The sequence below is a fragment of the Sarcophilus harrisii genome, chromosome 2 (assembly GCF_902635505.1).
Source record: "Sarcophilus harrisii chromosome 2, mSarHar1.11, whole genome shotgun sequence".
Lineage (NCBI taxonomy): Eukaryota > Metazoa > Chordata > Mammalia > Dasyuromorphia > Dasyuridae > Sarcophilus > Sarcophilus harrisii.
Window position 1 is genome coordinate 494,038,322 of NC_045427.1, and position 143,490 is coordinate 494,181,811.

The 143,490-nt window shown below is 41.3% G+C and overlaps 7 protein-coding genes across 11 annotated transcripts; 2 read left to right on the top strand and 5 right to left on the bottom strand.

Annotated features, from left to right (window-relative positions):
* Window positions 1-934: 934 nt before the first annotated feature.
* Window positions 935-3,883, bottom strand: PSMB5 (proteasome 20S subunit beta 5). The gene is made up of 3 exons (XM_003755835.3): window positions 3,642-3,883; window positions 2,685-2,991; window positions 935-1,456 (listed from the first exon to the last, which is right to left on the bottom strand). The coding sequence occupies exons 1-3, from the start codon at window positions 3,837-3,839 to the stop codon at window positions 1,170-1,172; spliced, it is 792 nt and encodes a 263-aa protein (XP_003755883.1). The 5' UTR covers window positions 3,840-3,883; the 3' UTR covers window positions 935-1,169.
* Window positions 3,884-10,755: 6,872 nt separating this feature from the next.
* PSMB11 (proteasome subunit beta 11) lies at window positions 10,756-18,238 on the top strand. The gene has a single exon (XM_031955033.1). It carries the CDS (start codon window positions 11,122-11,124, stop codon window positions 12,052-12,054), a length of 933 nt encoding a protein of 310 aa, XP_031810893.1. The 5' UTR covers window positions 10,756-11,121; the 3' UTR covers window positions 12,055-18,238.
* Window positions 18,239-19,076: 838 nt separating this feature from the next.
* Window positions 19,077-31,229, bottom strand: CDH24 (cadherin 24). 2 transcript variants are annotated; one of them, XM_031955037.1, is made up of 14 exons: window positions 31,149-31,229; window positions 29,016-29,068; window positions 28,406-28,745; window positions 27,894-28,188; window positions 27,375-27,485; window positions 27,086-27,253; window positions 26,516-26,703; window positions 25,855-26,108; window positions 24,055-24,191; window positions 21,782-21,903; window positions 21,586-21,697; window positions 20,593-20,841; window positions 19,331-20,429; window positions 19,077-19,133 (listed from the first exon to the last, which is right to left on the bottom strand). In XM_031955037.1, exons 3-13 carry the CDS (start codon window positions 28,604-28,606, stop codon window positions 19,930-19,932), a joined length of 2,337 nt encoding a protein of 778 aa, XP_031810897.1. In that variant the 5' UTR covers window positions 28,607-28,745; window positions 29,016-29,068; window positions 31,149-31,229; the 3' UTR covers window positions 19,077-19,133; window positions 19,331-19,929. The 2 variants fall into 2 exon arrangements, with proteins under 2 accessions (XP_031810897.1, XP_031810896.1); XM_031955036.1 differs by having other exon boundaries at window positions 27,375-27,494.
* Window positions 31,230-32,341: 1,112 nt separating this feature from the next.
* Window positions 32,342-69,845, bottom strand: ACIN1 (apoptotic chromatin condensation inducer 1). The gene is given in 19 exon segments (XM_031955034.1): window positions 32,342-33,272; window positions 33,413-33,513; window positions 33,839-34,163; window positions 34,384-34,491; window positions 34,614-34,721; window positions 34,870-35,015; window positions 35,107-35,248; window positions 35,563-35,715; window positions 35,808-35,941; window positions 36,729-36,771; window positions 40,479-40,620; window positions 48,604-48,719; window positions 50,142-50,369; window positions 50,911-52,200; window positions 55,522-55,610; window positions 65,260-65,371; window positions 68,033-68,098; window positions 69,650-69,808; window positions 69,810-69,845. Coding segments are annotated over 19 exon segments (3,786 nt in total). The 5' UTR covers window positions 69,831-69,845; the 3' UTR covers window positions 32,342-32,969.
* Window positions 69,754-73,160, top strand: C2H14orf119 (chromosome 2 C14orf119 homolog). Of its 4 annotated transcripts, none has more exons than XM_031955041.1 (2): window positions 69,754-69,835; window positions 71,978-73,160. In XM_031955041.1, exon 2 carries the CDS (start codon window positions 71,979-71,981, stop codon window positions 72,396-72,398), a length of 420 nt encoding a protein of 139 aa, XP_031810901.1. In that variant the 5' UTR covers window positions 69,754-69,835; window position 71,978; the 3' UTR covers window positions 72,399-73,160. The 4 variants fall into 4 exon arrangements, with proteins under 4 accessions (XP_031810901.1, XP_031810900.1, XP_031810899.1 ...); XM_031955040.1 differs by lacking the exon at window positions 69,754-69,835 and adding an exon at window positions 69,872-70,052; XM_031955039.1 differs by lacking the exon at window positions 69,754-69,835 and adding an exon at window positions 70,059-70,326.
* Window positions 73,161-73,828: 668 nt separating this feature from the next.
* Window positions 73,829-79,244, bottom strand: LMLN2 (leishmanolysin like peptidase 2). The gene is given in 14 exon segments (XM_031949338.1): window positions 73,829-74,042; window positions 74,585-74,764; window positions 74,980-75,209; window positions 75,399-75,635; window positions 75,745-75,841; window positions 75,922-75,991; window positions 76,214-76,385; window positions 76,478-76,623; window positions 76,777-76,861; window positions 77,030-77,278; window positions 77,281-77,433; window positions 78,524-78,575; window positions 78,665-78,758; window positions 78,875-79,244. Coding segments are annotated over 14 exon segments (2,349 nt in total).
* Window positions 79,245-105,873: 26,629 nt separating this feature from the next.
* Window positions 105,874-108,128, bottom strand: CEBPE (CCAAT enhancer binding protein epsilon). The gene is made up of 2 exons (XM_003755869.4): window positions 107,453-108,128; window positions 105,874-106,523 (listed from the first exon to the last, which is right to left on the bottom strand). Exons 1-2 carry the CDS (start codon window positions 107,957-107,959, stop codon window positions 106,188-106,190), a joined length of 843 nt encoding a protein of 280 aa, XP_003755917.1. The 5' UTR covers window positions 107,960-108,128; the 3' UTR covers window positions 105,874-106,187.
* Between the last annotated feature and the right edge of the window lie 35,362 nt (window positions 108,129-143,490).

Here is a 143,490-nt window from a genome sequence, read left to right on the forward strand (position 1 = left end):
GAAAGAGCAATAAGGGGAGAGGAAGCAGCTGCAGTGTGGATGGATGGGGGACTTATTAGTCTTTTCTTCTAGGAGCCTTCCTTTTGGATTAATGATATTGTTGTTAGCATTCTTACCTGGTGCTTTTCCTTCTCCCTGCTAAGTAAGCAAAGGTATTTCACTGCTGATGTCTTCCAAGTTCACTCTAGCATAGCAAACAGAGAAAATTGCCCCATTTCTTTGTTCTCTCCTCTCCAATTTTTTATGGTTTTTCCCTTCAAACGTTTCCTCTTATCTTTCCTACCAGAAGGCTTTGCCATCTGCTGCCATCATAGCTTGGGGACCCCCTCAGTGTTCAGTGTGATAAATCAGTCATCTCTGCTCAAAGTGGGGCCTCTTTCCCACTCAAATGCAGCTTCAGGTAAGCCCTACCACAACCTATTCCCAAGATAGTATAATTAAGTACCACAATAGTAGCAAGCCTCCTAGGGGGCCTGAGGTCAGTACCTTTATACTCAATTTATTTGCCTTATCTTTTTTTAGTGAACAAATCTACACCTCTTCTATTTTCAAAATCTAAGAACATTTACTCTTAGATTTCATTTCCCCAATACTTTTAAGTACCAGCTCCCCTCCCCAATTGTGGAGTGAAAGCCTTCTCCTCTGCTGTTTTGCTTGGCACAGTCTCTTGCGCATCTTTCCACCTCATCAACTTTTCATCTCTTTACAAACCACACTGGAAAGTGTCTTTCCCCTCCTCCCTGCCTCTCTTTCCTTCTCCTTTGTTATTAGCCTCCTGAGCAGGGATGTTAATGTATTCGTTACACAAACCTTCACACCACTGTTTCCTGTAATTACAGTGCATCCCTCCCACTGTCCAGACTTGTTTGACTGTAAAGTGCTTGGAGGAGGCATGATGTGGACAAAAGACATGGACAAAAAACATGACACTAGCTGTGGGGTTAAGCTATATAATGTTAATAACAAAGTAAAATGAACATTTGCTTCTGTAGCAGCTTAGTAACTAATCAATAACATACAGAGGTCAGTGAATAGTTGTTTTAAAAAATAATCAAGTCCTACACAGGGAAAAAAGCCAGGTCCTTTTCCAGTTCTGTATGGTGAACTTTGTATTCCTGGCATCATATCAGTCACCCCAAAAAAGCCAGAAAGCAACACCTCCACCTCCTTCAGAGGGCTGCTCCCTGATACTTGTCATTCAGATCAGCCACATTGTCACTGGAGACACGGATCCAGCCATCTTCTCGGACATGGTAGAGATTGACTACACCTCCTGAGTAGGCGTCCCGATAGGTAGCCTGGTAGATAGCTCTTCTGGCCAGGTCATAGGCCTCTTCCACAGTTAGGTCAAATGAGTAGCCCCGATCCATAACCCCATAAGCATAAACAGAACCAGAACCTACAGAAAAGGTGACTCCAGAGATACGGTTTCCCTCACTGTCCACGTAGTACAGGCCTAGAGGAGTAAAAGAAAGCAAGGAGGTTCACAAATTTATTAAGACAATACCATCTCCCATTCTGGTTCAAACTCCCAGTCATAATTATAACAAAGAATAACAGAAACGATCTATTGAAAAATGAGGCAAACAGAAGAAAATCACATTGAAAATCTTAAATATATCTCCATAAATGCAGAAAAAGCATTTGACAAACAAAATACAGCATCTATGCTTAATTCTTTAAAAAATACAGGAATAAATAGAGCTTTCCTTAAAATGCTAAATAGCATCTACTTAAAACCATTAGCAAACATTATATGTAATGGGGTAAAAAGAAGCCTTCCCAATAAGATCAGGAGTGAAACAAGGATGTTCATTATCAACACTGAAGATCAACGTATTCAATATTTTACTAGAAATATTAGCTTTAGCAAAAAAGAAAAAAATGGAAAGAATCAGAGTAGGCAACGAGGAATCAATTACCAAAAGAATTCTTAAATTTGTGTTTCTAAGGTCTACAGAAAGCTACTTCTTCCTATCTTATAATGAAAAATAAAGACTTTAAGTGTTCTCTCCACTTAAATAAGCTGGCTGGTGTTTAATCAGTGACTACTCAGTATTGAGCACTGTTTTATCAAACACTATAAGGCAAACAAAAGTGAAGGCCCCATTATCCTTAGGGAGAATCTAACTGAGAAACCATGAAATAATTAGAATGGCACAAAAATTCAGGGAAAAGAGAAAGAGACTGGCTGGAAAGGAGTCAGAGAGAAGCCATCCTAGCCATGTAGCTTAATTCCCTGCATGCTCTCAAACACTATCCTTCCTGACCAATTCAAACTTGGGTTAACCTTCCTTACTCCAATTACTAATTATTCAACTATTCAAAGCCCCGTTTTTCTAAACTAAGTAAACGGAGGAAAACTTTCTGTTCTCTGTCTCCACAGAGGTAAGGAAAAGAGTGGCTAACAGTTTTGTCAGAGAGGAAAACTTCCCTACTGGGACTGTCAAACATCACAAAGATTCCCAAATTATTCTGTGCACTCCGTTATTTGAAAAATTATAAGGAATGATTAGGAAAATGAGCAAAACATTCCCCAGAGGCTCCTTTCAGTCGGAAGAGGCTAACCAAAACCAACCAAGTCAAGAGAACAATCAACATAAATGTTCTCCAGCCCTGGATCAGCCGATTTGTTCTCCCCCCCATTCAGCACCTCAGGAACACTAGTCAGTAAGAGCACTCACCAGGCCCTCGCTTGTCCCAGCCACAAATCATGGTACCCATGGACAGCCCCATGCCTTTGTACTGATAGACCATGTTGGCAAGCAGCTTGGAGGCAGCAGCCACGGAGATGCGCTCCTTGTTTCGGAGCTCGTAGATGCGGCACTGGCGGGCCAGGAGGCGCTCCCAGAAGCTGCAGTCCGCAGCTCCCCCAGCCATGGTGCCCAGCAGGTAAGGGTTGATCTCAATCACCTTCTTCACTGTCTGGGACGCGATGTAAGCACCAGCTGTGGCTCGGGAGTCCACGGCAACAATGACGCCATGCCGAAACTGAGCAGAGGGGAGAAAAGGTTAGACACACGGCTACTGTCAGGTTCCATCGCCCCTCTGGCCCTGCCTGCCCCGAAGAGCCTGCCCCGGCGTTTCTATCCCTGCCTGGCAACGGGACTTCTCTGGGGCTCCGGCAACGCCGATTCTGCGGTGCTGGGATCGCCTGCCCCCTGCCTCCCAACCCTCAGTGGGTCCGCTCGGATCCGCTCGCCGGGCCCACACCAGCTGGGGACCCGCTTTTGAGTGGCGGGCAGGAAGGCGCAGAGACCTAGGACTGATCTCGCAGCTCCAAGCTCCGGGGCACCGCTCCTCACCAGTGACGCAGCGTTTTGGATGCCCCCCAGGCCTCGGGACTGCCTCCTGGGGCTGCCGCCCTCACTGCCCCGGTTTACAATCCCCATGACCCCCCCCCCCCCACCTTCTACCTCGCCCCCCAGTTTCCCAGGCCAGCGCAGGCGTCACGAGCGGCGGCAGCATCCCCATCCCTGAGGCCTAGGCCCGGAGCTCGAGCCCAGGAGTGGCTGGGACTTTGCAAAGGGCGGCGGCAGGGTCGGTCCGGGAGGTCTCCTGGGCCACAGAGCGGCGAAGCAGAGACCTCGGGGGCAGACTCGGGGGGTGGGCCCACCCAGGCCGCAGAGCGGCATCAGCACCTTGAAGGCCAGAGTGGTGGTTCCGTGAAGAAGCTCGATCCCCGGCTCGTCCGGGGCACCCCAGCTGGGAGCCGCCAGGCTCAGCCCATCTCCCGGAGCCCCCGGACCCAGGTCCAGAAGGTCTGAACGACCCCCGAGCCCGAAAAACCCGACCCCGTTCACAGGCAGCGGACTCTCCAACACGCTGGCGAGCGCCATGTTTACTAAGGGAAAACGGAAGTCGTACGGGCGGCTTCACGTCGCCCGCTATATAGGGATCGGCGGCCTTTTTGGAAGAGGGCAACCTGGCAAATCCTGGCTGTCCGAGCTTCGCATGTATCGCGACAATGGAGGTGGCCAGCCATCTTGGGTCCGGGCAGCCTGGGGCCCGCCCCCACACCCTCCAAAGCCCCAACCGAGAAAGCCGCTTTGGCAGAGGGGGTAAAAAGTCCACCCGCTTCGTTTTCGTTCAAACTTTGGAGCCATCTTAATTTGGGTCCTAGTGCACTTTAGGCTCCGAGCCACAGGAAGCAGCTCCCATCTTGAGGGTGGTGGACATCTTGGAAAAGGGAATGACTGGCTGAAAAGTTGCTTTGACCCTTCTTAAGTTCTCCTAGCTCCTCTCCCACCCTGCCTTTTGTTTCTTACCCCGCAGTAAGCCTCCCGTTGAAGCCACTGGGTCTGACGTGTAGAATAAGGACGGAACCTAATTCTGAGCGAAACCTTGTGGTGGGAGCATTTCCCTCTGAAATCAAACCACACTTCTGCAATCTGTGGTAATAGAGACCTCATAATTAGTTGTTAAAACCTGATGGCCTTCCTATCCACTTGTGTTAACAGTGTTGTTTAAAAGCTGCTGGGAAAATGGGAAACTGGTATGGTAGAAACTCGGCATTGACCCACACCTAACACCATATGCCAAGATAAGGTCAAGATGGATTCATGGTTTGGACATAAAAAATGATATTATAAGCAAATTAGAAGGACATAGGACAGTTGATCTCTCAGGTCTGTGGAGAAGGAAGGAATTTGTGACCAAAGGAGAACTGGAACTCATAATCGAAGACCAAATAGATAATTTTGATTATATTAAGTTAAAAAGTTTCTGTACAAACAAAAGTGATGCAGCCAAGATTAGAAGGGAAGCAATGAACTGGGAAAACATTTTTATATTTAAGGGTTCTGAAAAAGGATTCATTTCTAAAATATATAGAGAACTGACTCAAATTTGTAAGAATTCAAGCCATTCTCCAATTGGTAAAGGGGGGAAGGATATGAACAGACAATTTTCAGATGAAAAAATTAAAACCATTTCTAATCATAGGAAAAGGTGCTCTAAATCACTATTGCTCAGAGAAATGCAAATTAAGGCAACTCTGAGATAACATTACACACCTTTCAGATTGGCTAAGAAGACGGGAAAAAAGATAATGAGGAGTGCTGGAGGGAATGTGAGAAAACTGGGAGCTAATACCTTTTTGGTGGAATTGTAAAGGGATCCAGCCATTCTTGAGAGCAATTTGGAACTGTGCTCAAAGGGCTATCAAACTGTGTATATCCTTTGACCCAGCAGTGTTTCTACTGGGTTTGTATCCCAAAGAGATATTAAAGGAGGAAAAGGAACCCACATGTGCAAAAATGTTTGTGGCAGCTCTTTTTGTAGTGGCAAAAAGCTGGAAACTGAATAGATGCCCAACAGTTGGAGAATGGCTGAATCAGTTATGATATATGAATGTTATGGAATATTAATGTTCTAAAAGAAATGATCAGGAGGATGATTTCAGAGAGGCCTGGAGAGACTTATATGAACTGATGCTGAGTGAAATGAGCAGAACCAGGAGGTCATTATACACTACAACAACAAGATTATCTGAGGATTAATTCTGATGGATGTGGCTCTTTCCAACAATGAGATGACTGATGCCAGTTCCAATGATCTTGTGATGAAGATAGATATTTACACCCAGAGAGAAGATTGTGGGAACTGAGTGTGGATCACAATACAACATTCTCATTCTTAGTGTGCACTTGCATTTTTTCTTACTCATTTTCTTGACTTTTTGATCTGACTTTTCTTATGCAGTAAGATATTTGTATAAATATGTTTGTATATATTGGATTTAACATATTTTAACATGCTTAACATATATTGGATTGCTTGCCACCTAGGTGAGGGAGTGGGGAGGAGGGGAAAATTTGGAACACAAGGCTATGCAAGGATCAATGTTGAAAAATTACCCATGCATTAAGTTTTGAAAATAAAAAGCTTTAAAAAAAAATAGTGCTGTTTAAAAGTAGCACAATTAGCATATTTGAGATTCTTTTCACTCTTATTCTTTGGTAAAGATTCTATAAGCAATAAACTATCCAAATGTCAAATGCTAGGAACTCAAAAGTGGAAAAAAAGGTACTTGGAGTATCTATCATCCAGCCCTAAACAATGAAAGCAACAGTAATTTGCCAACAGGGAACATACATATACACACTGGATACTGGAGGATCTCCAGAAATATAAAGGGGGAATGGAAAAAGTAGGGATACATATTATTTTTTTTAATATAATTTTATTTTTTATTATAGCTTTTTATATACAAAACATGTGCATGGGTAATTTTTCTTTTTTTAAATTACAGCTTTTTATTAACAGAACATATGCATGTGTAATTTTTACAACATTGTCCTTTGCACTTCTGTTCCAACTTTTCCCTTTATTCCTTCCACCTTCTTCCCTAGATGATCAGGATTCCCATACATGTTAAACATGTTAAAATATATCCTAGTTACAATATATGTGTGCAGATCCATACAGTTCTCTTGTTGCCCAAGAAAAATCGTATTCAGAAGGTAAAAATAACCTGGAAAGAAAAACAAAGCTGTAAGTAGTCCACATTCATTTCCCAGTGTTCCTTCTCTGGGTGTAGCTGATCCTGTCCATCATTGATCAACTGGAACTGAATTAGATCTTCTCTTTGTCGAAGATATCCACTTCCATCAGAATATATCCTCATATAGTATTGTTGTTGAAATTTATAATGATCTCCTGGTTCTGCTCATTTCACTTAGCATCAGTTCATGTAAATCTCTCCAAGTCTCTCTTTATTCATACTGCTGGTCATTTCTTAAAGAACAATAATACTGCATAATATTCATATACCACAATTTACCCAATCATTCTCCAGCTGATGGGCATCCATTCATTTTCCAGTTTCTAGCCACTACAAACAGGGCTGCTACAAACATTTTGGCACATACAGGTCCCTTTCCATGGGTAATTTTTCAACATTGACCCTTGCAAAAACTTCTGTTCCAACATTTCCTGTCCTTCCTCCCACCCCTCCCTTAGATGGTAGATAATCCCATGTGTGTTAAATATTCTAAAGTATATGTTAAATACATTATATGTATACATATTTATACAGTTTTCTTGTTGCACAGGAAAGATCGGATTTAGAAAGAAAGAAAAAAAAAAAAAAACCTGAGAGGGAAAACAAAAATGCAAGCAAACAGTAACAGAAAGAATGGAAATGTTATGTTGTGGTCCATACTCATTTCCCAGCGTTCTTTCTCTGGGTGTAGCTGGTTCTGTTCATTACAGATAATTGGAACTGAGCCACATCTGTCAGAATTGATCATCATGTAGTATTGTTGTTTAAGTGTGTAATGATCTCCTGGTTCTGCTCATTTCACTCAGCATCAGTTCATATAAGTCTCTCCAAGCCTCTCTGTATTCATCTGGCTGGTCATTTCTTACAGAACAATAATATTGCATAACATTCATATACTACAATTTATTCAGGCATTCTCCAGTTGATGGGCATCCCCTCAATTTCCAGTTTCTGGCCACTACAAAAAGGGCTGCCACCAACGTAGAAATATGTACTATTAATAACTGATACTAACTAGGTGTATGACTTTGACCAAGTCCCTTCATCTCTCTGATCCTGAATATTTACTAAGCTATACAACGAGGGATTGGCCTAAATCATATCTAAAGAAAAGATTGTTTTAAGTTTGCAATTCAAATAGGATTGTTATAATATGTGGAAAAGGGCAATGAAATATGTCATGGAATCATAGAATTTAGATTTGGAAGAGAACCTCAGGGATATGAAGGGCTGTCATGTAGAAGAATTAAGAGTTGTTATATTTGGCCCTATAGATCAATGGATGAAAGTAGCAAGTAACAAAATTAGGCTTCCTGTCAGGCAAAACTTCTATTAGAGCTATCCAGAAGTGGAACAAAATGCCCTAGAGAAGCAGCAGGACAGGCTGTATAAGTCTGTAGATTATGGTGGGCATTCCTTTTGGCTGTGGATTTGATTAGATGGTTAATGAGTTCCCTTTCCAAATCAAAATTCTGTGATTCCATGACATATTTCATTGCCTTGTTCCCAAATTTTAATTAAGTTCAAAGGACAGATAAAAACCAGAAAGTAGACATGTGTCTTTAATGATGTACCCATTTCTGGATATAGAACATGTAAGTCCCTGAAATTTCAGTCAGCACCATTCCTTCTATGGCAGTTGCTAGCTCCTTTTTCTCACCTCCCCAAACACATACCTTTATCCTTTTCTCACACTACATGTGTTGAATTCTCAAACTTGAAATCTAGCAACCTTCTTTAAGCTATACTATTAGACTGAAAAGAAGAAATATATTTCCCCCCACTCTTGGATCATATAAAGAATTGCAGGATTCATCTAATCAATCATCTTTCCAGTGTCTACTATTCTCCCTCACTTCCTTATTTCTATGAGTTATTCTTCTAGTCACGCAGACCAGAAATCTGGGAATTAACTTTGACTACTCACTCTTACCATATTCTGTCAATTCCTCTCTTCTATTTTCCATTCTGTTTCTTCTTCAACCATTCTAAGTAAGCACTTTATTCCTCATTCTTAGACTATAGTGTACCTCCTAACTGGTCTCCCTGCCTCTAGTCTCTATCCTTTTCCAATTCATTTTTTTAACAATTAATTCTCAATAATAATAATAGCTATCATGTATATAGTGTTTATGTTCCAAGCACTATGATTAAACACTATACAATTACCTCATTTGATCTTCACACAACCCTGGAAGATAAGTGCTATTATTAGCTCCATTTTATAGTTGAGGAAACTGTGGCAAACATCGAATAAATGACTTTTCCAGAGTCACATAGCAGTAAGTATCTGAAGTCTTCCTGAGTCCAAGCCCAGTGCTCTATTCACAGTTCCATCAGCTACCTCTTAAAGTGTGACTTTGATTATAGATCCTACTCAGAAAATATCTAGTGACTTTCTATTGTAGTAGAATAAACTCCAAACTCCCTAACCTGGCTTTCATGGACTTTTTTTTCCTGGTATTCCTGGTTTCTTTCTTCTATGCTCCCATTGCTCTTTGTATATCTTTATGACTGAAATACCAACTCAAATCCCTCCTTCCCCTACCTCCCTTGTTAAATCTTATTCATCCTCTAAGGTCTAGCTCAAATGCTACCTCTATCATTAATTTTTCCTTGATTCTACTTCCTGGTGCACTTTCCCTGCTCCATTCCATACCTTATCAGTAATGATCATTGTGTAGATTTTTGGCTAGGGAGACCAGGGAAGTCATCATGGACAAGGCAGCATTTGATCTGAGCCTTGAATGATGAGAAAGGAAGGGATATGAAGGAGTATAAGATTTTCTTCCTTCCCTTAGGAAGCTTGCAATCTGATTGTGAAGACAAGATAAAGACATAAAGCTCAGATTTTCAAAACAATGTATAGGGAGTGTCAAATGAACATTATAGATAAGTGCTTCAGAAGATTCTAAGTGGGAAAAGAGGTTACAACAGAATAGTTAGAAAAGGCTCAGGAAGGAGGTGGGATCTGAATTGGGCTTTGGGTAAAGATTCAGATAACTGAAGAAGAGAAAAGGAAGGGTAGTCCAGATATAATGAGGAAGAGATAGTAAGTAGTTGATGGTGCTAAGAATGAGATAAACAAAGGCAAAAATAGATCTGTTTTGAGAAAACACAATGATTTGGCTCATCTGTCCCTAGCGGAAGGGCCTTGTAAGGAGAAATGGGAAATACAAAGAAGCGGGTTGTAGCCAAATTATAAAGGGCCATAAATATAGTAGGCTAAAATGTGTGGGTTTTGTTTTAGAGGCAAGGGGACCCACTGAAAGTTTTTGAGTAGGAGAATATGAAAATACCAAATGTTTTGGAAGATTAATGTATCTATGGGGTCCAGAGACTGGGGGCTGGGAGGCCAGTTAAATAACAAGGCTTGTAATTATCCAGGTGAGAGGTAATAAGGAAAAGGGCATGAAGGCAGTGGGAATAGAAAGGCAAGGATCTAATCAAGAGACTCTGTTAAGAGAGAATACACAACTAATCATAGAGAAGTTTTGTCTTGTACTTTGAACCACAATTCTGGCTTCTTTAGCCGTCCTAAAGTAGGAGAAAGAACTGAAAGGCCTCGAGAGATCCAGCCAAAATAGACCTTGTGCCATGTTTTTGCACCATTAAGAGTGTATCACTCTATGACCTCGGTTAGAAGGAGAAAAGTTTGATCTCTGCAGGGACCGCTTAGCTTTATTCTGTTCTATGGACTATGAGCCTAGGCCTGTCTTGGAAATGTTTGCTATTTGTCACAGGATAAATGAGAGAGTATGAATAGATCAGTGCAAATCTTTCCCCACTCATAGAATAGTTCCTTCTGCTGAGGGGTCAGTATTGTTTTGTTTGTTTTTTAAATGGGAAGAATGGACTGGGGCAAATTAATGCAGGGAGGGGCAGTTGCAAGTTATAATTTCTTTTCAGCTTACCTCTAGTTAAGGCTGCCTTTTATGGGAGGGATTTGAACTCTCTCCCCCCCCCCCACCCCCTTTTCCTCTATTAACTGTTCACTTTTCTGTGACATAAGCTCTCTTTCACCTTCTTGGGCTGAATATACGAACTAGGCTAAGTCGCGAGGAAGGAGGGAAGGAAGGAGAAAGGCAGGGAAGGAGGAAAGTAATGGAAGGGGGAAGGAAGGGAAGAGGAGAAGAGAGTAGCAGCACAAACTGACGGTGCACGATGCTTCAAGGTTTGCAAAGAGTTTCCCCTCAGTTTCCTTGATCCACGCACTAGGGCTGTGAGATAAGGTTCTACACTTGTCGCGATGCTCATTTTACGGATAGGGAAAGACACTGCGCAGATCGCGCCTCCGGACCTTCCTCCGAGAAGCCCCCTCCTCGTGCCCGCTCCCCGGGGAGCGTGACGGGGTGACTGCACGGGTCAGGCTCGGGGACGGCGGGGGCGCAGAGAGGGCGGCACCCCCAGCCGCGGGCCTCTTCCCGCCCCGCCAGATGCTCTTTCAGCAGCAGCGTCGCCCCTCAGCGCCCTCGCCTCGCTCTGGCTCCGGTCCAGCTTGTCGGCGGCGTCCCTCGGCTGCCGGTTCCTGCCCGCAGCCCCTATAACCCTGCCCCCGGGCCCCCAGCCTGCGCCTGCGCCTGCCCCCGGGCCCCCAGCCTGCGCCTGCCCCCGGGATGGCTCTGGAGAGCGTGTGCAGCTGGCGGGCGCCCGAGGGCCTGCGGCCGCGCCTGCCCGGGGCCGGGGACTGGGCTCTCCCCGGGGGCCGCGCGCCCCGCGCCTTGCCGCAGCCGCAGGGCCCGGCGCTGGCCCACGGCACCACCACGCTGGCCTTCCGGTTCCGCCACGGCGTCATTGCCGCGGCCGACACGCGCTCTTCCTGCGGCTCCTACGTGGCCTGCCCCGCTTCCCAGAAAGTCATCCCTGTGCACCGGCACCTGGTGGGCACCACCTCGGGCACCTCCGCCGACTGCGCCACCTGGTACCGGATTCTGCAGCGGGAGCTGCGCCTGCGGGCCCTCAGGGAGGGCCGGCTGCCCTCGGTGGCGGGCGCCGCCAAGCTGCTGGCCGCCATGCTCTTCCGCTACCGCGGCCTGGGCCTGTGTGTGGCCACGGCTCTGGGGGGCTGGGACCAGGCCGGCCCGGCCCTCTTCTACGTCTACAGCGACGGCACCCTGCTGGCTGGCGACGTCTTCTCCGCGGGCTCCGGCTCGCCCTATGCCTACGGGGTGCTGGACCGCGGCTACCGCTACGACATGACCGTCCAGGAGGCCTATTGTCTGGCTCGCCGAGCCGTGGCCCACGCCGCCCGCAGGGACGCCTACTCGGGGGGCTCCGTGGACCTGTACCACGTGAAGGAGAGCGGCTGGGAGCGCGTGTCCCGAGAGGACGCCTGCGCGCTCTACGCCGGCCCGCAGGAGGCCGGGGACCCGGGGGAGGAGGCCGCCGCCCCCACCCCTGAGCCGGCTCTGCTCTCCCCGCCGGGACCTGGGGCTCACGGATCCAACCGCCGAGGGGCCGGGGCGCTCCCGGGGGCAAGGAAGCCCGAGAGAGGCTGGGAGGAGCGGGCAGTGTGGGGGCGGCACGCTGACCGGGGGCCAAGGGAATGAAGACCTCCGGGACCGGCATCTGATTGCATCCTCTCCAGAGCTCCCTCCCCGCTTCCCGGAAGCCTCCACCCAGACTGGACGCTGCCTGCCGGAAAACTGACCTCTGTCCTTGCCCTCCCAGCGCCCCACAGATCCTTCAAGCCTGCTCTGAGTCCCCCCCAAGGATGGAAACTGGGCTGCCCAGATTCACTCTCCTCTCACCCGTTTCTCCTTGTGCGCGCTCCCACGTGTTTTCCAAGCCTTTCTACCTTTTTGTTTTCTCCACCGAGACTTCAGTGCCTTGCTGCTTCTGGCCGTTTCTCTCAGCTGCCTTTTCCCTTCCTTTGTTCTCCCCTAATTCTGAAGGTGGGACGACTTTTGGCAGCCTCCCGGGGTTCCCCCCACCCTCCTCCAGCACTGCCCTCAGCTCCTCCCCGCCCGGTTCTTACACGGGACATCGGGGATGCTCGAGTCCGACCTCCGTGCAGGGGTTAATGAATGTCTGAGCCTCGGTGCTTCCAGCTGCACAGTTCCATAGTTCTGCGGGGCCCTGCTCTGTCGGAGACCAGGGGTTCTCTTTGCGGGGAGGAAGGGGGACAAATCCTGGGGCTGGGCTGCCTGGCGGCTTCCTGTAAGGGCTGTAATCTCCAAATTATTAAAATTAAACTCAACCAGTATTTATTATGCACCCAACTATGTGTGGCAGCGCCTGGGGTAGGAAAGGGAGATGAAGATGAACTTTTAGTTCAAAATAGCCTTTGTTCTCAAGAAGCTTGCAATCTACCGATGAGAATCTTCCTTGTCTCTACCCCAGGCTTATTTCTGCCCCCCATCCTTCTCTTCCTGTGGTCAGCCTTGACTGCAAGGTCTCTGGAAAGGTGACGACTTGTTTAGCGAAGCTCCTTTTTCTGACTCCAGGGCAGGGAAAGCACTGTTTGCTACTAGAAAGGCTCCAGAGACATCAGCCCCTTCCACCACCAGCCCTTTGAGCGGAGGTTTTAATTCTGGTTGATTGAGGAAGGGGTAGAAAAGAGGGAAGAGGATGTGGCACCCAACCAAACCATGCCCTTGGAGGTCTCTGGACCTGGAGCTTTGGTTTGAGCAGACCTGCCACAGTTTGCTTTTTCTGACTCTTAATAGACAGATACTTTAGAGGTTTCAGGTTGGGGACACAGCCCAGGTTCTTTCCCTACACATTTCATTCTCACCTGGGAGGTACACAAATACTCCAGTATTTCTGATCATGCAGATTAACTATCCCCATGTCCTTGGCTTCCTAAGGAGAGATGAAAGAAGGTCTGCGGGAAGGGCATTCACAAGAGTCTCTTTCCCCTTCCCAAAGCCACCATCTCAGTCTTTCAGGAAATGAAAAGACCATGACACTAAGGATTTCATGAACTGCTTCCTATCTAGAGAACAGTTTCATTCTGGGATAAAGTAGACCAACCACCTTGTTGTTCTACCAAGAATAGACATTGGTGGGGGGGGGGGGCGTGGGAAGGGGAGAGAGGAGGGGAGAGGAGAGAAACATTTGTGTATCACCTCAGATTGAGGGGAACAAGATAGAGGGGAGAGGTTGAGGTACATTAATAAATATGTGTCTCCATCTACTCCTATCTACTTTAATCCTCTTCTTATCGCAAGCCTCCACCCAAACTGGAAGTTGCCTTCTAGACTAAATGACTTCTCTCCTTGTTCTCTGATCGCTCCCATAGATCCTTCAAGCCTTTTCTCCTGCTCTGAATCCCCCCCCCCCAACCCCAAGAATTTAAACTGGGTTCCCTAGATTCATTTTCCTCCCATTTATTTCTCCTTTGTCCTCCTTTGGACTGTGAGACCATCAAACTCAGGTTCATTGGGAGTGGCTGAATAACTTAGCGAGGGAGATATTTTGTTGAGGGTAGATCTCGGGTCCTGGTTCTTGTTATTTCTCTCCTTTCCATTTATCTTTCTCACTTGTCATTAAACAAATGACTGAAAGACAGAGACAGACGGCTAGACAGAACCAGACAGACACAGAGACACAGACAGAAACGGACAGAGAGAGCATTTTCAGAAGAGATTAGGTAACATGAGAGAGTCAGAAGGGCCAGGAGAGTCCAGAGTGATATGTCAGAGAAGAAGTAGACATAATGACTCTGTGGACAGAGGGAGGAGGACCTCCAAAATCAGGAATGGAATATGGGGAGGTGGTCAAGGTATGTTCAGGCACTAGAGCTGGAGAACATAAGGAAAAGACAGGGAAAAGAAATGTTTTTGCATGTGAAACTTGGGCTGAGAAGGGCAGGTATATTGATAGGGTGATATGTCCCATCCCATTTACCTTCCCTGGAGTTATCCCGCACCTTATCCCTTGAGAAGGTTCAGCCAGTTCACATTTGTTGTCAGGTGGCTCTTGTGGCATCTCCCAGGGAGGTCAAAGTAAGTGCCTTCATTCTCCATCCTAGTTCTTGGATTCCTGAAACTACTCCCCAAAACTCTCTCTCTTTTCCTTTCTCTCTTCAATTCCTTGTCCCCTAGTTTGTTCTTGCAAGTAGCATGAGAAAACAGGTGGCACAGCAACAGAAAAATTAGGTTTATGGCAAAAGGAATGGTCTCGTTGGCATTTTACTGTCTATCCCAGCAAGTTGACAATTTTGACAATTCTGATTATGACTTGGCAACAGATTGTGTCTGAAAAAAAGGATAAATGTTAAATCCTGTAGAGATTTAAGCCCTGTAGAGGGCTTCAAAAAAATCAATTGCAAGTTCAAGTTCAAGCGGGAAGAAGTTATGGCTAAACCAATGATTCCAATGAATAAAATTTGGGGGTCAGGGACAGAAAGCTCGAGATACAGTGCCTTCAGTTCTGGTTACATGTTTCTAAAACATTTTTTATTGGTAATTTTTTGTTTTCACATCACCTACATTTACCATTGTATCCCTTTCCTCTGTTCCTTCAGAGATCTGTCCCTTATAACAAACAATAAAAGGAAAAATAAAACAGCTCAGCATAACTGATAAAATGAAAAAAACCTTGACATGAGCCATTGGTGTTCAGTACCTGTAGTTTCTCTACCTTGTCAAGGAATGATCACTGTCATCAAGTTAAGAGGTCATTAAAAGAGGGAACCAGGAATTTTGTGAAGCTGGAGATGGTGTCAGAGAAGACAAAGAGGGAGCATGACAATTATCCTTAATTCACATATTTAGAGAACTTTCATGAGGAAGAGGGATTAGATTTGGTGGTGGTGGTTTTAGAGGCAAAACTAGAAGACAACGTAAATTGTAGAATGGCAGACTTAGGTTTTTCATAACAGAAAACTTCCCTAATAGTTTGGAAATTTAAGAATGGAATAGGTTGCCCCAGAAGAATAGATTTCCTTTCATTGGATGTCTTCAGTCAGAATGTTCAGAGCTGGAAGGAACATCCTAGTCATTATCTCAACTTACTTCCTCATTTTATAGATGAGGAAATTAAGACTTAGGTAAAAACAATTTTCTTCAAATCATGGAGAGGGCATCTGGTAGCGCCCTTATTCAAATCCAGAGTTCTTTCCATGTATCTCAGCTCTTTTCAGGGATATTGTAGAGAGAAATTCTTGTACAGATACAAATAGACACTATATTGTCTAAATGACATCCTTCCCTCCTCTGAGAATCTCTGATTCTAGGACCTTGTTCTGGCTAAGTTATAACCAGCTTCCCATCAATTCTTGTTTCTGGGACTTCAACCCCCCCAATTCTTCAAGCTTTCCCCTTCCTTTTCTTGGAACATCTAATTGCCATGCTGGCCTGCTTCTTCTATGGATAAGTTTCTTATGGGGCCTTCATTTGGGACAGGGGCCCAGGTCAATCCTTGCTTCATAGTGCTTCCCCCTTTCTGAAAACACTAAATCTCAAAGCTGAATATTTTTACCATCTCCTCCTGCTCCTAATTTGCGTATTGTTTTCCACTATTAGAATGTAAGGGTCTTATAAATGCTTTTTTACCTAGGTATATTTCCTCCCCTCAATTGCCTCCCTGAAGAACTACTACCTTCTTTGGGAATCCTCTCAGGTCTGTCTGAGAGTCTAGAGGATTTTAATAGTCCTTTGTTACCAGAACCAAAGCTTTCCCATATACTTCCAGTTCATGTCATGTGTCATAGGAATGTCGAAGGAAATTATGGGGAAACCGGGAGAAGACGGACAGAAAGACATGGGAAGCAAAGCATAAGGGGAAATGGCAGAGGAGGTTGGTGGATGATTAGAGTCCTTCAGAGTAAGAAAGCAGTCTGGGCTGTAGACTGGAAGTTGAATAGCAAGCTGGAGAAGAAAATGGCCAGTTAAATTCAAACCTTCCTTTTGGATAGAATTCCATTCTCCCATAGCACACTTGCACCTCTCAGGGGATGCTTTGAGAACTGTAAAGAAAGGACTGATTTTAGGGGGAGAGGAGTATCAGGGGAACTTCCCAGTTCTCATGTTCAAATTATGTGTATGTGTGCCTTTGTATGTGTATGGAAGGGAGATATTATTTATAATCGGTGATTGATAAAGAGTAAAACCGATCTGCAATTAGGATTGGATTCCCCTGGGCAATTAGCAATACATGTTTTTATTGAGAGAATACAAAAAGGACCTGGTCCTAGGTTTTAAATGTTTAATTATAGTTCAAGCGTAATAGGGTCTGTACTTATATTCACATATTTGTGGGAGTCTGTTTGCAAACTAATAATAGCTCACATTCACGTAGGCCTTTAAGCTTTACAAAGGTTTACATGGGAAGAAGGTGATCGTCACCAGCATTGGCTTATGTACATATAAAGATTTAAACACAAAAATGGCAACACAGATGGAGAGACACATGACACACACATAGCCCCCGCAGTCAGAGCCATGAAAATTGTCTCTAGATTTTCCATGTTCTTTCTCTTGCTCTAGAAAAGGGGAGGAAGTGAGGTCAGTTAAAGGTCCCCTTCTTTCCCATTTTTTGACTCCTCAGTTCTGTCCTGGAGAATTGGGGTACAGAAAAAGGACAGGGAAGAAGGAAGCTGTTTTCTAAGGAATTCCATGGAGTTGGTAGCCAGGAGGTCTCTCAGCTGGTAGGGGGCCAGTGTCTCAGACCTATCCTCTGCAGATTCTGGGTGGGGGGAGAGGGAGGATGGGATGGAAGAGAAACAAAGAGAGGGGCAGACACAGAAGAATGCAATCATTCGCCATCCATGCGGAGGGTCATTTTGGTCCTCTTCGAGCACAAAGGACAAACAATGGGATAAGACTAGGTGACCTCTAAAGTCCATTTCACAACTAAGATTCTATGGGCAGACTCAGATTGAGTGGGAGAGGGAGTGGGTATGAACCCTTTCTTTCCTTTAATTTCTCTTTTGTTCTCACCTTTCTTCTTAGGACTATAGATTTAGGACAGGTACTCTACCTCTCATTTTGCAGAAGAGGAAACTGAAATGTAAAGGGTTTTAATGTCTTGCCCAAAGGTCACAGAGGTAACAAGAAGCAGATTGAGAATTTGGATCTAGGTCCTCTTGTTTTTAGAGCCAGTTTTTGCTACTGTGCACTGTTGCCTCTCATCCTCCTTTATTTTCTCCTTTCTTCCCTTACACTTTTCTCCCTAACCTATCTCTTTCTTCCTCTTTTCAGCCCTCCCTTAGCTCTTTCTCTTTTTTCTCCAGCTCACCAGTCCTTCAGATTGGTAAGTTACTTATGAATCCAATGACCAGTTCTCAAGGTGCTGAGGCTCTCGTCCACATATCCTTCCTGGCCTTATTGTTAGCAAAGCAGATGATTATGGGGGCATTGGAGAGGAGAGAGTCCTAGGAGGAAGGGAAGGGCAGGCATCTGTGTCACTGTTCCCATTCTCCCTGCCCTGGTTCTGTAGCCATTCCAATGACTAGGAAGATACCACGGACCCTCTCTGATGGGTCAGGATAGAGAATCTGACTCTCCTGACCCCATCTCAATACATGCTCTTTGCTGGGAGAAAAGAGCAAGGTCCATGGGGAGTGTAAGGGATCTCCAGATTTTGCCATTTCTCATCCTATTATCCTTGATTACCCTTCTCTTAATTGGAAAAGGACTAGTGATCATCTCTTCTAATCCCTTCCTTTTGCCAGACCAGGAATATATATGATTGGATATTTTGTATTGTATATTGTATGTTTTCTTATTTCCAATTTCATTTACTTATCTTATTAGATGAGTAACCTTGAGATCATTTAATCTCTTTGAACTCAGTTTTATAATCTGTAAAATGGAGATAATAATACTTCTACTATCTAAATTGTTATGTTAAATATGTTACAAGGAGAGTTATATAAACCTGAAAGTTAAGTGTGAGTTATTTTTTATTCTGCCAGCAGTCCTTCACTGAATTTTTCCCATCTCCTTCCTAATGGTTTCTCTTTTAGCTTCCCCTCACTCCACTTCAGTCCTGCTTTGGCTGCTCTTCTTTCAAATCTGAGTCTTCCTAGATGCAAATGGAGACTGATGGAATAGAACATTTTCCTTTTCCCTCTATACAGAAGGAGCCCCTGGTCAGCCCCCCCCCCCCCCCCCCCCCCCCGCCCCGTTTGGTGATGATGAAAGAACTTGGTGGAACCCAGAAGGGAGGGAAGGAAAGGAAAGAGGGGCCAGGGACAAGAGCAGAGAGGGAGGAGAGGATAGAGAGCTAAGCTACATCTTATATCAGAAAAAATGGGCAGTGTGGGGACAGGGCCAAGGCCTTCATACTTGGCTTATTTGTGCCATGAAATCCTATAATGAAACCTTGGTTTAAAAGCATAGCCATCACTCAGACCTTACAAAATAAAGTGTTTGTTTATTATGAAATTAGAGATGAAGGCCCCTCCCTCCCTCCCACTTTCTCCCTTCCCAGCTTCTCCCCCCACCCCCTATCCCCGACATTCCCTTCCCCTTGGGACATGGAAGCACACGATGTGAAATGCCCAGAGTAGGCCAATAGCCAGACCACCCCCAGGGCCATAGCTCCCCAGAGATGTGGCCTGGGGGGCAGACTCAGGATTTTGGCCCCTTGGGCAAGGGCCTAGCTCCCTCTCCCCGCTGGAGGTCAGTTGGGCCAGGGTGAGGCCATGAGTGATGGATGGAAACCATGCGGGCAGAATCTGTAGGGAAATGAAAGGAGAGGTAAAGGTCTACATTCTCCCCTATCTTATCCCCAGCATGAAATGTTCCCTCTCACTTAGCTCTGCCCCAAGGAAGTAAGAGGTCTCTGGAGGCCCACCCCTGTCCCTCTGCCCAGCTTCACTGATGAAGGGGCAGTGTCCGCTCCCCAGCACCAAGCTCTAGGTCAAGCACTGACCTGGGGTGAAGTATTCCCCATAGGCGGGTGGGCGTCAGTGGCTGGAAGTTTTCTTGTTCTTGAGATGGGTGACGGAAAAATCAAAAAGCTGTTAAAACTTGGTCACAGAGACCCAGAGAAAACCACGGGGGATGTGGGCAGGGAAAACAGAGATAGATAGACATAAGCTGTGCAAGAGAGACACAGGCAGATAGGAAGGGAGAGCTTCGGGGGGGAGGGACAAACAGATATGTTAAGTACGACAGAGACACAAAGAGAGAAAGGCAGAGGAACGCTTGGGAGAGTCAGAGAGGGACAGAAGAGTACACAAAGAAATGTAGAGAGAGAGGAAGAGAGGGAAGCTTATTTAGACAAAGATGTGGGGAGTCGTCAGAGAAAGAGACACACACACAAAAAGACAGACAGGGACCCACAGAGTAAGAATTAGAGAAGAGACAGCAATAGGAAAAGGATCAGAGACTTGGAGTGGAAGGACCAGTGGATCCAGGGGCTGATGGCTGCTGCCCACTGGACCCTGTGGAGCTCCCTCTGAGAGGGCATGTAAGTGGGCACAGCTTGGACGGGGGCTCCACAAAAACAGGCAGGATTAGGACCAGTCCTCAAGGGGCAGGGGGCTCCTTTGCCCCATACAGCTCAGCCAAGGTACGAAAAAGTGGCCCCCAGTCATCCAGGGGTTCAGCGGGCCCAGAGGGGCCACCTGCCTCACTGCCCGAGCCTAGAGAACTGAGGGAGCCACAGGATGAGCCTCGGCCTTCATAGCCATACACCTGCACAGAGTCGTAGGGGGGGACGCCGGGGTCTTCGTCGGCTTCGCGAAGCCTCAGGGCCAGCAGCTGCACCACATCTGCAGGACCAGGGGGCCGTGGCTGCCGAGGGGGCTGGGCCCTGGGCAACACATCTCGGCGTGCCGGTGGAGCTGAGGCAGGAGGGGCCGCCCCATCGGGGTTCTGGAGGGCTGTGATGTCGAAGGCCTCTGTGTCCTCCTCACCACCACCCTCATCGTCATAGGTGATGATGTTCTCTCTAACATCTTCCTCTTCCAGCACCATCAGAGCCTCTTGCTTCTGTCGCCGGAGGGCCACGAACAGTACGACTAAGGCTGGCGAGGATGGAGAAGTCAGCTCTCCCCAACCAAAGGCCCCCAACTGCTCCAGGGACAAGGTCTTGGGCCCCACATCAGGACGCCTCCTTTTTTAGTGGGTCCGCCCCAAGTCCCCTGGCTGTTCCAGGTGTATCCCACTATAACCCGCGTGGCCTCTTACCTAGCAGAGTGCCTACGCAGGCAAGGATAGCCAGCAGGGCCCCGGTGCTGAGTCCTGCCGGGGAGAGCTGGGCCTCGGGCCGGCAGGAGGCCACCGAGCCATCCGGCTTACAGCGGCATATGCTGATTGTCACCGTGGCTGTGCTGCTCAGGGCCGGCTGGCCCCAGTCACGCAGCTCAATGGGCACCAGGTAGGGCTCCCGGCGGGGCAGGAGCAGGCGAGGGGGCAACAACACACTGGCAGAACCATCTACAGAGAGAGACAGAGACAGAGAAACAGAGAGAGACAGAGATACAGAGACAGAAATAGAGAGACAGAGAGACCCAGAGACAGACAGACAGAGAGAGAGAGAGAGAGAGAGAGAGAGAGAGAGAGAGGAGGTGGCAGGAGGGCAGAGGAACCAAGGCTGATGGCAGGAGCAGGTGTGCTAAACCAGCACCTAGCCCAGAGGTGTTTTAGGCCATGCCAATCCATCTTGGTGCAGTAGGAGTTAGGTGCTTCAAGGTCAGGGGCAAGGCTTAAGTAGGGGATATGTACACATTTATTTAAAAAAAAGAGAGAAAAGCAGTCAGCAAAACAAAACACAGATCCATCCCCATCTGCTATTTTTGGTTGGTGACAGCATCCTTGCTGGGGGAGGAGGGAAAACAGATAAGGCTAAATTGGGGATGGGGGATGATACAGGCGAACCTGTATGAGAATCATGGTGCAAGGGGTAGGTGTGTTGGGAGAAGCTGTCTGAGTTATGGAGGGCACATCATTTGCAATTGTAGAACCTATGGAGTCATCCTACTTCCAATGACCTCGCTAGCCTCTGGCCTCTGGCCCACCTTCCCCGTGTCCCTGGAGCTGGGAATCCCAGGTGTGGCTCTGCAGGGAAGGGGGAGAGGAGAGGGATGGGGGGAGGGATGCATCGATGTAAACTAAGGGGAAATGTACGGCAGAGAGACGGGCCCTCATGTGTTTGAAGGCATGTGGGGAGGGGTCACTTACCTCGATTGTCTCGGACAGTGAAATTGGCATCAAGGCCCAGGGGGCTACTCAGGGAGACATAGCTGCTGTTGCCAACTTCATCCCGATCCAGAGCCCGGACGACCTGAATCAGCTGGTGAAGGAGGGGAAGGCTCAGAGCGAACAGAGCACCTTAGGGACCCATCCCTCCTCTGGCACGAGAACGAGCCATACTCACCTGGCCAGGGGGGGCTGTGTCACACACAAAGGTATCGTAGGGCTCGGCCAGCTGCGGGGCGTTGTCGTTCTCGTCAAGCGTCTGGATGGTGACTTGTGCCCGGGAGGCCTGTGCAGAGCTGTCTGAAACCAGAACACACATGCACATCCCTGCACACGGGGCCCAGGGGCCCGCACGCACAGGTCCGGAGCCCATAAAGGCCCCGGCTCGGCTCCACGGGCAGGCCTGTCCCAGAGGCACAGCGCAGACAGGGCCCACCTGACCAGAAACGCAGGGACTACGTTCAGCACAAGGCACACACGCACAAGGAGGGTCTGCCTCCGCTGCCCCGGGAGCTCACACGCTCCCAAGAGCCCGAGTTGCAGCTGTGAGCTGAATTTCCCCCAGGACTCAGAACAGGGCAAGGGAAGGCCAAAGTCAGAGCATGAGTCAAAGGGCAGCCTTTTCACCTTCCTGTGAGTCATGGCCCTACTTCCAACACTCAGTCCTCTCTCCTCCACTTAACTCATTCATGCCCACCCAAACAGCTGGCCTGATGCCCTCAAGTCAGCCCCGACATCCTGCAGGAGATCAGCTGTCCTCCTCTCACCTGGATCCGGCCGCCTCCCATAAACTGAGTCATCTTGTTTCCAATAACCTCGCCCTCCAGCCCCCTGGCCTCTCGCCCAGCCTTCCCCGTGTCCCTGAGGCTGGGAGCCCCCTCTGGGGCTCCGAGAAGCGCGCTGCAGTGAGACTCCCAGCCACAGAAGGGAGCATGGGAAGAGATCCTGTCCCCAGCTCTGGGCCCATTAGACCCATGAGAAGGAGGAGACGTAGCCTAGAGAAAGCCAGGTGTTGCACAGACAAAATCCCTGGTCTGAAGAGGTACCCCCCCCTCCCCTCGGGGGGCCTACATTTGGTTGCTTCTGGAGTGAGCTTTGACAGGGGTGGGTGAGAGGGTCTGAGCTGGCCCAGAAAAAGGATAAGAACCATCCCAGAAACAGGAAGGGGATAACCTGTTTGATCCAATATTTACATTTAACAATTTAAGTAACAATTAAAGTTTTAGCAGGTTTGATGAGAAGAAGGTAGAGAACCCCATGAGTGCACATCATAGACTTACACATAAACGCAAATACATCCATCCATTCATGTATGGATGCACAGATGCACACCAATACAGCTATGCATACATACATACCTAGCCACCCATAGACATACATATCCACAGAGAGCAGGGAACACACAAGGTTTAACTTCCTCCCTCCCCTCCGTCCCTTGGGGATAGATGATCAGGGCTGGGTCCTAGGGAGTTGGGGGAAAGCACAGCAGTTATGTAATAGGGAGTGGGGAGGACAGAAGGGAGAAGGCAACACTGAGGCTGCCTCGGCTGAACAGAGGTAGGAATACAGCTCCCATGGGGGCCCTGGGCAGAAGCAGTAAAATGTGCAGGCTGAGACAGATGGGAGAAGAGCCAGAAATATCATGTCCTGTCCCCTTCCATGCTCTTCTCTCCCCCATCCCCTGCTCCAATCTACCCTGGAATACCAGCAGATTTGTAGCCCCACCACTTCCCCTCCTATCTACCTCTTCTTGGATCCCTCTCATTATCTTCTGTCATCCTAAAACTAAATAAATGTCAATGATTATTGTTCTGACTAGTACAGCCCAGTGGATACAATGCTCAATTCAGAGTTGGGAAGAGCTGAATTCAAATCCTGAATCAAATACTTACTAGCCAGATGCCCCTGGGCAAGACACTTAACATTTCAGCCTCAGTTTCCCCACTTATTTGGGACCTATTTCTTTGATGTTTGCAAACCAATAAAGAGCTATAGGGATGTCTTTTTTCTTTTTCTTCCTGAAGCAGTAATTAGAGAAGGTATGGGCTTTGGTGTGTTTTGGGGGAAGGCCAGTGTCCTGGTTGGGCGTCTCTGGGGATAGATGACATCAGAGAATGGAAGGATAGTAGGGGGTGGTATCAGTGGGGTGTCAGGGCTGGAATCAGAGTTGGAGAAGGCATATCGGGGCGGAGAATTTGTTGGACATGGAATAATAACTCAGAGTAAGAATCAGAAGATTCGAGCCATGCTTGTAGTGGTCAAACTAAGGGTGGACACAGAAGCCTCTGTTGGACAGCTGCACCACTGCTACCATCAGGGTTTAGTTAGCAACCTTCGGATTCCTCCAGAATCAGGAATCAGTTCTCTTTTCGTCCCCGACACTTCCTGTCTCCTCCCCCAATACCCATCTCACCTCCACCAGCTACCCTGGGGACCCTTGCTCTCCCTTACCAAGTTCAGTGGCCAACACAGTGAGATTGTGCCAGGCTCGAGCTTCCCGATCCAGAGGCACAGACGTCCGAATGGTGCCGTCCTCAGGCTCAATGGAGAAGCAGCGCTCGGGGTCTGAGTGGGGGAGGATGGAGTATCTGCAGAGAGAGGTATCAGGATTAGTGGCTGGGGATGGAGCAGGAACTACCTGGAGGGAGGCTCCAGAGCTCATCTAGTAAGTGACCTCCTACTGGGCTTTGTGTTTTTGTCCTTTCCTTACAACTCTGAGTTGGTAGGCTGAGTATTAGGATTAAAGACTTAGACTGATTCTTTTTGTACAGCAAAATAATGTTGTGGTCATGTATACTTATTGTGTATCTAAGTTATATTTTAATATATTTAACATCTACTGGTCATCCTGCCATCTAGGGGAGGGGGTGGGGGGGGTAAGAGGTGAAAAATTGGAACAAGAGGTTTGGCAATTGTTAATCCTGTAAAGTTACCCATGTATATACCCTGTAAATAAAAGGCTATTAAATTTAAAAAAAAAAAAAAAAGGATTAAAGACTTAGAGCCAGAAGGAAATTTAGAAGCCTAAACTTCTGTATTTTACAGAGGAGAAAGCTGAGACCCAGAGAGATTAAACTGATTTGTTCAAGGTCATATTGGTAGTTAAATGAGACAGTCAGGATTTGAACCCAATCCCCCAATTCCAAACAGCCTTGTTTCTACCATGCTAAATTAAGCCATTCTATGGAGGGGAAACCAGAATACAGAGAAGTTAAGTAAATTGCCCCTGTTGCCCAGGGAATGAAGAAGGAAGCAGTGGTTTCCACAACACCATGGGTACTAGGGTTTGGAGTATCTCAATGCCAGTCTCCTAGGTTAATTCTCATAGCTGCATTTGGCAAAAAATTGAGCTCTTTGGAATCAGGGCCAGCTTCACTAGTAGAATCCACCTGGCGTAATTTCTGGAGCCCCAGGAAGGCCCCTTTGCTTTAAATTATCTCCTCACTGGAGGATCACTTTGACTGAAATTAGCCCTCTTTGGTTAAGCCACCTACCCAGATTCACCTCTGGGAGGGAGAACAGAATAAATTGTGAGCAGTCATTAATACCTTAGGAGGAATCAGTTGATCAGATCCTTAGGATAAGAATAAATAAGTTTATCAGATTTTGAGACTTCTATCTATGGGAAATGGTAGAAATGGAGGGGCAGAGAATGAGCTTTACCTGGGAAGACAGGACTGAGTAGGGTGTTATGGTGTGGATGGGGAGGAAAAGGAACAAGAGATGGAGGAAAGAAACAGACTTTCCTGGGTCTACAGTTTTGCTGAAGGTGGAAGGAAAGGTCCCGCTTCTAGAGTCAGTGTTTCTGTCCAGAAAAGAGATCCAGAGGGACAGGGAAGTCTATCTACAGACTCCCCCCACATCTGGGCTGTTCTTGTGCTCATACAGTCCTTAGTACTTAGGACTCGGGGAGTAGGTCCTGAGGGAGTTCAACCATTGGTTTCTCCTGTCAATAGCATTGGGGAAAATGGATGCTTGTGGGGAAAGGGCTGAAAGGAAACTGAAGGAGATGAAAGTCTGGGAGGCTATTGGAGAGGGATAGGTCAGGAATTGAGAAGTTAAAGAAGGCCAAAGACTAAAGGGGATGCAGGGAGAAGCAGAGGCTAGGGGGATATGGGGTGGGAAGAACAGGAATCGAACTAGAAAATCTTTAAATTTTGATATTAAATGATTCTGAGAAGCAAATGAGAGTGGGTTTTGAGCTGTCATTCGCCATTGAATATGATAGGGCTGTGGCCCCCTGAGGCTCACCTGATGGGGCTGGCAGGTGAATCGAGGTCCATAGCAGAGACACGGCCCACCAGGGTGCCAGGGGCACTGTTCTCAGGCACGGCCAAATGGTAGGTGGAGTGGGTAAAAACAGGTGGTTCTGGAGCATCCTGGACTGCCACACGGACAGAAGCCACGTCCTTGAAGGGCCCACGACGCAGGTAGGCTGGATCTATGAGTGTATTTGTGGCCTCTACTCGGAAGGCATAGGATCTACGGCTCTCAAAATCCAAGGGCTAGGAGTGGGAGAAATCAGGTTTATAGAGGCCTGAGGTGGCACCCTGGAGCCCGTTGTATCCCTCCTAAACTGAATAAACTGCTCTGTCCTGGGCCTGGGATGCTGTCTGACCCCAGAATAAAGCCAAGGGTCTGGGACCAGACATGATTTGGTGAGACAGTTCCCTTCCCTGGAAAGAATGGGAGCCCTAAGATCTGGGAAGCCTCTGGGGATCCATTAAAGCAGGAGGAAGAATGATTCAATTAGAAGCGTATAGATGTTTACAAGGCAGAGATGCCGGGTTGCCACCCCTCCTCCCCAAGGTAGTTAAATAGGTGGGTGTGCATCTGGGGCAAGGTCTCAGAAAGCAGAGCACAGAAGGTGGGTATTGGCTTGAAGTGGAGGGAGAGTGTGTCAAGTGGGCACCTTGCGAATGGTGAGGAGCCCATCTTGGCCTTGGGCATCAGTGCTGATACTGAAAGTCTCAGCTCCCTCCCCATCCAGGATGCTGTATGCCATGAGGGCATTGTCTCCCAGATCAGGGTCTTGGGCTCGAAGCCTGCCCACTAGGGCCCCTGGTCCTGCGGTCTCCACCACTGAGAACTGGTATAGGCCTTTGAAGAGAAGGAGGAACAGACTCAGAACAGCCCCTTCTCCTTTCCCAGATATTCCCATTTCCTAGAAGAAATAGAAAGGAGGACCCTGGGAGAATTCCTCATTCCTTTTGCTTCCATTTCCCTAGAAAGCTCCCTCGAGTGTCTCTTCTTACCCTGGTTTGTAGGGAACCATAGAGATGAGCAGAAGGCTTCCCCAGGGCTACCTTCCCCCCTCTCAGGAGAAGTGGCCTGAGGGGAATGATTCAGAGTATGAGGGAAATACAGACAGAAGGGTTAAGCAGTAGAAGTCCAGGCCTAGTCAGATAAAAGCCTCCAAGAGCTAGTAGACTCTGGCAGTCCAGAGAAGAGGACAAAGAGGGATTGGGGTTGGTGCCCTTACTTTGAGGGAATTTGGGGGGGTTGTCATTGACGTCGCTGAGAGTGACAGTGACTGTGGTGCTGCCCGACAGCCCCCCCATGTGGCCACCCATATCCTTGGCCTGAATCACCACCAGGAACACTTCTTGCGTTTCACGGTCCATATTGGGGATTGCGGTCCGGACCACTCCTGAAAGGAGAGGGGTGTGATACTAAGTTAAGGACAGAGAGGGGCGTTTTTCTGATCCCCATCCTCACCCCTTCATCAGGCATCTTTTAGAGCCCTCCCCTCTGCTGCTTCCAAACCTCACCCGTCTGGGGGTCCACAGAGAAGAAAGGCAGCCCATCCAGCACCGTGTACACCAGCTTGGCACTGTTCCCATAGCTAGGATCATCAGCGTCTTGAGCTGTCACCTGAATCACTGATGTCCCTGCCAGGGAGTCTCCTGTCACCCCCAGCTCATAAGGGAGGGAAGGAGGGGGGTCAGGAGTGGGGGAAGTGATGGGATGGGAAAGGCTCTAGGAGGATGAGAAGATGGTTTGGGCAAGTGGCCATGGAGCATTTGTGGACTGATGGCCTGGGATAGGAGGAAGGGAGGCAGTGCCCTGAAGGGAGGAGAGCCCTGAGCACATGGAGCGTGGGAGGGAGTATCCTAGAAGAGGGGAGGACATATTTTAGAATGGTTTGGAGGAATGGGATGAGCCTGGTTTGGGTCTGGAGACTAGATAGGTTGGGAGTGTATAGCTTGCTACGGGAGAGGCTTGAGGGGGAGAGAAGTCTGGCTTACGCCATAAGAAAACTGGGGTGGGTGAAAACAAGGCTTCCTCACCAACATTGGACATCTCTGGCACAGTGGCATGATAGGGCCCGAGGGGGAAGACTGGTGGGTTATCATTGATGTCTTGCACTTTAATGATGAACTCAGATGGTGGCTCTAAGGGCCGGTTGGAGGCTCTGTCCACAGCCTGGGCCAGGAGCACATACTGGGCCTTTTCCTCCCTGTCCAGGCTCTTGGTGACGTGGATGTTGCCAGTAGCCTCATCAATCACAAACACAGTACCTGCTCCCTCTCCTGTCAACAGGTATTTGGTTCGACCCTCACCACGATCCACATCTGAGTGAAGCTGTAGAGGACACGGTGTTAGGGGTCAGACATGAGGAAGCCACGGAGCGAAGAGAGAGCACAGCAAGGGGAATGGACACAGGGGATCAGAAGGCCCATGCTTGGCGACAAAGGTCTTGACCAAGGTGAGGGAAGGAAGTGACATGGGTCAAGCTAGGAGGAAGGGTCAAATGGTCGGGAAATATGAGAATGTTTTGAGGGGTGGGATTAGTTCTTACTCTGCCAATGAGGACGGGTTCAGGGCCAGCATACTCCTCGATGACGAAGAACTGGTTCCAGACCCAGCTCCTTCTTGCCCGAAGCAGTGTAGGCCCCTGGCCCTCCCTGATCCCAGCCCATGCTTGGGCTGGGGCTACCAGCCTCCCTGCACAACCCCAGCTCCCCAGCCAGGCCAGCATCAGCCGCACAAAGACCCACATGCTTTGAACCTGGTTCTGGTGTTGGCTCAGCCCAAGCTCTACTCACTGACCCACCAGCCCTCTCCCCACGGTGATGCCGTCCATGTGGTGGGTGGGGCCAGCAGGGCAGGTGTGTGGGGGCTACCCCATCAGTCCAAACCTGCAGAAAAGGAATTGGTCAGCAAGGGGGAAGAGCAAGATGCCCCCAAACTGGGCACATTGGTAACCATTCCCCGATACCCTTATTAGTGGATTCAGTACCAAGAAAATAAATTAAGGGTTTGGGGAGAAGAGAACAGATAGATCAAGAGAGGCTCAAATTGTTAGGGATAGTAGGGAAGGAAACAAGAGAAGAATCCCCACACCTCCGTGATTTATTCATATTCCTAGCCTTCCCCATCCTTCCCACCTGCACTATCTCTATATTCACCTCTGGCCCTCCAAGTTGCCAAATTTCTGGTCAGTCACGGTGCAGCAGGAGAGCTGGAGAGAAAAGAGAAAAATGGAGGAAAGGGTCAGAATGTGGGGAAGGTCTGAGAACTCCTCAGTCCGAGTTCTCTTCCTCTCCCCCAACTTGCCCCTCTCCAACACAGGGTGACCTAGACGCTGTGACTAGGATCTCTGCCTTGGGAGCCTGGGGAGGAGGGGCTGGGGAAAAGGGCTTGAGCAAACTGGCCAGGCTTAAGAGGGGCTTGGTTTGAGGGGTGTGGTCTAAGAAAGTCTGGGGGGAATGAGAGGCGAAGGGGAGGGAAGTGAAGCAAAATCCCCAGGAGGGGGCGGGGGGGGAATGTAGAGAAGGTAAGGCCTAAAACAAGAGGTGACCCCTGACACCGATTCCTGAGGCCCCATTTCTCTAGATCCTGCCCCATTCCCCATGTGAAAGGCACTGCTGGGTTCAGTCAGTCTGCACCGCAGTGACACCCCTTGGAGCTAAGCAAGGGGACTAGGGGAGTAAGGCAAAGCGGGGGGGGGGGGGGAAGGGCTGGGAAAGGAGGGGAATGGGGAAGCGAGAAGCCGTGGAGAGAGACATAAAGATAAGTGAGGGAGGAAGAAGGGAGATGGAAGGAAAACGGGAATCCAAATGATAGTAGTGGTAAGAGATCAACGGAGGGAGACAGAGTGACTGAACGGCAGAGGTAGAGATACAGAAAAAGCACAGATCCAGAGACCTGGACCCCAATGAAGAAACTGCAGGTAGTGGTGAGTGGGGAGATCCCCAAGAGCCAGGGGTCGGATCAGGACAAGAGGGAACTTCAGTCTAGAGAAATGGAGGGCTCAATCGGGGAAGGACAGAAGAGGAAGAAGAGCCCCAATCCTATTCTACTCTATCCGCCCCCCCTCCTAGGGGAACACCCCAGGTAGCACCCTGCTCCTGCCCCTCCTTCTCCCCGAGATCCAGACACCTGACAGCCTGTCCATCCAGTGGGAAGCCAGGGAATGGGAGAGAGGGAAAGGAAGAGAGGTAGAGGTGAACGATGAAAAGGGAAGAGAAAGGGAGGAAAGGAAAAGGAAAAGGGAAGAGATGAAATGGGGAAGAGAAAGGGAGGAAAGGAAAGGAAAAGGGAAGAGATGAAAAAGGGGAAGAGAAAGGGAGGAAAGGAAAAGGAAAAGGGAAGAGATGAAAAAGGGGAAGAGAAAGGGAGGAAAGGAAAAGGAAAAGGGGAAGAGATGGAAAAGGGGAAGAGAAAGGGAGGAAAGGAAAAGGAAAAGGGAAGAGATGAAAAAGGGGAAGAGAAAGGGAGGAAAGGAAAAGGAAAAGGGGAAGAGATGAAAAAGGGGAAGAGATGAAAAAGGGGAAGAGAAAGGGAGGAAAGGAAAAGGAAAAGGGGAAGAGATGAAAGGGGAAGAGAAAGGGAGGAAAGGAAAAGGAAAAGGGGAAGAGATGAAAAAGGGGGAGAGAAAGGGAGGAAAGGAAAAGGAAAAGGGGAAGAGAAAGGGAGGAAAGAAAAGGAAAGGGAAGAGATGAAAAGGGGAAGAGAAAGGAGGAAAGGAAAAGGAAAAGGGGAAGAGATGAAAAAGGGGAAGAGAAAGGGAGGAAAGGAAAAGGAAAAGGGGAAGAGATGAAAAGGGGGAGAGAAAGAGGAAAGGAAAAGGAAAAGGGGAAGAGAAAGAAGAGAGTGGCAAAGAGAGGAAAGGGAGAGACGAAGGATGGATGACAGAGAGGAAAGAGGGAAAGAAATGAGAGGGTGAGAGGAAAAGAAGAGGTGGTTAAAGACGAGAGGTGTAGAAAAGGGTATAATGGGACACATAGGAAGAGGGGGAGAAAGAGAGAAAAGAAGAAAACGCAAGGAGGAAGGAGAAGGAAGGAGGATAAGCATACTAGTGATCCAAGGAGAGAAACAGAGCGGAGGAAGGTGTCGGGTAGGAGATGGGAAAACAGAATGTTACAGCGAAGGGGAAAGGAAAGAAGAGCAGGGCAGGAAAGGAGAGGGCTGGGAACGGGAATCCGGCAGAGGGTCCCCGGCGTCCGTCTCGGAGCAAGCCCCCGCGAGGAGACCGCAGAGCCCCCTCCCTCCGGCTCGCTGACCCCGGCCGCTCCGGGGCTGGCGCGAGGTCCGCTTACCTGGGCTGGCGCGAGGGTCTCTGCCTCTCCCGGCAGGGGCAGCGAGCGGCAGGCGGGGCGGGCACCCCCCAGCCCCGCACCCCCCGCGGCCACTCGCCACAGAAGCGCAGAGACTAGACGGAGGCGACGATCGGGGAGGACGCGGGAGCCCGATCGGGAGGGAGCGGGAGCCGCGGCTTTGCTGCAGGTCTGAGCGGCCCCGGCGAGAACAAGAGCGAGACGGAGCGGCGGGGCGGAGGGGGGGCGAGAGAGGGAGGCGGGGGAGGAGGAGGCTCCGCCTGCAGAGGGAGGAGGAGGAGGAGGACGGCGGGAGGAGAGGGAGGAAGAGAAACCGAGAGAGAGGAAGGGAAAAGAAGAAAAAGAGGGAGAAGGGGAAGGAAAAAAGAGTGGGGCGTAGAGGAGGAGGAGGAGGAGGAGGAGGAGCCGGCTCCTCTTCTCCTTCCCAATAGACCCTCACCTGGTGGGACTCCCTCCCCCCCCTGCGCGCATGCAGATGCTGTGCCCCCGCACCCCTGCCCGGGGCCGAGGGTGACCCCTAGCCGTACTTAGGGCATCACTTCGGGGACAGCTCCGAGAGCGCGGACTTCGGGGCGTCCAGATGGGGGAGGGGGCACGGCTCCCGAGAAACACAGCAGTCCTTAGGAGCTGTATCCAGAGAGGGCCCAAGGGGTCGCAATGGACCAGGGAAGGACGTGATTTCCTGGGGCGGCGATCGGGAAGAAAAGGAGCCTGCGTTTCGGGACGGTCACCCTCGGTAGTCAGCACGTGGGGCGACTGCCCCCTGGTGGCAGACGCGGGGAAGTTAACATCTCAGAGCGGGATGGTGCAGAGTGCCACCATGTACGGAGCTCGGAACGGGGAGAAGGGGGTGCGCTCTCCTCCACACTTCCCACTCTTCCAGCTGAGGTCATCGTGTCTCCCTCCCATTTCCCAAAGACCATTCACCGTCCTCCTCAGGTGGAGAGAGCTAGGACAACGTTCTAGATTGGTTCAAAGTTTGTGCTAAATGCAAGCGTTGAGGGGTTAAGACTAGTCTGGAGAACTCCTGAGACGTCTAGGTAGTGACCCCAACATCTAAAAGTCGTGCTTTGGGATCTCCCGCCTAGCCCGAGAGATCAGGAAGCAGAGCCCTCTTCCACCCTCTTCTCTTAAGCCACTAGCTCCCAAGGAAACCCAACAGCACAATAATAGGTAAAACTAAGTCAGATTTTTATTTTTTCCATAGACCACATCATTTAATAATAAAAAAAATAAAAATAAAAATTGAACAGAAGGAAAAGGTGGATATAAAGTGGAACTTGTGGGCCAGGTGGAGGCTGAAGGGCAAGACTGGGAAAGACTTCAGGAACTGCAGGGGCCTGGGACTTTGGAGGAGAGATGCTGATTCAGCTCATAGGTGCCCCAGTCCTGACCCCAGCTATTCCTGAGGGGAGCTGAGAGAGGAGAGGGTAAGAGGGAACAAGTTATAAGGAAAATGAAAGACAGGAAATAAGGATGAGGGAGATGTGGAGGATGCAGAGTCCCCTGGCTGCTTCCCATAGTTAAGATTAACCTTTATCCCCACCCCCCTCCCCCCAAAATGGGTCTTAGTCCTACACAGATCCAGAAATGGGGTTTGGGGAAAAGGCTGAAGGGCACATGGGGCAGCACACAGCCACTTCTCCCCCTCTGTTCTGTGAACAAAAAGAGGGACACGCTTCAGCACGGGTAATTCTGTGCAATACCCTCAGGAGTCAAGGTGGTGGGAGTGTGCCCATTCAGTTGTGGCTCTTACCCCCCCCACCAGCAGGGTGGCTGATGCCTGAGGCTTTGGGGTTCCAGCTAGCGGCGCCCACCCCTGTCACGCACTGGGGTGCTGCGGCTGCGACTTCGACTGTGCCTTTTGGTGTCCCGACGATCCCTCTCACGGCCCCTTTCCCGATCCCGATCCCCCCGGTCCCTCTCCCGTTCCCGCTCTCTCTCCCTCTCTCGGCTGTGCTCGCGACGTTTCTCTCTCTCTAGCTGCCTGCTCCGCTCTCGCTCAGCCTCCTTCTCCCGTTCTTTCTGTTCTTCTTCTTCCTGCTCTTTTCGCCGTTTCTCACGCTCTTTGGCCCGCTCAGCCCGTTCGGCCTCCTTCTGAACAATCTGTGGAGCACGCAGGGGGAGTCAGTGTCTGCTGCCTGTGCTTTTTAGCAGTGACCATGCCCATTCCTGTAACACTGCCAACTACTCCCTTTCCCAGGGCCCTTAGGCCGTCTCCAGTTTTTATAAAAGAGAACACTAACCTGGCAGTCAGTCAGAGGAAGCCAGTAGATGCAGGGTGCTGCCTTGGTCTTACGGAACAAGTCATCCAGCAGCTTGGCAGGTGGTTCCTCCTGGGCTTTTTCTGTACAGACAGTGAATGGTTAGATTCTGGGTGTGCCTGGCCCCAATAGATGGGTACACCTGCCACAGTCCAGCGGCTAGGGACACCATTGTCACACTTCAACTAATCCTCATCATTTTCACCTCAGCTTCAAACTAAACCACCAAAGTGGCTATTGGAATCTGATGACTGTTTTTAAATTAACATATTGGTTTTTATTTGCTTATATGAAGAGTGAATAAAAGAATAAAGCACAATATTATTGTGGATCTAAGGGGAGAGGTCAACCAGCCCTGCCCCAGAAGCCTGGCTAATTAGGGGTGGTGGATACATTCTCAAGCAATACCTTTCTTTTCGCTCTTCTTCTCTTTGGACTTGGCTCGTTCCTTGCGCCGGCGGTCACGGGAGCGAGATCGGGAACGGGGCCCTTCACGAACCTTGTCCCGGTCCCACTCCCGTTCTGAGCGAGTACGTTCCCGTCGCTCCATCTCTCGCTCCCGCTCTGCCCACTGCTCCCGCACTGCCCGCTCCTGCTCCCTCTGCTCTGCCCTTGGATGATGAGGTGGCTGGGCTGGGGGCGGGGGCGGAGGGTGCAGGGGCCGTGGGCCTCCCTGCTCTTCAGTTTTAGGCTCAGAGGGTCGATCTGGCAAGAGGCCTCTGTGAAAATCCAGCTGTTGATAAAGGCAAATAGTGGGTGTGAAAACACCCTTGGTTAGGTAAATCTCAGCAATTATTATGAGATCAACTATGGGAGAAAAATTCTCTGTGAAAACTGTGACCAAGGTGTCAGGGAAAATCCTCAATGAAAGAACTCTGGTGCTCTGGGTCCTCAGAATATGGGAAGAAAAGGTGCCCACCTCTTTTTTATCTTTTTCTTTCTAGGTTTCATACCTCATCCTGCTCTGCATAATCAGCACAGAGGAATTTGGGATTGCTCTGGGGCCATTTAACTCCATGCAGAGCTGTTCGAGTGGCAACAGCTTCCTCTACTGTTGAATACTGATAAGAGAGCAGAGAAAATGATCACTTATATAAGCCTTCAGTTCAGTCACCATCCTATATCCAAGAACAAATCCCAAAGGACCCCAATAACTCTCCAGAGAGCAGTAGTTCTTCCTCACCGTGACATAGCAATGAGATTTGATTTTATCTATCCAAAAGGCTTCTTCCACAAGGGTTCCTGTACGACCCAGCAACTCCTTCAATTGGCCTAATGTAAAAGGACGAACCTGCCGATGAAAATGAGATGTCAAAAGTCACAAAAGAAAAAAGGGCTGAATGGTAGTCATTCTTAGGGTTTCTCTAGAACCTGTAGTTCAGGCAGAATGCTTGGGAATGGATAATCTTTAGTAAAAGGTGGGGATAGAAAAGACTTACCAAATTGGAGATATGGACAATGTTATTGATCTTGCCCCGAGGTGGTGAGGGCACCTGGGCTGTACGGACAGGATCATCAATTGTAATAGACACACCAGACTTCTGCTGGCTGATTGAACGTCGGGTCAGAGTGTCTCCCAGGGTCACTGCAAAAACAAAAAGCCGGAATGATTGTCAGCAATAATCATACATATAACTATATGATCATTACCTCCTTCAGTACACCTTTTTAATCACCTTTTTTTACTTCATGCTCCACAGGTGGAGGCAAGGCAACTTCTACAGAAACCTGGGGTGCTTCAGGGGGTTCAACTTCAGGCTCTTTTTCTTCCTCTTCTTCTTCACGTTGTCCATTTTCCTGGCCCTCCGCTGGCACCACCTATAGAAGGGGAGAGTAAGAGAACATCAGGGGCTTGGAGGCATTTCCTAACAAGCATGTCATGTTCATGACCCTGACTCTTTCTGGTGAAGAAGGGAGGAATGGTAGATTTCAGAAGCTGTTTCTAAAATGCTAGGAATGATGTTAAATGAGGCTTGTCATCTGTCCCTATTTGTGATAAGAGATACTGAATCAATGGAAAAGGAGACACAGTTCAAATTCTGACTCCTACCTCAACTGCCACCCTGTTCCCAGCCACTTCCAAATAGGGAGCCTCTCCATAACCTGGCTCCTTAGCACACCAAGCCTTTTACCTGAGTAACGGTCCGGCATATCTTCAGCCCCTTGTCGTGGGTTCCATCCTCACCATTACGTTCTGTCTCATCTTCAGAAATCCTTGAGTCATCAGCATGTAGATCCACAATGGCCTCCTGCCCCGCCAGGGGTTTGATGTCGGGGATAAGGCTCTGGGACACAGATACCCCCCCACCCCGTTACACTGGGCCCACGTCTACTCCCACCTCCCCACATCCCACCCCTCAGGCTTTTCCCACCTCACCTTGAGAGACTCAGTGGTGATACTGATGGAAGGCTTCTTCTGCGTGGTGGCTGTGCTAGCCCCCCAACGCCGCTTCCGTCCTGGTTGTCCTCCTTCTGTGTCACTGTTTCCAGCTGGTACCCCTTTGGTAGCCGCTATACCCAAGAAACAAGGCTCAATTGTGAGATGGTCAGGACCTTTATATTGGTTCCCTCTATAACCCCACTGATCAATCTTTAATTTGGGATTTTTATCACATTTAAACTAAGGCAAACCACCTTAGGGAATTATAGAAAACTTGTCTTCAGAGCAAACAAGTAGAACTACCTCCTGATTAAAATAAACTACCTACCTGTACTTAAAAGCAACAAATCACAATTTGTTTGGTGGGGGCTGTGTGAAAAGGAAAATCCCTAAGCAGTTTAGCTTCTCAAATGGAGGCAGAAATGACATTTAAAATTGTGGGGAAAGAAAGGGACAAGAGATATATGTATGGTTGTACTGGGGCCCAGAATTTAAAAAAACAAACAAAAAAACAACCACAACTGCTATTTATTAAACCCTCTCTAGCAGAATGAAAAAACTCCTCTGTAAGATCTTCACTATTCTCTGGCTCTAGGAACTTAGGTGTTTGAAGGAATATACCTCTCTCCACATAGAACTTTAAGCACTAAAACTGCAAAGAACAAGAAAGGAGAGACAGTGAATGGACAGTAGGATATGAAACATCTCATTGTATATGTCTATGGGCAAAGAAGCAATAACTCTTATTACTTGGAAACTGGCTTAAGTGTAAGGCGTTCAATGGAACCAGAGAAATAGCAAAAACCCATACTCTTGGAGGACAAAGATGCAAAGCAATAGAGAAGTATTATCTGCTCCAACACAAACTCTGGTTGCTATGGAATCCCTAAACATCAGTGATTTTAAGTCTGGACTTACAGACAACGGAGATCTTCCTCTTGAAGGATTTGGGCATCGAGCTCTGTATAGAGAAGAGAAGGGGAAAAAAAAGAGAAAGAGACACACCCCACAGAGAGGGGGGGAAGAGGTTAGATGAGGGTAGTTTCAGCACAGGCTCCAGAGACACAGAGTAAGAGAGACAGAGACAGACAGAGAGACCAAAACAGAAGCGGCAAACGGCAAAAACGGAAGCGGAACCGATGCAAGTTAGAGAAAAAAACAAAACCAAACGTCACATCGGGGAAAGGTCCGTCCAGTCCACACCATGCCTGCATATTAGCTTTACCAGAAATAAGTTGAAAAGAAGACTTTTAGGGTGTAGTAGCTTCCCCCACTCTTCAAAGATGTTGCCATGCCCCCTTCATAGTCCTTCTGGGTCGAGACATACCTGCCCAGATTCTGAGGCCACTGCCTCAATTGCCCAGAGTTGGCTGATGCAGTCCTCCTTGCCCCCTATTAACTCGGGTTAAAAATGAAGGAACAAAGAAAGCCAACTTTGGGATGGGAAAGGCCTTACGGATGGATCTTCATTTTCCTCCCTTTAATGACCAACCAGTCTACCAATGAAAAAGACTTTAATCTCTCATGTATAAACTATTTTGCTTGTGTCCTATTTGCAAGATGCTTTTGTACTATAGAAAGTTGTATTCCAAAGATTTGTTACCTATAGTCCTGATATCTTTTGGAGGAAGGCAGCCCGAGACCAACTTGACTGGAGGTGAGTGAAGTAACAATCGTAGAAAGGTCTTGAAGTGACAGCCTTTTATCACCTGGAACCTCCCTCAGCATCTTACTTGGCCCCATGAGGGACTTACCATTCCTTCTCCAACTAGGACTCACGCCTTATGGGCTTTAACTGAGGACTAGAAGGTGGCTTTGAGACAACTCCCTTCCTCTTCCCAAAGGAAAGGGATTATGAGCAGAGCAGAAGGGAAAGGATAAGAATGGGACAGAGTGGAGAACCTTTATATTTGCATGCTTATTTCTGGAAAAACTAAGGCCACCCTTCTAAAGGGTATAGCAGGACTCTTGACAAAATCTCTTCTTTCCACCTCCCTCCCCAACCCTGCTTCTGTCATCTAACCAAGTCTCCTTGGTCTCCGTTAAGGGCCAGCCTGACCCCAGCCGGGCCGCTCTCGACGGGAAAGTTAGTGAGAAAAAAAAAAAGTCTTAATTAAAACAGGAAAAACATGAACCAAATAAATAAAATCAATAAAGAAATCAGAAAATTAAAGAAAAAAGGGGAAAAATAAAATAAAGATTTTTGGGGGGAAAAAGAAAAAAAAAGAAGAAAATAAATAAATTAGGAATATGACAAATGTTCCAGGTACCATCTCACACCTGGGATCTTCAGTTCAGCCAATCGCACCTCACTGTGTACTGTATCTAGTCAACCGCCGGTCCAATCAGAATGAGCCCTCCCTGCTAGGCGCTGTGCAATTGGTGGGGGGTTGGGTTGGCAAAAAAGGTGAGTGCACGGCGTGGTGGTCGGCGGCAGAGCCACAGTCCTCCCGGGGGGCGAAGGGGGGGGCAAGGGGAAAAATTGGGGGGGGCAGTGCCCAGTCTCCAAGATGTCAGACAGTTCAGTGGTGGTGCCCGGGCTCAGCGAGGGGCAGAGGGGGAAAATGAGGGGAGAGACAGCAGTCCCAGCCCTGTATGGGCACCATCTTGTAGTCCCTGATGAGGAGGTGGCCACTGAATGGCAGGAGTGGCTCATGCCCTGGATTATGAGAGGCAGGCATGGCCCCCAGGTCCACCAGTGACAAACTGCAGCAATAACAACACTCAAAGATTTGCAATCCAGGTGATAGATGACTCCAGGGTCTCTTTTTCCTCTGCCTGCAACTAGTTGGGGAGGCTTTTGATCAGATGTGGCCATGGCGCCTCAGATGAAGGTGCCCCTGGAATTGGGTAGGTAGACATTCCAGGTGAAGAATGACAACTGTAAGGCCAGGCTGCTTTTCTTCTCAAGAGGGTGTGGCTTCGCCTCAGAGAGCTCCAGCTGGGACAGTGGCTCCAGTCAGGTGGATGGATGGGTCCAGGCCCCTGCCTCCAAGGATGGAGAAGTGGTAAGAGCTGCCAGCATACTACCCTCCACCATGTGTAGCCAGGGACCAGAGGAAAGTCCATCTGACGAGTGAGCAGTGATGTAGTAGACTGGGATGTCACCAGCATTAAGTCCCTGGGGCTTAGACCTCTGACCTTCTGCAGGATCCTCAGTTGTTGAAGCTTATTCTGAGGGCCCCACTTTGGTATCTTAAAGCCTGCTGCCATGTCCACACATGGCTCTTTAGGGAGGTTTTGTTGCCCTAGAAAGGGAATCCAACAGTCTGTAGAGAACAAGGAAGCCCCCAGCAGAGGCATATGGATAGGGGCCCCAGCACTGACAAAAGTTCTTCTTGAGGCATCCCAAGTAGGGAAATGGCACAAGTCCGCCCCTTTCCAGATGCACTTTGCTTTCTGAATACAAGTCTCTCCTGAACAGTACTCTTCCGGCCCCCTGCTGTAGGCAGGGCAGGGAGGCAGGTGTGGGGGGGCCCCCCCCAGGAGCCCACATACAACAACCCCCCTTCTGGCCGAGGCACCAGGATAGCAGACTCGGCTCTTACTGGGCAGCTCAGTAGCAGCGGGTGGGTCCAGAGGAGGAGACAGCAGCAGCAATTGGCCAGTTGGGCAGGGTTATATTTTACGGGCGGATTACCGTACATGAGGTACTTGGACAAAGTTTTACGGGGAAGAAGGACCTTGTAATAAATAATATTCTGCACATCAAATCACTTTCACCGGCCCCCACCCCCGCAACACACACCAGAGAAAGGCTACACACACAACAATCCCACCCACCCTGTGCCCCCAGCTCCCAAACCCATCTAAGACTTTCTCTATCACTACAACAGCCAAGGAGATTTTGCTGGCTTGGATTGGGGCAGTCCTTGAATTGGATGCATGGCATGAATGAATGTAAATGGAAAGAAAAACAGAAACGATCACTATGGATAAAAACAGAGAAAGGATTCTCCATGAAGTACACTTATATACATCTCAGCAAAGGGACCACTGGGGGGCAGATAGAGAACTCGAATTTCCTCAGCATGGTTAGTCTATGGTGAAAAATCCCATAAGCCCACTAGGGGGCACTGCTTTCTAACAGGATAAAAAGGAGGGAAAGCAAGGTGACTATTCCCAAGAGACTGAAGATGATAGTAAAAAAAAACTGAGCTCTGAGTTTGAAAAAATAATTTAAGGAAGGAGGAAAATCCTAACAAGGACTAGAGCCCCTAGTGTGAGCCTACCAGGACATAATTAGGCAGCCCCAAGTAAAAAGAACAGCTGAGATTTAGAGCTGATATCCTAGATAGAAATCAGTAAAAGAGAAAGGAAAACGAAAAGCAGAATAAAGTCCCCCTTAATTCAATCTCCAATTGATCAATACAAAAGAGAAGAGTCCCAGGAGCTAACCTTTTTTTTAACAAGAAAGAAATATTAAGCCTCGTTCCCAATACAAGGGGCATCCCTTGCTAAACCAGCAAATTCTCTCTTTTGGCCCTACACTGATTATTGTCCTGTCTGCCTCTGGGACCTACAGGTCCCAGATCTCTACTGAGCAAAGATCTGCCTTGTCCCTTCATTCTGAACTTATCCCACTGTTCAAAGGGGGTCACCAGAGTGGCCTACCCTTTCCCCAAGGGTTGTCCCCCACCCTCACCAACAAGTGGCTTTGAAATTTACCTCTTTCTTCTCCTCATCCTCTGCATTGCCCTCAGGGCGCTCTTCATTGCTTGCAGCATCAGCAATGGGCATGGGGGGTTCAGGCACCTCATTCTCAGGCCTGTTTTCAGCTGTCTCCATGGTCACTTCCTCCTTCTCCTCGCTGACAATATGGGGGGGAGGGGGAGGGAGGGTAGGAAAGGAAGGGCAGGAAAAGAACCAAGGGGAACAGAGAGCAAGATGTTAGCTCGTGAGTCAGGAAACCCCCATGCTTTGTCACTGGGGATGGGGGTGGGGTGGGGATGGAGTTGGGATACTTTCCCTATCATATAAGTATTTAGCATCTAGTGACTGCCTCAATTCTTTGGGCTTGAGGCCTAACTCAAGTCCAGAGGAAAAGGTAAGATCTTCTTTTACCTTAAGAATGAAGGGGCAATTAGCACTAATCACAAGAATCTTATCCTTCCAGCCTGAGATAAGGCTGTGATGGGGTGGGGTATTGAAGCTTTACTCTTTGGCACAGTTCAATATTCCTGACCAAGGCTCAGTAGAGGTTTTTATTCCTATCTTCAACAATCCCTCACAGGTGATTCTATCAAAACTGTCAGTTAATAAACACTTATTAAGCATCTATGTGAAAGACATTGTATAAGGGACTTTTTCTCAAAAAGATGATAAAGTCTGGTCATGGCTATTGCCACTGATCTTAGGTAAAAGCCTATCCAAAAGCTTAAGTAGCTTCTAAATAGTCTATTCACTCATCTGACCTAGAGCTACCAGGAATGAAGGAAAAAAGCAGAGGGATACCTCACCAAAAAAGGGTTTTATTTTAAGCCCCCCACCCTTTCACCTCCCCTCCACCCTGACCAGTTGTAGAACTTAAGGTAGAATCATATACCTTTTACCAACAAGGTGCAGAGGCCACTTTGATATTCGGCTGACCCTGCTTTTTCCAGTATCCCATTCTTACTTTTACAGAATTAAAGTGCTAACCACTCTTAAGTCGGAACACACCTATCATTTCCCCCAAATACCCTCAATGCTTTGAATAACCCTCTCCATATATCAAAAGCACAGAATCCTCCATCCCATTCTAGATTACACAAACTGCCCCCCCCCCCATTCCCACGCAAATAATTCCAGAGATCCATCTTTGAATAAACTGCCTCTTAATCTTTAGTCCCCACCCCTAACTTCACTCTCCCTCCCCCACATGCTTTAAAAAAAATCAAATCAAGATGACCAGGGGCCTAATTCTCTGGAGGAGAAACCAAGCCTCCTGGGCGTGATAATAACCACCAGGAAATCCAGCAGCCCGATAGCCTGACACACAGAGGTCAGAGAGTCTCCAGAGAACAGACTGAGAAGGCTGTTGGGGGGGAGGGGAAAATTTATACAGTGCCCCCAGCTAGCAGGCCCCGACAGAAACACTCAAGGATTTAACAGTCTAAATCTAAAGCACAGGCTAGCCTGAAAAATGCCTATTCCCCACACAGATGGAAAAGGCCTGATTGTTATTAGGTTAGAAAGACAAAGAAGAGAAAAGCAGGATGTCTAAAAACAATTAAAAAAACAAAAGGAGAAATGAAGGCCACAGGGGACAAGAGAAAAGAAATGAGGAGAGGAGGGACAGATGGGAAAGGGAGGAGAGACATGGAAATGTGAAGATCTCACCCTTCTTTGCTTTCTGATAACATGCTTTTTTTTTTCTCCCCCTGGAAGTGCTGTTTATCCCCTTCTGGAATGGAAGAAATAACAAAAACCAAACAAAAAATCCTAAAAAAATTTAAATTAAAAAACAAAAACAAAAATACCAAAATCCAAAATCACCTTCCTTGTCCCCAGCTCCCACCACCTCCTCCCGGCCCCAGATCCAGAGAGAGAAAATCAAGAGATGCAGCAACTGGGGATCCAAAAAAAAAAAAAAAAAAAAAAAAAAGGTAAATGGAAGGGGAGGTGGTGGTGGTGAGGGGAGATTGAAATAATATATCTGGCGTTTAAGAGATAAGCGTTAAGTCCTCACGGCAAACCCCGGGTTGGCTGGGCCAGTCTCTCTGGAGAAGGAGGAGGAGGAGAAGGAGGGCCAGGCTGCTAGTAGTGGCTGGCTCTATTGTATTGGAGGAGCGGCAGCGATCAGCCGGAGACATGCAGGGGAGCCATCTTGCCACTTACCCAGCAGTCTGTGTGCAGAGAGGGGAGGGCCCTGCTGCAGCAGGGGAGGGGAAAGCCGAGGAAGGAGGGAGGAAGGGAAGGAGGGAGGGGGCGGGCAGGCGAGCGAGTGAGCGATCGAGGCTCTTCTCCTTAGGCAAAACAGGCCACAGGGAACTCGCTCGGGGTTGGCTCGAGAGGCCTGGCCTTTCCCCCTTCCGTACTCACTCAAGTTACAATGGCTACTGGGGGCTGACCCCAGGGGGAGGCCTGCTGTCTCCTAGTCCTCAGGAGAAGGGCCGAGGGCGGGGAAGACATTGAAAGTTAGTGTTGCTTACTTTACTTGGAAGCTTCCAGAGGACAAGGAAGAGAAAGAATTGAGTAAGAGAGATGACTGAATAATAAGAAGGTAACAAAGCCAGGGATGAAGCAGATATGGACAGATAGGATATAAGCATGAGTCTCACTGTCTTCCCCCTCCCACCACACACCCATAGCTCCCCTCCCCCACACTCCCAGGGTGGAACCTGAAACCAGATCAGCCAGTCGGAATCCTAGGGGTTGGGGGGGGGGGGGGGTGTTAATTAACTGTACTACTGAGTCACCATGGGAACAGGTCAGCTTTGCAGCTGTAAGGCCCATGTGTTACTCCCCACCACCCCTTTTCTCAAGGACAGCTGGTTACTGGAAAGTGAGAAGGGAAAAGAAAAAAGATAGGGGTCTCTAAAGAGATGACAAACAACTTTGTTTGATAGTGCTTTAATAATGTCATCTTTGCCTCAAGGCAGAAACACAGGCAAAGAAAAAGACTGAGGCAGTCTTTAAGTGACTTGAGTGTGAGATATTCGACCCGAGGCTGCTTGCTCCTCTCAATTTGAGGGAAGAGCAATGTGACTTGGGGGGCCAGATGTTCTAGCTTCTAGTCCCGTTCTACAACTCCTTTTGCAGTCCTTAATCAATTCCTTTACTCATCTGGGCCCATATTCTTCATTTGCAAAATGAGGGCATCAGGATAGATCATTTGAAAGGTCCCATCCATCTCTAATGATTTATGATAACTAAGAGGGGACCAGGAATGAAGTGAAGATAAAAGGATGAGGCAGAAGAAAAGCCTATATGCTAGGCAGGAAGGAGCAACCTAAAAGTCCAGAGGACAAAGTCAAGCAGAATCATTACCACCATAACAATGGTTTAGTGTAGAAGTTATTTTTGACAAAACGAAGCATGGATAAGCATTCAATAAATATTCGTTGCCTTAAGATTTGCTTCTAAGAGTTTAAGCCAGGAGACCTCAAACTTTTTAAAGAGGGGGCCAGTTCACTGTTCACCAGACTGTTGGAGGGCCGGACTATAGTAAAAACAAAAACTTTGTTTTGTGGGCCTTTAAATAAAGAAACTTCATAGCCCTGGGTGAGGGGGATAATCGTCCTCAGCTGCTGCATCTGGCCTGCGGACTGTAGTTTGAGGACCCCTGGTGTAACCCCAAATCCAGCAGCTCTTTTGGAAACACCAAACTTTTAATCTCAGAAATGAGGCTTCCTCCATACTCCATTGAAGGGCACTCTAGGCTATAACCTGGAAAGCTAGTAAAGGCTTCACTTCCTTTCTCTCTGCTTCTCAATGGCCAATCTAACCAATCTGTCATTTTTACCTTGGTTGGAAGACTTCCTAAATCATGTTTTAAAGGCCCTCTTCCCCTTAGCCAGCATTAGTTCATATGTGGATATTTAATATAGATCTTATTTGAAATGATTCAGGTTATTTTTGGGATATTCTTAAAGTTGGATAGTTCTTTCTCTGACATTATGATTATGGAGTGATTGATGGTTTCAAAGATGTCGATCTAGATATAAATGCTTGTTGAATACGTACAAGGGATTTCCCTAAAAATATTTTATACAGAATACCCATATAAATCATTACCTTCCAACACCTTCCATTTTGAGCTGGGCTGAGATTACCACCTGCTGTCTTGAGGTACTTTTCAACTGATAATACCCTTCCCCAGAAAAAGCTTCCTTTAAGGAAGAATTCTGTGTTAAAAGTGTGAGGTTATCATGATGCCCTTCCTTGCCCTCAAACTGTAGGAGTTCTTACCATCCCTCCATCCTCCTCAAGACACAGCAGATTTGTGCTTTTCATATGCCCAGATTATCCTATTAGAATAAATTCTGTGAATATGTTAAGAGATCAAAAACCTTATGAAAAGAAAACAAACAAAACACAACCTAAAAAGGTGAGGTGATGGACTAATCTCTCATAACCTTAGCTCTAAGACTGTTTTAGTGAGCTTTTGCTGTACCACTCAGCTGCTCTTTGTCATATCTTAGGGAAAAAAAGACATGTTTTATGCTTTGCATTCATTTACAAATATCCCTAATAAGCTTAAAAGTGTGAAACTCCCTTTTATGTTATTTCCACCCACTATTAGTGCTATACTATGATAAAGCCCAGACAAAAAGCACAGTGTAACCTGGAGGTAGGAAATTCAGGTTAAGATTGCAAACTGAAATGAAAAAAAATGTAACTAGGAGTTCAAATAAATAGTTTGGACTAGTTAATGGAAAAACAAAGTGACACACTACACATGATTGAACTCAAGTCCCAAAGTTATTCCAGCCGATTCACAGGGAACTGAAAAGAATTGCTATGGAAAGACCCTTAATAAGGATTCCAGATTAATAGTTGAATTTTCAAACTCTAAAATTAAATTCCAAAATTAGAGTAACAATAAATGACTCAATTCTATCTCTTGACAAAATTGTGGTAATAGGGGCCCAAATATCTTAGGGAGGGTAGATTAATCTGTGAGGTCTTCTCATACATGTGAAGAGAAAATGTGAATCTACACAATGCTAGGCAGCTACACCAATACTGCCACTGGGTTGTAGATAAATAAAAATTATACTTTAAAATGTTCAGAGATAAATCAACTGATAAGTTACGAAGATAAGAAATAACTATGCGCTCAAGACTGAGACTGAAATGACTTGGAAACTTTTTTTTTAAACTTATAGGCAGAAAGATTGGATTCTGGAAAAAGATCTCAGCTGGATTGGGATCTGAGACTCCTACTCCTGCTTATCAATGAGAATCCCCACTCCCAATCAAAGGTCTGGCCTACTTGAATAAAATGTAGCCAAAAGTCAAAATAGCAGCCATAGAGGAAGCCAGCTCCTTTCAAGGAAGTAAAGGGATTTTGCAAGACAACTAGCTTTTCTAATATTTTAAAGCAACACAGCTTATTTCCATTTCTGAAATTCCTTAACTTGCTTAAATGAGTCATGAAAGAATAAGATTTTCATTTAGTATTGCTGATCCCTCCTATGAAACTGGTTATGGTTCCAGAAGACCATTGGGAGAATCAATGGCCCAGGAATACCCAGAAAGTACTGTACTTCTGTAAAATAGTTCCTCCATAGATGCAGGCAAAAACCTGAAATATTAGTTTACCAAATCTAATGCCAACATAGTGTGGTTTAGGCCTTTAGTTTAAGTCTTTTTGTTAGAGTGGTGAATGGACCAACTAGTGAGCACAGTAGATGTTTGGTGTGCTTTCCTCACCCCTGCCCCCTCCCCAAGCCTATACTGAATTTGTGCACCAAATTATACCCCTAATTATATAACCACAGCAACCACAGCTTACCTAGACAACAATGGAAAAGAACATCTTTGCCCCAAGTCCTTTATCCTCCTCCTCCATCAACCCATCAAATTCAAACTGATTTAAAGATTTCATCTTTAGAATAAAAAGTCAAAATCACTTTTACTTGGGGGGAAAAAATCCAGAATTGACTCAAAGCTCTGCTTAAGGCTTCCTATTGTAAAAGAAAAACAAACAAACAAACAAACAAAAAACCCAAAGTGATAAATTGCTTGCCTCATCTTTGTGCAGAGTACCTTTCCAAGACAAGATCTGGGATTCTAAAAATCACCTGCTCTTCAACAAGTACAGGAAACAGTTTTCTGGGCCCACTAACACCAGGCTTATAAATACCTACTTCAAAGTTGCAGTTATACAAATAAAAAGCTGTACCCCTTTATGGGGTACCTCAGACTGATAAAGCACAGGGAACCCCATATCCTGACTGGAGATGTAAGCTGGGGCCAGCAATCCTTAACACCTTCCAGGATCCGATGGGTTGTCACTTTATGTTCCTAGAAGAAAAAAACTCTTTTCCAGAGAATAATGCACCCATTTAAAGAAGGAAAAACAAACATCTTTCAAAGGAAGTGGTGCCAATCCTGTTTTAAAAATAAAATCTAATGGCCACATGATGGCAGTAGATGCAACTTACTAGCATGACAGCAGTGATGACATTAACATAGGGTCTTATCCAAAGGTAAGAACTATATGGAACATAAAGCCATTAAAATCATTTGAAAACCAGGCAAAATCATCTATCCCCAATCAAAGGCAAAAAAAATTATTTTAGTCTTCAGAAACAAATTGTTTGACTATTACAGACCTAGGGAGAAATGACATTAATGTTAATTTAAAATGACTCAGAAATATAGGTTTGAAAAAATTTTGGTTGAAGTATTACATTGAAAAGTTATTCACACACTGTAGTCTTCATAATGAGTAACTTATTCCCACAATGTTTCACCTTCACTTAGACTTTAAGTGAGGCGAAAATTCATCAAAATGGTTGCTACATCTATAATAGTAATCAGTAATACTGAGCTTCTTCCATATGTCAACTATTTTAATGAGACTAATGAGACCTAGAAATGCAGGATAGGTCCAAACAAATAACTTTAAAGTCATTAAATCTCATGTTCAAAATATATTGGCAGCTAATTTGTCTAACCTTGCCCCTATAACAGTCATCTATACTATGCCTGAAAATCTTTTAATGAGAATAAATCCACTACCTCCCTCAAAAGCCTATTGCAACTGTTAGAAATTTTTTTCTTCATATCAAGTCTGAATCTGCTTCTCTGAAATTTCTGATCACTGTTTCTGATTCTGACGACCTCTGGATCTCAACAGAACAAACCTAATTCCCCTTCCCTATGAAAACTCCTTATAATACCTGAAGAATTGATCATATCTCCTCTCTAATGCCCCAATCTTTTCTTCTTTGGGCTATTTATCCTCACTTCTTTCATCTTATCCTATTCTGGACATGCTTCAGTTCGTCAATGTGTTTCCTAAAATACAACACTCTATACTTTAGTTATGGTTTGAGCAGGAAATATTATAGCAAAAAAGAATAAATCCCTCTTCTAATTCTGAAATTCCCTTAAGTTTTCTACAACCTCAGAATCAGACAGTTCTATTAATGGAACATTAGAACTCTGGTGCTTATTATAATTAAAATATTACCAATTAAAAGCTAGTTTTTGGCATCATACTTGCTAGTTAACAACTATCAAACCTAGAGGTTTTTGAACAATCCCCAAGAGTAAAAGATACTTAAATTCTCAGAAATAAAATTCTGGCTTCATATAAATATTGCTATTTCTTTATACTTTATTTCATAATCTTAATAAGACTGATTAGGTCCTGAATTTAGAAGCACAACTCCCTGGCTGCCTCTTAACAAAAATGGCTGGTTGTAAAATCCATCCCCGTTTTCAGTTGTCCTGTTTTCAGTACCACTTTTCCACACTTCTTTGTGGAATTCTAGTAGTAGCTACTAGCACAGTAAAAACAAACTAGACCATGTCCAGATAAAATTTTGCCTCCACAGATGATGCAGTGAAAAGAACAGTTGAATGTGTAGTCTAAAGTTCAGGAAAGCAAATCCTAGCTCATTCTTCCTCCCTATTATAACCTTGAACTTTAAAGTAAAACCTTGTTCATGTTTAGTACATGAATCTTGTTCATGTACTAAAATCCTTAATATCCTCTTCTGTAAAAGAAGGGGGCTGAACTAGCTGACTTCTAGAAACCCATCCAGCACTAGATTCTTATGAATTAGGGGAATAACAAGATTACACCCTCAATTTCTAGTTATTCATGAGGATCCAATTCAAAGGTGTGACTTACACAGTGTGCTGGCTGCTTCCTGGAGCTGGCTGCTGAAGGGTCTGCACCTCCGGGGCTTGGGTCTCTATGATGGCAGGTGTTTCTGCCTCTTCAACTTCAGACTTTTTGGGACTTCCCTGTCAAAAAGCAAGAAAAAACAAAAATACCACACAGTTTAGAAAGTTAACTTTGTATTTCCCTTATTACAATGTTCTCCATATATTAAGTGCTGAACAGAAGTTTACCTGGATCTGATGAGCACATTCTGCCCTAGTAGCTCAATATACCCAACGTCTAGCTATTCTCTACCACACCATCATTTCACTTCGGAAGTGGGTCACTAAGTGGAACATGGCTTAAGGAACTTGGACAATTTCTACAGCAGCATCTTATAGGAGTTTTTTATTAGCTGAGCAGAAAGCTCAGAGTTCTGAATTTCAATTCTACTCTAAAGCAGAAAGGCAGGCTACTTTTTCCTCTTAGAAGGTGATGTGATTTTGCCAGTTAGGCATTAGAGTCACTTTTGTGAGCTAAAGAAGGCCGAAACACACTAATTCTATATATACCCAAGAAGGACCACAATAGATCCCTGATAAGGAGTCCTTTCTACATTCCAGTCAGTATCAAGATGAGATGAGAACTCACATAGCTCAAGAGAGCAACAAATCCATGGGTTCTGCTGAATGAAGGACAGATTGTTTTTATCTTGTGAAATTCTGTATGAAATAGCTAAGCTCTAAAAGATGAGCAATATAATCCAATTGCTTTACCAAGTATACTTTAAAGTTATTTAAATGACAACCTAGCATTTTTCAAGAACACTGAAATTATACCTACTGTTCTTTCTTTCATTTCCTCCACAGGCTCCTAACCCTGTCTTTCCCCTCTTTTTTTCCTCTCTCATTTAGGTCCAAAAATTCAATAGGAGGATCCACTCTCCTCTAGTTTAATTCAGGTCACAGGCAGCATGGCTTACAGAAAGAATACTGGACTTAATAATTAAGAATAGTAGATTCACAGCTACACTCAGCAAAAGAACACTGGGAAATGAGTGTGGACTGCTTGCATTTTTGTTTTTCTTTCCAGGTTATTTTTACCTTTCTAAATCTGATTTTTCTTGTGCAACAAGAAAGCTGTATAAATATGTACACATATATTGTATTTAAGATATACTTTAACATGTATGAAACTGCCTACCATCTAAGAGAGGGAGTGGAGGGAAGGAAAGGAAAAGTTGGAACAGAAGTGATTGCAAGGGTCAATGTTGAAAAATTACCCATGCATATGTTCTGTCAATAAAAAGCTATAATAATTTAAAAAAAGAAAATATTAGGTTCAAATTCCAGCTCTGTGATATTTAAGGTTTGTGTGACTTTGAGCAAGGCACACACTCTCAGCCTAAGTATTTTTTTTTTTAAAAATAATAATACTCACAATATCTACTCTCACAATGTTGTGAAGAAAATGCTTTGTGAATCCTAAAATACTACATAATTATTAAGTTAAAAGACAGGTAGTGATCATCTTTTGCCCACTGGTAAGGAAGTACCATAGCCTACCCGCTCTGGTTTCAACCTCTGGGTCTTATGCTTCTCAACTGGTTCAGCCTGGCTCACACCCCTCACTGGGGCAAAGGCTGGAGAGACGGTAGTCCTCTCTTTTGGTTCAAGGACCTGCTGCTGTTGCACTGACGGACTGCTGAGAGGTGCAATCTCCTGCCCAGGAGAGGGATCTTTGGTGTGAGAGTAGCTGGTGCTGCTATCCCTGGAAACTCCAGGGCTCCGAGACTGAGGAAATCAGAGTGGGGAACATCATAAGAACACAAGTGTTTGGTTCTAATAAGGTATTCTCTACTTTTCCACTTCCTATTTATTCAGTTTAATAAAGGGATCCTCAAAACTTGTTCTACTGTCTCATCCCAAATTTAAGCTAATAACTTATAATTAAAACAGTTCAATCCCCAATGGTAGTCAGTGTATTTTTAATCTGACTACCTTAAGTTCTTTTTAACTTGTTCTTTTTAGTGTTAGAATTATTAACTTATTTGATTCAATAGTCAGCAATGCTTTAGAATTCTCAAACTTGCTTTAGACTGGAAGATGGAATCAGACTCAGTTAGATAGGGGTTCTGAATGAAAAAGGAACCCACCCAGGTGTAAATGATAGGATAGGAAATTCAAAGTGAATTCTAAAGCAAAATGCAAAGTGAGAAATAGGAATAGGCTGGATGCTGAGAGAAAGAGAATATAAAGATACAAAGTCAGGGATGTAAATAATGTTGATGTAAAAGAACAAGTTACATAGAGTATATAAATGGAAACTACTCACTTTCCTACTATTGCTAGATGCTGAACGAGATCGAGAACGAGAACGGGACCTAGACTCTGATGTTGATCTGGAGCCTACTTGGGTTCCTGAACGGGGGTTGGAACAAGAGCGTGACCAAGATGAATCCCTCTGCTTGGATCTGGGAGGTGAGCGGGATCTAGAGCCTGAGCTGTCTGGAGAGCGGGATCTTGATCGGGAGGTGGAGGAAGATGATGAAGACTGGCTGGAGGGGGATGAGTCAGCTGAACGTTTCGTCCTGTGGCTTGATAGAGGGGTAGGAGAGTCTCCTTTGCTTTCCTTCTGAACCAAAGACGGGGGCTGTTCAGAGGGAACCTCAGTGTTTACCTTGCCTAGGTTTGATTCCTCAGCTTTTAGAGCAATCAGTGGAGCAGAACGTTCTGGCTCACTTTGAAAAGCCTCCTCACCCGGGGGTGCAATCACTGTGCTTATTTCAATTGGAAGAAGGGAATTTCCCTCTTGTGCTATCTCTGCTGGAGACTTTGCTTTGGTGCCTGCAGGGCTTGGCAAGGAAGGCAGCCTTCCCCCCACCTGGACAGTGTGTGGGGGTAAAAGTAATTCTTTGGCCTCAGCCTCTTCACAGGGAGGAGACCTCTGGGTAAGGTCAGGAGGGGCTGGGCCTTCCAAGGGCTCTGTCTCTTCCCCAGTGGGGGGCTCACTTGGAGCTGGTGGAGTGGATGCTTCCTTGGTCAGCAGGGGTGGGGGAGTCTCTTCCTCATTGGCAACTTGTTCTGGTTGTGACCTAAGGGAAACCTTCAGTAGATCTTCAGTCAGTCGAGGTGGGGAAGGAGATTTTTGTTTTTCTTCTGGGGGTTTTGTAGTTTTTACTTCTCTTTCTCCTTCATCCTCTTCCTCTTCTTCCACTTCAACTTCTGGTGCTTTTACACCTTTCTCTTGCTGCAGTTTGGCTAGCTGACAAGTTTCCACTTCCTGCTGGGCCCTTGTCGTTCTTCCTCCCCCCTCCACCTCTTCCTGCTCCTGGATTTCTGTGCTTTTGGTTACTCCCTCAATTACCTCCTGAAATGCTGCTCTGGTTTCCTCCTTTTCCCCTTGAAACTGTTTCAAAACTGGCAGCTCAACAACTTTTTGCATTTCTTCTTCTTCCTCCTCCTCCTCCTCTTCCTCTTCTTCCTCTTCTTCCTCCTCTTCCTCTTCGTCTTCCTCTGTTTTCACATTTCGATCTGCTCTGGCTCTCAGATTTCTGGAAGGTGTCTCCCGTTCCTCTTCTTCCTCAGGAGCCTGGCTACTTTCAGAAAGCTTGGCTGCTCTTGCCTAAAATAAAAATTAAAAAGGAAAAAAAAAAAAAAACAAAACAACATAATAAGTAGAGATGTTGGCTCTACACATGTTTACTAACAGATCTAGTGAAGGGGAAAAAAAGTAATCTAAAAAGGCATCCTGGAGGAGAAACTCAAGACCTTAAATACTATGGAAAGAGATGGCAATGCTAAACAATTTCCTTAAAAAAAAAAAAAAAAAAAAAAAATCTTGTTTTTGTTTAAAGCTAGCATGGCATAGTGAATAATGAGTTAAGCTTTGAATCAGGAAGTTCAAAGTTGAGTTAAATCTTGCCTCAGACATGTACTAGATTTTATGACCCTGAGCAAGTCATTTAACTTTAATGCCCCAAGTGGCTCTTAATTATAAAGTTATAAAGTGCTTACCTGTACTGATACAGTAATTTACTTATTGATAGCTCCCTACTAATGAAATAGTAGGCCCAAATTTTTTTAAAAATTTTAATTTATATATCTTATTTTTACACAAATTTCATTTTTAACTATACTCCTTCCCGTCAAGCTATTTTTTTTTTAATACCAGACATTTTAATATATGATAAGATCATAATTCTAAAGACTGCAAAGGTAGTAGAGTGCAGTTTTAGACGTTACAATCAGCTAGTATTTACAAAACTTACTATTAACTTTTCTAATTAGAAGCTGTTTTGGCAATAATGACAATTTGGGTGACATCATAAATAAATTAGGGGAGCATGGAAGAAATTACCCATCTGATCAATAGATAAGGGAAGAGTTCATAACCAAATAGAAAACAGAGGGTACTGGGGATAAAATGGGTAATTTTGATTATGTGGAAATAAAAGCTTTTTGCACAAACAAAACCAATGCAGCTAAAATTAGAAGGAAAGTTAGAAACTGGGAGAAAATTTAATAGCAAATTTCTTAGATAAAAGTCCTCATTTCTCCAACATATGGGGAACTAAGCCAAATTTATAAAAATGAGAGCCATTCCTCAATTGACAAATGGTCAAAGGGTATGAAGAGGAAGTTTTTAGAATAAGAAATCACAGTAATTCAATTATAAGAAAAAATGAAAAATAATATGAAAACTACTCTAAATCAATTAAAAACTACAAATTAAAACAATTCTGAGGTACCACCTCATAACTATCAGACTGACTAAAATTACAGAAAAAAATGACAAATGTTGAAAGGAAAATAGGGACACAATTGCACTGATGATACAGCTGTGAACTAGTTCTAACCATTCTGAAAAACAATTTAGAACTGTGCCCAATAGGCTATAAAAATAAACATATCCTTTGACCCAGAAATACCACCACAATGTATATACCCAAAGATGTTAAAAAAAGGAAAAATGGACTTATATGTACAAAAATACTTATAGCAACTTTTTTGTGATGGCAAAACTGTGATGGAAACTGAGGAGGTGTCCTCATCTGAGGACAATGGCTGACTAAGCTGTGATATATGATAAGGAGGACGTTTCAGAAAAACCTGGGAAGATTTATGAGCTGGTGCAGAATAAAGTGAGCAGAACTAGGAGAAAGTTGTACATAGTAATAGCAATATTGCAAAGATCAATTGTAAGACTTGGCTAATTCCAATCATTACAACGATCTATGACAACTCTAATTTATGATGAAAAATGCTATCTACCTCCAAAGAACTGATAAACTCTAAGACTAAAGCATATTTTTTACATTTTCTTCCAGTGGAAATATTTTGCATGACTTTGTATGTATAATGAAAAAGTTTTAGAGTTTTGCTATAGTTTTAGACACTACTGATCACTGTTTTACTGAATTACTTTTCTTTTCCTTGGCTTTAGCAAGACGATACTTTCCTGGTTCTCCTACTTTTAATTTTTTTTCTTTAATTCATTTGCTAACTTCCTTAATATTTCCCTTAAGAATTTGTCCCTGGTCTCTTCTCTCTACATGCTCTCCCTAAGAATTTAATTTCTAAACATTTATCTATGCTTCAATACTATACGTGGTGGAGTCTCAAAATCTATGCCCTAAATCTTGACCTTTCTTCCAAGACCTAGAGTCACACATCTCACTTTCTAAAGTTTATTTCTAGTTAACATCTTAACCTCAGCACATTCAAAACCAAACTTTTCTTTTTACCCAAAACTGATCCCCCTTCTGACTTTCCTATTTCTGTAAATGGTACTTTTTCACTGCTTTAGTCAAAACACTCAACTCTGAAACCATGGTGTCATTTAAAATTTCTGCCTTTCATTAACCACACAAATCAATTTTAAGATTAAGTTGATTCTATTTCCACAATCTTTTACATTAGTTCTTCCTGTCATGAGTGATATATTATATTATATGCTCAAGGAGCAGTACAAACTCAACCTCCATTTAGGGAGGGGGTACAGGATAGACATTTCATTCCCAACTATACTAATTGCGCAATTCTTTGACTTCACCATATTCTAGGAAACCTCATTATTTATAAGTCTCATGATCTTGCAAGATTCAATCAGCCTTGATACTCACACTTCATCTGTCCTTGGGGTTTGAAGGTTGGAATCATTAACTCAATTCTCCTTCCTTGTCCCTTCCTCCAATATTCATTTTGGAGTTCTTTGACTTCACCATGCCCCTTCCTTCTCACCTCCTTTTTTGTTTTTAAGTCATCTCCCTCCATTAGATTGTTAAGTTCCTTGAGGGTAGGGACTGATTATTTTTTCTTCTTCTCTATTTGTATTCCCAGCTCTTAGAATAGTGACTGACATATTATTGGCATTTTATATTTACTGACTACAAACTGTATCCAAAGAAAGTGTCACCAAATCTACTTAGACTATGGTAAAACATTATGTCCTCCCTCTAGTTGCTCTTTTTTGCCCTACTTAAGATTCTACTCATACATATATCCTATAATCTCACTTTTGTGCCTTTCTTGTTTACTTTTCCAAAAATCTTCACCTGTGAAACCCTTGTCACCCTTTAAGATATACTTATAAAGCCTTTCCTTCCTTACCCTTTTTCAGACCCCAATCAATAATTTATTTTTGCTCTTAGAATCTCAAACATTATTTGGCTTATATCTTAAGAATTTGTCATCAATAATTTTATATTTTACTTTTATATTACAATCTCCTAGTTTGTGAGCTTCATGAGAGCAGATTTGTCATTTAATCTTTATATTTCCTTAACATTTAACAAAGTATGTTGCACTTAGTGGTTAAATTATATTTGCTAAACCTGAAGTCATTTATCTGTATCTTCATACATACAGTCTCGAGAAACCATTCTGTTAGACAAGAAGCATTTTTATTCTCTTGGAAAGACAGTATGCATCAGGAGGTAGTTACCTGTCTCACCCTGGATGACCGTCTTTCTCCTTTTCTTGGTCTTTCATCATCAGATTCACCTTTCTCTTCAGAGATGGAACAGCTTTTTCCTACCAAAAGGAAAAATAAATGAGATCAGGATCTTGTCAGGGACCTTATCCACTGTTGCTTTCCTTATAGAATTTAATTCTAACATGAAATCTACCCTGGCCAGATAGATGAAAACATTGATTTGTTACTTCAGTATTAGTACAGACTCTAGAAATCTGCTGCAAAAAAGTTGTTAGAGTTCTCTAATTGGGTTGTCATTTCTGTTCCTATTGAACATTTAAAAAATATTTCCAAATCAATTCAGGTTCTGTAAATAAGTCAAAGGATGTGTGATCTAATTTCTATAGCTAGGTGGTACAGTGGATAGAATTCTGGACCTGGATTCGGGAAAACTTGAGTTTAAATACTATCTTAAACACTTCCTAGATGTGTGATCCAGGGCAAGTCACTCAATCTCTGCTTGCCTCAGTTTTCTCAATTATAAAATGTTAATTATCTTGTGAAGATAATGTAAAGGAGTTTTTTGATAGTATCTACTATATGCCAGGCATTATACTAAGAAAGGACTTAACCTAGTGCTTGCAGATAATAGGTACTATTTAAAAGCTTACCCCCTTTCCTCTCTGGGCACTCCTTCCAACAATTTAAAGAAATCCACTCATGAGCCACCCACTCATCCAACAAGTTGTGGGGGGGGAAGGGGGAGAAGAGGGGTGATTCCTCAGCATTATGTGGTTATCCATGGAGGCCATGAGCTGTCCATTAGTTATCCTTCCTTCACTCTCACTGGGTGGTCACCTTATCTTTGCTTCTAGTCACACATTTCTCTAAGGACATCTTTTATATCATTTCTCCTAAGTAATTCTTTAGCTGTAAAGAATGGCAACCTGTGATGGAGAGGTGATATGACCAAGCTGGGACACATTTAAAAACAAGCAATTCTGCTCTCAATTAACTCCAAAAAATATACATGAACTTCCAGAAAGTTTCCATTTGTTTTCCTTATTACTCAAGCACACAAAATTTTCTTAATTTTACAGATCTACTATTCCTGTGAACCTTTGTTCTGACTGACTGCTAATTTGTTTTAAACAGATTGTCATAGCACATACATTTTTGCTTACATAGATCCACATAGATATCACACAGGATACCCATCCTATATGTAGCTGACAAAAAAGTTCTTTCCTTTCATACAAAGGAAATGTACTTTAGGCAAGTCACTTAACATTCTAGTTGGCCACCTGTTTCTTCATTTGTAAAATTTAAGGCTGGATTCAATTCAAATACCTTAAAATGTCAATATGGTACACTAAGCTTCTTTGATAAGCTAGAATTACAAACACACCTAAGAAAACAGTATATTAAACAGTCCAAAGATAATTATATTCTAGGATGATAGCTAACTACCTTATTTCTATATCACTGCTGAGACTGAAACTACTTTCCACACTAATGGTGGACAAACTTAAATCAATTTGCTTAAATCAATCTTCCCAGTAGGGCAGAAAGTATTCTCCTTAACTCTTAAATTCTTCTCTTTTCCTGATTTTATTGTCCTAATAACTTAACTAGAAGGCTTCTATTAGATTGGTGAGAATTTACTGAAGAATTCTTAATTGGACTCTATGAGTTTTCTCAAGCAGGACTGATGCCAAATTTCACAACAAGAAGAGACTAGGAACTTGTAGCCTCACACTACCTGCACCTATAAAATTTCTAGGGTTAAAAAGAATGAATTGTGGACAGACCCTGTGGGAGTCCAAGAACCATCTGCTAGAGACCAATATTATTGGTGCTATGATAATCTTCAATGAAAACTCGGAACAATTTAAATTAGAAAATGACATCCAAGGCAATGCTACTGAAGACAGCAAAGAAGCTGGTCATCTAATCAGTCCCTTTGTTAAGACCAAAAAGAATGTGTCATATCTATAAAATTATGGAAAAGTACAAGGTCAACTAACTACAACATATGAATTGAATACTAGATAGACTTAAATGTTAATATGTACATAATTAAGATTTGATAATTGATAAAAGAGAGGAAATCCATTTTCCCTCCTTATTTAGAAGAGGCAGATAGTTGGTTCAGTTTATGCACTATTGAACCTAAAGTCAAGAAAGACCAGAGCTCAATTCCATTCTTAGACACCTGCATGGCCAAGTCATATAAACTTTATCTCAGTTTCCTTCCTGTAAAATGGGGATAATAGCACCAACCTCTCAAGGTTAAAAAGTGCTTTACAAACCTTAAAGTGCTTTATAAAAACCATATTTTTAATGTAAGTTAAATAAGTCATTTTTTACCAAAATGTGTTACTGTTAAATTATACATCTATAAAGTATTTCACAATTTAAAAAATTCTTTCTTCTATCATATATTATCTTATTTAATCTTCCTAATGTTGTGATGACAAAGCAGATAAAAATTCCTCCTTTTCAGATCAGTAGCTGAAGTTGAGAGAGGTTGCATGACTTATCCAAGATCACATCCACTCTCCCATACACTAAGTGGCTGAGCTGAGCCCTAGAACCTGTCTTCTCATTCAATTTTGTGTGATAACTCAGAACCTATAAAGTAACATTGCAAAGACAGTCTCTGGCAGAAGGGCACCAAAGTGAGGAGTTAAAAAAAAGCTGAAGAAGCAGCTGGGTCTGGTGACTTGCTAGTGACTGTACTGTACCAATAACTTGCCAGTTACCACTGGTCCACAAACTAATTGAAGCACTAGAAGCATCCCTCCAACAGAAACCAGGAATCAAATGGTAAATTTAAAAGGGAGATGAGCTCAATGGGATGAGATAGGGAATTAAAAGTTTGCTTCTGGAATAAGAAGGAATTTAGGGGCTTCACCTGGGAAAGATGGTCTGTCATAGGAGCTGCCTGGGGCTGAGTTGTTCATGACACTAGGATGAATGCCAGCTTAGAAAAAGGTGTGAAGAAGCTGAATGGTAACAAGGAGTACAACCAGATTTAACAAGTAGTTGGTGAATATGCTGCAGAACAATCAAATAAAAGAAAAATGAGTCAGGAACGTGGTGAAGGTCAGAATTTCTTGAAGTCTATGGAATTCAAAAAGAGGTGATGAAGACTACTGTAATATTAGTGCAGCAACCTTTAAAAGCTGGGGAAAGAATCTTTGGGAATGGAAAAGGTAAATGATTTCTTAGCCACTACAGGAATTAGAGACTGGCATTCATAGGAGGCAATGTGGTTAAATAACAGACAACTGAAAGACTCATAACTAGAAAAAAATAGGAAACTGGCTCTGTGAAGCACAAAAATCTAACTAGATACTAGCAGTAATGCCCACTGAAATCTATTTTAAGCAAGAAATTTAAGCAGTGTGGTCTAACATTCTCCAGCATTACCATCAGTCAGGACTTAAAGAAATGAATAAAGCCCACATACCTATGAAGCTATTTGGTAGTACAATCTGTCACTTGCCTGCAGTTAAGAAAGCTATACTCTACAAATTTATAGCTTCATTATGTCTTTGTTTTATTTTTCTTTTATTTAAACTCAGGAAGACCTAAAACTGGCCACCAATGATTACTGGCTATATGGCCCTAGGCAAGCCCTTAATCTGTTTGTCTTTGTTTCTTCAACTAGAAAATAGGGATAATAAGAACACCTACCTTATATTATCATATGAGTTTCATATGTAATAGTACTTAAGCACAGTACCTGATACACAATAGATGCTAAATAACTGCTTATTCCCTTATTTCTCCCTATTTCCTGGGAAAAGTTCCTTCAGAAAAATTCCAACCTTCTGTTAGCTGAACTAAGCAAGGAAAAAGGGATTTTCTTATAAAGTGATTAGTAGGAAACAAAAGGAGATCAGATAGTTCACAGAGATCACAACTACTTCTAAGGTATCATGAGAAAAAAGTGCTCCCTAAATATTCAGAAAAATTTTTGAGGAAGCAGGAGATAGGCAAAAATCTAAGAGAGATTTATACCTTCAAAGTAAAAATAGAAATTTTTAAAGAGTTTCCTTTATAAAATATACACAGGAGATAAATGTCTATATGCTGACAGCACCTAAATCAATATAACCTGATTAGCATATTGACAAACATCTGACTTTTTGATGACAGTTAAGGGTTCAAATTATCAGAATGATAAATAAGAAGACTAAGTAAAAACTCATCGGATTGGTCTGTAAACTATATGTTTATTACAATGTATCTTTAAATCAGGAATAATCAAAAATCTCTGGAAATCTATAAATAATCTCTATTATCAACAACTAAAATGTCATTTAAAAAAATCTCTCTTGTGCCAGATTTACAATTTAAGACTTAAAAAAAAAAAAAAAAATCTATGTTCTAGATATATACCTGACATTAACGCTGATTCCGTCAGGAATTGTTAGAGCTCTATATTATTAATGCTTCATAAAAGATTTCTAACAAATGCTGAACCTATTCTAAAATTTATGTTCAGAGATAGTAATCTTACAGTTTAAAAGATAACTGGAAGAACTGTTGGGAATACCTATCACTCACTACCAAATATATATGTATTTCATTATTTGGCTCTCTTCATGATTCCTGGTTATCCTTTTTTTTTTTTTTTTTTTTTATTAAGATTATACATGTATATACATTTTTTTTAACATATATCCATATGAATCATGTTGGGAGAAGAAAATCAGAACAAAGGGAAAAAACATAAGAAAGAAAAAAAACGAGGGAAAAAAAGATGAAAACAGTATGCTTCAATACACACTCAGTCTCCATAGTTCCCTCTCTGGATGTGGATTGCATTTTCCATTCAAAGTTTACTGGAATTGCTTCATATCACCAAATTGCTGAGAAGAGCTAAGTTTATCACAGTTGATCACCACACAATCTTGCTGTTGTTGTTTACAATATTTTCTGGTTCTGCTAGATCACTCAGCATAAGTTCATTAAGTCTTTCCAGGCTTTTCTGAAATCTGGCTATATTTTTTCCTTCACTAGTGATGATGACAAGTATAGCCTAGCAGTGAACTCTTACCATTAGACACTGCTAAAACCCTGATCGATCTCTAAATCTTTTCTTGCTATTTTGTTCATTTTTTATTATCATCATTATTTACTTAATATTTTATTTTTCCTAGTTACATGTCAAACCATCTTTAACATTTGTTTTTAAAACTCCTGAATTCCAGATTCTTCCTTTTCCTCCCTTCCCATCCCCCTCCACCATTGAGAAGGCATATGAAGTTATGCAAAACATTTCCACCATGTATTCCTTTTTATTCCAGAGCTCTTGCCTTTCATCTTTCACTTTCACCTCAAAAGCATAGTTGAAACGGATAATATTCCAATGTGTTCACACCATTCATATATTCAAAAAACTTTATTGACTCTCCAATATTCAAAGAATAATTTTCAGCTAATAGTAAGGTAAAGATTTGTAGTTTAGCATTAAAAACCTTTTACAATTTGATTCCAAATAATACTTCCAACTTTATCTCTTACTGTTCCCCGAAATGAACCCTTTGCTCTAAACAAATTAGTTTATTTCATTTCCTGAAAATGCCATGTACATTTCTACTTTCAATCTTTATGTCATAACATTTTTCCTGGTTCTAACAATGCCCTCTAATTTTCTGCTATTCAAATTCTATGACCACTCTAGCCCACAGTGATTTATCTTTCCTTCAACCTCCAATATTTTCTACTTCCATTTAGATGGACTTGCTTTATAAACTACTTTTATATGGGTTGTTGTGTTTCCCCAGCTAGAACACTGTATATGCTCTAGGAAGAGAGGGTCCATATGATATGCTTATTAAAAGAACAGCTCAATCTTCATATGTTTATGCTGCTTTTCTGGTTAGAGTATATGACCCTGAAAAATTACGATGATATGTTATGTTAGTAATATAAAAGGGATTCAAGAAACATTTCAGAAATGACTAGGAAAGAGGAAGTTAAGAGTTCTTAGAAAAAACTAATTAGACCATCAAAATGGCTCATTAATAATTCTAAGAGCAGTCTGGCAGAAATTAGGTTTAGAGCACCTTATACCAGACACCATATACCAGAATAAAGTCCAAATGGATATAGGCCCCTAGAAGATTCATGAGCAGATAAGAGTTGGAGAGGATCAGACGAAGAAAACTGAAAATTATCACTGCATAAAATCTTCTACACAAATTAATCAATAAAATTTAAAATGGAAGAGAAATTGAGGGGGAAAAGTCTTTAGGCCAAGTTTCTCTAAGGAAAGAGTCTGGTAGCTAACATGTATAGGAAACAGGCATGAAAAATTCTACAACTCATTAATACTTAGAGAAATGCTAATTAAAATCTCTCTTAAGATTCTACACTTCATACCTATCAGATCGGCAAAGATGTCAAAAAAAAAAAAAAAAAAAAAAAAAAAAAAAAAGGAGGGAAACAACTGCTAGAATAGCTGTGGAAATATGGGAACACTGATATATTACTATTGAGTCATGAATTGGTCCAGCAATTCTGGAAAGCAATTTGGAGCTTTATCTGTATGTACATTGTGCATACATATTCTTTGACATAGTGATACCATTACTAAGTCTATGTCCCAGAGAGATCAGAAAAGAACTTATGGGTTATAAAAATATTTATAGCAGCTCTTGTTGCAGCAAAGAACTGGATTCTAAGAGAATGGCTATCAAGTGAGGAAATTAAAACTCCTAAGAAATAAAAAAGGAGATGGTTTCAGAGAAATATATGAAAATATGAACTTATATACAAAGTCAAGTAAACAGTACCAGGAGAACAATTTTATATAGTTAACAACAACACTGTAAAGAAAAACAACTCTGAAAGATTTAAGAATTCGTCAATGCACTCACTGGATCACTCATGATTCCAGAGGAACCAAATTTGAAACATGGTACCTACCTATTAAAAAAACTGATAACTCGGGTGCAGAGTAAGACATTTTTTGGTACAAGGAAAATATGAATTTGTTGCCTGAGTTTGCTTTTTTGTTGCAACAGTTGTGTTTTCCTTTTTTTTTTTTCCAATAAGAGGGGAGGTTGAGAGGAAAAGGTTGCTAGCAATCATTTTGCCAAAAAAAAAAAAAAAAAGGTCACCTAAGCATTTCAAAAAATGCAGAGAACAAAGAGAAGTTCAGAAGGAAGCACAGACAAGGAGGACAGTTATAAAAGTGACATGCTTAATTTATTATATACCTTTTAAAAAAAACCAAGTTGTATGTATTAAAGATTTGCAGTTTCATATATAATCCTTTTCTGTTTTGCTTTTCTTCATGAAAATATTGTTTTTCATGTTTAAGTTCAGAATTTAAAAAATTTAAAAGGAGCAAGAGACTCAATAAAACATTTAAAAAGAAAAAAAATTCTATGTATTATTTAGAAGACAGTTACTTCCCTTGAAAGACTTTAGTTAAAAGTACAGTATGATCAAGGATAAAATTTGCCAAATAATGAGAAGAGTCTAGGATTTTAAAATAACCTATTAAGTTGTCAAAAGAACTGCTTTCAAATTGAACTAAATTGTGAGATATGAGCTGTTCAGAGAACTAAACTCTTAAGTTGGCTTTAAAATGACAGGTGTTTAGCTAAATTTTAATTACCAATAAGAAACAATGGTTGTTGCTGGCTTAGAGGTTTTTTAATAATCTTTTTACTTCTATATCAAATTTTTCTTTAAAGCAATGCTTTATCTTTGCAGTGTCCTTTCCTCCTTCTAGTCTACCAAACATTCTCATAGTTAAAAAATTCCTAAAATCTTACTTCCATGAAACCTTCTTAGACCAGAAGACTAGGCTATTTCCCATCGCTTTATCTAATCTAAAACCAATTAACTTTTATTTAGCATTTTGAGGTTTGAAAAAACACTTTGTTCATTACAAATCTGAGGCATTTCACAGATGAGAAAGGTTAAGACTTGGAAAAAGTTAAATGACTTTATCTTAATCACATAGTTGATTAAATGTCTCCAGAAAGATTCAAATTCAAACCTTTTAAGCTAATTTTCAAGTTGAGGGTTTTATCCACAGTACCATGCATAGAACTCCCTTACTAATTTTTCCTATCATTATCTCTTTGGTTTCTGTTCATTGTTATTCAGTTTTGTCTTCATGAATGCACATAGGATTCTCCTGATTTGTCCTTTCTTTCTCCAACTCACTTTACAGATGAGGAACTAAGGCAAACAGGGTTAAGTGACTTGCCCAAGGACACACAGCTGTGTCTGATAAAATGTCATATTTGAACTCAGGCAGATGAGTCTTCCCGATTTCAAGCCCAATGGTCCACCCATTGCACACAACCTATCCTTAGACACACTCGACCAACTTTTATATAAAATGCTAATATTGTATTATTCACATATTAGTTTTTTATATTATTATTTATATACATACACCTTATACACCTGGGTTATCATGAAAGCATTTGTCTTTAACTGCCAACATACAGAGCTGGAAAGGACCAGGCTTAAATAACTGTTCGTTGATAGCAGATAATTTGGTACAAGATACACAATGAATTCTGATGACATTAATAGTGGTGGTGAAAACTCAGAAAACTACTACAAAATACTTATTGGGAAGGAAAGCTGGATGTAAAGTGACAGGTTAGAGCTAATTCTACACTAGGAAATGAATGTAAACTGCTTACATTTTTGTTCTTCTTCCCAGGTCATTTATACCTTCTAAATCTAATTCTCCCTGAGCAACAAGAAAACTGTTCGGTTCTGCACACACATATATTGTATCCAAGATCTACTGTAATCTATTTAACATGTATAGGACTGCTTGCCATCTTGGGGAGAGGGTGGAGGGAGGGAGGGAGGGGAAAAATCGGAACAGAAGTGAGTGCAAGGGATAATGTTGTAAAAAATTACCCTGGCATAAGTTCTGTCAATAAAAAGTTATTTAATTAAAAAAAAAAAAAAAAAAGAGCTAGTTCTAGCAGTATTGCTATGATTACTAACTAAATTCAGGATAGAGGTGGCTAAGTAAGAAGAGATGATTTATTTTAAAAAATACATACACCCCAAACTTTAAAAAGTAAAACAGAAATAGAAGGAAAGCAGAATCAAAGGGACACCAATTCTATGAGATACAGTAAACAGAGGTCAATGCCACAGATTTCTCTGCAACTGTCATGCAGCCTTATAAAAAAAAGGAGAGACAATAACCTCAGCCCCATCAGCTTCGCAGTGCAGAGGGGAAGGATAGATACTAGCTGAGTGTCTACTGACCTCTAGGTCTGGTGTCTCCAGGCTGCCCTGAAACACAGAAGGCAGCAAGGAAACCACTCCCTCAGGATGGATCATCTTGTTCTCTGACTAGGCTGAGACTTCTACAAAGCACAGAAGGGGGAGTGGGGGGAGGAGGAAGGGAGGGAAGCAGAGCTCAACATGTGGAAATGAAGTGAAGGACAGAAAGCTATAAACACAATCTCTCTGTCTCTCTCTCACACATACCCCCCTCCTCTCAATCTATCTAGCAGACATCTTTCATTCCAGATCCATCTGCTAGATAGAATGATTCTAATGAAAATGAGTCAACTCAAGCTTCTTTCTCTGACAAAAAATGAGTGGTTAGCCCTATGGGTCAAGAGAGACAAAAATTAGCAATTCCAACCTGAAATACTCATTAGTGAGGCAGCATTGTCAGAAAAACCTATGGATATGAAAAACTCATTCTCTTTTATCTCCTAGAAAAGGAGGAGGCTGACAATCTAAGGTTACCTTCAAGTTCTGCAGCTTCTCGAGCTTCTCGTTCCAGTCGCTGCCTGAGAAGTTCCTGCTGCTTTTCCAGATATTGCTTTATAAAGCTATTCTGGCTCATCTCCTCACCAATCTGTAAAAAGCAACAGAAAAAATAAGAATCTCAGAGTACAACACAAGAGAATAAAACACGAAGAAAGTACAATGGAAGAAACATCTAATAAAATATGAAAGGCTATGTGTCTCACAAGGTAGCAAGAGAAGGAATTATGTGCAACTCTTAATTCTAATCATCCAGTTCAAATTAATGCAATCCAACTTGATGTTTTATCCTACATAAATGTTAGCAAGAGTTATGTTTTAAAAGATTGTACATGTTTATTAATCTTTATGAGAATGCTTGTGAGTGAGTCTCTCTAAAACATAATGTTCTCTGTTGAGGTTTTCTTGGGGTCTCTGGGAGCAGCCTGCATTTCAGTCCAGTTCAGTAATCACCACATGAGTAACCAGGGTTTAAAGTCCAAATCCTTTATTGTCTCTTTTAAAGTCTTATCTCCTTCACTTGAGGCTTGGCTAGACCTTCCAGAGTTTTGGATTCAGTGGAGAAGTGAAGGAGGAGAGCCTGTCACCAAGGTGGTGTGAGATGGGATGAATCTTTCTGAGTCCAAGGGTTTGTGCTCCAGCCTTCAGCCTTCTATCCACTTGTCTCTGAATCAGCCCGGGGGCTGAGGCTTCTAGCTTATATGTTACACACTGAGTACAAACCAATCATTATATCACTAGGAAATTATTATTTGTTGTAAGATTAAATCAATGCTAAACTAGATTTAACCGCTGTCTCCTCAATTCCACTTAGTACCTTGTTTCAAGTTCTGGTCCATAACATCTCCTTGTAGGATTAAATCAATCATACTGAATCCTGCTAAATTAGATAACTATTGGCTCTATCAATTCCACTAACTTAGTACCTTGTAAGAATCCTTTGTTTCAAATTCAGAGTTCTGGACCATAACACTTGTGGTCATGTAAGGGAGGAATGGAGAGAATTTTGGAATACAAAATCTTACAAAAATGAAATGTTGAAAACTATCTTAATGTGTATTTGGAATAATAAAAAAAGAGTGAGAAAAAAAAGAATTATGGTTTAATATTTATAGCTATACTGTATGTAGATTTCATAAGCCTTTTTACAATTTAGGATAATATAAATTGTATCAACTAAAGAGATAGGCAACTGAAGAGACAAAATTTTCACCACTGTCCATCAACACACAGAAAAGTCTAATAGTCTCCTTAATTCAGAGTTAAAAACCTGTCCATCTACATGCTAAGTAAATTCATAATTCAGCTTTTTGGGGGCAATTTTTGGCAAAATTACTGAAGATTAACAATTTAAGGCCCTTTAAGACCATGCTTTTCCTCATCCTTCTTTGTTCTTCTACTACCTTCTATAAACCTTTTTTTTTTTTTAAAGAAAAGACTTCAATAAAAAAACAAAACTTATAAAGTTGGTGCCTTTATATAGCTTTAATATTTCACAAAAGCGTGGATCTTAGGTACAGATCAGAAGATTTGTAAAGAATTTAAGCCCATGTTTGTAAAAACAGAGCTGCTAGGTTGGAAACACTACAACATTTGAGAGTGTTTAGCCTGGGCCAGTTTATTAGGCTTATTAAAGTACCTGGACTAAAGCTTTGTAAACTGGCAGGATTAAGGAAGTGTCTGGCTTAATGAGGAGATAACGAGGGAAAGGTGGGGCCTCGGTGGAGTTTGTTTTTCCCTAGTATCCTGGGACCTAATCTAACAGCAAAACTGTAAATGTTCAAAATAAGAGAGGACTGTGTTTGTCCTTTAATGTTCTGCTGTAGAACCAGACTATCAGAATTGAAAGAACTTTTACAGATTTAAATATAATTCTTCTCTTTTTAGAGATTAAAAAAATGGAGACCCAAATAGCTTGGATGACTTCTCCAAAATCACATAACCAATCAAACAGTAGCAAGCTCCTACTATGTGCCAAGCATTATAGTAAGAGCTGGGGATACAAAAAGAGGCAAAAGACAGTATCTACAAAAAGCAAATTACATATAGGATAAACAGGAGATATTAAAAGAAAAAAGACAATGGAATTAAGAGGGATTGGGGAAAGCTTCTTGTAGGTGAGGTTTTAGTTGGGACTTAAAAGGAAGTTACAGAGGTTAAGAGTGTTTTCAGACATGGGTGACAGCCAGAAAGAATGAATGCCTGGAGCTAGGAGATGGAGTGTCTCATTTGTGGAACAGCCAGAAGACCAGTATCACAACTAATTATATCCAGAAGGAAAAGGATTAAAACTTATTTTTTCAAATTTAAATGATCTACAAGGCTCTTATTAAGAGGGAGAAATTAGTGGGTAACCTAGTTCTGGCTACCATTTATAATTCTACATCAACATAAGCTTGTTTGTCCAAACTATTCTAACAAAGTGTCCATTTCAAATTTATGTCCAGTATCCTCATGATAATTTTTTTTTCCTCTCAGATGGAAAATACATCGCTTTGACATTCTGAACCCACTCTAGGTGAGGCATTCCTCTTAACACAATTCTATTAAACCCATATGTGAATCTCAGAAAGTACCATGACAGCTCTTTTCCTTAGGATCTTGTAAATGACTGAAATGAACTAAAGAATTCAATAGTTTTAGGAGAGAATTATGTGAACTGGGAAGGATTTCAGTAATAAAAATTTCACGCACTGGTACGTCCATATTTACATCAGCAACCTACTATTATTAAATGAAACCTTTCTCTTACCTGGGAATTTGGCTGGAATGCAGTGTGAGGTGTCGAGTGTTTCTGTAAATTCTCCAGCATTAGAGCCTGGGATGAAGACAGAAGAAACTCAGAAAAGCAAAAAAAATTAAACCCTCTCCCTCCATTCCCTTTTCCAAATGAAAAACTGACCATATACACTCAAATTAAGCTTCTTTTTCAAGGACTTCAAAGTCCTTTATTAATATTACTTTCATTCAGTTTCAGAGGAACCATAAGGGCAGCCATGCCAATTGTCCTCAACATACAGATGCAAAAACTCATAAATACATAAATTAAAGCCAGCTGGGCTCCTGTCCAAAAAAAACAAAAACAAAAAACAAGCCAGTGACAGATTAGGATCCTCAGTTATTCTGCCTTTAGCTCCTCCTATTCTCAAATCTGGCCATTCCTGGCCATCACATTCAATTCAAAGATTAAAACTTCCCTTAGAGCTCCAAATTAATGCTTAATGTTCTTATTCTGACATTGAGCTGATAGATTGATAGAGCGCTTGCTCTTTGAGATGGGCTTGTACAGTAGCGGATTCAAGAGTAAGTGCTTTATGATTCTTTCCAATGAAGAGGTGTACGTGCCCAAATCAAAAAACAATCAAATAAATAAATAATAAACTTAAGCCACTTTGGTTCATCACAACTGCAAGTTGGTTTGACTAAACCCATGAAAGAGAACAAGCATCATTAATCCTAGATCCAACAACCCAATCCCCAAAACTATGTTCCCCAGACAACACAACCTCAAGGCCAAGGCCAAACAATCTGTCAACTCAGACCCACTCCTCCTAGTAAAATGTTCACCCCACCCCCGTTCAAACACTGACATTATCTTCTAATTCAACTACTCCAAATCTATGTCTTTGTCAATTAAACGACCTAATGGTAATCCCTCACTGATTACCAATTTTCAGTATTATCTACTCAAATCAATCATATCCAAGGTCTTCGAAACCACACTAACCGGTCTTGTTTCCTCCACTGATGACAGCTCTACCTCAATTGGGACCCCCATAAACAAATGGCCCACAACCAGCCAAGCCCCTTTTCCAGTTTTTTCCTTCACTTCATTCTCCAATATAATTAACCACTTCAGTGCCAACCTAAACAAGCCCCAGTTCCTATCTACCTTCTTAGTCTGACCCGGTCTTCCCGATAACAACCCCAACCGCCACTTTGCCCAACTATCCCTCTAACTCTGAGTCCTCCTCCCCCCCCCCAACCCCCCCCCTCGTCGCCAACCCCCGCCTTCCCACGGGTCAATAACACTAGTGGTGGTGGTGGGATTTAACTCCTGCCGCGCATGCGCCGAAACCACAGACACAAACAAGGAGGGGGTGGGGGAGGAGGAAGCGCAAGACACTCTAGGGAAAGCAGCGCGCACCCTCCCGTTTCGAGCTCGCGTTGCTGCCGTTAAAGGCGGGAACCGGCACGGGCTCCCTTCCAGCACGAGCCCCACCAACCACCGCGCGCGCGGATCCAGAGGCTCGCGCTGGCGGCCTGAGTGAGCTCGCGCCGAGCCCGGATACTGCGCCTGCGCCGCCGCCGCGGCTCGTCTCTACCGGGTCCGCTCCCCTCCGACGCCCCTGCGACGCAGTCTCCTTACCCCTTTGAGCCGCTTGACCAGAGCACTCTTCTGTCCACTCTTGGCCAGGCCTCGCTGTTCTAGTGCGGCCTTCAGGTCGGTCACCCGCAGCGCCTGAAGCGGCTTCCCGTCCAGAGTCACCTCCTCCAGCTCCGCCATCTTGTGTGAGGTACTCGGCTCCCGTCTCGACGGCTTCGGGCATCTTCGGTAATTTCCGCCAACGCCCTTCGAACGTGCCGATCCGACCCCGCCCACTGCCACGGCCAACCCTTTCCCCTCCCTGTACGATCCGAACGTTCAGCCTTTTCGAGAGCACTCGGGCATTTCCGTCCCTGTTTTAGCACCAATCAGCGGCTTCCATTCTTCCCCTAGGCTCCGCCCCTCGCGACTCCTCTCAGATCTCGGACATCTCCGCCCTTCCGAGGTTAGGACTAGTTTTCATTTGTAAACAGTGGCAGCGCAGGATTCGGAGACCCTCGGCTTTCTTCGGCTCCTCCGCTTTGGAGATACCGTCCGACTTCCTGGTGCCGAAGCGCTTGGGAAGGGGGTTCGGGTGCTTGTATGAGGTCCGGAAGTGCGTGGGTTGCGCCCTGGGGTTTGCTGGGAACTTGGAGATAGCGGAGGTAGCCGAAGCTCACGGACTCGTGTGACTTCCTTCTGAGGTCCCCCGGGGTGAGGACCGAGAGGTAAGCTAGGAGGTCAGTTCTCCTTCGGACCAGCTTACCTTCTATCTGGGCTTTGGGGTCTCTATGTGCCCCACCCCAGAGCGGCCGAGATCGCCCCCTCGTTCTTGGTCTGGAGGGGAGCCTCCTGGGGAACGGCTCGGGAGCAGCGTTGGAACTTGTAGCCCGGGTCCCCAAACTTGAGCCAGGCTTAAGGGATCCCAAGCTTCTCGCTTTCCCCTCACCCCCACCACGTCCTCAACATCCAGTCTAAGGGGAAGATTGTCTTCAATATTTAGCGCCCGCAGATTATGGTATTATTGCTTGTGTGCTAAAATGAGGTAGCACGCAGAGCCTCCAACTTGTGCCCTATGCTTTGAGATTAGTATTTGGGACTACTCAATTCGGGTGCTCCAGACGAGGGGTTTTTTTGAATTCCCAGGGTAGCGATCCTGTATTTCGGTGCCTGCCTTAGAAAGACACCTATGGTAACATTGTAGCGCAGAATTCCTTTGTTTTGAGAGCTAAATTTGCATTCTGCCCTGCTCCTCTGTTCCTAGGTGTTCCGCCTATTTGGGCCCATGAAAGAAGGACTAGCAAATCCTTAGGCAGAGAAGTGAGATTGCAGCTGTTGCTGATAATTTAGTCTGCGCTTGCTTTCATTGGTTGACCATGGTTGCTGCATATTTTTCACTTTTGTCAGAAGAAACAGTGCCTAGTAGTCACTCCATGATTGTTAAATTGCGTAGAAAAAACTTTATTTTACCAAAGGATTTTTAGGCTAGCAGTTTCATATTTTTATTTTTAAGGGATTTAAAATAACTTAGTTGAAATAGGACATAATTTCACAAGACCAGAAAAAAAAAATCAACTCAAGTATTTGACAGTAATATGTTAGTAAATGAGATGGGAATTCTAGACCGTGAGTAAAAATATAAACATCAATTCCATCCGTTCAAATGTTTGACTTACCAAACAAACCATACTGTTTCTCCAGAGCTTTTGGCACACAAGACTTAACATTTCTTACTAGTCTTTTGCATGACTTTGGGTGAGTTCCTTATATCTGTAAATTTTTTCAGTTGCAAAATGAAACAATTGCTTCACAGTGAATTAAATAGATAGTGGGTCCTGCATGAAGCACTTAAAGCCATCCAATTGCTGTTTACAATTCAAAGAAGACTTAATCTGGAAACTTAGTGATGACTTTCAACATTATTTATTCTATTCAGTGACCAAAGCATTCAAAGTCTTGTGCAACTATACTCTATAAAATCCTGCTGTTAAATGTTTATTCATTTTAGAGGAAATAAGATCAAGAAGCTTCTTGCTTTTGCTCTTTTTTTTTTAGGGGGGGGGGGGAAGTGACTTAGGTAGGAAGGGGTAGAATGAGAGATGTTGGTTGTTATATTCCAAAGGGAAGCTATGAGTTTGAAGAAGTGGGGAGTTAGGTTGGCCGATTTGATGAAGAATTGTTTTAAACAGACCTTTTTTCAATGAACTGTTATTTGCAGAAAACAAAGCAGAAAGAAATGCTATTTATTTTCCCAAATATTTAAATATGGGAGGGGTACATTTCTTTATGTACTTGAAGAGCTAAGTTTTATACCAAGAACCTTCATGGGCCTTAGAATTTAGGGGTATTTTTATTTGATTCATTTTAAAACTCTTTTTGTTTTACTCTCAGGATGTCACTGAAATCACCTGCTGCTTGGATATCACCATCCTCCTCCTCTACTTTATCCACTACTCCAGACAATTATTCCTTCCTCTCCATGTCTTACTTCACTTCACAGGAGATGAAGTGTGTTCTACATTGGTTTGCCAACTGGTCAGATCCCCAGCGTGAGCGTTTCCTGCAGGATTTGGTAGCTAAGGCAGTGCCAGGCAAATTACAGCCCCTCTTAGAAGGATTGGAACAGCTTAGTGTGTCTGGAGCAGACCGACCACCACACATTTTTGATTGCCAGCTTCGACTCTGGGATCAGTGGTTCCGAAGTTGGGCTGAGGAAGAACGCAATGAGTTTGTGAGACAACTGGAGGTCAGTGAGCCAGACTTTGTAGCAAAGTTTTATCAAGCAGTGGCTGCTACAGCTGGTAAGGACTAAGAGAAGTCAGTATTGTAAAAAACAGTATATGACTCTTAAGGAGTTGACAGCTTGGATGTGGGAATGCCTAGATGTGAAGGAAATGTCTGGGATGACACCCATGTCTGTTTTCAGAATTATTGTTGTTGGACTCCTAGCCTGTGGATCACAACTGGTTTTAAAAACAAAGCCAGACCTCATTGTTAGCTATTCTGTTTCCTTCACATTGTCCTAAAATTCCTAAAACTCTGTCATCCTGACTTCCTTTGCAAGCTTTGAAAAGAAGCCTGACATCAGGAAAAGGTCTCCCTAAAATTGGTCCACTGGAGGGGGTGAAGGATGGAGGAGTAAATGGAACTCCTGAGAAGGGAGCAAGCAATGGACAATAAGTTACCAGGTGCGCTTCAAAAAGCTTAGCTAAATCTAGACCAATGAGCTACTTACTGTACCCTATCTGGTTTGGTTTATAAGCTAAATGTTGGGGTATCAATGGGTCAGTCAAATGGAGGGATAGAACAGAGATGATTACATGCCAAGCTTAAGGAGCTTTGGTTCTTAAAATGTTTATGATATTTTTGGAGTCAGTAACAAAAGTTCTTATTTCAAAACTTTGCTCTATGAAGATTAAGAAAACAAAAGTTATGTCCTATGTAATGGAAGGTTTATTTTTATAATTCAAGAAATATGAGATTCTGGGAATACAAAGACCAAAAATGGCCTTTGCCCATAATGAGCATACAGATACTTGTACAAGAATAAAAGGATGATCTTGTTTAGTCTAAATGACTTCTTTTTTTTTCCTCTAGGACTGCCTTGGGCAAGTAGAAATTTGGGATTATAAATATAATCCATCTTCATCCTCTTAGTAGTTCCTCCTACTTTTATGAAGTCTTCATTCCTGATTTGGGGTTTTACCCATTTTTCCTTTCTATCTGAATGAAAATATGAATTGTGATCCATTGTTAGCTTTTTTTCTTCCCTACCAGTCTGTAGCCAAGGAAAGGCATTCTTGTTGCTCTAGGTTGATCCAGAACCCTGGTAGAGTGCTCAAAGATAAGTTCAAACCCATATCTGGAATGATATCAAGTGCCTATTGTGTTTCAGGAATGCTAAGCATTTGGGAATGTAAAAATTAAATTATAAGTCCAAAAGTCCAAGCCCTTGAGAAACTTAGATTCTTTGGGAGTGGGAAGGATGTAACATACAAAGTCAGTAGCGGCCAAATACTAACAGGAACTGAAAAAGCTGTTTCTAAGAGGTGGCATTGAATTGAACCTTCAAGGGAACTAGAGTCATTAGACAAATGAGAAGAACTCTGTAGGCATAGATAACAACTTGTGAAAAAAAATAGAGAAATACAGGGTATATATCACATGGGTCTGAAAAAGTGAGATTGGAGACAAATTGTAAATGTTAGACATACTCTGTCCTAGACCCAATGTAATGTCACATTATGCTTCTCCCATTCCCTCAGAGATGCTTCTTATTGATCCTGGGAGTTCTGATGAAGGATAAGAAGCTGATGGTGCGACTCGAAGGGAAGCTTGGTATTTCCTGTAGGCCAAAGTTCCCCCTGTACCTACCAGAATAAGTAGAATGAGACTGAGGCCTATGGGCAGAATTATACCTGGATTTGGGGAAATGAGACCTGGTGAGGTCAGCCACCTAGATATAAAGAAGGAACACTTAATGATTAGTTTAAAAAGGAATTTTCATTGTATCCCCTGCAATTCTAGGGATACCTCTTTACCCCAACCTAAGTTATCATTTTCACATAGAAGAATTTCTAAAGTAAGGGAAGAGAAAAATAGATTATAGAAGACTAAGTGTCCTTTCCAAGTCTTATGTAGCAGCAACTAAATTCATATCATTTCAGGAAACTTCAGTATCAGGAAAGAAGTCTACCTTAACCTATGTTGGTGGATTTTGAGGTGAGACAGGACCACTGATCCCAAAAGCAGAATTTAATAGAAAAGGATCCTGGATGATAACGTTGGAAAAAGTGGGACTTTGATTCCTTCATCTTGGAAATGGAGAAGTTCTGTAATTTCACCTGATTAGCAAAAGGTAATCACTGTTGATCAGGGGCCATGTCTTCGGATAAGATTTTATATTTTTATAACATAGGATTATGTGGGTGTTAAATGCTACCCCTGTCGTTAAGGGCTTAGAAGTGCCAAAGAGTATATCTTGGAATGGCTCCTTACCTATTGTAGTCTGTGGTAAAAGTGGCTTCACCATAGTCCACATTTAATGGTGTATCATTGAGGGATCGGCTCAGAGCTTTATATAGGATCTCAATTGGGGGACCTTGACATCCAGGAAACTCCCACATGTGCACAGTAAACACCAGGTTAGAGTTTACTGAGGGACTGTGGAAATGGCACCTGAATTGATATTACAAGAAAAAGAATAGATGAGAGAGTTTCATTTTTTCCTCATATTTAAAATGTAAATCTCTTGAAGAATAAATTTTAGATTTAGGCATTTAGAAAACTGCGTGTCGAAAAACAAATATAGCTTCTTTGGAGAAGGGATGTAGAAGTTAGAACCTGGGACCCTTTCAATCCTGACTTAGACATAATATGAGTTAAATATTTACATGTGGGTGCCTGCTCTGATCACCAGGGCCTGCAGTATAGCTTGGATCAGTTCCTGATGCTGCATCTTATTCAAGTAATAGCTTGTGGGTCCGGTAAGTCCTAGGGGCAACCGGATCAGCAATCCTGGGGATAAAGGCCTTGTAGTTGAGAGACGAAGAGACATGAGATCTTTATTTGCCTGGCAGAACTGGACCCGGGGACAGAAGAGGAGGCCGTAATACCCAGGGACCTGGGGAGAAATAAAGATACAGCTAAAGGCCTTATTCAACTACATGTTTCTCATATTCTCAACTATTCCAGATAAGAGGGTCTGATTTAGAAAAGAACCATTTTTGTGATCCCTTTATAAATAATGAATGTCTTAAGAGATTACTCCCAATTCTTATTTACTATACCCACCTGGGTATAGTATATTCACCTGAATAGACTTCCCTGGGAGACATAGGACCCAGGGTGATCCTGCTGCCTGCACATAGTATGTACTTCCTTTGGTGCATCGATGTAAGTAGCATCGAGGGAGGGGTGTGGTTCCATTTCTGAATACCCGGACTGAAGTGAGGTTAGCCATGAAGCATCGGCTTTTGGGATGGTATATCTCCCCATGAGGATTTTCTGCTATAGGAAGGGGTGCATTTTCCTTCTTCCAGCATTCACTCTGAAGAAGGCCAAGAGATGGGAAAGTTTGTGCTTCAGTCCTGTATATGCCTCAGTCCTGACATGCTCAAATAAAACTGACCTTACCTTAGGCCTCTCAGGCTACTTACTTGATATGTTAATGGCTTGTACATTCGGCAGCCTTCCAACAGAGAATCCGATGAGCACTGTCCTTTGTCAAAGTGCAGGTAGTGACAGCCCAGTCCACTGTGGAAAAGGACAAGGAGTGAGACTTAAGGTCAAAGGCAAACCTCTTGTCCACCATTGTCTGAATGCAGTGCACATACCTGCCGACACAGAAGAATTCTGAGGAGCCAGATTTACAGGATGTCACCAAACCAAAGTTCAAACCAGATCCTGCTTAGAGGATTGAAAAGGAAGTTGGAAAAAGGCCATAACATTCCCATCTTCTCCTATTACTATTAATTTGGGATTAAAATATTTGTGCTATGTATTTCAGGGTTGTGAGGCAAGCAAAAATTATACCTGAAAGGTGTTCCCTTTCCTGTAGGATCTTGACTCATACTTAATGACATCCCTCTTGGTTACCTGCAGAATATCTGATCCCTTATTCCTTACCCTGACCCCACAGCAGTTCCTGTGCAGCACTGAGATTTACTTGATACCAGCCAGAGTCAGCAAAGGCAGCAAGAGTGATAAGGTCAATCTGAGTACGGTGAGCACCATCAAAGGTAGCAGTCATCACAGATCCCTGGAATAAACGAGCTTCCCAATGAGAGGAAAATAGACCCTGCAAATGAGAAAATGTCAGAGAATGTTCAGGTTATCACTTGTAGCTTGTTCTTCTTTCTACACCTCTCTTATTCTAGCCTCTGCTCTCACCTCTTCCTCTAAAGGGACTCCTTGTATGGCTTCTGAGACTCCCAAGTGCCTGGCTAGGCTGTGGCTTACAGTGGGGGTGGTGAGAATCAGCTGCCCCCATTCATCTCTTCTGGTCACTTGTCGTCTTGGGGAACATTTATCTCCAACTGGTGAGCAGGGTAGGAGTGAAGAAAAAGAAAGGTGGATTTTTGGAAAGAAGGAGCACTTGAAAGAAATAAGGGAGTTTGAGAGAGATATATATATAGGTTTGCCACTGGTTGAGATTGCAGGAGTCCTCCTAGCCTTTTCCCCTTACTCACTGCTCGAACCTGCTGTACAATCCCTCCATTTCTTGAAGAGTTGTCCAGAGAAGCCCAGAACATGGAACAGTTCATGTATTGTAACCTGAAGAAGGAAAGGACATGCAGGGGTGGTGCAACTGGACAGGAAGATCGAAGTCCTCCTTTTCTACTTCCCAGTTGCCAAGTCTTGTCTATCCCACAAAGATAAAAGTTTTACTTCCCCCTCAGATAAGTGACCCTGGTTCTGCCCTTCCTGACCCCATTTAGTCACCATGACAATGTCACTGTGGCTGTAGTGGAGGCCGCTAAGGTGGTGTGTGCAGAAGGTGATGGCTCCTGCAAGGGGCCGATCTTGGCTGTCCAGCTGGCAGCAGGCAGCATAGGCAATAATGGAGGGCTGGAGATAAAATAACATGGAGGCAGTAGTGGGAAGCACCGCAATGTTGGACACAATGAGGGAGCTGGGTGATTAGGAGATTAAGATGGGAGCTATGGAATAGGTAGAACAAGACAATTAGATTTACCCCTCACCTCATGGTGGCATTTCAGAGTATGAGCAACTTGTACATACAAGAGGAAATCAGTATTTGAGATTCCAGGCCCATCTGGTTGGATCAATTCTGGGGATCCTTGTTCTGGCCATAAGGAATAACCACGGAGATGGGAATCAGGAATCTGGAGAGAATGGAATATAGGAACAGGCCCAAATGGGGAAACAGGTAAGTAGGAGAGAGATCAGTAATTTGGGGGCCAGGAAGTTAAGATCAGAGATGAGAAGGAAATTTGTAGTAGATCATTGGATTTGGGAGTACAAGATAAGTTTGAATTTTTGCTCTGCTATTTCAAATATTAAGCACCTGCTATGCCACAGATCTCTGCTTACAAAAAGGGGCAAAAGAAAGTACTTGCCCTCAAGGAGTTTACAATCCAATGGAAACAAACATGTACAAAGCAAACTATAAGATAAATAGGAAATAGAGGAAAGGTGCTGGAATTAAGGAGTTGAGAAAGGCTTTTTGTAGAAGGTTTAGTTAGGGGTGGGGAGATGGGTGTTAGTAGTCAGGACAGAGAAAAGAGAGGTCCCAGACATAGAGGAAAGCCAGAGAAAATGCCAGGAGCTGGGGAGATGGAGTAGCTTGTCCAGGAGGCCAGTGTTACTGGACCAAAATATGTGTCGGGGAGTAAAGTGTAAAAAGACTGGAAAAGTAGTTATAAAAGGGCTTTGAATGCCAAACATTACATTATATCCTTAAAGCAATAGGAAACCATTGGAGTTTATTAAGTAGGAGACATGATTGGACCTGTGTTTTAGGAAAATCACTTTAAAAGCTGAATGGAAGATGGATTGGAATCAGGAGAGATTTGAGGCAGGGAGAACCCACCAGCAGACTATTACAATAATCCAGGCATGTAGTAATGAGGACCTGTACTAGGGTAGTATTAGTGTAAGAAGAGAGAAAGCATATTTGAGAGATGTTGCCAAGGTGAAATCGACAGGCCTTAGCAACAGATTGGATGTGGAGGGTGAAGAGTCCAGAATGATTCCTAGATTGCCTGCCTGAGGGACTGGGAAGATTGTGTTCCTCTGAACAGTAACAGGGAATGTGGGGGAAGGGATTAGAGAGAGAATAATACCCATGTTAGTATTAGGCCTTAGTTTCTTCATCAGCAAAATGAAAGCTAGACTTCAATGATCTCAAAAAGTTGCACTAGCTCTAAATCTATACTTTGATCAGAGATTCAATAGTTGATAAAAGTCACTTACCTTTACCCCCATGCAGTTCTCTCCCACGTAGCCAGGGTTCAGAAGGCTGCATCTGTCAAGAGAATCTTTCTGGAATGAGCTAGAGAAATATGGGGTTTTAGGAAAATAATTTTTCCTACATTCTTGATAGCTTGCACTCACCTGTAGTGATTTGGGGAGTCTGGATCCCTCCAGATAGCTTGACAGTACCGTTCTGGATCACGACTCAGAAGAAGGGATCCTTGCACTGGTGGGACTGGGGAGATAGAAGTCAATTAGCCTTTCTGTAACAGGTTAGGATCCCTGGTCTTTGAGTCTCTCTTCCTCAGAGATTCATTGCAATTCAATTGCAATTCTTTTCTATCCCCTTACCTGCAAGTACCCCCTGGATCCGATGAATGGCCTCTCTTAGAACTGCATCTATCTGAAATTCCCAGTACTTCCAGTCTCTCTCAGGGTACAAAATCTCACTTTTTAAATTTGATTCCTTAGAATACCAGGCCTGGATACGAATAGGCCTTGGAGCATTGGAATGGTCAAGAGAACTAGAACCAGAGCGTGGCTCAAGGGACAATGAGGAAACAGGTGGTCCAATAAGACTCACAGATCTCTGTGTTTCCTCATGTAGACAGCGGCCCTTAATTCCCTTCAGAAACAGCAGCAAATGAAGGAGTAGCAGAGAATTTCTCTGTTGGGAGTATAGTCTTCCCCACAAAGGCCCCTCCCAACCTGCTGTAGACATTGGTCTTCCTACCTAGTTTCCTAGCTCTGCTCACAAACAGGGTTACTCTTAATCTCTTCTCTCCCCTTCCTTTTATTTCCTTTCTAGTCATTGACAAGAAGCTGACAAACATTTTTTTAAAACATAAAGCTTGGGAAGAAGGAAGCCTCTTCCTGAGGGGACTAGAAATGGAAAGATTGGGGGTAGGGAGGCAATTTTTCCGGAAGCCTCAGCTGAGCTTAGTAAAGAGGTCATGCTGATTACTGCTCAGCAGTAATCCTGGGTGGTAACTGCTGTGGCTAGGTGTTGAAGAAACTAAGGTGTCAAATTCAAATAGAAACTGGGGCTACTAAACCATATACAAGCATCCTTGCTAGCAGCAGTGACTCAGTTTTAAAGTGCAATTATCTTATTGCATTTTTATTTGTTAATTATTTTTAAATTGTATTTTAGTCTGGTTCATCAGCAGCCTAGAGTATTGTGGAGTCTTTTTTTGGGGGGAAATCTTTTGGATTATACAATAGTTGGATAAATCATGCTCTCAAAGCCCAGAGAACTGGGAAGAGAAGTGAGAAAGTAATATGGGAATAAAGAAGCACAACAACTGGATCCCACAGCTGCTCTGGTCCAATTCAATCTCCAAATCAGGACAAGTTATTTGCTTTCCCTACCTCAAACCTTTTTCTTTGGGGGGAATCTTTGAGGGCCATATCAAAGAATCTCGGCGGCTATTGAGTCCAAAGTTTGAACAGTTTATCTTCTTTGATATAATACAGCATAGTGTTATCCAACTTTGACTTTGAAGACCTTTAGTGAGTAGTGAGTGCTCTAATTGATTTTTTTTTTCTTAACATCAGACCTAAATTCTGCAACTTCTACTCCATGTTTCTAATTCTGTCTATCTCCTTCTATGTGACAGCTCTTCAGATACTTGGAGCTAGTAAGCTATTATATCCTCTCTAAATTCTTTACTCCAGGCTAAACATTCCTAGTTCTTTCAAACTCTCTATGTGAAATAAAAGACTTCAAACCTCCTGGCTTGACCTCTGAAGTCTTTCCAACTTAATAATATCCTTTCTAAATCATGATGCCCAGAATTGAACAAAGTATTTCACATGCAGCCTGACCAGAGCAGAGAACAGGGTGATCCTCTGCCCTTCCTAGTACTTATATCCCACCTCTCTTACTATATCATAACTTTGAATCACTTTCTTAACCAATACATCACATTACTGAACCATATTGAGCATATAATCAGCAATTCCATTCCATAAAACATGTCCATGACTTCTAGCCCCACCCCTGTCATATACCTGTTGTATGTAGGGGGGAGGTTGCTTAACTGGAGTTCTGTCCCCTCCCCTGTCTCTTTTTTTGTGATCTTTGTGTAAACTACTGACCAGTTGCTGACCTGTACTGGTAAAGAGAATTTCCACACTAGGTGTTGGAATCTTTACAAACTGTTAAGTTGATAGAGATAATAATAATCTAATTTTTGCTTGAATAGTCCCATTTCAGAAAAAGAAATAGAACAGGCAATTAAACAACTCCCTAAGAAAAAATCCCCAGGACCAGATGGATTTACATGTGAATTTTACCAAACATTTAAAGAACAATTGACCCCAATGCTATATAAATTATTTGATAAAATAGGGAATGAAGGAGTCCTACCAAATTCCTTCTATGACACAGACATGGTACTGATACCTAAACCAGGTAGGCTGAAAACAGAAAAGAAAATTATAGACCAATCTCCCTAATGAATATTGATGCTAAAATCTTAAATAAGATATTAGCAAAAGACCTAGAAAATCATCTCCAAGATAATACACTATGATCAAGTAGGATTTATACCAGGAATGCAGGGCTAGTTCAATATTAGGAAAACTATCAATATAATTGGCCATGTTAATAACCAAACTAACAAAAACCATATGATCATCTCAATAGATGCAGAAAAAACATTTGATAAAATCCAACATCCATTCCTATTAAAAACACTTGAGAGTATAGGAATAAATGGACTTTTCCTTAAAATAATCAGCAGCATCTATTTAAAACCATCAGTAAGCATCATATGTAATGGAGACAAACTGCAACCATTCCCAATAAGATCTGGTGAAACAATTATCACCAGTACTATTTAATATTGTATTAGAAACGCTAGCTTTAGCAATAAGAGCTGAGAAAAGATTAAAGGAATAAGAATAGGCAATGAGAAACCAAATTATCACTCTTTGCCAATGACATGATGAATATACTTAGAGAACCCCAGAGATTCTGCTAAAAAGTTATTAGAAATAATCCACAACTTTAGCAAAGTTGCTGGTTATAAAATAAACCACATAAGTCTTCAGCATTCTTATATATCACTAACAAAATCCAACAGTCAGAGTTACAAAGAGAAATTCCATTTAAAGTAACTACTGATAATATAAAATATTTAGGAATCTATCTGCTAAGGAAAATCAGAAACTTTATGAGCAAAATTACAGACCACTTTTCACCATAATTAAGTCTGATCTAACCAATTGGAAAATATTAAATGCTCTTGGATAGAGGCTACAAATATAATAAAGATGACAATATTACCTAAACTAATCTATTTATTTAGCGCTATACCAATCAGAGTCCCTAAAAACTATTTTTAATGACCTAGAAAAAATAACAACAAAGTTCATATGGCAAAACAAAAGGTCAAGAATTTCAAGGAATTAATGAAAAAAAAATCAAATGAAGGTGGCTTAGCTGTACTAGATCTAAAATTATATTATAGAGCAAGTTACCAAAACTATTTGGTATTGGCTAAGGAATAGATTAGTTGATCAGTGGAATAGATTGAGTTCAAGGATAAAACAGTCAACAAATATAGCAACCTAGTCTTTGACAAACCCAAGATCCCAGCTTTTGGGATAAGAACTTACTGTTTGATAAAATTGCTGGGAAAATTGAAACTAATATGGCAGAAACTAGGCATTGATCCATACTTGACACCATACACCAAGATAAGGTCAAAATGGGTTCATGACCTAGGCATAAAGAATGAAATTATTAATAAATTAGAGGAACACAGGATAGTTTACCTCTCAGACCTGTGGAAGGGGAAGGTCTTTATGACCAAAGCTAGAACTAGAGATCATTACTGATCACAAAATAGAAAATTTCGATTATACCAAACTGAAAAGTTTTGTACAAACAAAACTAATGCAGACAAGATTAGAAGGAAGCAATAAACTGGGAAAAATATTTTTACAGTCAAAGGTTCTGATAAGGCCTCATTTCCAAAATATAGAGAATTAACTCTAATTTATAAAAAATCAAAGCCATTCTCCAATTGAAAAATGGTCAAAGGATATGAACAGACAATTCTCAGATGAAGAAATTGAAACTATTTCTAGTCATATGAAAAGATGCTCCAAGTCATTATTAATCAGAGAAATGCAAATTAAGACAACTCTAAGATACCACTACACACCTGTCAGATTGGCTAAGATGACAGGAAAAATAATGATGATTGTTGGAGGGATGCGGGAAAACTGGGACATTGATGCATTGTTGGTGGAGTTGTGAACGAATCCAACCATTTTGGAGAGTAGTTTGGAACTATGCTCAAAAAGTTATCAAACTGTGCATACCTTTTGATCCAGCAGTGTTACTACTGGGATTATATCCCAAAGAGATTATAAAGAGGGGAAAGGGACCTGTATGTGCACAAATGTTTGTGGCAGCCCTTTTGTAGTGGCTAAAAACTGGAAACTGAATGGTTGTCCATCACTTGGAGAATGGCTGAATAAATTGTGGTATATGAATATTATGGAATATTACTGTTCTGTAAGAAATGACCAACAGGATAATTTCAGAAAGGCCTGGAGAGACTTACACGAACTGATGCTGAGTGAAATGAGCAGGACCAGGAGATCACTGTATACTTCAACAACAATACTGTATGATGACCAGTTCTGATGGACCAGGCCATCCTCAGCAACGAGATCAACCAAATCATTTCCAATGGAGCAGTAATGAACTGAACCAGCTATGCCCAGAAAAAGAACTCTGGGAGATGACTAAAACCATTACATTGAATTCCCAATCCCTATATTTATGCACACCTGCATTTTTGATTTCCTTCACAAGCTAATTGTACAATATTTCAGAGTCTGATTCTTTTTGTACAGCAAAATAACGTTTTGGTCATGTATACTTATTGTGTATCTAAGTTATATTTTAATATATTTAACATCTACTGGTCATCCTACCATCTAGGGGAGGGGGTGGGGGGGGTAAGAGGTGAACAATTGGAACAAGAGGTTTGGCAATTGTTAATGCTGTAAAATTACCCATGTATATATCCTGTAAATAAAAGGCTATTAAATAAAAAAAATAATTATCTAATTTAGCATGGTTCAGTATGATTAATCTGATCATAGAGGAGATGTTATGGACCAGAACTTGAAACAAGGTACTAAGTACAACTGATAGACAATAATGCTTGTGTTCACACCTTTAGAGAGCTCTTATAAGCAAGAAGTATTTAAGTACTCATCGGAGTTCACATCGGAGTTTGGGAGATTTCAGGGTTTAGTATGAGATAAGAATTCACACCTCCCTTGAAGCTCTTAGGGCCAAAGAGCATGCTGGGAGATATCCTACAATCCCACTCTTGGAGAAGCAGCACAAATAGAGCTTCAGTGAGCCACTCAAGAATTTTTACTTGGGAACATTCCCAGGGGTTGGAGATTCAGCACTCTGGGAGATTGAGAGCCAGAAGCCCTCTCTCAGAGGCAAGAGAGATTCATTGCATCTTCCACCTTGGTGTTGGCTGGAAGCTGAAGAAAGCAGAGGCAGAAGCCAAGGACAAAGCTGCAAGAGCTCTTATAACCAAGCAGAGAGATAGGCCTCTGAGCTAACCGGGTTATATTGAAGGACACAATAAAAGATCTGAACTTTTATCAGCTGGCTGCGATTTTGGGTGATTATTTACTTGTAACTGAAACTAAAGCTGCCTCTAAAAAACCTCCCCAAGAAACCCTCTCCCCCAGAGAGAATTCTTATATTTAAAGAAGAAAAAACACCAACAACTAGGAGGTGTTGAATTGAAATTCACAATTGAAAACATAGGTATAAACCAACCAGAAAAAAAATTTGTGTGTGTTGTGTGTGTATGTGTGTGTGAGTGAACACATATACAAGTACTTACATTCTACTCGGGGATGTAATCATATAAATATATGCAAAGTTTATCCAAAAGTAATCTGATACTCAAGCCTTACAGTCTTCCTTAAACTCATGGAGAGAGGTAGAAGGAAGGTGTTTTCACATAATTGAGACATGGTTAGGAGGCTGATTCAACGAGCCCAGAATAGACCTCATACAATCATTAGGGATTTAGGACATGTTCCATATTTTATTCACACCTTTTTCATGAAGTCCTTCTGACTAATCTGCAAGGCCTTTTCTCTGAATTATATTGCCTTTCTAGTGTATCCTGCACCAGTGGGCATTTGGTTGCATCCTGCCTGGCCTTGTTTTTAAACCTCTTCAGGAGACAGTGTGGTATATATTATACTAAACAAGAGACTTGGAGTCAGAGGCCCAGGTGTTCAATTTCACAAATAGTTTCCCTACTTGAGATGACCTACATTCTATTGGGAAAAAGCAACAAGTATATATATATATATATAAAAGGGGTGTGTGTGAGTGTGTGTGTATAAGTATATATGAATAAGTATAAAGTTAACAAATACACACAAATACAATATAGTTTGGTATGGAGGGTATTAAAAGTTGGGATTAGGAAGTACATAAAATGTTTTATATAAATACAAGTTACAATATGATGAGCGTGATTGGTGCACCTCTAGGCTCATTCAAACTGGAAGGCTTTCCCAAGGCAGCTGACTATGCAATTCTCAGGGTTTGAAGTAATCCTGTTAGGGCTTCTAATGAGTTCCTGTAATGCTTCTTCCATATCAGTAGGTCCACCATGATTAGTTTTTTTTTTTTTTTTTTAATAACTTTTTATTGCCAGAACCCATGCCAGGGTAATTTTTTACAACATTATCCCTTGCACTCACTTCTGTTCTGATTTTTCCCTTCCCTCCCTCCACCCCCTCCCCCAGATGGCAAGCAGTCCTATACATGTTAAATAGATTATAGTATATCCTAGATACAATATATGTGTGCAGAACCGAACAGTTCTCTTGTTGCTCAAGGAGAATTGGATTTAGAAGGTATAAATAACCCGGGAAGAAGAACAAAAATACAAACAATTTACATTCATTTCCTAGTGTTCTTTCTTTGGGTGTAGCTGCTTCTGTCCATCCTTGATCAATTGAAACTAAGTTAGACATGATTAGCTTTTTACAAAAGGATATTTTATTAAGAATTTAGCAAGGAAAGAAGTTATAAAAAAGCCACCTCTCTAACCAAGGGCTCACTAGTTATTCTCCTTGTTTAGCTGGGCTAGTTCCTTGAAGGATTTGAGATCTCAGCTGGTGGGATGGTCTGCTGGGATGCTTCGGTGGGATGGGTCAAACAGGTCACCTAGTTTGCTTTGTTGGCTCCTCCCTGCATTCATCTCTGCTATTGACTGGTGGTCTTTGTTACTACTAACTGTTTGCTGAGGATTCCTCTTATGGCTCCTCCTACCTCCAATGCTCAGGAGGTGGTAACCTGGTCAATTTCCTATCCAGATACTAATTTGCCTAAGATCAAAGCCGGATAAACATAAAAAGAAACAAGGACAGTACACTTAGGAAAGAAACTTCTAAAGCCTTTCAGTCACCCAGAATCAGGATATCTAGAGAGAAAAAGTTGAAAGAGGAGGCGGCAAACATTTTATTTATTTTTGGAGATGGGGCTGAGTTTGTATTTGAATCTATTTACTTCTTCTCAGCCTTTCAGAAAACTCAGCACCATCCAGCAGCAGTCCATAACCCTGCTTCTTCCTCCCTGCCTTCCCTGATGGACAGAAGTAGGCTCAGCAAGCCTCCAAGTGTTGGGGTGGAACAATGCAGGTAAATATTACTTATGCTCTACATAACCCACTAGGAAGAGTGAATGCAAGCATGCTCTGAGGAACATGTACTCTCATTAACCTTCATTAATCAATTCTCCCATTACATATATAGAAAGAAATTCTAGTAGAACAGTATGAACAATTTGAGGAGGAACTTTATGACTATGGGAATCCAAGGAAGTTTTGTGGAAAAGATGACACCAGAACTATGCTTTGACAGATACTTTTAACAACTGTATTCTGTATCTGGATTGCATTCTTTCATTTCTATCAGAATTCCTTGTTTCCTTCAAAATTTTGCTCAATCTCCAAGCCTTTAAGTATATTCCCTCTCCCTGCCCCCATTCATCTTACATAAATTTTATATTTATTTACCCCTATCTCCTTGGGCCTAGAGTCAGGAAGAATGGAGTTCAAAACCAGCTTGAGATATTAGTTATGAAATTCTGGAGAGGTCATGTTTGCCTCAGTTTATCTGTAAATGAGCTGGAGAAGAAAATGGTAAATGACTCCAATATTTTTGCCAAGAAAAGCCCAAATGGGGTCATGGAGAGTATGACAGGAATTAAACAACTGAACATCTCCCTAGATGGCACATAAATGCCTCCAGGGAAGAAACGTTTTGTTTTTGTATCTCCAGCTTAAAGATGCATAATGAACATGGTTAATCAGTTATAGGCTTTGGGAAAGGAATAGCTTTGAGGCAGGTTAGGATGGAAAAATATGAGTGGTTTAACTTTCACTAAGTGGGTGAAATAGGATAGTATCTAATAATAATGGAATAACAAAATCTTGGAGTTAGCCATCTAATCCAATTAATTAAAATCTGATCCAGCTTCTCTAAAACTAACTCTACAAGGGATTTCCTATCCTTTGAAAATTTCTGATGAGGGGGAACTCACTGTCTCCTAAACTAGCTTATTCCACCCTCTCTCCCTTAATTCTTTTCTTTCTCTCCTTTCTCTCCTCTTTTCTGCTCCCTCTTAATCTTTCTTGTAGCTCTAATTATTAAGAATTGTTTTTGTGTTTACACTAATTGTTTCAAATTCAAATGGAGGCCAATCCCAGCAGAATCACACACACATTGATTTAGGAAACCATAGATTAGCATTACATATATGCATATAGATAGATAGATAGATAGATAGATAGGTGGAATAGTACATAAAGCTGGGACTGGAGTCAGGAAGACTTGAGTTCAAATCCTCAGACACTTTCTACTGATGTGACCTTGGGCAAGAAACTGTTTGCCTCAGTTTTCTTGTGTGTAAAATGAGCTGGAGAAGAAATGTCTTTGTCAAGAAAACCCCCCAGAAGGTGGACATGACCCAGTAACAACATGTTTTATTGTGTTTTTATTTTTATTTTGTCAAATATTTCCCAATTACATATTAATCTGGTTGGGGCATGCCCTGAAGTTTTGCAGGCCCCATATGGCCAGCAAGCCAAGACAATACTTTTTTTTTTTTTTTTAATAGCCTTTTATTTACAAGTTATATGCATGGGTAATTTTACACCATTGACAATTGCCAAACCTTTTGTTCCAATTTTCCCCTCCTTCCTCCCACCCCCTCCCCTAGATGGCAGGATGACCAGTAGATGTTAAATATATTAAAGTATAAATTAGATACACAATAAGTATACATGACCAAACCGTTATTTTGCTGTACAAAAAGAATCAGACTCTGAAATATTGTACAATTAGCCTGTGAAGGAGATCCAAAATGCATGCAGGCAAAAATATAGGGATTGGGAATTCAATGTAATGGTTCTTAGTCATCTCCCAATGAGTGTAGCTGGTTCAGTTCATTACTGCCCCATTGGAAGTGATTTGGTTCATCTCATTGCTGAAGATGGCCAGGTCCATCAGAATTAATCATCATATAGTATTGTTGTTGAAGTATATAATGATCTCCTGGTTCTGCTCATTTCACTCAGCATCAGTTCATGTAAGTCTCTCCAGGCCTTTCTGAAATCATCCTGTTGGTCATTTCTTACCGAACAATAATATTCCATAATATTCATATACCACAATTTATTCAGCCATTCTCCAACTGATGGGCATCCATTCATTTTCCAGTTTCTGGCCACTACAAAGAGAGCTGCCACAAACATTCGTGCACATACAGATCCCTTTCCCTTCTTTATGATCTCTTTGGGATATAAACCCAGTAGTAGCACTGCTGGATCAAAAAGGGTATGCACAGTTTGATAACTTTTTGAGCATAGTTCCAAATTGCTCTCCAGAATGGTTGGATATATTCACAATTCCACCAACAATGTATTAGTGCAAGACAATACTTTTATACTGTTATGGGAAATTTTGATTTACTTTTATTATTCAGGACTCATGGCCATTCCTCCTGCAAATTTTAGTTAACTAAAAGTTTGTTATCCTCGCCTGGCCAAAACCCATCCCATGAAATGTGAAAATTTACTTAGAATCTTAAATATTCCTTAGCTAAGAAACCAGAGGAAAAATTTCAGCTGTCTGACTCCTTGGTAACATGTAAATCTTCCTCTTCCTCAATCAACCTATTTGTGTAAACAATGTAGTTTAATCTGTAACTTGACTTAGTTTAGCTCTAGAATTTGTTTGATAAGGTTTGGTCAACATTTATGACAGTGAAAGGAATATGGGATTATGGCTCTGGCTCTTTCATTTTTATGGCCTAAGAGGATGTACAAGATTTCAATATGTAAAAGTAATTTCTTTGTCACTAATGTAATTTTGCCTATGAAAAGCCTTCTTAAAGTCCTCTTCAGGATTCAAGTTTTTTCTGAGCTTGAACTTAATGACAAAATGTAGGTTTTAATCGCTATATAAGTCCTACATTATGACAAACTTATGTTTGGTAGCAGTTATCTATCACATAAACTCAGAGAGGATATATTTCTCCCATAACATTAAACATAAATTTTCCCCTTGGTACTTTTAAAAAAGGAAACAGCTATTTATTAAGCACTTTCTATGTTTTAGGCACTGTGCTAAGTATTTGACAAGTAAGTTTTTCACACAACTCTGGGAGATAGATGTAATTTTTTTTAGGTTATACATATATTCATTTTTTATATATTTCCATATGAGTCTTGTTGGGAGAGAAGAATCAGACCATCTTAGTACCTCCCTCTGGGTCCTTTTTAAAGATAGCACCCTCAGTAACAGGTTATATAACCAGTCACTAAGAATATTCATTTTCTAAAACATTTAAAGCTTACCAACCTTTTTTTCCTTACAATAATCCTGTAAAGCAAATAAGCAAAAGAACTACACTCCTTATTCCAGTGTCTGACCAAAGAGATCATTACTCCCTACGCCTCTCAATACAAGTAATTCTCAGTGTCTGGTATCTTATCCTGCCAAATGATCTTCAGAATCTTCTTCCTCTAAAATCTCAGGGGTGGGGGGGGTGGGGAAGGGTGGAGTAGAGGAGCCCAGCACAAAGTGGGAGGAAGAGGATTGTACCTAATGTCCTCTGAAGTCTCTTCAAACTCAAGATCTGAAGATTATTTATGGGCCAGAGACTTATGGTATAGTTCAGCTACTCAGTGCTGATAGAGCCATACTGATTAGTGATGGTCACATGATTCTAGAAAGATGAGCCAAACACTTACAGAGTGTTCTCAACCAACCATCATCAATCATTGCTGAAGCCATTGACCATTTGCCTTCCCTACCTGAAGTCCCAAATGAAGAGGTTTTGAATGCCATCAGGCTCTTTTATGTGGCAAAGCACCTGGTGCTGATTCCAACTGAGACTTACAAAGGTGGGAGTCTGTTGCCTTTACAAAAAGTGACTGAAATTTTTCCAGGTTATTTGGCAGGAGATGATTATCCCCCAGGAGTTCAAGTATGCCTCCATTGTTCATCTCTATAAAGATAAAGGGAATAGATTGTCCTGTGACAATGGGGAGAGGGGAGGAGAGGTGGGTTAGGGGAGGGGTCACTTTTTTTAGTCATTGCTGGCAAGATTCTCCTTAATAGGCTGATTTTTCACCTGGAAAATGATCATCTACCTGAGCATCAGCATGGCTTCAGAAGAGATTAAGGAACAATTGATTTGGTATTTGCTGCCTGACAACTCCAGAGAAATGGAAGGAGAAGAGAGGTCTGTACACAATGTTTATAGATTTGACCAACGCCTTTGATAATGTGAATAGTGAGGGCTTATGGAATATTATGTAAAACTCTGATTGCCCAGAAGTATTGTATGTCAGTTTCATAATGGCATGCTTGCCTGGATTCTGGATAATGGACTCTTACACTTTTCCATTCACTAATGGAGTTAAACAAGTTGTATGCTTGCTTCTGTGCTTTTTAGCACGATGTTTTCAAGCTTGTTGTCAAACTTCAATAAGGATGAACTTGCTATAATATCACATTAATGGTAAATTTTCCAATTTAAAAAGGCTACAAGACAAAATTAAAGCAAAGGGACTTCTGGTACATGATTTTTATTTTGCAGATGACTGTGTGCTTGGAGCAGCTTCTGAAGATGAAATGCAACAAAATATGGATAAGTTCACTACTGCTTGTGCTCATTTTGGCTTAAAAATTAACACCAAGCAAACACAAGTATTCCATCAGCCATCACTACACCATCCATATGTGGAATTATCTGTTACAGCAAATGAAGAAGTTTTGAATGCTATAGATAAGTTCATTTACCTTGGTAGTATATTTTCCAGGGATGTCCATGTTAATGATAAGTTGATAGCACACATTCCTGGAGCTATCTTAGTGTTTGGGAGACTCTGAAGGAAAGTATGGGAGAGGAGAGTTATTAGAGTGGCTACCAAATTAAGGATCTACAAATCCATTGTGCTGATCTCATTGAATGCCTATGAACCCTAGACAGTTTATCAGCACTAGGCAGCAAAACTTAATCACTTCCATCGGAATTCTTAGGAAGATTCTGAAGATCATTTGGCAGGATAAGATACCAGACACTGAGGTCCTTTCTCAAACTAAAGTGCCCAGAATTCAAACTTTACTGCAAAAACGGGAAATTCCAGCAGTCTAGCCACAGTGTTCAAATGCACACTTGCCAAAAAGACTTTTATGGAGAATTCACACAGGCTAAGCACTTACATGATGGTCAGAAAAAGCAACAAAAGGACACATTCAAGGTCTCTCTTAAGAACTTTAGAAATGATTGCATGACATGGGAAACACTGGCACAGGAGCACCCAGCATGGTATGCCCTCATCAGAGAAGGTACTATGCTCTGTGAGCAAGGCAGAATTGAAGTAGCTCAGAAGAAATACAAGTTATCCAAGAAATTCACTCCAAATGTTCATATGGACAACTTATGCCTTGCGGCCAAACGTTCCAAACTCATTTTGGCCTGACTAGTCACAGACACACTATAATTTGACTAACATAGTGATGTCGTTTTGGTCCTATTAAAGAATAAAGGACACTCGAGATCTATTACTCAAATAATATTGCTTAAGATCACTTCAGCTTTAAGATAAATCCTGATTAGAATTTTAAATTTCACAATAATTTTATTCAGTAAGTCATTTAGATTCAACATTTGAGTATAGAAGTAAAGTTATATCAGATTTGTACAGTACAAAATACTCAAGGTATAAATTAGAGACTTGGGGAGAAATTGTAGACACATTATTATGACAGTTCATGTGAGTGATAGGGCCTGAACTGGAGTATTTGCTGAGGGAATCAGAATGTGGGTAAAATTTGGGTGCCAGAGATCATGGAGGAGAATCTACAAGACCTCCCAACTGATAGTATGAAGGGAGTAAGGGAGACAGAAGAGCCAAAGATGGCTTTTGGAGGTCCTTAGAGTAATTGAGAAAATGATATCATCAATATAAAGAAGAAAGGAGATAGCGAAATTTGTGAGGGGGAAAGATTATATAAATTTTAAACAAGTAGAGTTTGAGGTGCTAGTGGAGTGGTTAAGTGACGATAACCAATAGACAGAAATAATGGAAGTAGGATTCTAGGGGATGGTTGAGGATACAGATACAAATTGGGGATCACCTGCATAAAGGAAACATTTAAAAGCACATTTAATTAGCAAAGAAAACAAGTTTACATAATAAGGAAGATAAAGGATAGAAGCTCATTGATATCTATCTTTAAGAGAATCAAAGGAAGAACCTGAACAGCTCTTGCTTTTAGGTTCAGCAAGGGAAGTCAATATGGATATCAGAATAGAAATAAGAAAGGGAGGAGAACAAAGAGATTTGTAGTACCATAAAAATCAAAGAAGAAAGGGATAAAGGGCTTGAAAAAGTGTCAAATGCTTTGGAGAGAGAGCAAAGAGCATGAGGATGGGAAAAAATTGACTTTCTTGGGAAGGTGATTATTCTTGAGAAGAGCATTTTAAGTACAATGGAGACACGGGATGGAAGTGAGATTGCAGATATGGTACACAAGTGGGGGCTAATTCTCCAATTGATAAATGGTCAAAGTATATGAACAGACAATTTTCAGATGATGAAATTGAAACTATTTCCACTCATATGAAAGAGTGTTCCAAATCACTATTAATCAGAGAAATGCAAATTAAGACAACTCTGAGATACCACTGCACACCTGTCAGAATGCCTAAGATGACAGGAAAAAATGATGATGAATGTTGGAGGGGATGCGGGAAAACTAGGACACCGATGCATTGTTGGTGGAGTTGTGAATGAATCCAACCATTCTGGAGAGCAATCTGGAATTATCAAAAAGTTATCAAACTGTGCATACCCCTTGACCCAGCAGTGCTACTACTGGGCTTATACCCCAAGGAGATACTAAAAAAGGGAAAGGGACCTGTATGTGCTAAAATGTTTGTGGCAGCCCTGTTTGTAGTGGCTAGAAACTGGAAAATGAATGGATGCCCTTCAATTGTAGAATGGTTTGGTAAATTGTGGTATATGAAAGTTATGGAATATTATTGTTCTGTAAGAAATGACCAGCAGGGTCATCCTGCCATCTAGGGGAGGGGGTGGGGGGTAAGAGGTGAAAAATTGGAACAAGAGGTTTGGCAATTGTTAACGCTGTAAAGTTATCCATGCATATAACCTGTAAATAAAAGGCTATTAAATAAAAAAAATTAAATTAAATTTAAAAAAAAAGGAATATATAGAAAAAAAAAAAAAAAAGAAATGACCAGCAGGATGAATACAGAGAGGCTTGGAGAGACTTACATGAACTGATGCTAAGTGAAATGAGCAGAACCAGGAGATCATTATATACTTCAACACCGATACTGTGTGAAGATGTATTCTGATGGAAGTGGATTTCTTTGACAAAGAGACCTAATTCAGTTTCAATTGATCAAGGATGGACAGAAGCAGCTACACCCAAAGAAAGATCACTGAGAAATGAATGTAAACTGTTTGCATTTTTGTTTTTCTTCCCAGGTTATTTTTACCTTCTGAATCCAATTCTCCCTGTGCAACAAGAGAACTGTTTGGTTCTGCACACATATATTGTATCTAGGATATACTGCGACATATTCAACATATATAGGACTGCTTGCCATCTAGGGGAGGGGGTGGAGAGAGAGAGGGGAAAAATCAGAACAGAAGTGAGTGCAAGGGATAATGTTGTAAAAAATTATCCTGGCATGGGTTCTGTCAATAAAAAGTTATTATAATAAATAAAAAGAAGTGGGGGCTAAAAGCAGACTACCTTTTCTGAATATGAACAAAGGGATTTTTGCTGTGTCTTTTTCCAAGACCCAAGTATGTCCATAGACTAGAGACAGTTAAGATGGATGTCAGAAAAGAGGTAAATGATTGAGAAGATTGGGGAAGGGGTGCTGTAGACTGAAGGTAGAGATCCTCATTTTGTCAAAGAGGACCATCACTTCTTTAAGCTTGAAAACTGTTGAAGAAAAGATGAGTAATTACGAAAAGGAATGCAGGAGAAATGTGGAAATAATTCATATCTAATAGCATTGATCTTTTCAGTATAGAATGAGGTTATCTGCCTAAATAAAAGAAACATGGATAGTAGTGTGGACCTGAGAATGCACATCTGTTGTGAGGAATGTGATAGAAAATCAACAAGAAATTGATAAAATGATTACTGTTCAGAAGTGAGGAATTAGTTGAAGTTAGCATAAATTAGCTATGAATCTAGTCAATATGTCTAGACAGCTAGGTGACACATTGATAAGGGCATTGGACCTGGGATTCAAATTTAGTCTCAAGTACAGATTGGCTGTGGCTGGGCAAGTCACTTAACTTTTGCCTTAGTTTCCTGATTTGTAAAAATGGAAATAACATGAGTACCTGTCTCCCAGGATGTTATAAGAATGAGATATTTGTAAAATACTTTGTAAATTTTAAAACTATATAATGTTATTATTATACTTTGCAAAAAATAATAGCAGGCCAGCAACTGTTTAATTTTTGTCATTGCACAGTGCCTGAGATATAAGTACATGATGATTGATTGATTGATTGATTGGGAGATATGGAAAGATAGATTATGGTCAGAAAAGAGAATTTCAGAGCAATTGATGGGGAGGGGATGGTAAAGTCTTAAAGTGTGACCATCTTGATGAGTAACTGAAATAGATGGGAGGAGTTGAGAAATTCAAGGATTCTGAGAATGTAGTGTTAGAAAGGCTCATCAACGTGGATATTGAAAGAATGGAGAGAAAGACTCTGAACTTTGTGCTAAGATCATGGTGTCTAGGATGTAACAAAAATCTAGAAAAGGTGACAAGTTGTATGGAATAAAATAAAATTCAGAGGAGGAGAAGTAGTTGAGCAATGGTTGTGGCATTTAGCTCTACTCTTATTTCTCAAGTGTGCTTCTTTAGAATCAGATTGGTTTGCCTTAATGAATCCTATGTCTGGCTCCTATCATTCAAATGCCCAATCCTAGCGGTTCAGGCATGCATTGTAGCTTTGTGAGGTTCTGCTGCCCTCTTAAGGCTTTCTAGAGTTATGGCCAGAGAAGGTAAGAGGCCCAAATATGGGTCTTGATGTCGGGGAGGGAGGAGGTGGAAAGACAACCGGAAACCCGCACTAGAGGAACGAGATGCGGTGAGGGAAGGAAGTAGTTGAAAAGGATAACGTTGGTTGAGGTGATTGAGGTAGTTGAAATGAGAGACTAAATGGAAAAGTGAAGGAAGGAGAAAAGGGCAAAGTGAAGAGATGAGGGGGAGAAGAAAGGAGGAAGGAGATGACAAGTTAAAGGATTGTATGAGGAAGAAAAGACAGGCTAAGGAGAACTGGAGAAGAAAAAGCAAACAGTTTTGAAAAAAATTACAAATTTTTAGAAATCATATGGAAGATTGCAATAAATCACCAAGAAGAGAAATGCAAAATCAAAACAACTCTTGAGCTCTGACCTCATAGCCAGTCAATTGGAAGACAGAAATTGGGGATTGTCAATGTTGGAAGGGCCGAGGAGAGACAGGTAAAATGACATATTGTTGGTGGAATTGTAAATTGACCCATCATTCCAGAAAGCAATTTGAAGTTATACTAAAGAAATTTCTCAAATATATACACCCTTTGACCCAGAAATTCATATTAGGTGTATAACCCTAAAGGGTTAAAGACAAAGAAAGGTTTCTTAAACACCAGAATATAACAGTTAACAGAATTTTAGAGATGGAAAGTACCTCAAGGACCATATTGTCTAACGTGCCAGAGAGGAAAATCTCTTGTCATAACATACTAGAAAAATAGGTCTTTCAGCTTCTTTCTGAAGATCTCCAGTGATGGGGAGGCAGAGGCAGTGCATTCCATGTATGAACAATTCTAATTGTTAGGAAGTTTTTCTTGACATGAAGACAGTTATGCCCCTTTGCAGCTCCTATTCATTGCTCCTGGTTCTGGCTACCCCAAATTCATGGTCATGATTATTTGTTCAATAAAAACAGCTAAGTGCTTTTGTGGCTAATCATAGCCTGGTGCCAGCTTTAGAGTCAGGAAGACAAGATTAAATCCAGCCTCAGACATTCAACATCTGTGTGACAAGTCACATACCTTCTATTTGCCTCAGTTTCCTTATCGTATAATGTTGATAATACTATCTCATGGCATTTTGAGGATAAAAGGATGTAATACATATAAAGCCCTTTGCAAATCTTACAATGTCAGTTACAAATTTATAAATTATAAATATAATATTATTCTTAGTAGTCAAATATTTTCAGTCACCTGAAATTCCTTTATCCTTTCAACTGGATATAACTTTCTCTTCCTCATTGGCACTGCTTTCTGCTATGATAATATGCCTGTTCTCAACTTGATAAAGCTACTGACTCCTATAATTCCAGTTAGTTTGTAGGTATCAGTTAAATTTTGAAAGCTCTATCCCCTAAAATTTCTCTTGAACCCCCATTTCTTGACTTTTATAAAGTTGAGTTGGACTAACTAATCTCTTAAGACTTCTCCCAGCTCTGAAATGTGATGACTTTTCATATGCTGAAAGTGTTCTGAGAAACAGATCCAGCCTGTTGCATACCTACTTATGAATCCTGATAATATAGTGGGGGAGATAATAGTTTACTCATTGACCATCAAATATTTCTATTTTTAAAAAGAGGTGGAGAACAGTTGAAGCATAAAATTGTATTTTGGTAGCAGGAGGCTCAGTAGCAGACCCCATTTTAGCCACTAGATTCTGCTTCTTGTTCTCTGCATTTCTTCAATCTGGGATGGGGGGAGAGGAGGGAGTGGAAAGGAGAGAGAAATGCTATACAGGATATTGTACATCTCTGGCATTTTCTCCTCTAACATAACCACAGATAACCTTTTTGAGAGAGGGAAGATGTGAGGAAAAAATATCTTTGTAAAGCCAAAAAAGATATCCATCAATCTGGGCATGGCTAATTAAATTGTGGTTCAGAAATGTAAAGGAATGTTATTGTATTGTGAGAAACAATGAAAATGATAGAAGCATGAGAAGACTGATATGAACCAAACGAGAACAAAGTAAACAATGTCAGGAAAATTACGTTCAACAACTACAACATTGCAATGAATTGAAAATATCAAACTGAGCACTAATTATAATGACAGAGTTTGGCTCCAAAGAAGAACTCTGAGAATGCATTTCCCTTTAAAAATTTTTTTTAAATTTTTTTGCAAAAACAAGGAATTATGGTTATGGAACAGTGCTTATACTATCCGATTTGGCCAGTATGCTAATTAGTTTTGCTGTGCTACTTTTCTTTTCTTTTTTTAATTATTAAAAGAGATGGGTCACCAGAAATACTACTACTAAGTCTGTATCCCAAAGAGAAAGAATAAGGACCTCTATGTACAAAAACATTTATAGCAGCTTTTTTTTTTTTTTTTTTTTTTTTTGGTGATGTTTAAAGAATTGGAAACTGAGGGAATGCCCTTCAGCTGGAGAATAACTAAATCTGTATATGAATGTGATGGAATATTTTTGTGCTATAAGAAATGAGGAAGATCTGGAAAAACTTATATGAACTAATACAAAGTAAAGTGAGCAGAATCAGATCATATACAATAATAACCCATATTGTGACAATGATCAACTGTGAAAGATATAACTACTCTGATCTATCTACAGAGAGAGAACTGATAAACAGAACAAATTGAAGGACATTTTTTCACCTTATTTTTCTTGCCTTTTTTTCCTTTGTAACTTGGCAAATATGGAAATATATTTTGCTTGACTTGCATCACATGTATAATGTGTATAACATTATTTACTTTCAGAAGGGTTGTAGTAGCAGTAGAGGAAGAGAGAGAATTTGGAATTCAGAATAAAAAAATTTATAATAAAATAATAAAAAAATATATTTAAAACAATCCAGAGATAGGTCCCTGAGGGGAAGGGGGAAGAAAAATGATTATAATAGGAAATAAAGCTGCTATAAAAACAAAAGATGAATAAACATGAAAAATTTAAAAATATAAGAACCAAATATAGCCCTGAAGAAGAGTTGAAAAAAAGCATAGTTCTCCATTTTTTGCATAGGTAAGATCTGTAGATATGGAATATTGCATATTGTTAGATTTGGTTGATGTGTCTATTTTGTTGATTGCTTTTTTTTCCTCCTTTAATATATTTTTTTAAACAAAGAATGGTTTTTAGGTAGAGTAAGGAGGAAAGAAAGATATGTCCCAGCATGAAGCTGGGCCTTCAGGTAAGAAAAACCTCTTTACCACTGCAAGTTAGCATTGCAGCTTTTGTCTTGTAGGGTTACCTCTATCACAAAGAAGTTAAGTGATTTCCTGGTAACATAGCCACTATGTTAGAGGTAGGGCTTGAGCTCAGGCCTTCCTGACTTTGAGCTTACTCTGTGAATAAAAATGAAGAGAAAATTAATCAAAGAGAAAAAAAAGGATAGAATAAAAGAGGAGCAAAATGGTGAGAGGAGGTGTATGGCAAAATGGGGGTAAACAGAGACAGTAAGTGAAGTCAGAAGACTGGCTGGAAAGAGAGGGGAAAGGATAGAGAATAAAAAAGGTGAGGATGACAAGAACAGATGGTTCTGGTGAAGGAAACAAAGGGGGTAGGGGAGAAAGAGTAAGGGATGAGAAGAGTTGGGGTAGAGTATGAGAAGAGAAGATAGGAGTGAGGAGGAAAAATGAAAGTGAGGAAATCAGGTGGGATGAGATGAGACAATGGGAATGAAGAAAGAGGGGATGAGGAAAGAGGGTGAAGGTGAACACGAAAGATGAAGAGAAAAAGAATGGGAGTAAGAACACCCTCATCCCTTCTTGGCTGTACTACTACAGTAATCTCTAAATTGGTCTCCCCAATTCTAGTTTCTCTTCTCTTGCCCCTTTCTATAAAAATACAGATCCGCCCAAATCACTCTCCAAATCAGAAATCTTATGATCCCTTCCCCATCACCTATAAACAAAATACAAAATCTTCCATAATCTAGATCTGCCTAGAATACAAACATCCTTTCTCCCACCTCTTTGTCTTTGCACAGTAAATTTCCCATTTCTGAAAGTCTTTCTTTCTCCTAACCTCTTGTAAAATCCCTATTTTCCTTCAAAGCACAGCTCAATTGCCAGTTCCTACATAAGGCTTTTCCTGATTACTCTAATTGTTGGTGCTCCTCTTTCTCTTGAAATTTTTAATGTATTTTATTTTTACGTGTCTATGTACATATTGTGAGTACCTATTAGAATGTAAGCTCCTGAGGGTAGTACTTACCCGCAGTGTGCTATATCCATAGCAGATACTTATTTACAAATATGTGTTAAAATGAGAAAAGGGAGGGGTTAGAGGTGAATGGAGAAAAGGTGGAGATGAGGAAAAGAATGGTGGGGGAGCAAGGATTCAGGAAGGATTTGTGAGACAATCTTGAGATGTGAGAAGATGGGATCAAAGGAACTGAGGAATATGAAGGTCAAGGAACTTTGAAGACAGGAGAAGAGAAAAAGCAGAGGTTAAGGAAAATGGATTCGATAGAGAAACAAGGTAAGGAAAAAAGAGGGATTAGGAGAGGGGATGAACATGAAAGAGGAAGGGAGTATTAGGAAAAAGGGTGGGAGTGACAGGAAATTCTAAGGAGTGGAGTAAGGAGTAGGGTATGAACAGAGAGGATCCAGTTGAGACTGAGTAGATTAGAGTTGCACTTGGAGAGGGGTCTTTGAACTCAGGCTGGGTAAGGGCTTTCTGAAGCTCCAGCCAACTCTCCGCAGACCTATGCTGCTTGTGGTCATGGCTGTTTGTGAGGTTTGTGGCCTGGACAGGTGGGTGGGGCCATGGCTTATCTCTCTGGGACAGTCTTAACCTCAGATGGTGACAGAGCGGGAGCCAACCGGGGGTTTTGCAAACCGTCCCGATTGCAGCAGGGTAGGATGGCTTGGCCAGGAGTGACAGGGCTAGGGGACCAATATGAGGGTGGAGCTATGACTGTGGATAATAGGGGGATTTAGAATACAAAGCCTTCACAGAGGAGAGGATGAGAAAGAGATGACACTTTCTTGGAAAATAAAGGGGTTCATATTAAATGTCTAAGGTCTAATATTGTATGACATTGTTCTATGGGTCAATTTCGTCCCATTTCTGCCTACACGTGGTGGAAAGAGGAGTGGAGTGAATCTTTGGGACTGTGCAGAAATGCACAAGATAATTTTTTCATTTTCGTCTCTGCAGAACTATCTTTCTCATAGACAGAGATCTATGGATCAGCATTCTAGGGCCTTGACATTGGCCCTGGAGCCAGAACTGAAAACTGCATCTGGTTTTCTTATCCCTTAGTATTTCTAAATGATGTAGTCCCTTTCATGCCCATGATCAATGCAGTTTCTCTCTTTAAAAAATTTTTTTTAATTAAAATTTTTTTATTATTATGGTTTTTTTTATTGACAAAACATATGCATGGGTAATTTTTCAACATTGACCCTTGTTGAATTTTCCAACATTCAACACTTCTGTTCCAACTTTTCTTCTTCCCTTCACCTCCTCTCCTAGACAGCAGGCAGTCCTATACATGTTAAACATGTTAAAGTATATGTTAAATACAATATTTGTATACATATTTATACAATTCTTGTTGCACAAGAAAAATCGGATTTAGAAAGGTAAAAAATAACCTGGGAAGAAAAACAAAAATGCAAGCAAACAACAACAGAAAGAGTAATGAAGTTTTTCTCGAGTAAGGTTAATTATATGATCACAAAATGTCAGCTCTGGAAGATGATTTAATCTAATCCCTGCCCTCATTAATTTTACAGATTTATTAGAAAATTTACTAGAAAGGTGAAATAATTTATTGGGGATGAGAAAGTCAGCGGGATAAGTGTCGTTCAATCATTTAGATGTGTCCAATTCTTTGTGACTCCTTTTGGGATTTTCTTGGGAAAAGTAATTCCAGAGTAATTTGCCATTTCTTTCTTTAGTGGATTAAAACAAATAAAGTTAAATAACTTGTCCAGGATTATACACCTAGTGTCTGAAGTTGGATTTGAATTCAGATCTTTCTGACTCTAGGCTTGGTGCTTTATCCACTGAACCATCTAACTGCCTCCTAATTGAAATCTGCTGATGCTCAGCTTTCTTTTCACTACACTCTGAATGAAATTCTTCCTTGACTGTCTCTAAAGTCCCGCTTTGACTGAGTTCCAGTAAGATTAAGCCTTCTCTCCCCTTCCCCAGGGCTCTTCTCAGGATTGCTAATGCTAGCAGAACCCAATCAAAGGATCACAGGATAATATATTTAGAATTAGAAAGGATATTAAAGACCAATGAGTCCAACAGATGAGGAAACTGAGGCAAACTGGATAAGTGACTTGCTCAGGATCACACCATTAGTAACTGTGAGGCTGGACATGGACGCAGGCATAGATATATCCAGTAGTGTTAGAATATTTAAGGTTAATATTATTAAGTGGTATATGGGACCTTAAGTAGAGAGAAGCAATGACAAATCAAATGTCTATGAAAAGGGATATGAAAGATAAGATGAGGTGAGGATCTAAGCAAGAAGACAACTATATGCAAATTCACACCTATTTTTTTTTTCCAGTGGGCTGTTCCTTCCATCCAGTTCCTTGCTTGTGGGGGATGGGACTAAGAGGTGTGAGGGGGCCCCTCTGCCTTCACCCCTCTCCCAGCCCCCATAACCCCAACCGGGATCTTGCGACATTGGGATTGGGCTCCGCGATGTGGTAATCATGAGGGGGACCGGCAAGTGAGAATGGGGAGTAACTTTCACAAGATAATGACCTTGGCAAGCTCACCTTGGGGCAGTTTCCTCCCTTTTGTTGCCCCCTCTTCCCCATAGACTTCCTCTTCCTCTCCTTGCAGTTGGCATGTTTTTACTTCTTATGTGCTCAGGACTCCAATTCCAATGGGAAATATATCTTTGTTTTGTTTCAAAGTCATGGGTGGTCATTTGCATGTTGTTTTGATCTTTGGTTTACAAGGTATTCATTTAATATGGGTTGTCTCTCCCATTAGAATGTGTGCTCCATGAGAGTAGGAACTGTCTTTTCTATTTGTATTCTCAATACTTGGCAAAGTGCTTTGCAAATAATAAATAATAAATGCTTCATTCATTCAATGTACAAATTTTTTCCCCTCCCATTGTCTCTCAATCTTTGGTACATCATATTGGATTGCAAAGCTCAGGAAAAAATGTGCTGCTTGTTCCAATTTTCACTGCTCTACCTTTTGCTTCCTCTTCAGTTCTCTCTCTCTCTTATAGCAGCAGTTCATATGGAGATGACACAGGATGAGAATTTGGGGGAAGTGAGGGTGGAGAGTAGGATAAAAGCTGGTTGTCAGGAACAGACTCTTAAAGACAGAATTCTTTCTTTTTTCCTTGGTCAAACAAGTTCTTCCTTCTTGGTCAAATAAGTTCTATCTCAAGTTCTTCAGGGATCTGAGAAGAATCACTCTATGTTAAAAGGGAGTTTGAGACAAAGGAATAGAAGTCCCGTAGCAGATGGAGTTCTTTCTTTCCCAAGGCTGAGGAAAGCCCAAGATTGGGAATAGGTACTACCAGGCAAAGCTAGGATGATAAAGAGAGAGTGACTTCATTCTAAAAGGAGGAAAAAACATACAGGGACTTTCTTGTTCAATTTAAAAAACATTTAGAAAGCATTTACTTTGTGCAAGTCACTGTGCTGGGCTTGGGAATACAAAGACAAGAACAAAGCAATCTCTTAACTTCAAAGAACCTATATTCTACTGAGGGAAGTGGAGATGGGAAAAGGGATATAACTTTGTACATAAATATAGTACAAAGTAAGCAGGGAAGGAGGAGAGCATTGATAATTTGGATTGGGATGGAGTTGTACAGGGTAGATCAAAGAAGGTGACATTTGATCTGAGCCTTAAAGAGAAGACAAAAGATTCACATAGGTTTAAAAAAAAAAAGTGTACTTCAAGCATGGGGAATTGCTTGTAGCCCAGTTTAGCTGAAAAGCAGTTTGTGAAAGGTAGTAGTATAAGTTGGAAAGGTATATGGAAGACAGATCATTCAAGGTCTTACATATAAAACTAATGAGTTTGTGTTTTAATACAAATAATGAGTTACTGAAGGGTTATTAACAGGAGTTTGCAATGGTTAGAATTGTAAGGCTTGGAAAGATTATTTGTGCACATTAAAGTACAAAGCACTGTGTTATGCACTGTATAAATATCTTATTTCATAAATTGGAGAGATAAAGAAACTGGAAACTGGAAGCAGGGAAACCAGTCAGGAGAATCTTAATAGTCTAGGTCAGAGATGATGAGAACCTCATCTAGGGTGGTAGCTACATGATTAGAAGATGTAGAGAAAGAATAAAAAAGACATGGTGATTGAATATGAAGAGGGCGTAGTGAGAGAGAAGAGTCAAGGATGATTCTGAGATTTTCAACTGGCATGACTAGGAAGATGGTCTCACCCCCGTCTCTTCATACAAAGATATGAAAACCGGAGACTACACATTCATTGTCCAAGGAAAGAGTGGAACTTCTCAATACTTGTTTTATCATTAAGATATCACTATCCCAATGATTTTATTTTAAATTAGATCAATGATTTCATTGGTAGAGGAAATTCTCAAAGAGGAAACTTAGTGCTAATACAGATCAGTATCTACTCTGAAATTTGTTGTTTGTTATAGAATTGCCTAGATTACCAAAATATTAAATAGTAAATGATTTGCCCCGAGTCATACAATCAGTATGTCAGAGGTGAGACCAGCTCTCTATCCACTAAGCTACCTTGCCTATTTCCATAAGTTTAAATGAATTTACCTAATCTTCAGTTAAAATTAGATCAAATAAACGATAAATGAAAAAAATCAGATCAAGTAAAACAATAAGAGTTTGATGTTGATGGTGATGATTATTACACAGATGACCACAATGGTGGTGATGTTGAAGAGGATTTCCATCATCTCTAATAATTTTGCCTAGCGCTAAAGGGATTTGGGAGGGCCACAGTTCAAGGTCATGGGAAAAGTGGAAGTTTATTCCTAATCTATGCAGGTCTCACTTTACTAACAGTTTTGACAATAAAGTAAGGGGCAGTAGGATTGAGCTGGGAGGAGAAAAGAGGGGAACTGGTTGCTCCCCGTCCCAAACCGCACTTGCTCCGGAGATTGAGTCACTCACCACGCTCTGTACCAACCCCCCTTATGCAATCTGTCCCTTAGGGCTGTAAAGAAGGCATCGATGTCCCAGAGGGCTCCCGCTAGGGAGGCACAAAGACCTTCTGCCAAACCCAAAAGGCTCCCATCAATTCTAAAACCAATTCTTTAACACAGCAAGGAAGTAATTCCCAGATAGCTGAGCTGGAAACCTCCTAAAACTAACCAGATTGAGGTTCAGGTGAGATCTAAAGAGACCCAAAGATATGAAAGAAGTGGAGACCTAGAAGAAGTGGGTCTGGAGACACTATAATACATGGAAGAGGTGGGACAATACCTGCCTTCAAAAAAATTTTTTTTTTGTTCTGGGACAAATTTATATAGAAAAAACAATCTGCCACTCCCATTTCTGTCAGTGAATTTTTTTTTTTATGTCTATTATCACTTTTCTAAGCTCTCTTTTAGGAGCTGGGAACAGAGCAGAGATCTCTGCTGCTCTGCCATTCCTTTGCTGTTTTTCGTCTTGTCCTTGAATTGTTAGCATGGTCAATTACCAAATATCTATTAAATATCCAGTGTGTGGCTAGTTTTAGGCTAGATCCTCTTCCATGTATACCTGTCATAGATGCTGGGGATCACTGATGATAAGTAGATGGAAAAAACTCAAGGAAAAAGATCTTGGATTTAATTTGGATTTTGCAACTAACAAATTGGGTAAACTGTCTCATCTCTTTGAATGTGAGTTTCGTCATCTGTATGGGTATAATACCTTACCTGCCTAATAGCAGGGGGTTAGATTGTAGGATCACTTAGGAGTCCTATCCATCTGTAAGATCTCTGATTATTTGATTCTCATACTGGTGTTACCATTAACTAAATGTGAGACTTTGGGTACATTCATTTAATTTCTTTGGACTGCAGTCTCTTCTCTAAAATTAAGGTGTCTAGATGGTCTCTAAAGTTTCTTAATATTCTACCACGTTTAATACAGTTGGGTCTGGTATTAAGCATGCATTCACTAGAAGACTCTGTGCTAATTACTTGGTCTGCCCAAAATAACTTTAAACTTTATAAATCTTAAAGTGCTGTTTAATTTGTCATAATCATGACTTCTGATTCTAACTTAAACTCACATGACATAATACCCACACAAAGGTAGTCCCCAGGTCTCTTACTCTTTTTGCCAATTATGGTACCATATATAGTATGCTAAGGCATCCTGATGTATGATACCAGCACATCACAGTGTGGATTTTATTTAGTCGTAGAAATGCTTCACCCTCCTTCCCTGCAACCCTCACCTCCCAATGCTCTCAACAGATTAGCCCAAGGATTGGGAGCAAGACACCTAAATTCTCTTAGCCTGTTTTCTCATCTGTAAAGTGGAGTTATATCTACACTACCTAAGTCACAAAGTTGTTGGTTGGAAAGTACTTTATAAACTTTACCCTGATACAGAAATGTCAGCTATTATTACTGTCATTCCCCTCCCAAACAGTATCACAGAAAGGGAGGCAGCCACCTAGGGTGCAATACAGGGGGAGGAAAAGGGAAAGACGCTTCTTCTAAATATCACTTTTAATAAATCCCTTTGTTTAATGACAGGAAATATTTAGGTCTATGGCACATAAGTATTTATTTTTGCGGTAAGTTGTCATTTATGTTATAGGGAAGGCTAAAAACCTCCGAGGACAAGGGATGCAGTATTTCAGTGTATTAGGGGAAGTGCAATCTTCAAACCCTGCCCAGGGTGCTGCCCAAATGCCTTGGGACCGGCGCGGCAGCTAGTCCTGTCTTGTCTGTCTTTCTGAGGGCATCCGCCGTACCCTCTATGTGGGAAGAAAGCCCAGGCTGAGTTGAGGGCTTCCTCCTAGGAATACAGAGGGTTGAGAAGTCGAGAGAATCGCTCCTCTGCCCACCAGCCTTGGGGTTCAGCCACAGCCCACTCCCTTGATGAGGCTGGCAGCTTCGGGGATCTGGCGGAAGAGGTTTCTCAGGGTGTCGAGCTCCTGGGTGAGCTGGTCTACGCGGCTGCGGAGCCTCTCGTTCTCGGCCATGTACTCCAGCACCTTTTGCTGCGTCTCCTGGATGCGCCTTTTGGCTTTGTCCCGGCTTTTGCGGACCGCGATGTTGTTGCGCTCCCGCCTCAGCCGGTACTCCAGGCTGTCCTTGTTCACCGCTTTCTTGCCCTTATGGGGAGGCCCCGCCGGAGAGGGAGTCTTGAGAAGAGGACTGCAGGGAGGGGCGGCTGCGGCGGCCAGGGGGCCCTGTGGTGGGAGGGGGAGAGGAATCCAGAGATCAGGCACAGGTACAGAACTGGGGCTTTGGGGGAGCGGGAGGAACGGGGAGAAAGAGAAGGAGCGACAGAAGGGACTGTCCGATGTAGGATAGTGGGGGTGGGAGCAATAAGGACAATGGATTGAAGGGGGAGAAAGTATCCGGTGGATCCCTCCCCCTGTCGCCTTCAATATACATCTTGGTCTAGGAGACCCCCCTTCGTATCAAATCATCCATCCCCCTGCCTCCAGGCAAGCCTGCAGCCCCAACGAGGGTCCTAAAGGTTTCCGAGGAAGGAGCCCCCAGCAGCTCTTCTCAGCCCCTCATTTCACTTTCTCACTCGGCTCGGGACTTTTCCCTCAATAGCTATCCTGAAGCTCCCGCTTGGAGATTTATGAGCATTTCCTCTTCTCCAGCCAGCCAGACGGGAGGCAAAGGCAGGCAGCTGAGGCTGAAGGGGGCTCAACAGGACAGACTGGAATGCACAGAGCCCTTTAGAGCGGTGTTTGGCCGAGTGGGCTCGGGGAACCGTCAGAATTCAAAGAACTCCAACAGATGGGTTCGAGGTCCCTCAGAATATGCAGAGCTCTAGAAGACTGCTACAGCGGAATCTCAGACTATCCTGAGGGTGGGAGAAAGGTTCAGAATGCTCAGGATCTGGGGGTAATTCGGAATCTGCAGAACCGTGGAAGCAGGATGCTTTAAGGGCGGGTTATGGGACATCGGAATCCTCAGAAGTGTAGAGAAGACTGGGCTGAGGGTGGGGCGTGGGCGATAATCCCTAACACCTTAAAAAGAAATGGCATCTGAGACAGAAGGGTCCAGTGACCCTTAGAGACTTAGAGACACCGGTGTTGGCCGGCTCAGCCTCTGATCCCTGAATACAGGGGTCCCAGGGAGCCGAGAACGAGAGTCTTACCTTGAGGACCCGAAGGGGCTGGTTGGGTGTTCCCAGAGCTGGGGGCAGATGCATCGCAGTCTGCCCACAGTGTGCCACCTGGTATTGCAGTGGGTTGTAGCTGCCTCGACTGGAGCTTCTCCCGCACTCGGGCCCCCGAGGCTCTTCTTTCACGGACACTGCTCGGGGATCATATCCCTCCGCGGGGCTGTAGGAGTTGGGCCCTAAGCCCTTCCGGTCAGGGCCAAAGGCATGGGCAGGATAGACGAAGGTCCTGGGGTCCGGCGGGAGGTAGTGAGGGAAGGCAGGAGTTCCAGGACCCTTGAGGCCCCGAGGCTCAGCTTGTGGTTTGACAGCAAAAAGATCAGAGAGGAGCTGTTCCTCACCGGACTCAATGTAGGCTGACAGGTCGATGGAGGCCTCGTGGTCACACATGTCTCCCAGCTCCCCGGGCCCAGCGCGGCTGCCTGGAAACTCGAGCGATTGGCCGCCTCGTTGCTCACAGTCGTAGTAGATCCCGTGGGACATGACCTAGACCGCCCCCTCTACTCCCCGCCCTCTGGCCACACACCCTGGCCGGGGGATCCCCTCCTCTGGGTGTCTGGCCTCCCTCCCTCCTCTTGCTCCTTCTCTGTCACCTCCTTTCCCTCAGGATCTTCCCCTCTCCTGGCTCCTGCCTTCTCTCCTCTTCTCCCCTACTCCTTTGTGGCTGCTCTCCTCCCTCCTTTGTGCTGCTTCCTTTTCCTTTCTGCTGCGGTCAGTGGCTCTCCTCTTCCCTTTCCCCTCCTGCTCTCCCTGGTGCAATGTTGGGGGGGGGGGCGGGGGGATAAGGGAAGGCTAGCAGAGGGGGACAAGGTGAGTCCTGGAGTAGGAGAACAGGTAGTTGGTCTCCACCAAATGAGCCCCTTGGCCTGTTGAGCAGTTAAAATTGTCACTCTTTCTGATACTCTTCTACTCCATCTGGGTAAGGGAAGACATCAGGCTCCTGGCATGGATGAGGGTTGGTGCTCCTCCACGCAGACCCTTTCCCCTTAGCCCGGGGGACCCCGAGTCCCGCTCGCAGGTTACCTTGTCTCTCCCTGTAGCTCCCAAATTGCTTTGAGCAGAATAAGGTTTCAGCTCCCAGGAGAGCATTGAGAACCCTTCTGTGGCAGACCCCTAGACTAGCCTGAGCTCCACCCTTGACATAGCTCTGCCCCTTCAGTCTGGGCTCCACCTATCTCCGGGATAGCTCCTGCCCCTCCCTTGGAAATCCCACCCCTCTAGACACCCTTCTGGAGGCAGGGCAAGATAGGTAGAACAGGGCTGGGCCATGGAGGGAAGTGATGGACTAGAAAAGAGATGGCTGACCCATTTCACAGAGTGCCTGAGGCTGCTGACCCAATAGTGAACACCCCCTTTCATGTGCTGTAGTGGGACAGATGAAACTAGGGGAAAAGGCTCAGGATTTGTAGACAGAGGTTATTCTTCATGACCCCATTTGGCTTTTTTTTTTTTGGTGGGGGGGCAAAATATTGGAGTGTTTTGCCAGAGTGTTTTGTCATTTCCTTCTCCAGCTCATTTTACAGATGAGAAAATTGAGGCAAACAGAGGGTGAATTGACTTGGCCAGGGTCACAGAGCAAGAAAATATCTGAGGCCAGATTTGAATTTAGGAAAACAGTCAGTTAATCACTATGTCATTTAACCGACCTGGGTTCAAATACTGTCTCTGATGTCCACTTAGCTGTGTGACTTTTAGCAAGTGAGTTCAACTGTTTCCTCATTAATAAAATGAGGGTGTTGGACTTACTGGTCTCTTTATTTAAAAAATTTTCAGTTCCAAGTTCTTTCTATACTCTTTCCCCCACCCATCGAAAAGGCAAGATAATATCCATTTATAATATCCATTATATATATGAGATCATGCAAAACTTATTTTCAAACTATTAGCATATGTTGAAGAGAAAAAGCAAGAAAATAAATTGGAGGGGGGGAACATGCTTCACACTATACTTGGAGCTCATCAGTTCTTTCTTTGGAGGTAGGAGAGCATTTTTCATTAAAGCCTTTAAAATTGTCATGGATCTATTTTCCAGTTCTAAATCCTGTGATCCTGCCTGAATTTAGCAATTGGTCTTCCAGTTTCTAGTCTCTTCCTCTCTAATCCAGAATCAAATGGCAGAGTCAATTTTGTTTTTTTAAAAAGCTTTTTATTTTCAAAACATATGCATAGATAATTTTTCAACATTGACCCTTGCATATCTGTGGTGTTTCGGATTTTCCTCTCCTTCCCCCTACCCCTTCTCCTAGATGGCAAGCAATCTGTGATATATTATACATGTTAAAATATATGCTAAATCCAATATATGTAAACATTTATACAGTTCTCTTATTGTACAAGAAAAATCAGATCAAAAGGGAAAGAAAATGAATAAGAAAACAAAATGTAAGCAAAGATCAAAAAAAGTAAAAATCTTATGATTCACTTCTACAGTCCTCTCTCTGGATGGAGATGGCTCGCTTCATCACAAGATCATTGGAATTGGCATCATTTCATTATTGGAAAGAGTCATGTTCGTCAGAACTGATCGTCGTACTTTGTTACTTTTATAGCCATTTCCTTTGCAGAAGGATGACCTCTATACTTGGAATTTGCTGTCTCTTTACTGGGGCCTTTCAGAATTTTCATCTTTAAGGTTCAGCTTGGATACTACCTTCTCCAATTAACTTTTCTTTATTCTCTCCCTCCATTCCCCAGTAATCAATGTTTTCTCATTTTCATCGTGTATGTGTTATTTTCCCTCAAGAGAAACTAAACTTCATGAAGGCAGGGCCTGTTTCACTGTTTTTATTTTCCCCAGCACCTAGCCCAATGCCTGGCACTTAGTAGGCACAGCCTTCGGAGGATAATGTCATTGCCCTACTTCTGGAATCTCTTTCCTTCTACCTCCCTTCCAAGAGGGTCCTTGAGATCTTGCCTCCCTGTCTGGCTTGGTTTCCCGCTTGCTTAGCAGCAGCACTGCTTCTCTTCTGGCCACTTCCTCTTGTGGGGCTCAAGAGTCTTCCTCTCTGCAATCACCTCTTTCTCAGGGAACTCTAGGAGAGCCCCACAGGCCTCTCTCACTTTGTACTTCCTGGTTTCTTGCAGCAAGCTTCCCCAACCTCCTTTTCTCCCTCCACCACGATTGCCAATATCCCTCTGCTTATAGTGCTTTCCGCCAAAAACATGTTTGCCGACGTTAATAGGAATGGGGAAGGAAAATGAAGCTGATTTGAAATAATATGTAATTTTAGGCAGCAGCATGGCTTAGTAGACATAAAGTGTGAGTTGGATTCACATGTCCTAGATTCATGTTCTGCTCCTGCCACTTGTTACAGTATCCGTATGAACTTTTCAAGCCACTTAACTTGTGAACCCACAGGTTTCTAAATGAGACTGGTTTGGCCTCTCAGATCTCTTCTAGTTGTAAAGGGAAATCTAGTACTATATAGGTAATCCTATGACCTCAGAAACTGAAAAAGATGAGAAGAATGTGCTGTTTAGCAGTTCCCAATGAACTCTATAATGCGGAGTAAAACTTGACAAGCTTAACTTCTAAGTAGAAAACGCAGAGTATGGTCAGAATGTTGGACCCAAGATTACTATTTATTTGATCCAGTTCATTTCTCTCTTTGTATGTGTATGTGGTGGTAAAAATGGGGGTGGGGGGAGTTAATAAGGATCAGAGTGAATATATTTGTCTAAAGATTTGTAGATTTAGTCAAGAGAGAAAAAATTACACAGATATGTTAAGCCAGATGCCACAGAGAGAAGCAAGATATAGAAAGAAAAAAACAATTGCATGGAAGTGCTTAGGAGAACTCATAGGAAATCGCATTCATGTTGAATCACACAATCTTAGGGTCAGGAGAGACCTTAGGTCACTTGGTTATTATTATATGCTTCTGTGTACTTTAACAATGTTTCCATAGCACTCCTTTTTTTTTTCTTTTTTTGCATTATCATCCATAATCTCCCCCCCCCCAGAATAAATAAACCCAAATTAAAAAAAAAAGAAACCTTTGTGATAAATAAGTCATTATCAAGCAAAATATAACTCTACAGTGGCCATGTCCAAAAATGCATGTTCTTTTCTGCAACTTGTTTCTACCTCTGTTTGTAGGTGAGTAATGCTTAATCATAAGTCTTCTGAGAAAAAATAATAAAGATAGGTCATCTGGAAATTGCCTTGAGCTGAGTTCTTAAGTCTTTCAGTCTTTCAATATTGTTTTTCTTTTTTAGCATTATTGTCATTATATAAATTATTCTCTTACTTAAGATCATTTTACTTTGAATCAATTTTTAATTGCCAAGATTATCTGAAATTGTCTCTTTTTTCCATTTCTTAGTCTAGTAATATACCATTATACTCACATATCTGAATTTATTCTACCATTCCTTTTGATTTTCCCTCCTTTTAATCATCCCTTTAGGATCAGAAAGAGGGTTTTTAATGTCTATTTCCTACTCACTATTTATCCCTTCTTTTAATTCTCCATTCTCACTTGTTTCTCTCTTGTGTTTGATATATTTCTTCTCCAAACTCTACATGTATGCGTGTTTGATTCTGCTTTCAGTTAAGAGGGAGTTTGGGTTTGTTTGTTTTTTTTCTGACGTCCTCATTCCCCACTAAACTCTGCTACCTAATTAATTAATATAAGGTCTGCTCAGCCATTTTCTCTAATATAACATTGAAGTGATGATACTTCCTTTTCCTTCCTCCACCTTTGTTCCTCCTTTTTTTTTCTCACAACCCAATTATGAGAAATAACAAGCTCTACCCTCTTCTTCCTCCTTTCTATGTAGTGTATTCTTTTTTTCCTCCCTTCTCTTTCCCCTCAGAGAGCCAACCCATCCCCAGGTCTTCTGTTTTTGTTATAGAAGAAAAAGGGTTTTGTTTGTTTTCAAGGCACCTCATGCCATCTTAGATATAATACTGGGCTTGAAGTCAGGAAGATTTAAGTCCAAATTTTACCTCAGATACTTATTAGCTGTATGGTCCTGGTCAAATCACTTAATCTATGTCTACCTTAGTTTCCTCAACTGTAAAATGGAAATAATAAATAAAAACACCTCCCTCTCAAGGTTTTGTGAGAATCAAATGAAATAATTATAAAAGAGATGAATGCTTATTTTCTTTTCCTTCCCTCTAATTCCTTCATTTTCTTGAAAGACAGTGTTTCTTCTTTTCTCCATGAGATTGTTAGCCCTTTATTCCAATAAATAACTTTTTTAGGTATCTCTTGAGTCTTGCTTTTGCATTTCAAAGTTTCAACTTAGTTCTTTTCATCAGAAATGCTTGAAAATCCTCTATCCCAAAAGGTCAAGAATTTCAAGAGAATTAATTTAAATTAATGAAAAAAATTCAAAGGAAGGTAGACCTAAAACGATGTTATAAAGCTGTGGTCATTAAAACCTCTTGGTACTGGGTAAGAAATAGAGTAGTGGATCAGTGTAATAGTTTAGGTTCACAAGACACAATAGTCAATGATATAGTAATCTAGTGTTTGATAAACCCCCCAAACTCCAGCATCTGGGATAAGAACTCACTATTTCACCAGAAAATTGCTGGGAAAACTGGAAAATAATATGGCAGAAATTAGGTATTGATCATCATCTAACACCCTATACCAAGATAAGGTCAAAAAGGGTTCATGATTTAGACATAAAGGATGATACTCTAAGAAAAATTAGGAGAACAAGGGCTAGTTTACCTCTCAGATCTGTGAAGAAGAAAGGAATTTATGGCCAACGAAGAACTAGAGAACATTATAAAATGTGAAATGGATAATTTTGATTACATTAAATTAAAAAGGTTTTGTACAAACAAAACCAATACATCCAAAATTAGAAATTGCTCTCCAGAATGGCTGGATGTATTCACAGTTCCACCAACAATGTATCCCTGTTTGCCCACATCCCCTCCAACATTCCGCATTATCTTTCCCTGTCATTCTAGCCAATCTGACAGGTGTGTAGTGGTATCTCAGAGTTGTCTTAAATTAAGACAATTCTGAGATACTATTCACATCTCTCAAATTGGCTAAGATGATAGGAAAAGATAATGACAAATATTGTAGGGGATTGTTGGTGGAGTTCTAGAGAACAATTTGGAACTATGCTCAAAAAGTTATCAAACTGTGCATACCCTTTGATCCAGCAGTGTTTCTGTTGGGCCTATATCCCAATGAGATCTTAAAGAAGGGAAAGGGACCTGTATGTGCAAAAATGTTTGTGGCAGCCCTCTTTGTAGTGGCCCAAAACTGGAAACTGAGTGGATGCCCATCACTTGGAGAATGGCTGAATAAATTGTGATATATGAATATTATGGAATATTACTGTTCTGTAAGAAATGACCAACAGGATGATTTCAGAAAGGCCTGGAAAGACTTACACGAACTGATGCTGAGTGAAACGAGCAGGGCCAGGAGATCATTATATACTTCAACAATACAATATGATGACCAATTCTGATGGACCTGGCCATCCTCAGCAATGGATACTGAATGTAGATCAAAGCATAATATTTTCATCTTTTGTTATTGTTGTTTATTTGTTTGTTTCTTTCTCCTGTTTTTTTTTTCTTTCACCTTTTGATTTGATTTTTCTTGTGAAGCATGATGAATATAGAAATACATTTAGAAGAATTACACATATTTAACCTATATTAGATTTCTTGCTGTTTATGGGAGGATTGGGAGGAAGAAAAATTTGGAACATAAGGTTTTGCAAAGGTGAAAGCTGAAAACTATCTTCATGAATTTGGAAAAATAAAAAAGTTAATTAAAAATTAAAAAAAAAAAAAAGAAATCCTGCTTTACCTTAAAGGGGAACTTCTTTTTTCCCTATAGGATTATATTAAGTTTTTCTGGAGAAGTTATTCTTAGTTGTAAGTGTAAGAGCATTTGACCTTCAAATGTGCAGATCTCCTAACAGGGAGGTACCAGGTATCCTGCCTTTTCCTATTACTACATGAATGGAAGTAGAAGTCTTTGGTTGTGTCTAATCAGAATGGGCTCCATCTTTTAAAATGGCTAAATTGAGACAGTCATTCTCTGTTGTATGTTCTTTTCTGTTTTGTCTAGAGAAGAAAAAGTATAGCTCATGAACAGAATTTAGGAAGGGGAAAAACTTTCTCCCTTCCTTTTACCCTTAGCTTTTTATTAATGGGCCTGAGCGTATTTGTTTCTATTTTATTTGTCCTCAGTTTTAGAGATCAGTGATGATACCTTTCAACTTACCAATTAAAGTTTGGTTTGAGCCATGGTGACTTGAGTGTCAGAATTCCAAGAGATTTGTTGCAACCAGCCAGCCTGAGCAGAGAAGTCTAAAAAAGCCTATCTACCTGGGACTTGAGCTTGAGGGGAAAGTTGGACTGGGAAATGAGATTGTACTTTATAAAAACCAAACTAATTTATGAACCTAACCGTCTACCCTTCCCCAGAGACTGAGGTGCTATAAGGAGTGAAGAATAAGGGAGAAGAATTAAATCCCTGTTGAAAAGATAAGTTTGCATATTATTATGAATTTTTATATAAATACTCCTTTGTAAGTACTGTTAGTGATTAAATGGAATGGGGGTACAGGAGGTCTGCTCCTTACAATTGAGGATATATTATGGAGTCCCTTGGAGAACTACATATTTTTATTTAGATTTTAGGTATTCCAGACTCCAAGATCCTAGAGAAATTTCCCAGTGTTTATTCCCTCAAAAATCAGTTCCATTGGTATCATTGTGCGGATGATACCATTTGTTGATACCTTGATTGTTTAAATATTGATACTTTTTAAATTATTGAATTCTGTATAAGTTTTACTATACTGATATAATGGTTCTGTATTACTGAGTCCTGTATGAGTGCTGTTATTAAGTTTAATTTGAGAAATCTGTAATCACTTGTCTGTTATCCTGTAGGTGAAATGTTTCTTTCTTTCTTTTTCCTTTTATTTTTTTCCATTATTATAGCTTTTTATTTACAAAATATATGCATATGAGTGAAATGAACAGAACCAGGAGATCATTATATACTTCAACAACAACAATTGATGATCAATTCTGATGGACCTGGCCATCTTCAGCAATGAGATGAACCAAATCAGTTCTAATGGAGTAGTAATAAACTGAACCAGCTACACCCAGTGAAAGAACTCTGGGAGATGACTAAGAACCATTACATTGAATTCCCAATCCCTATATTTTTGCCCGCCTGCATTTTTTATTTTCTTCACAGGCTAATTGTACAATATTTCAGAATCTGATTCTTTTTGTACAACAAAATAACGGTTTGGACATGTATATTTATTTTGTATTTAATTTATACTTATACTTTAATATATTTAACATGTATTGGTCATTCTGCCATCTAGAAGAGAGAGTGGGGGGAAGGAGGGGAAAAATTGGAACAAAAGATCTGGCAATTGTCAATGCTGTAAAATTACCTATGCATATAACTTGTAAATAAAAAAAACTATTAAAATTTTTTAAAAAACCCATATGCATCGGTAATTTTTCAACACTGACCCTTGCAAAACCTTCTGTTCCAACTTTTCCCCTCCTTTCCTCCACCCCCTTCCCTAGATGACAGGTAGTCCAATACATGTTAAATGTGTTAAAGTATATGTTAAATTCAATATATATACATATTCATACAGTTATCTTACTGCACAAGAAAAATCGGGTCTAGAAAGGAAGAAAAAAACCTGAGAAGGAAAACAAAAATGCAAGCAAATAATAAAAGAGTGGAAATGCTATGTTGTGGTCCACACTCATTTCCCACAGTCCTCTCTCTGGGTGTAGATGGCTCTCTTTGTCACTGAACAATTGGAACTGATTTAAATCATCTCAGTGTTGAAGAGAGTCCATCAGAATTGATCATCGTATAATCTTGTTGTTGCTGTGTATAATGATCTCCTGGTTCTGCTTGGTGAAATGTTTCTATTGTTCTTTTGCACTTAAAGATATTTATATTACTTGCCTTTTTGTGAAAGCTAATTATCTTTAAGCTTTAAAAGTAAGATACTAGTGCCTAAAAACCTACAACTTGCTGGTATTCTTTGTTACTCCATTAAATAAGCCTACTTTGGACTAATGGATTTGAATTCCATTTGGTTTGCTCAGGAACTAGCTAGTCTTTGTGGGAGAAATTGGGGGTACCCTTTGGAATGAGATCCCAGAAGAAATTACGTAGATTTTTTTGCAGATTGCCTATGGTCCACAAAATCCTGGAGTAAGGATTTCAGGTGAGATGTTCCAACCAGTTCTCCTTGTAGGAAAGTTCAGAGAAGCCAAGAGGCTAAAAAGGGGTTTTGGACTTAGAACTTGAAATTTGTCCTATTGGAACTGAGCTAAACTGTTTTTATACTTGTTATTGTACCTTTTGAAGTAAATATTCCTTTGTAAAAAGCTTTCTGACTGTTAGTAATAATAACATTATTATTACTGAAGTGACTGAATCTAGATTTGAACTCAGGTCTTCCTGATTGTGGGCCCTGTACTTTATCCATTATATTGCTTAGCTTGTCTCTGCTGTTAGTGGTTAAATGGAATTGGGGTACAGGGATCCTATCCCCTATAATTTATGGAACACCATCTGTAGGGACTAGAGTCATTTGAAGAGAACCTAGATTCCTAAAACTTCTTTAAGGGTACTAGAGAACTCTGGGAGAGGGATGAAACGTAGCACACCGGACCTTTATACAACCAAAATAGTGTTAAAAGATATTGTTTGACTCTGGGAATATTGCTTCTTGCCAGGGAAAGAGAGGAGCTTCCTGGTGTACCAGACTACTCTTTTTGTGACCTCCTTAAATTCCACCTCTACCAATTACCTCACCTGAGCCTGTACTTGCATAGGTATTTCACATCTAACCCTTTACCCTTTCCAGTTTTCCTGCTACTCATCACTGGGGATGCCCTTGGAGAACTCTATTCTGAGGGTTAACTCTTAGGGATTATTATAATATACCTGAACAAATTTCTTAATGATGAACAAACTCTGATCACACCTTCTCCCTCTGCCTCCCAGAGATTCTGAACCTCTGACTGTCAATGTTCAAAGACTATTCTCTATTTCTACTTCCCATGCTTGTAACTGAGCATCTCCAAAATCCCATCCTAAACCTATCTACTCTTTCCACCACTTCCACCACGTCTGCTCCACAGGAATGAATTTGCTTTCATTTTAAATCTTTTCTTTTTTCACTCCTTCTATCTTGGTGACCTGACTCCTTCCTGACATCATAGCTTCCTGGACCACATTTTCTAGTACTTGCTTAAACTTTCATTCATACCTCCACTCCAGACTGGTTGAGGTGAGGGAGTTAAAATCTTCCTTACTCCTCATTGCTATTTCTAAAAGCTCCTTCTAATATAATTACTAGGTAAGCTCTTCTCTTTTGAGGTTCATTCAATCCATATACCACCCAATTAAGATTCTGGTAGCTCTTATCTACTGACCTCCAGGATACCCTTATTTTTTCCTCAATTGATTCAGTGCCTGGCTTACAGGCTTTTTATTCTCCCCAATTCCTACACTCATACAAGGGGATTTCAACATACATATTGATAATTCCTCAATCATTCCTATCTTCTAGTCCTTAATTTTGCTCATTTTCTATGATCTACAGCCTTTCTTAACAGTTATACAGAAATGGTCATGCCTTTTATCTTGCTAGCACCCACAAATGCATCACTTCCATGTTCACGAACTCAGAAATTTTCTTATCTGATAACCATCTGTTGTCATTTCACTTCTCCCTTTGCCTTATTCTTTGTCCACATGATGACCTCCAATTCTCCATACCTCAGTTCTCTTCCAGGCCATAACCCCTGCACTGGCTATGCTCTTCTCCACTCTTTATCTTGACCCTTTGGTAAACCAGTTCAACTCTACACTATCTTCTTGATTCTTTTATCCCCTTATCTTATTATTGATCTGTCAAGTCTCAGCCTTGCATCTCTCCCTGCATTTGTTGCTTTTGCTCTTTTCCTATGCTGCTGAAGAAAGGTGGACAAATGACTCATATTTGAGCCTCAAATTGAGGTCATTTACCAAGAGTTACCTCTTATCTTTTCCTCTAACACTATTCAAATGTTTTATGCCCCTATCTCCTTCACTCTTATTTACAACTAGAAGTTGTCCTTCTTTTTGCCAAAACAACTTTCTCTATATAAACAAATGATTCCACTCCATCCTGTCTTCTCCATCATACTAATCTTTCATTTCTCCCTGATTCATGAGTACTTCTCTACTGTTTAGAAATATACCTATTCTAAAGGAGGGAAAGGGATCTGTATATGCAAAAATATTTGTAGTAGCCTTTTTTGTAGCGGCAAGAAATTGGAAACTGAACAGATGCCCATCAGTTGGAGAATGGCTGAATAAATTATGGCATATGAATGTCGTGGAATATTATTGTTTTGTAAGAAACAACCAACAGAATAATTTCAGAGAGGCCTGGAGAGACTTACATGGACTGATGCTAAGTGAATCACATGAGCAGAACTGAGAGATCATTATACACGGTAACAACAATATTATATGATGATCAATTCTGATGGACGTGGCTCTCTTTAACAATGAGATGATTCACCATTTCTTCTTGTGCAACAAGAGAACTGTTCTGTTATGCACACATATATTGTATCTAGGCTATACGGTGACATATTCAATATATATAGGACTGCTTGCCATCTGGGGGAGGGGGTGAAGGGAGGGAGGGGAAAAATCAGAACAGAAGTGAGTGCAAGGGATAATGTTGTACATATATAGGACTGCTTGCCATCTAGGGGAGGGGGTGGAAGGAGAGAGGGGAAAAATAGGAACAGAAGTGAGTGCAAGGGATAATGTTGTAAAAAAATTACCCTGGCATGGGTTCTGTCAATAAAAAGTTATTATAATAAAATTTTTAAAATTGCTTTAGTTAAAAAAAAAAAGGGATAATGTAAAAAAAAATTACCCAGGCATGGGTTCTGTCAATAAAAAGTTATAATTAAAAAAATAAAATAAAAAAATTAATGAGATGATTCAAACCAGTTCCAATTGTTCAGTGATGAAGAGAGCCATCTACACCCAGAGACAGAACCATGAGAACAATGTGGAATAAAACATAGCATTCTCACTCCCTCTGTTGTTATTTGCTTGCATTGTGTTTTTTTTTTTTTCTCAATTTTTCTTTTTCTTCCTTCTTGATCTGATTTTTCTTGTGCAACAAGATAATTGTATAAATATGTATACATATATTGGATCTAACATGTATTTCAACTTATTTAGCATTTATTAGACTACCTGCCAGCTAGGGGAGAGGGTGTGAGGAAGGAGGGGAAAATTTGCAACAAAAGATTATGCAAGGGGCAATGTTGGAAAAATTACCCATGTGTATGCTTTGTAAATTAAAAGCTTTAATTAAAAAAAAAAAGAAATATGCCTATTTCTTCTCTGTCCTCAAAAATCCCTCATATGATCCATTCATCCCTTTTAGTTATTGTCTTATTTCTCTTCTCCCTTTTGGTATTCATGCCTTGAGAAAGCTGTCTACAATTAGTGTCTCCATTCTCCTTTCCTTTCATTTTATTTTTGACTCTCTTCAGACCTCATTAACATCTGAAACCGCTCTTTCCACAGATACTAATGATTTCTAATTCCAAATTTTCTCAAACCTCATTCTTCTTGTCCTCAATTCATCAATTTGACCTCACTTTGTTGACCATTCTCAAATCTCCTTATCTAGCTCTCTGCTGACCTTCAGTCTTGTATCTATAACTTCCTATTAGAAATCTCAAACTGGATGTCTTAGAGAGGTATGAAGCTCAACATGTCCAGTAGAATTCATTACCTCTTCCTGCAAGCCATCTCACCTTCCCAGTTTTTATGTTACTGTCTTTCCAGTGACTCGGGATTCCAGTCTTGATGCCCTCCTCAGCTCCTCCCTCTCTCTCCTCAAGTCTCCCATGTCTAATTTGTTGCTGCTTTCATTGCATCACTTACTGTATATGCCGACTTCTCTGATGTTTCCACCACCCTGGTTCGGGCGCTCATTACCTCATACCTAGACTACCGAATAGCCTCATGGTTGGTCTCCCTGCCTCAAGTCTCTCCCCATCGTAATCCATCCTCCACTCGTCTGTTACACTGACAGAGAATATGGTGCACTCCTCCAACAAACTCTAGTGCTGTCTGTTCCTTCCAGGATAAAGATGAAATCTTCCAGTTACAACTGCCTAATTTGGCCCTTTCCTAGCTTTCCTGTCTTCTCATCCCTCCCTCCCTCCAGCATACTCTGAAATCCAGTGACATTGGTCTTCCTTGCTGTTCCTGGAGTAAGACACTCTATTTCTTGACTGTGCATTTTCACTTGCTGCTTTTGGGCCTGCAATGTTCTCCCTCCATATTTCCTCCTCCTAGCTTCTGTGGCTTCTTTCAAGTTTCAGCTAAAGTCCCTTCTCCTGCAAGAATCTTTTCTGACCCTGCCTTCGTTCTAGTGTGTTTCCTCTGTTGATAAGTCTCATGTATCCTCTATCTCTTGTTTGGACACAGTAGATGTCACGTTAGAGCAGGAACTATTTTTAAAATTTTTTCTTTGTATCCCAGCACTTAGCACACTGCCTGGCCCATACTAGGTATTTGACCAGTGCCTTTTGACTTTGACCTAGGCTTTGGAAGAGTATTTTATATCAAGAATGTATATTCCTTATTATTGTTCTGTAAGAAATGACCAACAGGATGATTTCAGAAAAGCCTGGAGAGACTTACACGAACTGATGCTGAGTGAAATGAGCAGGACCAGGAGATCATTATATACTTCAACAACAATACTATATGATGAACAGTTCTGATGGACCTGGCCATCCTCAGCAACGAGATCAACCAAATCATTTCTAATGAAGCAGTAATGAACTGAACTAGCTACGCCCAGAGAAAGAACTCTGGGAGATGACTAAAAACCATTACATTGAACTCCCAATCCCTATATTTTTGCACACCTGCATTTTTGATTTCCTTCACAAGCTAATTGTACAATATTTCAGAGTCTGATTCTTTTTGTACAGCAAAATACCGGTTTAGTCATGTATACTTATTGTGTATCTAATTTATATTTTAATGTACTTAACATCTACTGGTCATCCTGCCATCTGGGGGAGGGGGTGGGGGGTAAGAGGTGAAAAATTGGAACAAGAGGTTTGGCGATTGTTAATGCTGTAAAGTTACTCATACATATAACCTGTAAATAAAAGGCTATTAAATAAATAAAAAAAAAAGTTTAAAAAAAAAAGTGTATATTCCTGGGATGAAATCTATGAAGAGGAAGGAGAAAGTATCATGGAAAGTATTTGGGAGAGGATAAAAATATAAACAAACAGAAGACAGGATGTGGTAGAAAAACCTACAGAAAATTTCATTAGAAATAGGAAATGGATAATGAGTACTGAAAATTCATCACAAAACTTTCATAGAGGCAGGTTTAAATTAACAATGGAAAATTTCAATCCACTTTAGGTTGTCTCTTATCTTAAAAGCAAAACACCTAAGAAATTCTTGACTTGCAAGTAATTTTTAGTATCTAACATAGTGTCTGGAACACAATAGGCATTTAATAAATGCTTTTTTGATTGAATGTTTAATTAATCATTTAGAAAGGAAAAGAGATGAAAGGAAGGGGCCACAGTCTTTTGAAGAGACTATTCTGGCCTTGACTAAAAAGAAAGAACTAGTTGCTTAAGTAGAATTGTCAGGAACCTGGAAGGGAAGTAACCACATCAGCTTAGAGTTGATGATAGATAAGAAGGATGTCTTGGGGGGGAAGGGGCATCTGATGTAGACCTTAGATTCTAGAAGATTGGATTTCCAAGGATTCAGAGATGATCACCCAACCTAATATTCTACAAGGGAAACTACTTAGGCAAAATTTGGAAATTCCCAGGAAGAAAATTCTGACAATAGAAGCAAATAATTTTGATGAAGAAGAAAAGGGGAAGCAGCTTAAAGAAATTGGTGTGGCTCTTCAGGGAACTAAATGACCAACTACAAAGTTCAAAGGATACGTATAGGAAATAGAAGTAAGGGTAACTGAGAATAAATACAAAATGTGGCATGATTCTTTAAGAATAATATTAAAGACATAAAACCCAGAATAGGCTTTAAGAGAAAATTATGTTGGAGACAAGAGAGAGATCACAAAAAGAATCAGACTATGGTGGTGGATAGTAAAGGGCGAAAGGGATGGGGTAGAATTGTTAATTCAATAAAGAACTATTCTCTTGGTTTCCTTTTGTGGCATTTGAGCCTCATATGTAGCCTACTTTCAGTGTACTGAAACACTATGTGTGAGACATTATATATGAGATATGAATCTTGCATCCAAGACATTGTCTCAGACTAGTTCTATAGCTACCTAAATTAGATTAAATTCTGATTTATAGTAAACAGAGTCTTGGTTCTGTAATGAGTAAACTTAGGTTGAAATCTTGCCTCCAATGCCTAATTACTTGTGTCATCTTCAGTGGGTCCCTTAACCTCTCTGGCTCTCAAATTAGATTCCCAATTTTAGATCCATGATCCTTTTAATTATTGTAACACTCTAAAGTTGCTAGCTTGAGTGTACTATAAAATAGGTTGGAAAAATGAGAAAAAAGACAAAAAAAGGACATGACCATAGAAAGTTACTATGGTGACTGGGAAGATCAAAACAAACTCAGAAGAGGATAGCAATGTCAGAATGGTTACATGGAAAGTCTCAAAATAAAATGTGAATTGATCTCAAGCCCAAACAAATCTTGAAAGAGGATTTTAAAAATCAAATAAGGGAGGTAGAAGAAAAATTGGAAAAAACAGATTCAGACGATGCAAGATAATCATGAAAAAAGATTCAACAGCTTGGTAAAGGACACACACACACACACAAATGGGGAAAGATGTACAAAAATTCACTGAAGAAAACAACTCCTTAAATAGTATTAGCAACGCAGAAACTCACTGAAGAAAGTAATTCCTGAAAAAAAAAATAGAATATGGACAGTGCATAAAGGGAGTAATTCAAAATCAGTCCTAAAAGGTCGGTAAAAGGAAACATTGTGATTGGGTTTTAAGTGTCAGGCTAAGGAACCAATGGTTGTCAACTTTTTATGATCATATCCTTGTCAATAATAAATAAATAAATAAATAAGCATCCCAGATGTATGTGTGGTTACTTACTTGTGAATTATGTGCACACACTACTAATAGTTATGGGCATTACAAATCTTTTTTTTTTAAATGAATGAGATAAAAACTATTATTTATCAAAGGATCAATAGTGAGACTCTATATTTATTGAATAGTGGAATGTTACGGTTAGACTTGTACTTTAAGAATTGAGGCAATGGGAATAGCTAGGAGGCTATTGCAATAGACCAGGAGAGAGGTGATAAGTTTTTGAAGTTGAGTACTGTCTGTGAGAACAAGGGAAAGGGATAGAATGCAAGAAATATCAAGGAGGCAGAAATGACAAGATTTGGCAACTTATTGGATGTGTGGAGAGCATAAATTGAAGTTAGTTGCGAAACCAAGTGACTGGAAGTATGGTAGTGTTCTTGACAGTAACAGGAAAATTTGGAAGAGGAGTGAGATTGGGGACAAAGATAGTGTAAAGAGGTCTGTTGTTCAGCTTGCAATTCATCCATACTTGTTTATCCTATATGACTCATTGTGGTTCACTGATAAAGGGGAAAAAAGACGTAGGAGACTCATTCACTGGTCACTGGCCCAGATGAAACACCTGCCCTTAGAGGGGCAACTTCCCATAACCATGAGCTGATGAGGTAGGAGGAGCAATTTCCTAATGACCCTTGCACAGCTATTGCTATGAGTGCTATTGAGTTATAACTACCCTAAGGAGCTGAATCTTGACTCAGAAATTTCAGTTTTCAAGACAGAAGGAAGTAGTAGAGTTGGGGGTATAAAAGTCAGCATAGTTATACTGTAGATAGTCCCCACAACTGGGTATCATGAGGAGGATCAGATGTGACTCATCTTTCTATATTCTGACTAGTTAATTGATTGCTTCTTGCAGTCTTGCTGTGGCCCCTTAGTGAAATTGTATTCCCACTTCAGAGACCACTGCTATGAAAAGGTGAAAGTAACAGAGGACTTTTGAGCAGAAGGATGACATGATAGGAAAAATATTTCAGGACTGAAAGTGTATAAATGTTTCGGTTTTTAAAAGGAAGAAGGTTGATTCTTCAAACTATAGCAGGTGAGTTTGACAGATTCTAGGAAAATTCTATTTATAATTAAATATTTAGGATTATGAGTATTTAGAATGATGAATCATGATCACCATTAGCAAGTGTGGGCTCATTCCAAATAGTCCATGCTAGTCTAATCTCATTTCCTTTTTTTGACAATGTTACTAGACTCTTGGGAGATGTTCTATTGCTATGAATTATGAAATGTTACCATATTCAAAGAATCAAAATTATGAGTGACCAAAGTTTATCAGAGAAACTTAAAGTGGTTGTAATTGGACTACAGTACATTGCCAGTGAAGATTTATGGGTAAGAAGTGGCCTGAAAGATTATATCTAGGGAATATATTGGAACAAGATGACTAGAAATGGAGGTAAGTTTATTGGATAACTGGAAGCAGTAATGGATAATTAAAATATTGTACATACAAAAGATTAAGAGACCTAAAAGGTGGCCTTCAGAGCTTTAATAAGGATTTATGGGAGGACATGGACAAGAATTATTCAGGATGGGATAGAGAGGATTTGTGATCTGTACCATGTGACCACATCAGTAAGATCATGGATCCATTGAAGGATTGAAATATTTCAGTTGTTTTTCATTCACTGGAAGAAAAGAGATAAGGGCAAGAGAGAGGGGACAAGCAAAATGGAGGCAAGTCAAATCCATCTGATCAAGCCTCCTTTTAATGGGTGCAATAGTACAGATATATATAGCAGTAGAAAAGAAGGCAGGGTTGTACAAACACAGTACAGGGTGGGGGTCCTAGACAAAGGGTTGGTATCCCGCCCAAGGATGAGCTGCTCGGATGTTTCTGGTGGCAGGAAGCTCTATGATGTGATCAGGGGATGCCTAGATATCTGCCTATTCAAAGTTAGGATGTGATTAGGAGATTCCTATTCAGGAAGTCTTTGGTATAATGTGATTAGGAGATTCAACCTATTCAAGGTTGGCCTTATGTGGCTGTAGATTAGTGCCGGCTCCCCACAGGTCCCCCTTTTTTCATTTATATTAAAAAAATCAAATGTAGAATTTTTCATTTCTCGACCTGTGCCTGGCTTAGGTTGTTCCTATGGGGAAAAGCCTTACCTGTCATAGGAAGGATGTACAGAAACGTCTCTTCCTGGCTTAGGTCGGCTAGTCCTTGAGGAATCTTACCTGTCATTGGCTAACCAGATCTCGATGTTTGTCAAAAATTTCTATTGCTCATATGAGCATCAAGGGGATCATCACCAGTCTCTAAGGCGGTGATAGTGTACATGAATGGGTTTGGCCAGCGCACTATCTACTTGGGATTTTATAAAGGAAGTAATTTTCCGGAAGGTCCAGGGTCCAAAAGACAAAAGTAAAAGAAGGCCAATTAAAGGCTCTTTGAACTTCTGAAGTACTAATTAATTCTAAAGCTTAAAAAATAATCCCCAAAACTGAGTCTGCCAGGGCAATTTTAACAAAATAAGGGATTCTAAAGCTAAAGCATCCAAATTCAATCTAAACTAGTGAGATCTACCAGTTTCCAAATGTTCTATCTTTTCCTCCCTTTTTTTTTTATCAAATGACTATTTGGATGTTTGTGACCCCATTTGGGATTTTCTTGGCAATTACTCGAGTGCTTTTGCCATTTCCTTCTCTAGTTCATTTTACCAATGAGGAACTCAGGCAAATGGGTAAGTAACTTTCACAGGGTCAAAGAGCTAATGAGTATCTTAGGTAAAATCTGAGTCCTGTCATTGTCAGTCATCAATCACTTGAAATAAGCTTATGACACAAAAGTGTTTGATTTGATATATTTCAATGTGAAGTATTTTATCTTTCAAGCTAAACAATGTTTGTAAGGAAATTAAAAGTGCCACAAGATCTGTTATATAGCATGCTTCAAAAATCTTAGTGTAGTTTTAAGTTTTAATAGCTTAAAGCTATTAAAATATCTGAGGAACATTTCTCAATAATATTTCTCACTATTGTTCATTACAATGTGATAGGCTAATTTCTCTACACTACCATTGTGTCTTTAAATAGATTGACACTATTTAATTTATGCTTTAACATATTTAACATGTATTGATCATCCTTCCATCTAGGGGAGGGGGTGGGGGGAAGGAGGGGAAAAATTGGAATGAAAGGTTTGGCAATGCTGTAAAATTACCCATGCATATAACTTGTAAATAAAAAGCTATTAAAATTTTAAAAAATAGATTGACACCATTCCAAAATGGATACAAAAAAAAAAGTAATTTGAGCAATGGCCATCAAAACCATTTGGTACTGGCTAAGAAACAGTATAGTTGATCTGACAGAAATGTGGATTTTGAGTTTTTCATACTCCCGAGAAGGCTCTGATTTGGGATATTGAAGTCAGAGAAAACTTAAGAGTAATTGACTAGAGAAACTGCTCACAGAATCCAAGCCAGGAGAAAAGAAGCTGGGACCCATTGAGACTAGACAAAAAAAGGTCTGTAGTTGATGAAGGCAAGGGATCTGATTGGGAGATTCTGGTAGCTGATTGGAGAAAGTAGTATCTGATGGACAAAAAGCTGGGTGGAGAAGACTCTCTACTTTCAACTATACCTTGAAAGAGGGGAATCCTCCAAAGGCTTACCTACTTTGCCTTTTATTGATCTCAAGAAGGGAATCTCCCTTGAACCCCTTAAAGAAATGAATAATTTCTTAGATACCCATGGAGACCATGGGCATTAGCGGGAATATCAGAGCCCTAGTGTCAGAAGATCATACATTCATATCCAAATTCAGGTAATTCCTAGCTGTGTGATTCTGGGCAAGTCACTTAACAGTGACTTGCCTCAATTTCTTCATCTGTAAAATTTTAAAAAAATTTGTAAAATAATTATGGCAACTATCTCTCAGGATTGTTGTGAGGATCAAATGAGATATTTATAATGTGCTTTGCAAACCTTAAAGTACTATGTACATGCTAGCTGTTATGATGATAATTATGTGATTCAGGTTTATGGGTGGACTGTTATGTTTTAATTAGTTCTGCTTTTGCTTTCTAGTTATTAAATGCTTTGGTTATTCTTGTTTTTTTCCCTCCTCTTGTTTAGTGAATGTTTCACATTCAGAATCATCCTGATTTGTGCTACTAGGAAGAAAATCCTTAGCTCAGAAACTACAATTATAAATGTAGATAAGTATTTTCCCTACACCAGAGTTACCTTCTGGGACCCTAAGAGTGAGTTGTGGCAATATGTCAGCTGTAGCCAGCCTCCCTTCACACACACACACACACACACACACCCAAGAAAACTTTCATATCTGCTAGCATGAATACAGTTTGGAAGAAATGAGTCAGATTGGGGGAGAGGGAAGGGGAAGTCAAGTGCTCAGGTTGGATATTCTCTTTAGGCAAATAAAAACAATAGAGACCATTTATTAATAGAAATGTAAAACACAAAGTAAAAAGTTCAAATCAAAAAATTATTATTGCTGTATTTAAGATTGGGAAAGACAAATATTATTGTGGGAAGAAAAGGCAGGATGGGAAGGGAAGAAACATTTATTAAATGTTACTGTGTGCTTGGGGGGCAATTAGGTAGTGCTTCACTGGAGAGACCTGGAGTGAGGAAAACTTATTAACTTATTCTGAGTTCAAATATGAACTCATAACACTTAGTAGGTGTGTGATCCTAGGCAAGTCATTTACTCTTGTTTACCTCACTTTCCTCATTTGCAAAATGAGCTGGAGAAGGAGATGACAAACCACTCCAGTATCTCTGCTAAGAAAACCCCAAATGGGGTCCCAAGGACTTGGACCCAACTGAAAATCAACACTATGTTCTAGGCATTGTGCTAAGTGCTTTACTGCCATGTTTTCTTTGAATGTATTCTTTACCTACAAAGGATAAAAAGACCAATAAGTTAAAATGATATCTTTTTTTTCTTTCCTTTTTTTTTTTTTTTTTTTTTTTTTTTAAAGTTAAAGCTTTTTATTTACAAAACATGCATGGGTAATTTTTCAACATTGACCCTTACAAAACCTTCTGTTCCAACTTTTCTCTTCCTTCCCCCACCTCCTCCCCTAGATGGCAGGTAGTCCAATACATGTTAAATGTGTTAAAGTATATGTTAAATCCAATATAGGTATACATATAAAATGATATCTTGAAGGTGCATTTGCAGAATACAAGAAATTTTTCCAGAGAAAATTATGTATTTTTAATATTCTGTACAAAAGTATCATATACTTTTGATAAGCAAAAACATTTTTAAAATGTCTGGCGTCAAAAGGATTGCTTGAATTATACAAAGTTGCTTCTTTAGAGTCACTGAATTTAAAGAGCTTCATTTAGTAGGAAAATTGTTAGTGCTATCTGCTGCTATCAATAAGGTCAAAGTGATCCTTAGGGAACAATATACAAAACAAATTTAATAGTACCACTTCCAGATAATACAGTGGGAAGGAGTATTGCCCATATGTCTGAAAATGCTTGTGGTTTATTAATTGAAGAGCTATTCTTACTATTTTATATTCTAAGTGTATGAAAAAAAATGATGTAAAGATCTTGGATCTGACATTGTAAACCTGTTGATGATAGTGCCTTATCAAGAGAAAATTTCAATATAATTGAAAGAATTTTAAAATTGAAAATGGTAAAATGGCAGGATAATACTGGACTGTGATGGTAAGATAAAATGTAGGCCTCCAAGTCTGAATTAAACATGCACCATCATTCATGTAAGAGGAACTACTAAAGTTCAAATTATTTCAAGAGTAACCAACTTTGTAATAGTCCATTAAAAAGAAGGCTCTTGGCAAAATTGTATGACAGAATATAGAATACTTCCATATTATTATAAAACCTGGTGGCTTTCTTATGCTAAAGTACTTCAAGATTATTTAAAAATAATAAAGACTTGTCATTTTTCTTAGTAACAAAAATAAATTCCCTCCTGAAACATATATTTGATGGATTTTTTTTTTTAAAGCAGCATTCTAAATGAGTCCATGGAAGATCTTCAAAATCATATTCTACTCCAGAAAGACACAAAAATTGAATTTAGAAAAAGTTATAACTACGGGTAATAAATTTACAAAATAATTTTTGCTATGTTTCTCAATGTTAAAAAAAAATTTACTTGTTCTGCTAATTGAAATAGAAAGAAATGAAGCTTGCCTATTAATCACATGACTAGTCTATAAAAGCCAATTTTATTACATTTAAAGACTTACATATTTCCATATATAAATGAATAAGGAACCCATTTATGTATACAAATGTTAAAAAATTTTTTTCTCTACCTGCATAGAAAAAATGAATAAACTTGAAAACCTTGTTATATTTTTGGATACAGGTGAATATAGAGTTCTCTGATTTATGGAAGTGATTGCTATAATTTGGGATTAGTATTCTTAATATTTTACTTTGTTGAAACTTTTTTCAGCTTTATCTGCTGGAAATTCAAAATGTCAATCTCAATTAGCAATTGAATAATTTTAGCAGCAATGTTGTCAATATATTGTTTTGAAAACTGACTAAAAAAGATCATTCAACATATTGATGTTATGATTGTGATTATTTCTGTATCTTAAATATGAAAATTAAAAGGGATTTCTTCAGGCAATAGTTGCATATGTTATTTTTACTCTGTACTTAAGATTTTTGTGTTAAAAATTATAATAAATTCTCCATTTTATTTAAGTAAAATACGAGCTAAAATTATTTGCACAGATCATTTTAAGGAGAATCTGACTTTTTTTTTTTTGGCTTAAAAAAGCGGGTTGGGGGCATTGTTAGGCAAAATTCTGAAATTTTAAGATGATGAGAAATGGCACCTTGTGACTCTTAAAGGAAGCTAAGGATTCCAGTAGGTGGAGCTGAAGGACCTGTATACCAGGCAGAGTGATCATTCTGTAAAAAGGTATGGGGATAGTAGAAGTAATGTTTAGTCCTACAAAGAGCAAGAAGGCAAATTTGATTGGAATGTAGATTGTACGATGGGGAGTAATGTAAGCTAGGTCTGAAGAGATAGGCTCAAACCAGACTATGAAGAGCTTTACAAGTCACACAGATTGTATCTAGAGGCAATGGGAGCCACTGAAGCTCTTGAGAAGAGATATACGCCACATTTATACTTTAACAAGATTATTTTGGCAGATATGTGAGAGACTGGAGAGAAGAGCGTCTAAATCAGGAACCAATTTGGAAGACAATAATGGCAAAAGACCAGGAGAGAGAGACAAGGAGAGTCTGAAATAGATTGGTAGCTGTGTGAGTGCAAAGAAGGGGATGGATATGGAAAGGAGTTATTAGTAAAAATATATTGTTATTCAGTCAATTTAATGCAAAGAAGGGGGATGGATGCAGATAGATGTTGTCAGGTATAGTCTATTGTTTTAATGGTGACTCTTTGTGACCTCATTTGGGGTTTTCTTGGCGAAGATATTGGAGTGATTTTCCATTTCCTTTTCCAGTTCACTTTATATATGAGGAGACTGAAGCAAACAAGATTTAAGTGTTTTGAAGCTGCATTTGAACTTAGGTCTTTCTGACATGAGCCTGGCATTCTACTGCACCATCCAGCTGGAAGACTTTGCAACTGATTGTTTAGGATGGGTGAAAGGCAGGGGAGAGAATTGTCTATGATACCAAGGTCTGGTTACACACAGTAACTGAAAGGATGAAATATCTTTTTTTATTTGTTTGTTTAATTAATTAATTTTTACACACATTGCTTTATGAATCATGCTGGGAGAGAAAAATCAGAACAAAAAGGAAAACCATGGGAGAGAAGAAAAAACAGAAAAAGAAGTGAACATAGCATGTGTTGATTTACATTCAATTTCCATAGCACTTTTTCTGGATGCAGATGGCATTTTCTAGGATGATAATATCTTCGAGAGAAATAGAAAACTTAAGATAAGAGGATAAGGAACTCCATTTTGGACACATTGAATTGGAAATGCCCAGGAGACTTCCACTTATAAATATAACAGGCAACTGGTGATGCTGGACTAGAACTCAGGAAAAAAGATTACTGACAGAAGTCATTTGCAAAGAGATCATAATTGGGTCCATGAGAATTGTTGAGACCACCAAGTGAAGATGTAGAGAGAAGAGAAAAGGCTTTCCCGCATGTATAGTATGATATAACAGAAAAAATGAATGAAAAAAAGCACACATGCAGATAGGAAGAGAATCAAGAAAGGGTATCTGGGATGAGGCAGTCAGTATTGTCAGAAGTGATAGTGAAGTCAAGAAATAGTAATAGCTTTAATGGAGTTAAGCAATTTAGGGACTGTTGCTACTCTTGGAAAAAGCTGTTTCAGTTGAGTACTGAGGTGGGAAGCCAGATTATATGGGGTGAGAACTATGTGGGAGAAAAGAAAAATAGATAAATATGTTTGTTTGTTTGTTTGTTTTTTCTGAAAGGTCATGTAAGGGAAGAGAACTATTTCTATATATGATATATATTATAGTATATAGTAATATACTATATTATAGTATATAATAATATTTGATATATGTGGGGAAAAAGTTGGACAAAAAGAAGAAAGGCATTGGAAGTTTAAGGGAGAAAAGGGGTGACTGGGTGATTCAGTAGATAGGGTGCTGGGCCTGGAGTCTAATAGACCTGACTTCAAATCCTGCCTCTGTCACTTGCTGAACAAGTCACTTGTCTAACTCAATTTCCTTATCTGTAAAATAAGAACAATCATAGCATCTACCTCACATTATCAAATGAAAAAAATATTTATGAAAAGCACTTAGCACAGTGCCTCATCTAGAAAAGGTGCTCAATAAATGCGTGGGCTTTTTCCATTCTCTATCCTCATTCAAGATTTGTATCCTCTAGATAAGGAGGATACAAAAAGATTTGCTTTTTCACTATTTCTAGTCATATGAAAAGATGCTCCAAGTCATTATTAATCAGAGAAATGCAAATTAAGACAACTCTAAGATACCACTACACACCTGTCAGATTGGCTAAGATGACAGGAAAAAATAATGATGATTGTTGAGGGGATGTGGGAAAACTGGGACATTGATTCATTGTTGGTGGAGTTGTGAACGAATCCAACCATTTTGGAGAGTAGTTTGGAACTATGCTCAAAAGTTATCAAACTGTGCATACCCTTTGATCCAGCAGTGTTACTACTGGGATTATATCCCAAAGAGATTATAAAGAAGGGAAAGGGACCTGTATGTGCACGAATGTTTGTGGCAGCCCTTTTGTAGTGGCTAGAAACTGGAAACTGAATGGATGTCCATCAGTTGGAGAATGGCTGAATAAATTGTGGTATATGAAAATTATGGAATATTACTGTTCTGTAAGAAATGACCAACAGGATAATTTCAGAAAGGCCTGGAGAGACTTACAATGAACTGATGCTGAGTGAAATGAGCAGGACCAGGAGATCATTATATACTTCAACAACAATACTAGATGATGACCAGTTCTGATGGATCAGGCCATCCTCAGCAACAAGATCAACCAAATCATTTCTAATGGAGCAGTAATGAACTGAACCAGCTATACCCAGAAAAAGAACTCTGGGAGATGACTAAAACCATTACATTGAATTCCCTAATCCCTATATTTATGCACACCTGCATTTTTATTTCCTTCACAAGCTAATTGTACAATAATTCAGAGTCTGATTCTTTTTGTACAGCAAAATAATGTTTTGGTCATGTATACTTATTATGTATCTAAGTTATATTTTAATATATTTAACATCTACTGGTCATCCTGCCATTTAGGGGAGGGGATGGGGGGGTAAGAGGTGAAAAATTGGAATAAGAGGTTTGGCAATTGTTAATGCTGTAAAGTTACCCATGTATATATCCTGTAAATAAAAGGCTATTAAATTAAAAAAAAAAAAAAAAAAAAGATTTGCGTTTTCAGTGCCCAGCGTTAACTTAGCTGAGCCTTATAAAAGATATGAATGGACAATTTTGCCATAGGGAATGAAAAACAGCCCTACTATGTGTCAAATGTATGTTGCTGCTGCTCTTATTCCAGTAAGAAAAGCATTTCCAAAAGTAATGTTATTACATTACATGTTTGATATATTGGGATGTGCACTTGAGGAACAAATGTTAGAAGCATGTCTACAAAAGACCCTGGAAACACTAAGGAACTACAAATTGCACATAGCTCCAGAAAAAATTCAAAGACATGCTCCTTTTCAGTATTTAGGATATGAAGTATACCCTAAGGTGCTCACAGTACAAAAACTTTCCTTAAGAACAGAGAAGCTAAACACCTTAAATGACTTTCAGAAATTGATAGGAGATATCCAATGGATGTGTCCAGTGTTAGACTTGACTACCTATCAATTACAACCATTATATGACATTTTGAGGGGAGACAGTGCTTTAAACTCACCATAACCAGCTTACAAAAGAAGCTCAAGAGACTTTTGAGAGAAGTTAAACTGGCTTTTATCCAATGTGGTTGAAAGAGTCACCAAAACCCTTGAAATCATTAGTTTTGCTACACAAGAGGCACCCACAGCAGTCCTTCATCAAGGAGACAGTGTGATAGAGTGGGTGAACCTCCCAGCACAACCAGAACGAAGCCTTACTCCTTACCCAGTGCTTGTGGCTAGAATTTTATTAAAGGCCACTAAGCAAGCAGTACAATTATCTAGAATAAGACCTGACAAGAAATACACCTTTTATACTAAAGCATAAATTAATATATCCTGTGAAACCATCCCAGAGTAGCAAATTTTATTAGCCATGGCTCCAAATTTTATACATGGGTCTCCATTAAAGATAACCAGACTATTACATAATTGGTGATGGATTCTTGAAGAGGTTTCTAAAGTTCCTCTTAAAGGACCAACTATCTTTACAGATGCATCCAAACATAATATTTGCGCTGTATACTCTCATGACAACTATAGAGTAGTCAGAACTCCTTTTCAGTCCACTTAGCAGAATGAATTGTATGCAATCATTCTAGCTCTTACTTATTATCCAGGAGATATAAATATAATATCTGATTCAGCCTATTCAGTAGGTGTGGTACAAAGAATTGCCACAGCCCAAATAAAATTTGTAGCCTCTAATATATATATCAGCTCTTTAAGGAACTTCAAGAGCAAGTGAGAAAGCATCCATGTAAGCTTTATATCTTGCATGTCCACTTTCATAGTGATCTTCCAGGTCCTATTTTTGATGGTAATTCAAAGGCAGATAGCCTTCTAACTATGCTGGCTAATACTCCTTTATTTCAAGAAGCCCAAGAATCTAATTTTAAATATCATCAGGCTGCTCGAGCTTTACAAGAGAGGAAGCAAGGAGCATAGTAAAAGCCTGTACGGCTTGCCTTCCTTTCCACGCTCCTACACTGCCTCCAGGGAAAAACCCTCGTGGTTTGAGATCCAATGAAATTTGGCAAATGGATGGTACCCATTATAAATCTTTTGGTCATCTGTCTTTTATCCATGTTGTGGTAGATACTTTTTCAGGATTCACTTTTGCAATACCAGCAGCAAAAGAGACAGCCCGAGTGGTCACTGAATTCCTTATACAAGCATTTGCCATTATGGGTGTGTCACAAGCAATAAAAACAGACAATAGTCCTGCATATACTTCCAAACATTTTTCACACTTTTGCACACAGTATAAAATTTTACCCACCACTGGCATGCCCTTTAATTCTCAAGGACAGGTGATAGTAGAGAGGTAGAAACAGAGACATTAAAATTCTCCTTCAAAAACAAAAGGGGGAGCCACAAGTAACCTTAGAGAACTTCTAAATTTAGCTCTTTATACTATTAATTTTGTGATTTTTGACAAAGATGCACTGGCTCCGGCAGACAGGTTTTATAATCCACTGGAAGGGCAGTGTCCAATGCGAGCAGCTCCACTATCTTTAGATAACTGCCAGGTGATGTGGAGAGACCCAGAAAGTGGTGAATGAAAGGGACCAGATAGATTAACTGCTTGGGGGAGAGGGTTTGCTTGTATCTCTATAGGTAGAGAAGGAATCAGAAGGGTGCCAAGGAGCTATATTCTCCTTGTCCATCAGAGAGAGATGGAACTGACCCTTGAAATGAAGGAGAAAACTCAAGAAACATTGGGTGGTTCCGTTGCTGACTGTGCCCACCACTGAAAGAGCGTGGCAGTTATGGTGTTTGATTCATGGACATCAAAAATTGTTAGATTTCAAAACCCTCAGGAATCATTGGATTCTCTGAGACATGATAAGATTGTTGTAGAACTTCAAAACCCTCAGGAATCACTGGATTCTCTGAGACACGATAAGATTGTTGTAGGACTTCAAAACCCTCAGGAATCACTGGATTCTCTGAGACACGATAAGATTGTTGTAGGACTTCAAAACCCTCAGGAAGATTGTTGTAGGACTTCAAAACCCTCAGGAATCATTGGATTCTCTGAGACACGATAAGATTGTTGTAGGACTTCAAAACCCTCAGGAATCATTGGATTCTCTGAGACACGATAAGATTGTTGTAGGACTTCAAAACCCTCAGGAATCATTGGATTTTCTGAGAAATAATAAGACTGTTGCCAGACTTCAAAATCTGCTGGAATCATTAGATTCCCTAACATAAAAAGACTGTTACAGGACTTCAAAAACTTGTGGAGATCATTGGATTCCCTGACACGTGAAACAATGGACAATAGATTGGTTTTGGACTATTTCTTGGCTGCTGAAGAAGGCGTATATGTGACTGTAGTTTACATACCCTCCTTCCAGGACTTCTGGAAATATCTTACAATACCATATTGATTTATATTGTTTGTTATATCACTACTTGCATGTACAGTTCATGTTTGTTGCACCACATTGAGTCTGCACTGTTGTGAGGAGAGTCATCACTAATAGCCTGTGCATTATTGCTATGTGCTTGTGTAATACCTCCCATGCTGATGGGTTTGTGCATACCTGTTTCTAATAAGACCCTTCAGCCCAGAAACCCGCTAGCAATTCCCATTTCCCTTTGGTGCTTTTCATCTCCCTTCCTGAGATGTCAGGGAGGGCATGATCACCTGTGTTCTAAAACAAAAGAAAGGGGGAGATGTAGAGAGGATTTAAACTCTTGAGTCATTGCACTGAGATTGGTTCAAGCACTTAGGGCTAATTACCAATTGGACAATACTCTATGGGCATGTGCTTGAGGAGTGGCCCTTCCCACTATCCTGTGCTGGCTCGATAATTGTTGTATACAGAGAATTGTAGGAGAGACTAGGGGGTGGAGTAAGACTAGCCAGAGTCACTTTGGCGGTAGACAAGGAAAAAGGAGATTGCAGAGATTCTGCTTCCATCCTGTTCGCTTCTACCCCTAAACACCAAGAATAAAGACTAAGGACTTTTGCTTATCCTGACTCTGGCTGATTCTAAGGTATCCTGGGTGCTAACATGGTCATCACACTGGGAAATGAGATATTTTTCTTTTTTAGAAATTTTTAATTTGTTTAATATTTTCCCCCAGTTAAATTTCCTAAAAAAAAAAAAATTTTTTTAAAAACAGAATAAAAAATAAAAACAAGACAGCAGAATATCAGGGAGAATTAAAAATATATAACTATAATATATACCAGTTCAAGAAAAAAATATATATACATACATATCAATAGAAGAAATTATATTCATGAGTGTCCATCTTTGCTTCCTTGTAGGTTGTCCTTTTGTTCTCTACTGCACACTTTATTTATTTTATTCTCCCCATCTCACCTCCCCCACCCCCCCCCACCCCTGTTATCTCCCCCCCCACCCGACCTTTCCCAAGCAGGCTGTAGTTAAGCAAGGATATATTTATGTAAACATAAACACACACACACACACACACACACACACAAACTCATTTTTCCTCTCTCTGCTAATTCTCTGCTTTAATTCTGTTCCTTAACCTGCCTTGCTATTACTTAACTTCTATACCCATGGATCCCTTCCTGGTCTTCTACCACTCTTGGTTTCCTCCTCCATCCATTTCTTCCCCCTTATTTCTTTATAGATTTTGTAGGGTGCTAAACTCTTCATAGGATTTACGTAGTATTGCTTATTTAACTCATTTCTAATGTGAGTAGATTTTCAGAACTATAAGCCTTCCTCCCCCAAGTTATATTTCTTTAAAAGAATCTTTAAAATATTTTTAATATGTTAACGATTAACAAAAGAAAGTTTATTTAACCTTGTCAGGAAAAGAATGGATACCATAACAACCTCCTCTCTCCAGTCCATGGAGATAAAAAAATCCTCAAAAATTAAGGTTCTCTATGATGAAAATGCTAACTATCCTTGGAGAAAGAACTGAGGGTATCTGAATACAGGTTGAAGCATACTTTAAAATATTTTTAGCAGTTAAAAAAGAAATTATATCTCATCCAATTTAGGACTGGATGATTCCCAAGATATCTTGGGGTTTACTGGCTGGATTTATTATTTTTTTAACAACTTTTTATTCTCAAAATATATAAAGATAGTTTTCAACATCCACTCTTGCAAAACCTTGTGTTACAAAATTTTCTTCCTCCCTTCCCTCATCCCCTCCCCTAGACAGCAAGTAATCCTATATATGTTAAACATGTACAATTCTTCTATACATATTTCCACATTTATCATGCTGCACAAGACAAATCTGATCAAAAAGGAAAAAAATGAGAAAACAAAAAGCAAGCAAACAACAAAAAAAGGTGAAAATACTATATTGAGATCCAAAATTCAGTCCCCACAGTCCTTCTGGATGTAGATGGCTTTCTCCATCACATATTTATTGGAATTTGTCTGAATCACCTCTTTGTTGAAAAGAGCCACGTCCATCAGAGTTGATCAGCACATAATCTTGTTGTTGCATGTACAATATCTCTTGGTTCTGCTTACTTCACTCAGCATCAGTTCATGTAAGTCTCTCCAGGACTCTCTGAAATCATCCTGCTGGTCATTTCTTATAAAACAATAATATTCCATAACATTCATATACCACAATTTATTCAGCCATTCTCCAACTGATGGGCATCCACTCAGTTTCCAGTTTTTAGCCACTACAAAAAGGGGTGCCACAAACATTCGTGCACATACAGGTCCCTTTCCCTTCTTTATAATCTCTTTGGGATACAGGCCCAGTAGTAACACTTCTAAGATCCTTCTACAGAGTTTATAGCTTCCCCTATCTAGATCTTCAAAATGGAAACCAATTAAACCCAAATTAAGTTTGTTTCCTCTGAAACAAATCATCTCTTAAAAAAAGAAAGGGATCTCAGCAATAAATGGAAGTCCCACCCCTATTTGCAGAGTTCTGCATACTTGGGAAGGGCCAAGTTGAATATTCAGGCATTAAGAAAACGGTTGGTCAAACCAGTAAGGCGGCACCAGCTCCCCACAGTGCAGGGTAAGGCTCTGGGTCGGAGCCCTCTTTTGGCCACTGTGACTTGCACTCTGCACTTGGATATGCTCCTGGGAACCAAAGCTGGGGATGGGTGTTAGCCTCCAGCCACTCCTAATTGCCTTAACCCATTGCACTGATTCTGATCCTATCTGTTCTCTTTTCCCTCCATAAATAAAGACTTCAAGTGCGCCTGTAAGCTCTGGAGTGCATGGCACATAAAGGGGAAAGGAAAGGGGGAACCCAGAATCTGGCATCCAATCACAATGGCAGCATTAGAAAGTTAATTAAGAGAAGTATCGGAAATGCAGAAAATTGGGGGGAAATGTTCATAGAGAATCTCTCATATCAGATAGGATTATGTTGGAATATTGCTCTGTTGTAAGAAATGAGGAGCTGATTGATTTAGAAAAATATGAAAAGATTGGCCCTTTGAAAAACCTTTGTCCTTCTTTAAACTTTAAACCTTCAGAAAAAGAGATGACAAGTACAAATATGCATAGTATGGTCTTACAAATATGTGTATGTTCACCTGTCAGATTGGCTAAGATGACAGGAAAAAATAATGATGATTGTTGGAGGGGATGTGGGAAAACTGGGACATTGATGCATTGTTGGTGGAGTTGTGAACGAATCCAACCATTTTGGAGAGTAGTTTGGAACTATGCTCAAAAGTTATCAAACTGTGCATACCCTTTGATCCAGCAGTGTTACTACTGGGATTATATCCCAAAGAGATTATAAAGAAGGAAAGGGACCTGTATGTGCACGAATGTTTGTGGCAGCCCTTTTGTAGTGGCTAAAAACTGGAAACTGAATGGTTGTCCATCAGTTGGAGAATGGCTGAATAAATTGTGGTATATGAAAATTATGGAATATTACTGTTCTGTAAGAAATGACCAACAGGATGATTTCAGAAAGGCCTGGAGAGACTTACAGAACTGATGCTGAGTAAAATGAGCAGGACCAGGAGATCATTATATACTTCAACAACAATACTAGATGATGACCAGTTCTGATGGATCAGGCCCTTCTCAGCAACGAGATCAACCAAATCATTTCTAATGGAGCAGTAATGAACTGAACTAGCTATGCCCAGAAAAATAACTCTGGGAGATGACTAAAACCATTACATTAAATTCCCAATCCCTATATTTATGCACACATGCATTTTTGATTTCCTTCACAAGCTAATTGTACAATAATTCAGAGTCTGATTCTTTTTGTACAGCAAAATAATGTTTTGGTCATGTATACTTATTGTGTATCTAAGTTATATTTTAATATATTTAACATCTACTGGTCATCCTGCCATCTGGGGGGGGGGGTAAGAGGTGAAAAATTGGAACAAGAGGTTTGGCAATCGTTAATGCTGTAAAGTTACCCATGTATATATCCTGTAAATAAAAGGCTATTAAATTAAAAAAAAAAAAAACCAAAAAAAACCAAATATGTGTATGTTTATAGATATTCAGCTATTTATATCTCTCTGATGGAATCTTAGCTTCTGCCCCACCCAGTAACCTGACTCTCCCTTTCTTTCTCTAGAACAAAATGATTTTTTCCATGCATATTTTATCTAAGATGTATCTAATCACAGGGATTTTTCCCACATCCTTCTTATCTGGGGTTGTCTAAAGGTATCTGAGCTTGCCCGATTTTCCTCCTCTGCCTCATTCTCTTGTTCTTTCTTTATCATCTCTATATAGTCCCTTACTATACTTTTAGATCCTTACCTTAGTCTTACTTCCTTAAGGAGAAGACCCAAAGGTTTCAGTACCCCTTTCCCCAAGTAAATGCCCAAACAGATAACCTTTGCCTGATTTGGAGATGGTTTGAGCCTGAATTCTTTCAGAGACAACACAACCCACCTCAACATTTTTGGACTACTCCAACATATCTAACCATCTTTCAGTTTATCTATGTGTCATCTATCTATCTATGATCTATGTCTGTCTTATCTATCTCCACATTTAATTGTAGCCTTTTTTATGCTGGGGTGAAGGGAGGAAAAAAATAAAAGTAAAAAGTACATAGCAGAGAACAAAGAAATACATACAAGGAAGCAAAGAAAAGCTAAATAGCTTTGAAAACAATGAGTTGTATTTATTATATAGATTTTCTTGAAATGAAAATCTCTTGTTTTATACTGGATCCTCTCATGTTCTGCTAGGTGCACAGCAATGTTCTTTCTCCTCCTTTTCTTATTTTATATTTAGGTTCAAAATGAAATTTTAAATCTACCCCTCAAAAAAGTTAATTAAAAACTATTGCATATTATTGTTCTATTAGAAACAATCAGCAATGATTTCAGAAAGGCCTGGAGAGAATTGATGCTCAGTGAAGTGAGAGAACACTGTACATAGCAACAACAAGATTAGGTGCTTATCAGTTCTGATGGATGTGGCTCTTTTCAACAATGAGATGGTTCAGGCCAATTCCAATAGACTTGGGATGGAGAGAGCCATCTGCATCCAGAAAGAGGACTATGGAGACTGAATGTAGATCATAACATACTAGTTTCACCTTTTTTATTGTTTGCTTGCTTTTTTTTTCTTTCTCATTTTTTTAATCTGATTTTTCTTGTGCAGCTTGATAAATGTGGAAATATAAGTTTAGAAGAATTACACATATTTAACCTATACTGCATTACTTGCTGTCTAGGAGAGGGGGGGTGGGAGGGAAGAAGGGAAGGAGAAAAATTTGGAACACAAGGTTTTGTAAGGGTGAATGTTGAAAACGATCTTTGCATGTATTTTGAAGAAGCTAATATTAAAAAACCCCAAAAAAACAAAAAGAACTGTTACAGTAATTCATTGAAACCAGTAAGCTAGGCAGGCTCAGGGAATGTGGGAGGTGACTGGAGGATCCATTAGGCCTGGAACCTGTATTCTCCCGGGTTGGCAGCTGGAGATTCCCAAGTGTCAGAATTAGATCCTTCACCATCAGGGATCCAGTGTAGTATAATGGAAAAAAAAAATACTGGACTGCCAAGCCACAGACCCAAATTCCAGTACTCATTTAAGTTTGCTATATGAACTAAGTCAAACTGTTTTTTGCTTTTCTAGTTTGAAACGAGAAAACATTTCAGAATATACTCCAATTAACTTGTTCATAAAATAAAAAAAAAGCATTAGATTAGATAGTCAAACACCAGAGGGTCATAGATTTATGGAAGGAGCCTGAGTTTATCGAAAGTCCTCCTTTTACAGATGAGGCGACTGAGTCACAGACCAGTTAAGTGACTGGGCAAGTAAACACCTGAGGCAAGATTCAGCCCTAACTTTTCTCAAGCTCAGGACCAGCCCTCTCTCCCATCCGCCATGACGTCTGTCCCTTCCAGCTCAAGTTCTCTGTGTGTAAGCCTCTTCCTTGTGTCCGCTCTTCCGGCCCCCACCTTTAATGGCGTTTTCTTGGCAAAGGGACTGGAGTGGTGGGCCATTTCCTTCTCTGGTCATTTTACAAATGAGGAAAGGGAGGCAAACAGGTTAGTGACTCAGCCAGGCTCCCAGTAAGGGTCTGACTCCAGGCTCAGCAGTTTCTACTGGGCCTCTCCCCACTACCTAAGGCCTGCCAGACCCTCTCCCCAAACTGTGCCCCCAGCGGGGGAGGTGCTCATGGACGCACAGGCCAGGAGACTCCCATAAACTGGATCCTACCTGGGACCAAAGCAGCCTGAGTGGTAGTACCCCGGAGTGGCCACCAGGTGGGGGTGTTTGTCCAAAATAGCTCTACCTGAGAGGCGGTCTCTACCTGAGAGGAGGGTCTCCCTGGAAACCCCACCTGCTGGAAAGGGGAGCCGCGAAGTCCGCGCGGAGGGCGCCTGCGGGCAATTCTGGGGCGGTGGCTGAGAGACCCAGACCCAGCAATCCGTGGAGACTGGTCCCCCGCATCAATGGCAGTGCTCTCTTTTACCTGGCAACTTGCTTCTTTATCAGTCTTTCTTAGTCACCCTGCAGGTAGCATCATCTTCGCTTTATGGATGAGGAAACGTCAACGGATTTCAGGAACTGGCCAAGAATCAAGGACTAAAAATAGGAGGAGTTTACCTTCTCAAGGCTGCCAGAGCACCTTACAAATACCGGTTCATTTGCTTCTCACCAGCTACGTGCATTAGCTCCATTTTTTAGGTGAGGAAGCCGAGGCAGGCAGAGGAGGGATGGCTTACCCTGCTCACGGCTCATCTAGACGCCTATTAAAAAGGAGGGTGGGAGGACAAATGTGGAAGTATTTAGTGAAGAATTGCCCCTGTTTAACATATTGGGTTACTTGTCTAGAGGAAAGGGGAGGGGGAAGAGAGGGAGAAAAATTTGGAACCCAAGGTTTTGCAAGAGTGAATGTTGAAAACTATCTTTGCATGTATTTTGAAAATAAAAAGCTATTTTCTCACTTACTTTATTCATTCTTGTGTTTCCCCCTTTTGTTCTGTTTCTTCTTTCACAACAGTGACTAATATGTTTTCCATGATAGCACATGTATAACTGTACCCAATTGATTGC

Excerpts from the sequence above, each read along its gene's own strand:
- PSMB5 (XM_003755835.3), bottom strand. The coding sequence starts at position 3,839 with ATGGCGCTCGCCAGCGTGTTGGAGAGTCCGCTGCCTGTGAACGGGGTC. Across the intron at positions 2,992-3,641 it reads CCACCACTCTGGCCTTCAAG|TTTCGGCATGGCGTCATTGT; the intron begins GTGCTGATGCCG and ends CCCTCTGCTCAG. Across the intron at positions 1,457-2,684 it reads CTGGGACAAGCGAGGGCCTG|GCCTGTACTACGTGGACAGT; the intron begins GTGAGTGCTCTT and ends TTACTCCTCTAG.
- PSMB11 (XM_031955033.1), top strand. The coding sequence starts at position 11,122 with ATGGCTCTGGAGAGCGTGTGCAGCTGGCGGGCGCCCGAGGGCCTGCGG.
- CDH24 (XM_031955036.1), bottom strand. The coding sequence starts at position 28,606 with ATGTGGGTCTTTGTGCGGCTGATGCTGGCCTGGCTGGGGAGCTGGGGT. Across the intron at positions 27,495-27,893 it reads GCCAGAGATGTCCAATGTTG|GGACATCAGTGATTCAGGTG; the intron begins GTGAGGAAGCCT and ends ACTCCCTGGCAG. Across the intron at positions 21,698-21,781 it reads ACACAGCCCCCCCTGGCCAG|CTGATTCAGGTCGTCCGGGC; the intron begins GTGAGTATGGCT and ends CTCCTTCACCAG.
- C2H14orf119 (XM_031955041.1), top strand. The coding sequence starts at position 71,979 with ATGTCACTGAAATCACCTGCTGCTTGGATATCACCATCCTCCTCCTCT.
- CEBPE (XM_003755869.4), bottom strand. The coding sequence starts at position 107,959 with ATGTCCCACGGGATCTACTACGACTGTGAGCAACGAGGCGGCCAATCG. Across the intron at positions 106,524-107,452 it reads AGCCCCTTCGGGTCCTCAAG|GGCCCCCTGGCCGCCGCAGC; the intron begins GTAAGACTCTCG and ends CTCCCACCACAG.